We start from the raw sequence: 127920 nt of genomic DNA, 5'->3' as shown, positions 1-127920 counted from the left end.
TATTTATTTGCTGCCGAAACAAAAGGATGATCAGATCTTTGACAGGTGTTGGAGAAAAGCCAAGGCCTGTTTTAACATGTGCTTTGACAGCTATTTAATATCTCTGTGAGAAATCTCAAAATAGTTTTTTGGCTCCAGATGTACATTAATCATGATTGGTCCCTCCATCCTGTGTTTTATCAGGTGTCCCCTTACAACATCTCAAAACCCAAGGAAATCACCTGTGGCTGTGCATGAAGGGAGGCTGATGTATCAAGAGAAAAAAGTAGAAAGAAAAACTACTGGCTTTCAAAACTAACTTTACCACAATAGTGATAACAGATTTAGTTAATTTAGGTGACCATTACTAAATAGCTGTATAACATGAAACATCTTAACATAATACTTTTTGCCACAGACCAGTTAGAATACAATACAAGACACACTGTCACATATTTAATTATAGGTCAAAATGAATAAGGAGATTATATTATGGTTGTCTAATTTCTGATTTCCTTCATGAAGAGACACAGGTGACACAGAGCTTCTTGAGCTTCTTTGAACTGATATGCTTTTATTTGAACCAATTATAAACCATTACAGTTTCACATCAAAAGTGAAGTGTTACTGTAAAGTGAAATATTCTTGGTACTGGTATAGTGCTGCATGCCGCATGTATCACATCCATATGTGTCTATACATCTCCTTAACACAGTGTAATTCAAGAGAAAGAGAGAAAAAAAAAGAAAGAAACCAAACATTTTATCCCACCCTCCCCTCCCTTCCCCTCCCCTCCCCTGGCTGGCTTCAGATAACTCCCTATGCATGCTTACGTAATACCTAGGCATATAGTATAGGCGAAAAATAATAATAACTATAAAAAAATAAAATAAATAAAAATTTAAAAAGAAGGAAAGAAAAAAAATAAATAAAAAAAAATAAAAAAAATAAATGAAATTATTCTATTGAATCTAAAATCATAAAGAAATGGATTTGAGTAGTGGCTGTACATGAGATAAAAGAGAGCAACAGTTCAGGTTTGTTCTTTGATTTTTATTTTACATTATATAGAAAAACACACAATTGTGGTAAAATAACAAAACGTTTACACTCTGTTAAATACTCAGTAAAACTCATTATAACAAAAATAATATCAGATACCCATGCAACACCTCACTGATACATTGTTAATTTATGTTTTGCATCAGTTCATTTATTTAGTCTATCCCTTTGCAGCATGTTATGGAGTATCTCTCAGGGATGGATGACACCATTCATGCCACCATTAGCAACACTGTTGGTGGCTGCAGCCTCAGCAGGGAAGGATTCTCTCTGTTTGAAGAGTGGAGGAGGAGTAGCCAGAAACAACGGGTTATTTGGTTGGTGGTTGGGTTGAACCGGTGCTTGGGCAGTGGCTGTGTCCTGCACTGGTCTCCCCAGACCTGCAGGCACATTGTTAGCCTCAGGGAGCGTCCCGGGAATGGGCATTAACCCAGGATGGACTCCCTGTGTTGGTGGGACGCCACCTGATGAAATCCCCGTCGTGGGTGGGACGCCTGGTGATGGCAGGTTAAAGGTAGGGAGTCCAGGGTTGATGAGCACAGGCCCAGTGGGCGGGAGCACAGGCTTGGGTGCTTCTGCAGGCATGTTTGTGTGGATGCTGGGCATGTACACACCCACCCGGCCCATTCTAGCTGCCATCTGGAACGGAGAGAGAAAAGGTGGGAAGACAGGAGGTGAGGGAGTGCAAGCAGGGAGAGAAATAACAGTCACTGTGTAACTTGGATCATTGAGTTCACTGAGTTCATTGTTTTGACAACATGATAGACAGATAAAGATCTTGGCTGGTTTACCTCCAGTTCCTCCGAACTAAGACCGCCAAGTGGAGAATTCTAGCACAGAGAGACAGTATCAAATGAAACCTCATCAGACAAAAATGGTTCAACCAGATAAAACAGATTAATAATGTTAATAATCACTTCCAAACAATATACATATTGCATTTACCATTGGCGGCTGAAACATGTATACGATCTGAGGATTCTGTGGATGAGAATCAGACAGTATGAGTATGATACAATCTTAATTGCAGCTCTATAATTTATATAGGCGCTCTAGTCATCCTGTGCATTCTCCACCCCATTAAACGAGCACCGCTGCTAGATACCTGTTGCTGCTGTGTGGGTGGAGGTGCGTTTCCTGCAGCAACAGGTCCTGAGGGTGTTTCTACAGGTGCCACTGGACCAGTTGGTGGTTGATTTGCTGGAATTTGTGGGAGAGGCGCCTGGAAAATCATGGGGTATCCATATGGGGAGAACTAGAAAGACAAAAAAAAAAAGTCATTTGCAAAATTCTGCATTTTAGCACCAATTTGTACAATTAGACAAGAAAAATTAACGTAATGTCCTTGAACAATTTCCCTCCCAACTCCAAACATCAGTTCATTCAACACAAAGCAATTTAATTACATTATACACTCACAATAAATCACGCAATACAGTGTGATTTTTTACAGTCTCTGAGTTTCGGTCTCAGTGTAATAAATCAAATAACATATCAGATTGAGACAAAGTGCTTGGGAAAGTTCTGACGTCTTTGTTTCCCCAACAAGTGTATCTTATGAAAGACTTTCAGATGCTTTATATTTTGACAGCATTTCCTAAGGGAAAATAAATCCCTACACTAAGTGCTAAAGAACTCCCTCTGGCAAACTCTTTCAAGTTGATTAATTCGTTTTGGATGGGAACCATGTTTTTATTTTTTTTTCAATACACCAGTATTTTATGTTTGCAGCACATGGAAGTCTGTTTCAGAATAGACATACAGTGTGTTTGTCAATAATGTCTCACCGGATGATTCCTTTGCATTGGTGGGAACACAGGGTAGTATCCATAAGAAGGGAAAACCTGAAAACAGCAGACACAAACACAAATTCAGTTGCTTTCTGACTCACTGAACAGTCCCTCTGGAATTTATCATCATTATCATTAGTAGTAGTAGTAGTTGTATTTAATTGTTATTATTGGTAGTAGGAGTGCTAACATAATTTTTAAGGAAAAACAGGAAACAGGAAAATTAAGAAAATAAATTTATGAAAAAGTGGAGTTAAATATAGTGTTTTGTTTATTGCAGTGTTTTTTTTTCCGTACCATAGGCTGCTGGTGCTGTGGTGGCTGGTGAGCGAGCTGAGGTCCGTGGATGTTCGGCTGGAGGGGAAAGATCATTGGACTGCCCCCCTGTGGGGACCAGGGATGGTGTTGCAGGGGGGGCAGGAACTGGGGGCCACCCTGGGGTCCCGGCTGCTGCTGCTGAGGGAGTCCAGGCTGGGGTTGCTGCACACTGGGTTGAATCGGGGCCAGTGCCTGAGCCTCAGGTTTCTGCTTTATAGTCTCCAAAGATGGAAGTCTTTGAGGTGGAAGGGTCTCTCCTTGTGCTGGCAGTGGAGGAACTATATTGGGATTTACCTGAAAATATCCCAAAGTCAGAGTCTCAACATATATCACCGAATGAGTGTTCACTTTTTGAATTACTGTGAACAAATTACAAAATTGAGATGAAAAAAAAGACAAAGAAAAATAACATTTTAAACATTATTTCAAGGAATACAGAGAATAAAATCTGGCTACTTACTGGTATTGCAGATGCCGTTATGGCAAGACATGACAGTATAATTGCTACAATCATCTCCAAATCCATCATCTCAAAATCAATAACGTTTTGAATCGGTTTCCACAGAATCAATGAAAGCCTTCAAAAAATGTCCGCCTTAGAAGCGCTTAAATCAAATGAAACTGTGTGCCAGGGGACAGTGACTTATGCACTGCTCATGAAGAGAAGCAACCAATCAGACAACAGAAAAACAGGCAAAATTAGACTCATCTTCTGGTGTGCATTAAGCAATGAGGTGGAAACCACAGACAATCCATTGATTACCCTAAACTGTCTATTTTCATGTAATTATAATGCTGTGATGTCTAGAAAAGATGCATAAACAAATACATAAAGAACCTAGGGCTAGCGGTTTTCCTGTTATTGCTGTAGCATTAGGTGTGGCTGATGTGTCATTGTCTCACTATTGTTAATTATGGTCAACCCAAATATGACAACTGCGCAGCAAACCTGAGAAGAAAAAATTGGTCCATTAGAGAATGGTAGAAAATAGACATAGAGTGCAAAGCCACTAAATTGAGAGGTGTACAGTTGGAGGCCACTAAGGCCAGAGATTTGACAAATATGAACCAAAAATAAATCAGGAACTGTGAAAGACTAAGAAACCACAAAGCAGGTAACGATAAGAACAAAACACTGCAAAGTAGCCTCATGTACCGCTTTCAAGATTTAATGGGGAAGGTAATCAAGTTGATGTACCACAAGAAGCAATCAACAACAAACACATCTTCATTATGGTGAGATATAATCATAAAATAAGGCGTGTGTGGGTGGTACTCATGCATGTGTACACTCATGCATGTACCGCATCTGTCTCACCAACCTAAAACCCAGACACAGGGTTGGGCAAACCTGTGACCTCACTGAGTGGTGCCACTGTTGGTTAGGTTTTGCTGAAACATTCATGTCTGCTCAGCCTGACGGTGCAGGGGTGACACCAAAGCACTAGGGGGCAGACTCAATGTGGAGGCAAAAAAACATAAAAATAACTGGCATAAAATATCTTCTTCTCATCAAAGAATGCTTGTAAATTTGTGGCAGAGCTGGAGGTTTTAAGGTTGTGGATGGAGAAGGTGCTCTTGGCCCTCTGTGGGGCATATGGGCCCTTTTGGCTGAAAGTTTCACGTTTTATCCCCGTTTTATCCCTGTCATCAATCCACTATGTAACAAGCTTTCCATCACAGGTTATTGAATGTTGTTCCATGCTAATTTTAATTGCATTCCAGTACCATACCTGTAGGCAGAGATGGAGAAAAAAAGCATCAAGATGTATCTTGTTACAAATTACAGGTCACCAGTACATCACAGGGCTAATACAGATACACAGACACACATTCACATTCACATTCCTACCTATGGGACAATTTAGTCTCCAAGCCACCTGACCTTCATGCCGTTGAGCTGTGGGAAGAAACCCCATGCAAACATGGGGAGAACATACAAACTCCTCACAGAGTCACTGTGAGGTGACAGTGTTAACCATTGAACCACTGTGACACCCTAATGTAATAAATTTTATTTTCATTAATACAAAAAAAGAAAAAAGAAATAATAATATATAGAAGTGTTTTTCTGTGGCTGTCATGGATACAGACAACACCTCTAATCTCTTATCAACACCACTTACAAGCCTGTAAAAAAGATAGATTGAGACGACAAAAGGTTTGAAGTAGGAAAATGTTACAAGTCACTTGTGCAAGTCTCGGATAACATCATAATTGACAAGATTAATTGGTTTGGCATATAGAACACAAAACATATTGATAATCTTGTTTAATATAGCCTATTGCAATTGGAATGTAATAATTATAGTAAACATCTGTGTGGATATATGATACCAGTATCAGCTGCAGTTGTGTCAAGAGTTGTGAAGAGTGGTTGTTTTACTATTTAAAGACAGTTGTGTTTTGCTGAAACACCCTCAGGCCTATATGGCTATGAATATATTCTACTGAAATGACTTTTTGAGAAAAAAAAACAGTGCTTGTATTTTAATTTACCACAAATTCTTCTTCAAATATGTTCTTTATTTTCACTTTGGTACTTTGTATTTGTATTTCTCAATATCACAGAGCACCCAGAGACATTTGCCACATGCTGCCCCCTGGTGGTCTGGAATTGACTGCTGCATCAAGTGTGTTAAGAATCTACTTAAAAAAGAAAAAATTCAAACCAAAAGTACATTCCACAGTACCTCAGGTTTCAAATTAAAAGTACCAATCAAATGGCATCCAAAATAAAGAAAGTGCCAGTCAAAAAATTACATCCAGTCAAAAAGACTTCCTACAGGTCCCTGATATTACAAAATAAAAGGGGATGCAACTTACTGTAATAATAGAAAAAAATATTGTTTCTCAACAAGAGTTTTACTCTTGTTGACAAACAGGTTATGACCAGAAGTCCTGTTTTTTTATTCTGGTTGTCTGAAAATAAAGTGTATGAAATCTGAATTTGATAGGGCCTAATTTACACAAATCTAATCTATTGTAAACAAGAGGAACTATGGCAACACTGCCTATTGTGTTGCCATAATCAAATAGAACCAGTTATGTTAATGAGGCTATTATTTAAGCTAATTAATGCATTAGTTATCAACTATGTCTATGTAAACATATTTGCCTTCCCATAAAACTTAGTATTAAAATGAACTCAGTATCCTAAAGTTATAGTAATTTCAAGAAAATCTTCCCCTCATTAATATGCAAATGTATGCAGCAAGGTGCTCCAGAATCTATTCAGGTCATCTCCTCTATAGGGGGAACCTGTGGTGAAAGTATGAAGTTTCTATCATGTATTGTTCTTGAGTTATTGTGCTCACTAGAATGTGTCTACATACATACATACATACATACATACATACAGACAGAGAGACAGACAGACAGACAGACAGACAGACAGACAGACAGACGCCACTATGATGACATAATGTCCTGCATACCATGTATACCACATTTGAATAATTTAATATACAACAATACTGCCTCTACAAAAATATTTATACCAATTGCATCTTATTTTCTTAACTCTTGCCATTCCATGCATAGTTCAAGGGTGTGGTTTGGTTGGCTTAGTTTTACTTACTGTAAGTTAGTTGATAAAGTTTGCCAGTTTCTATTTATTTACAGTTTCCTAAACACCAGCAACACAATAACAAGCCAAAACTAGGAAAAGAAAGATATTTTCATAATCAGTAACTGTGCATAAACCAGTGACTTTGCACTACCATAACCCATGACAGAACTGTGTTTTAGCTGTTTGATAATGGCAGATGAAATCTGTACTTTTTGATATAACAATGTTAAGGCCACAGTGCATATTTTTTGTCATAAGTTCTCTCAATAAAAGCAACAAAGGGGAGTGGACTGGCTCAAACAGTGCAATGCAATGAAAGGGAATAGCGGCTGAGTCATGGTAACTATACAGTTCAGCAGACTTCACTGATGAACCAGAAACCCAGGCATTACAGACTCAAGGCTGATCCCTTGCTTAAGCTGTTCATGCAGGGATAGGGTGTGTGTGCCCACTCAGTGGATATTACGCTGGCGTGCCGTCAGCATCTTCCCACAGGTGTCTCCACCACCTTCCACACACCAGCCTTGGATAAACTCATAATTACGCCCTGACTCAGTGCCTATTTCAATTTTACATGTTCAAAGTCAAGATATCATATTGACCAGTGCATCGTATCATATGATAAAGAGTTTAAAAAACACATAGTGATTAAAACAATAGAAATATGAAAATTAGATTCATATGAAATCAGTCAGCAGTAACATACACAAGAATGTGGAATAGTTCCAAACCAATACTGAAAACATGTAAACGAATAGAACATTCCAATTAAAAAACAACAAACAGCAGTTCAATGTGCTGACATGTAGAACTTGGATAAACACATTTTTCATTTTGCTACTGACACAATTAGATAGATAGATAGATAGATAGATAGATAGATAGATAGATAGATAGATAGATATTTTATTTATCCCAGAGTGAAATTCAGTTGCCACACACGGCAAAACACATATATTTTTCCATAAATCTTCACTGAATACCCACTCTGTTGTTGGAGAATTTGAGGTGATTGACTTGGAGTGTTTCTGCTGTTCTTGCACTGAGATCAATATGGTTTATCCATTATCTCCTCGGGGGGTGGGTGCAGCTGGGGCCGGGGTGGGCTGTGGGACCGGGCCTGGAGCAGGACCTGGAGCAGGACCTGGAGCAGGACCTGGAGCTGGAGCTGGAGCTGGAGCTGGAGCAGGTGCAGGAGCAGGAGCAGGAGCAGGAGCAGGAGCAGGAGCAGGAGCCGGCCACAGAGGCCAGAAAGGGACGGAAGGCCGGGGAGGCACCGGTCTTGGCCAAATCCAAGAAAATGTTGGGTACGGATAGAATCTCTGCAATGAGATTTAAAAATCATCAATCTATTGTGAGGTTCACAATTTCTCGACTTGAAATTAAGGGAGTGATTTTGTTCTTACCTCCTCGCTGTCAGAGTCACTGCTGTGGAAGTGACGACTGGAAGTCTGCAAGAAAAAAAATGGTTGGTTGGTTTCTGTGTTAGCTGAAGAGATCAAGATCAAAGATACAACTCAGAAATAATAATAACTAAATAATAATAAAAAAAATAATAATAATAATAAAAAAAAAATAATCTTTCCACAAATTTCAACAAATATTCAAAAAAAACTTAGGTAGGTTTTGGTTCTTTTGTACTTACAGCCATAGGGCAATTGATGAAGAAGAAAATCATCAGAAGAATTAAATTCATCATGTACTTGAATCTGTAACACAAATCCTTTGATAGTTAGTAGTGCTAGTAGTACTAATGTCCTCAGCAAACCAATGATACAATATTAATGTAAACAGCTTGATAATAAATATCAGTTTATGTACTGTACCTTCAAGCTGGTCCTTCAGGAAAGCTCCATTAGCTGTTGAATGGTAGGTCTACATGGCTAGTGTTCCTGCTGTCCAGCTTTCACCATGTTACTTCATCTCAGATGTGGTTAGTCTCATGGCAACCTCCGCAGACAGAACCAAAACAGGCGTGAACACAATTACATTGCCCAAGTTAAATGTGGTTTTTTGTAACTTAAAAGTTCACACGCTGTTCCTAATCCTGACACATGCCGAGTGTTTAGCTGAATTAACCACTAAGCCCAATTAGTACAGCAATATGTACACACACACACACACACACACACACGCACACACATTTTTCAGTTAGTTACATTTGGAGGTGAATTTCAAGTCTATGTGGGTGACTTGCAAAACAATAATATCAGTTACTGCCATATTTCCACAGGCAAAGCAATACTTGCCTAATCCTTTCCAAATACCTTCCTCATGTTGTAATCATCTTGTTTACTGTGGTAGTCTCTTTTATTTCCTTGAGCGCAGTCATGGAATATTGTTACTACGTTCACATTTTGTCTTTGACTATCCTGAGATTTAAATGGTTTTCATTTCCCATCCTAGACAGATAAGAAAAGCCTGAAGACCAACATTGATATGAAAACCCAAATATAAAGCAGACAGAGGACCATGGTTTGAATAGTAGAATTTAATGAGTTGTAATGGAGCCTTGTATCACAGCAGATAGTACAAGACAATATTAAATGTTATGCTCTGAAGAATCAAAAAGGGTTGCTTTATTTTTGTTTGTATAATTTTGCATGCATAATATATCAAGCAATGAAGGCTTATACTCCAGATCTAGGGAGACTAGATTGATGTCGCAAAATTATCTCTTTATGATAAAAATGTTAATGTGTTTATTTTCCATTTGAACAAAATCACAACAATCAAGGATATACTCAACAGTATCCAAACACGCTCACACCTACAAACACACACAGACACTTAACACAGGCAGGCACATAATGACAATCTGGGCAATAGGCTTTACAGTGTGTACAGTTTTCAGACACCTTATATAGGGACTACAGATGAGAATTAGCTTGCAGCTATAATCTGGTATGGTGCATCAAATGGTGACATTTATGTTTGAACTGTACATTGTCCCTTTTAAATAAATAAATAATAATAATAATAATATGTAGCATATTCAGTTAAACAGGAGTCACATAGCTGACAGTAAATGATAAAGCTAGTAAAAAGTGGTAGTCCGTGAGATTTGTTTTTTATTTTAGGCTCAGCGTGTGTTGGGAAAAATGACAAATAGAGCAGAGTACAGCCTGACAACCTCCGTCTGATCTCCATTTATTATGAGGCAACTAGGTCAGTTACTTTCAATAGGCTATTTTCTTTCTTTGTAATCCCATGAAATTGTTTTTAAAATGTTCCTTTACAAAGTTTACTTTAAAAAGCCAGCAATATATGAAAGCAATCCATAACATTTCAAATTACATTATTTTCGTCTCTGCCGGAAGAAACACATTTTTAGGGGAAGCAAATTTGGGCACAACACTTAGAAACAGCTACTGAAATGTGATGTTCAGAAAAGCAAATGTAGCAAATATAAAAGCTTTCATGAACATGGTAGGCCTACAGGTTGAATCACAATTGTGTTATATCAGTCGGCAATAGAGAGTAGCAAAATGGAAATTTATTAATAAGAAAATGTCACGGATCATTATTTTAAGGTCCTACAGTGCGCCTGAGAAATCTAACCCACTAAAAAGTAACGACATACAGCAATCTTTTTAAGTAGGAGCACAAACCTGGAAGATCAAAATGACTCAAGCACTGGCCATGTTGCAACATTTGTTAATACACAGAAATTAATTTGCAAGCCACTGAAGCCATGTGAGTGGGCTTGTAAAAGTTATTTATAGGCTGCTGTTGTTCCAAATGTGGATTATAATCCTTGATTTTACCTTTACTTTGCCTCAATGGAATTGGTATTCATCTATCAATTTATCCATCGATAGGCTGTAAGAAAGTCTTGGCAGCACACCAGATGCTATGGTAATTCTTGCCAGTGTTTGAACGCTGGCTTGGTGTCAACTTCAAACGTAGTTCATTGAACTGAAAACATAACACAACCATCAGCAGTTCTGGTTAATAGCATTGGGAAAGCAAAAACAGAGCAAAACAATTAGCTAATTTTCTATCTAGCGCTAACTAATGTTACTTAGCTTATGATACTTTTCTCCCTCGTCTGTGCGTGCAATACATGTTTATCCATATGTAGGATTTTTGATGCTTTAGTACAATAAATTCATGCTGCATATCATAGCAGTCCTGAGTCCTTATTAGAGGAGATCTGAAAAGTGCTGCAGAATTAATGGATGGTGGCCATTTTATGAAGGCAAAGGTGTGTGTATTAAGTAGATCTCTGTGTTTGTGCATTTTGGGCAATGCAAACTGCACTGTTTTCAAAGTATTTTTTGGTGGTGCTAATGTTTAAATTATCAAATTTCTCTTAAAACATGGAACACTGTTTAAATATCCCACAAACGCAGATCCAAGAACAGATATGCAGCATTCAGTAAAAGAATATGCTACAGTGTGTGGAAAAGTATATCAGCAGAAATGACAACAAGGCAATATCAGTATTTTATACCCAGATTAATAAAAGCCTTGCATTTTATGGTAATATCAATTTACTAACCTGCTTACCAACTCTTTTGCATTCCTTTAGTTGTTTTTGCATTACATTACAGATTTCACTATCCTGAAAAATAGAGTTGCCCATGCCTAGCTTGCGTTTTACACTATATGCAAAAGCTAAAAGCTATGCGTCAAGCTAAAACATTTGAAATACCGCTAGATTGAGAGTGAAAACTCAGACGCTCCATCGGCAAAACACTGCAGGATTCTGGTCCCTCATCTTCTTTAGATGAGACTGCTGTGGAGGGGAATAAAACCATAAATGTTGTGATATTTATGATATTTGAGCTCCTGTCATGAGGGTTAGATTAATCCCAAGTTAAACATTGGAGTACTTACTCATCACTTTGTATCATTTCATGGCTGGTTGAAATGACACATCATTTGTAAAGCACACAGCACCCAGGTGATTGAAGCTTGTGATAGGTGATGAGACACAGAGGAAGCTAAAAGAGGAAAGTAATGAATGATTTTGGAGAAATAATGACAGATGCTTTTGATTGACACGTATTTTTGGGTCTGTGCTATATCAAACCATGCCAAATCTCATTTAGGAGTGTCAGAGAGGGCTCAGTATTGTTGTTTATGACTGATAATGGTCGGGGCAGGAAATGTGGAAACATAACTATTCACCCTGCCCTGCCTATGATTATATAGTGGGTGTTCAGTTGCACAGTACCTGCAATCACAGTCTGAAAAGAAAATCCTGTGCAACACGTTTCAAAGTGAAATATTCACTTCCAATAATAATAATGATGACAAATGTATTTTACAGTAATGAGCTAAAAAAAAAAAAAACTACAATATGAGGGGCTAAGTAAGGTAGAGAAGTTAGAAGAGTAAGCTTGGGAATTGCATTTGTTGTGATGAACCTATAAGGTCACTATATAAACCATTTGTGAATGAGTGAGACTGGGGCACAAATTCACGTTCATTTTTACATTTTGCTTGGTGAAAGGACTGTGGGATGATGTGGCTTGAAGTCACTGTACCAATTACTGTACCAGCAATTAGAAGAATTCATCCATCTCTCACGTCTCACTGATAACCAGTTTGATGGGGATTCTCCTAGGACAGGGTGTTTACACCAGTAGCTGCCCTCGTCTGACTGGGACACACTATGGATGATCATCTCGCCTGTTCCCTCACTGCTGATGAGCGAGTCGTATCTGTAGAACTCAGCTCCGAGGTCAGAGGGCGGTGTCACATATCTATAGCCTAGCTTCACAGAGTTTCCTTCAGTCACTGGCAGGATGGGGCTCTCTAGAATCACAGGTCTGACTGCACAACACATCATCAATACTATTACAACCAGTAATATTGAAATAAAAGCTATGGTCACCTCTTCTGTGTATTTGGTGAGGTGTTATTTGTTCATGTTTTTTCAGAGATTGCACTTACTCCACTGAGAGATGTTCGCAGCATCACTGTATTCTCTTGAGTCCAACTGACACCATTAGAGGGCTTCAGTAGAATCATAAGTGGATGTGTTGATGTAGCAAGAGGATCCTGTCACTGTTCCCCAGCCAGTTCCACACTCTGATTGGCCTTTGCTCCATGTGAATCTTTTCACTTTCCATCCGGTGGAATTCCCATGTCCCTCGCAGCTCACTGAGTAAGCATCATTGTCAAAATGCTGCGCTTTATTAGGACTGACTCTCAAAGTGGCTGATGGAGATGAACCTGAGGGTGGGAGTAGGGGATGGATTACTATGTATGTGTGTGTGTGTGTGTGTGTGTGTGTGTGTGTGTGTGTGTGTGTGTATGTGTATAACTGTGTCTTAGGAGCAGGAACTCAAGCCAACTCACCTGACACCTAAAGAAGCTGAGGTCTGCTGTACCTGGTATATTATTCTGGATCTCCTCTCCCAGCTCTACACACATATACTTCTATGTGATTCAGACCGACAGGGCTGAAGGACAGTGAGCCACCAGCCCCATGCTGGCTGCCTGGTAGCATCTCCACAGAGAGGGACTTTATCGATGATGAGGGTAACCCGTCTTTGTAGGGGACGGCCCTGTACCAGTAATACTTCCAACCTTTTGATGAACGGTCAACTTGACAGCTCTGGGTGGCTGAGTCTCCAACCCTCAGCCACCGTGAAGGAGACGCAGTCAGGTCAGTGTACGGTATTGCTAATGTAGAGGAAACATAATTTACCCTTTACTAGGACTTAAATTACATTTCCCCAACACTGCAGCACGGGTGATGAAAGTGTAATTTTCAAAACTATTTCCAGATCTGCATGCAATGAATGAGTCAAAATCAAAATCCCAAAATCATTACGTAACAAAGCAATGATAAACTCACCGTAAACAGTTCAATTGGATCGCACACATGGGATTGCTGCATGTCGCTCTTGCGTACACCCATGCAGCAGAAATTTCCTGTCTTTTTACCCTCCAGCATAAATTCAACAGAGACACCTTTGTTATAGAGGCTGTCTGTGTACTCATTCTCTTTAGAGGAGAAAATTAGCTCGTGAAGATCTCCGTCCTGAAACCATCTGTACTCCCAGTGTTCTCCCACTCTTCTAACCTGTATGTTGCATCTGAGTGTTATAGTTTCCCCTTTGTATATATCAGAAAAGTTATGGTGCAGGGTCAGAACAGGTTTGGGTATCTCTGTGTACATAAAACATGAATAAAAGTTAGCTTTGCACAAAGCAAACATTTTTTAGAACAGCAAAAAGTTAGAACACAATTAGACTGATTCAGTACCCAACTTGGGCGTGTCTTGGCAGGATAAAAAAACCTAGAACTAAAGTACATAAAGACAAGAACTAAGGCATGGGAAATTATATGATTAAGATTTAAGACTTATTTCAGCATGATCTAATATGTGGTTTGGTATAAGATACATACTGATTGTTGTGCCTATCAAGGCGTGTTCCATCTTGTTCCACTTATAACAGAGATCCCTCTGAGATTCATAATAAGAGAGAGCTATCACTCCTCAGGACTTCCTGGACTTTAATCGAGCAGAGAGAACAGACAGACTGAGCATTTGCAGCTGATTGGTTGACAGCTGAGTTACATAAGCATTTGCACATGTGCACTCAACCCCCTTGCCATCTTCACAAAGCTAGGGACTCTTTGGTTCCTTTATTTTGCACACAGTCTGCTTGGGAAGCATTTTTTAAGACTATCTCCTGTTTCCTGCCAAAACTACACTGCTGTAACGTCTGAGTGTAAACATAAGGGCTCAGCATTGTCATGGCAAATGCAGTAGTTTGCAGTTACAGTATAATGGAAAAATGTATAATTTAAAATCGTAAGCACTGTAAAACAATGATCATATCTGTGTTAGAGAGAGAGAGAGAGAGAGAGAGAGAGAGAGAGAGACCCTTACTGTGTTCATCAATCCTGTACACGCCTACAGGCATAAGGGAGTGTGGAGTGAAATAAGGGATGAAAAAAGGGAGAAAAACAACAGCATACTTTTATACATTTATTGATTTATTTTTACTGATGTATTTTTCAATTTCAGTTACGGAAGTCACATTTTCTTAACACGAAATAAACTTTATAAAGTCTAAACAAGTTTTGAAGTCAGATTTTCCCAGTCTGCCATTTTCCCATTTCATTTTGCTGCAGGAGCAGGGGCAGGAGCAGGAGCCGGAGCCGGGGCAGGAGCCGGAGCCGGAGCCGGAGCTGGAGCCGGGGCAGGAGCCGGAGCCGGGGCAGGAGCCGGAGCCGGGGCAGGAGCCGGAGCTGGAGCAGGAGCAGCAGAATTGGCAAGACTTGCCAACAGGAATGGCAGTAAACGCCATCAAAGCTTGGTTGGGTTGATTGCTGGGGTAGAATGACGGGAACTGAGGTTGCATATAACCTCCATAAAATCGGTGCATCTGGAAAACAGTGTGAAGAAAAATTTTTCGTTTTCACAAAAGAGTAGAGTACAGAATAGAGTATTAGAATCAATAGGTAGAATTTTTTGTAGGTAAGAAAGTCTTGTGCCCAGCTGACCTCATAACTGTCTGAGCGTTTGACTCGGTCCTTCTCCTCAGACACCTTTAGAAATTAACAATTTTCATATTATAAGCAATGTAAGCAACATTCAACCTAATACAATCCTGTTAATTACAGAACCTATCAGACATGGTTGGTTATGAATATTTGTTGACATGGAAACTTACAGGGAAGGAGGAACTTAGTGCTATGAAGCACATAGCCAGGACCAGCAGTTTCATAGCTGAAGCACACTAGGATCCTCCCTACAGCAGAAGAAAAAATTGAGCAGTTAATTCATTTGTATGAGCTGAAGCCTGCAATTCTGAAAATGAATAGTCTCCACTGAAAATCCTACCTTGAGTCAAAGAATAATGGTAATGTTGTCACGTTGAGAGTCTGGTGGTGAAGTTTGCCTTGGTCTGAGATATGTCCATGTACACTTTTTAAAGAAAATGTCTGCACTCAGTCGTCCAATCAGCTGTCAAAGGTGTTGTCATTTTGTATATGATGAAATTATGTATTTGGGGGATAATCTTAAACATTGCTGTCCACAGTGCATGCAAGACCTAGAGAACTAATCTCATTGCTGTTGGGAAACAGTGAAGCGGTGTTGACTGGATATGATTCATATACACTGGTTTACGTTGCTTGTACACACCTCTTAAAATGACAGATTGCACAGAAAAATGTGCTTTTAAAAGTCCTTGGTTGTCAAAATGAAACCACTTTTACAGACTGGATGATGTATCATTTTGAATATTGAATTATAACACATTGTTTGGCACACATAACATGCAAGTGCTCAGAATTCTCTGCTGCAACCACTAGATTAGATTAGATTAGATGAGGAACATGGTGTGGTGCTGGATAGTAAGAAACCAAACATGCATTTAGTCATTTGGATAATTTTCTTTTAATTTATGATGGAACCGATATGTTACGATATACATTACGATTACGTTATGACACATGGTGAAATTGGTTTGCTCAAGGCAAGTTCAAGTTCAAGTTTTTTTTTTTTATCTAGCTCTTTATCACATATATGTCTCAACATTCAGAGAATGAGCCTAACTAGGTCTAACTGATCAACAATCAACCATAGAACAGAATGATATAGGACAAACATCAGGAAAAGCAAGAGACACACAAAAAGCAGACTTTAGCAAGACATAACAGTCCAAGAAAACTTCCAAACTTGCAAGAAAACTTTGTTAGGAAAAAAACAGGAAAAAAACATCCCCCCCCCCCCCCCCCCCCCCAAGGCAGAGAGAGGCAAAATCCGGCAGACAGCTTGGGCCTCGATCAGCGCTAATATCCACAGAAACAAGGGCAGCACTCGCAATTCACATCCAGGTAGAAACAGCATCAGATATGGGACTTTGACCAGTACTGATGACTGTAAGGGCTAGAGCAGCAACAGTGTCTGCCAGGTAGAAACACTGCACCAGTGTCTGAGAAAGAGGGAAGACAGATGGACAGCCACACACACACACACACACACACACACACACACACACAGCCGTGCATACACAACACACATACTCAGACACCTTCAGCCACATACACACTCATACAGACAGCAGCAGTGAGTAGACATGCAGTAACCAGGCAACCCAATGGCAGATCCATATGTTAATACTGTCTAAGCTAAGGTATAGGAGGAGAGGCTGTGTCGATTCCAAGCTAGACAGTGCTATGGTAGGCCATATGACTTAGAATAAATAGGTTTTGAGTTTGGATTTGAGGATTTCTGCAGAAGTTGCCTCCCTGATGGTAGAAGGTAGCTGATTCCAGAGATAGGGAGCTCAGTAGGAGAACACTCTACTGCCTGCTTTTTTCTTTATTCTAGGGACAGTGAGGTAACCAGCGCCCTGCGATCAGAGGGCACAAGGGGGAGCATAAGGGATGATGCGGGTAAATATGACGTGCCCATGTAATTATTTATATGTTAACAGAAGCACCTTAAAGTCAGACCTGGCTTGAATTGGGAGCCAATGAAGGGAGGTGTTAAATTTACGTTTTCCCAGGACGAAACAGTTATGTGAAGGACAGTATAAACAGGAAGTAGTGTGACATTGAAGTAGCACAGAGGCCAGTAAGGGTGTTGTGGTCAGGGGTGGTGGATGGGCGTATAAGTTTGCCTTAGAAGCTTAGTTTGATTCCCAGCGTTTACAAAGGACATTTCAACCATAAGTCACGTTTTCATTTAGCGAAGAGAATAACCTTAACTCTAACCTTAACCAAACTTGTTTTACTTGCCTAAATTTAACCAAATTTGTTTTACTTGCCTAAATTTAACCAAATTTGTTTTACTTGCCTAAACTAAACTGTTAACCAACCTTTGGGACGTAATCCACAACCAGCACAACCAGCCAGACCATGTGTTATGCAGCTGCTGACTTTGTAACTAAACTCCAGTAACTTGTATGCAGTTGCAGTATTTAGGGACTCTGAGTTATCTGTAAATGCCTTTTCAAGTGGCAGCTCCAGGTCTGTAGGGGTGGGTAGCCTTTTTGTTTAAGTACTCTTTTCTCATGTTTTGGTTTAGGGAGTTAGGTTAGTTACCTATGTTCTTTTGTTTCTCTTTATTTTTGATAGGTAAGTTAGACCTTGTCTTGTATTCCTTTTGTTTATTGTTTTGGCTATGCCCACCCTGAAGCAAAAAGGAACCGGAGAATAAACCTGCTACTTTTGAATGTTATACCGTTTTTCTGGTCTTCCTTGGGAGCGGGGAAAAGTGGGGAGTCACACTCATTTCAGTTGTGTCCAGTTCCCCTAGGCTGGGCATAACACACCTATACCTAGGAGACTATTCTCCTCAGCGGTGTTCCTACTAGATGGTCTACATAAAAGAAGACCCACACAGCAGTTCAAGCACTGTGTCCGCACAATTTGAGAGGGAACAGGGGTCCAGGCCAGGGAATAGCTAAACGTAAGTCTGTTGTACTCGTAGGCTATGTTCTGAGGAGGACCCAAATTGTACTTATGTTACAAATGAGAGATTAAAAATGTTCACCCATTTCTCATCTGTCACTGATAAACAGTTTTTTTTAATGGTGAGGAGTCAAACTTTATCCCTTAGTATAGATCACATTTGCCCACAATCACAGCTTCTGACAATGGAAATATCTTTTTTTTTTTAAAACTATTTCCAGATATGTGTCAATGGTTGCCAATGCCAGAAAGAGAGAAAGAAAAAAGGGAAAGAAAGAATAAAAACACAACATAAAAGTCATCCATTTATTGATGAAATTTCAGACTGATTGAAGATAATGTTTATAGACAATATAAACATTATAAATAGTAAGGATGCTATTATAAATAGTAAGTCAGATTTCCCCAGTCAGCCAGGCTCCTGTCTCATTTTCCTATTGGGAAGGGTGGAGGGGGAAAAGGAGGAGGGATAGCAAACGGCCGCATGAATGGCACCGGAAAGGGGAAGGGAAATGGTTGCATGAAATTCATCTGGTTCATCTGGTTCATCTGAAAAACAGAGTGATGAAAACATTTTGTTTTTAAGGAACGCTGATTGCATAGAGTGGTATATTCTATAGAGACAGGTTATGTGATTATTTTGTGTCCAGATACTAACCTCATCACTATCATCTGAGCGTTTGACTCGTTCCCTCTCCTCAGAGACCTTTAGAAATTAATGATTTCATGTCATAAACTCTTTGGACAGATCTGAACTGAGTGTAAGCAACATTCAACATAATACAACCATAGCAATTACAGAATTTGTTGGCTCTGAGTATTGTTATTGTTGACTTTAAATACTTACAGGAAAGGAGGAACACAGCACAATGAAGCACAAAATCAAAACCAGCAGTTTCATAGCTGAAATACGTTTGAATCCTATGTAGAGAAAAATAAAAAGAGGGGGCAAATTCAGTCGTTAATTCAACTGCATTATTTTTGAAACTGAATAACCACCCAAGAAAAAAATCTTACCTTGAGTCAAATAATAATGGTTATAATTATGGTCAAGTTGATTCTCTCTTGCAGAATTTTACAGTGCTCCTGCATATGGGCAGCTGCACTTTTTAAAGACATCTTTAGTCCTCTGTCATCCAATCAGCTGTCAAAGGGTTATAATTTTGTATTTCTGTTAATGGTGAGATGATGAAACAATGTATTTGGTGGCTTATACCCCGACCACTCTTCACAAAACCAAGATAAGCTCAGTGGAGTTGGGAAACAGTGTAGTGGTGTTGAAACTGGATATGATTCATGGGCACTTCTTTATGTTGTTTTATTATGCTTTTGGAACTTCTATACATATGATCAACTTGACTCTTATTTTATTTGACTGCATCTATAGATGCTCAAAAAAGCTATCTATCTATCTATCTATCTATCTATCTATTTTATTATTATTTTTGTTTTCTATGTTTGTTTCTACATTTTGTGTATTATCAGATATGACATGCTAATGTGATGTTCATATTGTGATTATTATCTCATGTAGTACTGGATCTTAAAAAAACAAACAATTAGTCATTTTGACTTTTTCATTTGTGAAGTTTATTCAGCAGATAATACAGAGTATAAAGTGGTTTTGATCCACATGCTGATTTGCACTACAGTGTGGATTGTGGAAGGATTCTGGTTAAGATAGTAATGGATAATGGAAAAAAAGAAAACAATCAGATTCTCGGGTCTCAGTAAAACATGACAAGTGACACAAAGTAGATCTCATGTCAAAAATATATGGCAACCATGCTGATTGTCATTGATTTCTTGATCCCTGATGAAATTCCTTCATTTCGGAGGAGCGGCCGGGGCAGGAGCTGGGGCAGGAGCCGGGGCAGGAGCGGGAGCAGGAGCCGGAGCAGGAGCCGGAGCCGGAGCCGGAGCTGGAGCCGGAGCAGGAGCCGGAGCCTGCTGCCGCAGCCTAAGAAGGAGCTGTAGCAGCTGTTGAATGAAGGACTGACTATTTTTCTAGAAGAAAATAAGAAACATTTAGAGTCACATACACAGTAGATGATCTTCCAAGGCTTTACCAAAAGGTATAGAGAAGGAACACACCTCGTTGGAGTAAGAATTGGATGTTGAGCGTACAAATCGCTGGTGCTCATCTTCCATCTGTAGAAAATCCACAAGTTGTAAGTTTGATATTGCTTGGATAATACATAAAAGAACATTATTAGTTACTTTGAGAGTGTCAGACTCACAGGATAAGCCAAAGTGAGGCTCAGGAGGCATCCAAGCAGGATTATCTTCAGCATGATTTCAGTGACCTCTTACCTGTTGAAAAAAATAGATAAAGTCTGGTCAGATGAACAATTTGGTCCATAATGTCAACAAAATCACCATTTCACCAACCTTACATAGAATACTGCATACACTGTATACTCAAGAAACAATGTAATTACCGTTAAGTTCTCACAAATTTCAGCAGATTGTCGAGCCAGGTAGTACTGTTGTATTGAATGTTGAGCTCTTCTTAAATACAGTTACAGGGCCTGACGTCATCTCATTACCTTACAGCATTATTGGGAAAATGATATTACTTAATGTTAGGAAATCTTTCATTTGAAAGAAAGGTGTGGCTAATAATCAGACATATCAACCTCATCTAGATAGTACGCTGTTTCTATTTATTTGATAGCTGTATATCAGAAAATCAGAAAATAATGTACTATAGCTGATTGGATTTGTCTCAAATTTAATTTAATAGATTTAATCTCTAGATTAAAAGACTGTAGGAACCATTAACTATAGTATGAAAACACAATACCATACCAGTGTTATGCAGGACCAGTCTCTTTACTCCCCACCCCTCAGTATTGCCAAATTGGAAAACGGATACCAAACATGGCATTAAGTAGTCTGATGATTACAAGTCAAGTGACTTAGTGGCTTAAGCAGACGATAGGCAACACCTAGATAACATGCATTCCTTTGTTCTACTGGGCAACTCCTATTGCTTTTAGTTGTTTTAAAAGATACTTTTACTATTAACTTGCCTATTCAAATAAGTATGTATATTAGAATAATGATTAGAGGATGTTTTCAGTTTCCATATTTGTCAAAAAGCAAGAATATTAATCAGTGCCATCAATCACATTGTTGTCATAATGCACTGTTGCCAAGCCCAGGGATCAAGGTCAATTAAAAATACATCAGCAAAGAGTATGTGTAATTGCTGTATTGCAAACATCAAAGCATGAATCAGAGGTGGTGTTTTGACAACTATGTAGGTATGTTGCAATGTCTAATGTCTGATATATGTATCAATGTGTCAAAGACAAAAGATATGGCTATTGATTACAGGACGTACCCACCTAGTCCCCAACCAACTGTGACCTGTGATCAGGAGATTGAGGTAGTTGATATAAGCACTTGGGTACCGTTTGATAACAGACTCAACTTTGAGGTAAACACTGATGCCATCTGTAAAAAACTATACCAACGCCTGTTCTTTCTGAAAAAAATGAATTCACTTAATGTCAGCTGCACTAGGACACCATTATATCAGTTTTATCAATGTTTTATTGAATCTGTACTGACTTTCCATATTGTGGCTTGGTTTGGGAATTAGGGTTAAGGTTAGACTGCCTCTCTAGAACACATCCATCTGTTTGGTCCTTGACCTAAACAAACTCTTAAAGTTCTTAGGCATGAAGGACGGATTTTGTCTGAGGCACCACTCAGGTCCCCTTTTGCCGGCAGACAGCTGGAGTGGACCGAAAGGGCACACAATCACCCACACTCTTAGCTGAAGTCAAAGCAAGCAGCAACGCTGTCTTAAATGACAATGACATAAGAGAGGCCTGCCTAATGGGCTCAAAAAGCCCATCGACCCAGATCCTTCGAAAGGGCCTCGAGAACCAAAGGTAACTCCCATTAAGATGTGGCAGAACTGGACATTTCCTCCTAGCTCCTTGCTGAAGACGTGTCAGAAGAGGGTGGCCAAGAGGAGATCAGTGACGCTTAAACCTTTAGAGTCACATGTTAAACACATAGGAGCGTAGTGTTGTCTAACTAACACTGTTCAAAAGAAATGCATATGTGCAAAAAGTGCTACGCCATGAAAGACAAGAATAAAATGCAAATTGAGACTGCAGACGGGACAAAAGAAGATTTTATTCTATCGACAGGAGGTCAAACTACTAACGAACCTGTTGAGTCTTTTTTTTTTTTTTTACTTTTTTAGAGATGGGATCAGTGTTTACCTTGAAGTTGAGTCTGTTATTGAATGGTTGCTTTTTTTTTAATGCTTTTATTTTGATTCTGCATGAGAAATGACACTGATATGTTTTATTATCATGTACCATATGGTGCTGGTTATTAACAATTAGTCAAGGTACTATGGGATCATGTGGCATGATTAGATGAATCACAAGTTATGATTTGTTCAGATGAGGACCTAAATTGTACTTATGTTATAAATTAGAGAATAAAAGCGTTCACCCATTTCTCACTGATAACCAGTTTTACTAATGGAGAGGAGCCAAACTTTTTTCATTAGTATGACTTCAGTCAATGGTTATCATCTGTAGGGGAAAAATCACCCTTTGTGGGTCAAAATGAAAAAGCAAAAGGTTCAAGAGTCTTCAGTGGATTCTTTATTCAGACATGCATGGTTCAGTTCAGTGTTCCAGACAAGCAACAAAGAAGTGACCAAGAAAGGAGTAGAGAGGATTCACTTATATAGATTAAACAAAATCATAAATCTCGGCACAGAGCCAAACCCACAGTTCAGATTTCTTGGCTCAAAAACAAACCCACAGTTCGGGTTTCTTGACTTAAAGCCAAAAACCTCATCTAATGTGGGACACACGTAAACACACGTATGAATAGCATATTGTCCACCTATAAGAACACTTAAACCACACATAACAATATATAGTGGACATGCACACGTACATTCACAATTACATTTCATTATGGTATGTAGAGAAGAAAAAACACTCTGCAGGACAAAGGAAACAAAGGACAGAGTATGTTATTCATTAAAAACACAGGATTTATTTTATTTCTTACACATCTCATAAGAAAGAAAGAAAGAAAGAAAGAAAGAAAGAAAGAAAGATTCCCCAATGAATAAAAACACTACACACAAGTCATCCTCTTATTCACTTGCTGTTTTATTGATTCAATTTCAGTTACTGAAGACAATGTTTATACACAACATAAACATTATAAATAGTAAAGTTGCTATTGTAAATAGTAAGTCAGATTTCCCCAGTCAGCCAGGTTCATGTCTCATTTTCCTATTGGGAAGGGTGGAGGGAGAATAGGAGGAGGGATAGCAAACAGCCGCAGGAATGGCACCGGAATGGGGAAGGGAAATGGTTGCATGAAATTCATCTGATTCATCTGGTTCATCTGAAAAACAGAGTGAAGAAAACATTTTGTTTTTAAGACATGATAAACTTGAGTCTAATCAAAATCAGATTGTTGGCTCTCAGTAAAACAAACTCACATGAAATAGAGTTAATGTCAAAAAATATATAGGCTACCAACTTTGCTGATTGTCATTCATTTCTTGATCCCTGTTGAAATTATTTTATTTTCCATTAGCAGGTGCTGCTGGGGCGGGAGCCGGAGCAGGAGCAGGTGCCGCTGGGGCGGGAGCCGGGGCAGGAGCAGGTGCCACTGGGGCAGGAGCCGGGGCAGGAGCAGGTGCCGCTGGGGCAGGAGCCGGGGCAGGAGCCGGAGCCGGGGCAGGAGCCGGGGCAGGAGCCGGGGCAGGAGCCGGGACAGCAGCCTGCTGGATCAGGCTAAGAAGGAGTTGTTGAATCTGTTGTAGAGTCATGAAGGAGGGAACATCCTACAAGAACATAAGAAACATTAAGAATCACATATACAGTAGATGATACTCCCAGGTTTTTTTAATAGGTAGTCAAATGTATTGAATATTGAAATCATATCAGATAGAGAAGGAACACACCTCGTTGGAGTAAGAATTGGATGTTGAGCGTACAAATCGCTGGTGCTCATCTTCCATCTGTAGAAAATCCACAAGTTGTAAGTTTGATATTGCTTGGATAATACATAAAAGAACATTATTAGTTACTTTGAGAGTGTCAGACTCACAGGATAAGCCAAAGTGAGGCTCAGGAGGCATCCAAGCAGGATTATCTTCAGCATGATTTCAGTGACCTCTTACCTGTTGAAAAAAATAGATAAAGTCTGGTCAGATGAACAATTTGGTCCATAATGTCAACAAAATCACCATTTCACCAACCTTACATAGAATACTGCATACACTGTATACTCAAGAAACAATGTAATTACCGTTAAGTTCTCACAAATTTCAGCAGATTGTCGAGCCAGGTAGTACTGTTGTATTGAATGTTGAGCTCTTCTTAAATACAGTTACAGGGCCTGACGTCATCTCATTACCTTACAGCATTATTGGGAAAATGATATTACTTAATGTTAGGAAATCTTTCATTTGAAAGAAAGGTGTGGCTAATAATCAGACATATCAACCTCATCTAGATAGTACGCTGTTTCTATTTATTTGATAGCTGTATAACAGAAAATCAGAAAATAATGTACTATAGCTGATTGGATTTGTCTCAAATTTAATTTTATAGATTTAATCTATAGATTAACAGACTGTAGGAACCATTTAGTATGAAAACATAATACCATGCCAGTGTTATGCAGGACCAGTGTCTTTACTCCCTGCCCCTCAGTATTGCCAAATTGGAAAACGGATACCAAACATGGCATTAAGTAGTCTGATGATTACAAGTCGAGTGGCTTAGTGGCTTAAACAGACGATAGGCAACACCTAGATAACATGCATTCCTTTGTTCTACTGGGCACCTCCTATTGCTTTTAGTTGTTTTAAAAGATACTTTTACTATTAACTCACCTATTCAAATAAGTATGTATATTAGAATAATGATTAGAGAATGTTTTCAATTCCCATATTTGACAAAAAGCAAGATAATTAATCAGTGCTATCAATCACATTGTTTCCTTACTGCACTGTTGCCAAGCCCAGGGATCAAGGTCAATTAGAAAGACATCAGTCAAGAATGTGTGTAATAATTGCTGTATTGCAAACATCAAAGCATGAATCAGAGGTGGTGTTTTGACAACTATGTAGGTATGTTGCAATGTCTAATGTCTGATATAAGTGTCCATGTGTGAAAGCTTGGACAACACAAAGACACTGACACAGAGCAGGTGAGTGCATGGTGAATGAGATTATAGGGTCCATTTTAGGTTATGAACTAGCCACACTCATGTTTTAGAGTTAAAGTCACAACAATATTCTTACAGGTTCTTGAGGAGCAATGGAAGTTCTCTGTATTGTGGCCTTACTCCTGTCAGCAGTGGCTGCTCGTGTGAGTTTACGTATTAATAATAAAAGATACTGTATACTGGAGTGTGACCTAAAAATACAAATAATGGGCTCTGTTCAACATATTAAATTTGTCATTCATGATTTTTTCTAGCCAGATCCATGGTGGCAATGGGAGCAAGGAAACTCTCAATTCCCCCCTTTTGGTGGACCCCAACAAGATCCAGACAGACCAGACTTTAAGGTAATAGGGACAACACCTGAATGGACACGCAGTTACAGAGCTGCTGCTTATCTATGTATCTTAAAAATTATTCATTGTATCTTTCTTTTTAAGCCTGGTGACAATGGTGGAGCATATCCCCCAACAGGGAGCCAGCCAGCAGATGCAGATGGAGGGAACCCTGGATCATTTGGCCCTTATTGGTCAGGGTGGGAACCTCGCAGCCCAATATGGGTAGATTGTTTTTTCAAGTCCTGTCATAGTTGGTTTATTGTAATAATACATGGATTGGAAACTGACAAATCATAATATATATATATATATATATTTTTTTTTTTTTTTTTTTGATTAGCCAGGTGAAATGCCCCCTCGGTTCCCACACAGACCCTCTACAGGACCAGGGAATGGAGGTCCACAGCGACCTATGGGACGGGCTGATGGGAGCAACCGCCAGCCTGGTGGACCTCCTCAAATTCCCGATCGGGGTGATGGAAGGGTATTTTCCATGCATACATTATTTGATAGCCGTATTAAGATTGGAATCTCTTTTACAATATATAGACTTTTGGTAACTGACTTGCATGCAACAGACTATACCTGACAACTTAATGGTCCATGCTACACCCCAGGCTCCTGACTTTGGCTTAATGCCTGATGAACCTGGAGCCTATCCTGACCCCTGGCCGCCTCGTAGGCCAGGCGGGCGGTGGGGGAGACCAAGAGGGCCTCCAAGAGCTGGGAGGCCCAACATGAGAGACCCCAATGGAAGGGTAAGCTCTCCTCGAAGGACAAGATACTATTCCCCCAGACAAGGTTTACAGAACAAAGATGAAAATAAGATGAAACCTTAATTTATGGTTTCTCTGTCTCCCTCATCAAACTCTTCAGTATGGTCAGATCCCTCCCCCACCCTCTGGAGGAGGCGATAGAGCTCTGTTTGACGGCATCTTCTTTGGAGGGCACCCTGATGTGGTGGTAAGCTGCTGCAAAATTAAGCATTCCAGCTAATGGATGTTAATTGTTCAGAAATTGATTAAAATATCATAGACAATGTTTTTATTCTATTATTTTTCTTGTTTCAGGGCAACAGAGAGTTTATCCCTATATTCAAGGTAGGCCCACTGCAGTTTTACAATATGATATCCATGGGTGCCTAACTTTGTATAAATGCGGGGATGGTAGGGGGGCGCAAAATCTGAACAGGGTGTGGGGTCTGGGGGACCTCCCCCAGAATAAATTTCCTGTAATTTTACATATATATTTTTATACGTTTACTTTTTATACTGTGATGCTTGATTCTCAATGCTATATTCAAGAACCCAATTCAGGAGAGGTCTCTGCAAAGACTTCATTTGTTTTTTGGAAAATAACAGAATCCAGAGGCTACATTGCACAAACTGGCAAATGAGCCAGTTACATGAAAACATTATTAATTAATTTTTAATATCATAGTTCTCCTTTTTTTCCCTCTTTTTGTTCCTTTTGCTTTGGCATCCTATCCGTTGTTGTTGCTCTGTTGCACTGACACTGCTAACAGTAGCTATCATCTTCAATAATCTGTTGAAAACATCTTACTTTAGCTTTGCTAGATAGCTTGCCAAATGTTAAACACAGTTTCAGAGAGAAAGAGAGAGACCTTTGGCACACAGAATACAAAATGGAACGTTAGTCAACCTAAGCCTATTCGTTCAAAAAAACAACAGTTGTTTGCTAGCTAGCTGTACATTAGGTCACAACTTTTTGCTTTTCACCTCTGGTGGTTACACAGTTATGGTCTTCAGAGAATCACACCTGTGCTATTTTCATTTTCTTTGACCATAAATTGTGCAACATTAGCTCACGTTTCATGTTTCAAGCAATTATGCTGCTGTCACTCGTCTTCACAATCGCATCGTCCCATGTCTGTAGTGCAGACTGTTTTTAGCGCGGGTTGGAATATACCACTTGGGTTGGAAAGGGGGTGCAGCAATCCAAATGCAACTATGCTAGGCTATCTAAAAACAGACGGGAGCAGATATTTTACTTAGTTTTTAATTAAATATTAGATTGAAAATATTAGATTAAATATTCGATTTTTACTAAATATTTACTTTAAAAGTAAGGTGAAAAGTGGAGGGGCAAAAAGTAAATTTTGCCCCATAATTTCAAGGTGAAGGTGCATCTAACTTGCCTAATGGTGTAGGCACCACTGAACAATTAGAAGAATTGCTGGCTGTCACATGAAACGAAAATCATAAAAAGTCTGATTTCCCCTTCTTTTGATTCCTTTTCAGGCTGACAATGTGACATTTCAGGTAAGACCATGATGAAAAAATGTTTTGTATGTAGGCTACTGTGTATGACATGGCTGAGCAGTGGGACAGCTAAACATTTAAATCTTTCAACAAACTGTGGCTTTCTTCCCTAGAATGTCAGTGGTCTACCCCTGAAAGAGGTAAACACATTACATGAATCATTTGCTTTTATAAAAGAAATATTCACTTTATGCTGTAAACTACACAAGGCTGTGAAATGATTCCACTGATCCTCCATTCAAATCATTTAAACTATGTATCTTACAGGGGGAGAATGTATTTCTGCTACCAAGGGTAAGTAACTTATTACATATAGTTTACACAGTATTATCATAGCTGGAGCAGCAGAAGAAAGACCTTAACGGTATCTCCATCAGCAAAGAATACTAATAACTGACAATCCATTCATATCAGGGTGGAAGAGGACCCCCCCGTCCGGAGGTAATAAACAACTACACCATCCCTCTTTCCTTGTTGCACTGATTACACTCTGAAGTATTAGACATTACAGTCATTCGATTTGTTGTATGTTTTACAGGAAGACCAAGATGGACCTCAGAGACTAGCGGTATATGAGTTATTTGTCAAACATACATTTCAATCAAATATTTGTTGGCAAATTCAAAACTAACTCTCTTTTTACTCTTTTTTGTGTTTGACAGTTTGGAATGCCATCATATGGTCCTCAGGTAATTGTCGTTTTTTTTTTTTTTTTTCAGTCTCATGATTTGATAGAGAATTGCATTGTGACAGTTTTTGTTTTTCTTTATTTTTCGATTTCAGCCATATTTGAAGCTTATCTACAACCCCACAGCTACGGTAATTACTTTGCATGCTAGAGTTTGAGGTTTAACATGATTTTTATGTTGTACATGATATGGTTTTTCTAACTTCATAACTGAAATATTTATCTTTTCCTTTCTTGAAGAACAAAATCTCCTTTGAGTATGGGCTTGTGATGCCTGTAAGTAAATGTCAGAGCTAACAAATACAGTATATACTATATATTATATTTTACATATATAAAATGCCTGGCTGAATTCCGTTGTATATTATATAATATTATTAATTAAAATATTATTTCTTGCCCCCCACCCCAACTCCAATACAACTTTTGTCCAAAGCTTCCATCTGGTAAGTACAGCAATATCTTAGACCTTTGGTATTTATTTTTGTCCTGAACTGGGATGTTATATTATTTGGAATCACACCAGCAAGCAAATCTTTTAAATCTAAGATCTACTGTAGATTGTGTAGCTATATCAAATTTGAATGACTGTCTCATTTTCAGGTTAAAGCTCAATAAGGCCCCATAGATACAGTTAGTCATCTGACATGTATAAAAGGTGAGGACATTCTGAATAAGTATAATTACCCCATTATCAATTTTCTATTACCACATGTAAATAAATGTTTTTCTTGTTTCTCCTCAGGAAGAAGCCAACAGCTACAAGTTTGACCCACCAACTTTATAGTCAAGATTAGATTAGTTGCTCACTGTTCTGCGTTATATTCTGAGAGATCATTCAAGTGGCTCTGTATTTTCCCATGAAAGCAATATTTCTGTGTATCACAATAAAAATCTTTAAGCTTTTACGTTGACAAAGTTCTTTATTAGACAACCACTTGCAAAGCCGAAGTGCAGATTCCTGAAAAATGCAAGACCAGTTCAGTTTAATGTACAAAGAATGCTTGCATACAAAAAAAATATGTGTGCTCTATATTTTGCAGGAAAATAGGCTGAAGAGGTTTTGGCCAAACACAATGAAATCAGTCTTTTGCCTAATTACCTTGTTCCAATTTCCCAGATGAAATCTAAGGCTCAAACAGGAAGGGGAAGTTGGGGTGACCCTGGAAAAACATTAACAATGGTTTTGGAAATATTTCATAATGAAATCTCTTACAGTATCGTTATCATGTAACAGATGTCAAGGTTTGTGCGTGTGTGTGTGTGTGTGTGTGTGTGTGTATGTGTGTGTGTGTGTATGTAAAGGGTTTGAAAGTTGGGTGTCATGATATGAGGTCATAGCTACCTCATCAATCCCAGGGCCAGATGTGTCGCCACGGTGATCAGGAGGCGGCATGGTCGGCACTTTCTGTGTCCCCAATGGCCATGTCTGCCATAGATCGAGTATAGATAGAGTAATTACACAGAAATCCATAAGAACACAATAATACAGCAACTAGGTCTAACTTAACAGGTGCACAATTTCCTTCTTACTCAGTGCATTGGTTTCTAAAAAATAGTTGATAGTTATGGAGTGCACTCACTTTTTCCGTTTGTACTTTAGGCTGGGAAGCCTGCTGAAATGGGATGATATGAAGTACAATTGGATTACAAAAATACTGTAGCAAATTCAAAAGTGTTACAAGTATTGAACGACAAAAGTATCATCTTATCCAACATTTGCCCTATGGGATTGGGGTAACATGATTTGAGCTGTCATAGTCCACCGCCAAGCCAGCCAGACAGTGTGTGGTCAGTATTACAGATGTTTCTCATTGCATCAGACTCACCGGATTCACACAGTTACGACACATGATGTGCAGCTATGTTATTATCAGTAAGTCGTGTCTCTAGACAGCATTACTTGGTCTGCATCAGCTCTTAAACTTAATTCAGAGTACTACCAGAGTAAACCAGTTGGGGTTCTTACTGCGTGAATGTGTGTGTGTGTGTGTGTGTGTGTGTGTGTGCATTGAATCCCTCTATGTTGATCTGCACAAAGCAAATTCCCATTTATGAACAATATTCTATTCTATTCTATTCTATTCTATTCTATTCTATTCTATTCTATTCTATTCATATCTTTAAAAAGTTTAAATTGAAGATTGTATTCTGTTTGTTTTCCATGTACAGTACACCAGGCACAGATGATTGGGTATATTTTTTTTACTTCATGTCATGTAACTTTATATCTCACCTGCAGAGGGAGCTGTGGCCTCTGAGTTGTTCTCTCCAGGTTCTGCTGGGCCTGGACCACCTGACCTTTGTTGGGCTGCAGCACCACATTCCTCTGCTGGGGATAGCCGTAAGGTGGCAGGAAGTAGGGGAAGGCCTGTGGATCACAGCATGAGGAAGTTCAGTGTGAGGTGAGTATTTGAATGAGGACACTGACATTTGCATAAAGGTCGCTATGTTGCGACTTCACCATACCTGCATCCTCGGCTGTTGAGGAAATGCATATGCGGGGTACTGATACTGTGGAACCATCTAAAAGAGAGTAAAGACAGATATTTAGTATTACTCCATATATCCAGTTTCACTGACAACACAAAGTAATTATGTGTATTCTCAATGTGTTTTACCTGCATGGGGTTCTGGGCCTGCTGAGGGACAATAGGACTGTTGGGGTCCTGGGGAGGCCCAAGCTGCTCCTGCTGGCCATTGGGGAAAAGCATAGGGGTTAGCTGGTTGCCCTGTGTGGGGAGCAGCAGCTGGGGCCCCTGGGGGACAAAGGGACCTGCCATTTGAGGGTTCAGGTTCACCACCTGGGGAGTGAGCAGCACCTCTGGCTGCTGCTGCTGCAGTACATACTGGGGCAGTATTGAAGAAGCCTGGAGGGGGAAAAGGGATTTGGTTCAGTTTCCAGATTGTATTCCGATGCAACATCAAAAGCATTTAAAGCTTTTGAATCTTGCGAAGGCAGAAGCACGGTCTTGGTGATAAATCCTGAAACTCGGATGAGTGATGACTCTGTTCTGGAAGCACGTTGGTACAAAACAGAGAGTCAAAAAAGGTTGTGTGCACTACCTGTATTTGTGTTTGTCCAAGAGCTGCAAGAGTTAGTCCATTCAGTCTTAGGATCTGAACACACAAAAGCATTGGATGAGATAATTTATATTCTTTATTCCTGAATAAAGAAGAATCAAACTCAGCATCCAAAAACAGCTAGAAACAGTTATATTTACCTCATTGCTGTTGCTTGCAAGAATTCCAATCTGCACCTATGCAACATAACAAACATTGTTTCAGCTGTCTTGTTTTTGATGCTATGAGCGATATATAGCGATAGAGAGATTCAACTCACTGGAAGAGAGAAGCTTGTCCTAAATAGGCAGACCAACACAAGGGCAGTCTGCAGCTTCATGATGTCCTATAGTATATAAAAACTCATTATTAATTCATTACATTTTGTCAAGATTGTTATGGAGCCCTCCCATCCTTTTTGCACAGAAAAAAAAGAGTAAATCTTCCACCGAATATGAGCATTAGAAAATCGTCTTACCTTTTTCTGGTGCCTTTTTCTGTTTCTGTGTGCCTTTCCTGCTCACTGTGTCCATATCCCTTTTAAATTCTCTCCATGTGAGCTGTTATAGTCCGCCGCCAAGCCAGCCAGACAGTGTGTGGTCACTGTGACAGACATGTATCATAGCATCAGACTCAGACAGTTACAACATAGGATAGGTAACCATGTTATTAGGAGTAAGTCATGTCTCTAAACATCATGACATGCATTAAGTCTGCATGAAGCCTTTAACATTATGCAGAGTATCAAGTCTCTAAAATGTTTGATTTGAATATTGTACTCCGTTTTCCATATAGGTTACATTGCTTATAAAATAGCTTATATTCCTGTCAAGTTCTTTTTCAAGCCAGAACACAATCATCTTTACTTTACTTTATCTGGTGTATAATACTGAACTATCAATGTGTTCTCTCAAATTGTAGCACTATGTAATGATAGACTGAAGACCAAGAAGAAGTTTAGCATGTCAAGACAGAAAACAGCAGCCAGGAGCTTATAGTCAGACATTTTTCACAAGTTGTTCATCATGTTCAGATTGATACTGACATCTCATCCTGGGTATTTAAGGTTTGACTATGTGTTTCGATTCATGTTAAGGATGCACAGCAGAAAAAGTGAGAAAAGCGATAGAAATCTGGACAGCTGTGTGTTTTTGTTTTCTGTCAGGAGATCAGACTGTTTGTTCAGTTCATAATGTAGTCTATGGCAGAAACTCTGTCTTTAAATCAGAGATGTGCCCCAAATCCAACAGATTTTCCATGTCAAACCAGCAATGAAAAGATCACATCTGGGTCAAAAACTGTTCATATGATGTGTGTCTATGTAAGTCCAGCTCTTCTATTGTTTTAATTTAAATCATTATCCTTTAGATGGCAGCAGAGATCCATTAAAGATACCGATTTGGATTCTAGCTTAGTACAAATTGTATGGTTATGTAATATGTTGGTGTAAAATCAAAGCGAAAAAACAAACTTTCATTTAGTGTAGAATGTATTTTTATTGGAAAGCAAAGACTTAAGTTGATCCTTATGTTTCAACTAAGATCAACTACAAGGTTTCTGCATATTTTATAAAAAAAAAAAAAATCAGAAAAAAACACTAACAATAAAATTCCACATACAGCAAAATACTAGTAGTCAAATTATATTGTCAAAATATATTGTTAATGGTGTCGTCTCAGTTATCTTCCTGATGATCTTTGTTACAGGGAGTTGTTGTTGTTGTTTCAGTAGGAGTGGGAATCTGAGGGAATGAAGAAGGCATAATGTTCATGACACTTGCAATCCCATCCATTTAAATCAGTTTATTTGCTTGTAAATTGCATCATGTTACCTGAGTGTCCACAGTGGTCTTTAGAGAGTTTGCCTGCTTCAGAATTTGACGCTGCAGATTCAAAGAACAACGGTGTAAACAGTGTAGCTTTCATTCATATACACATATAAGTGTACGCACTATTTGCTTCATTGTACCTTGAATCGTTTGAATGGGTCAGGCTGAAAAGGACCTTGCTGTTGCATTGGTCCACCTGGAACTCCCTATCAAAGGGTGTAAAACAATTGGACAACAATAAAATGATGTACATTTGAATTAATAGAGGGTTATCTTGTAGGACTGTAGAGAGTGGACACATAGCTTAAAGTCAAACAATCCTTAAGCCCCCAACCTTTCCCTTTGTTAAATTTCAACAAATCAAGTGGTAGTAGTTAAAAGGATATGGACTGAAATTAAATGAAAAAAGTGAGCCATTACCATGAACGGCTGTTGAAGAGGATTCATTCCCATCATTTGAGGGGCTGCCATGTAAGGAAGCTGTCAATAAACAAAGAAGAAAGAAATATTCTTTTTTTATGTGGTATTCTAATGCCTGAATACCAAATGTGTTGTAATGTGTGTTGTTAGCATGACTTGACATCACACTAACCGCATTGACTGGAGGGACAGGATACATATTAGGAATGGTTTGGGCCTGCATCGCATAAGCAGGAACGCCAGGAACAACCTTTGAATGGGAGAAAGAGTCCAATGTGATTCTTCATATCAGGGAAAATGAAGTTCAGATCAGATAGTTTGTGTATATAATTTTTTTCAGTACATCTCTGCAACTAACAAAGTTGGGACCGTTTGGTTTCATGCTACACAAATCAATTGCACCAGCAGAGACAACAGCAAACTGAATTCAGACCATTTAGCTCAAAACAGTCTCATATGGCACTCTGGTGTTTTCTCACAAGTATTTTCAATATGAGTTGTGCAAACAGTGATGGGATTGGCAATGCTGGCACTTCCTCCAAATGCAAGAGGTGCTGATAGGGGCCGAACTAGTCGGTCTACAGGATAGCACCATCTTGTGGCACAGTTAGTGTTCATCAAAAATAGCCAAAAATTCTCCCACCAAAATTCATTCTTTTTTACCCTGCACATAAACAAAACGTTTTTTATTTTATTTTACTTAGTTAGTTACTACAAGTAGAGAAAAGAGTTTTAATTCAGTTTTAGTTTTTCCACAAAGTCTAGTTTGTTTTTTTTTGTTGTTTTTTTTATTTCAGTTCACAACAATGTTTTTTTAGCACCTAGTTTTCATTTAGTTTTAGTTTTAGTTGACTATAATAACCTTATTTCATATGTGCCTCTAATGATATGTCGTAAAGCTAACTGAGACCCTTGGACCCTGAGCAATGGAAAATGGCATGACTTATTATTACTATTATTATTTTTACACTGAAATGAGCTCATAAAAATTAGGATTTGATGGACCGACCTGAGCGAACTGGGGCTGCCCAATGAAACCGGCCCCACCAGCTACCATGGGTGGGTTCAGGCCTCCTGCCATCATCCCGGGGTTTGCTCCCATCCCATTACCCATCCCTCCATTCAGACCTGCCATTAGTCTCTGTTTCTGTTCAGAGGCAGAAAGAAAACTCTGTATTCATCATGGAGCAGTATGGATTATTAGGCTTGAAAGACACATTATGTGAGGTAGAAATGATTCAGTCTGAGTGTTTCTTACCTTGCCTGCATTGACCTGCAGTGATTAAGGAGACAGTAATGACAAATGATAAATTATAGGCATATCCTTGTGTTTATTTGGTGGTTGTTGCTTGAAGGCTTTCTTTTTTTTATATAAATAAATTAAAAATAGATATCTGGATGGATAGGTGTGTGTGTGCGTGCGTGTCATAAAAGTGACACTGGCTCACTGTACTCACATAAAGGATGGTGGCTACAAATGTTGAAAGGAGAAGAAGCTTCATCTTGCAGCCTGAAACCTGGGATTGAGTTTGTCCAAAGGTACATTTAACTTGAAAAAACTATTTAGGAAATATCTGTTCCCTGTATTTTTAAACAAAATTACATAATAATTACTCAAACATAATCACATAATTACAAAAATACTCAATTACACATGACGTACCTTAGAGTTTGGTTATTTTGCTCTTGCTTCAAATGTTAAATGCCCAGCAGGACTAGTTGCACCTTTTATCAGTCCTAGAGATTATTGGGAGCCAATTAGAAAAGAGAACTCTGATTTGTCCACAAACTATATTTGTCACCTGTATGTCATGGGAGTTTGCAATATATGACATCTTCTTTTTCAGGGAGATCCAAAGAATTGTAACACAATATGCTGCCTGTCTTGAGTGACACTTCTCCCTATACTATTCAACCAGCAAGCATTGTTCTGAATATTGACCACAAACAATAACAGAATGATTCAGTGTCTTGGGAAAGGCTTCTCAAGGATACTGGCTAAAAAGGAGCATGAAACATCCCAATGTTGCGGGCTGCGGTCACAGGAGCAACAATTGATGTCATTATGAAGTGATCTTGTAGGCCAAGAAGCCTGAGTGCTTACCTGTAATTAAAACACAACCTAATATGAGAAATATTAGGTTGCATTAGGTTACAACCTAAACAGTTGTGAGAAGTTGATCATATCTTCAGAACAATAGTATAACAATAGTAATATAACAGTATAGAAATAGTAGTATAGCAACAGCATAACAGTAGTATACCATGCACTGGGCACTGCTGTAGGCCTAATATAAAGCAACTTAACATATTTGTCCCAGGCACAACTCAAGGTTATAGCCTAACTGTAATGGGTAATGGGTTCAGATTTGTGTATAACAGACTCAAGAAGTTCCCAACATCTGAGCAGAAATTTCAACTGGCACCAGCCGACTGATAAAATAATGAAGAATATAACACTGTATAACATTCTAACAATCCAGCCGTGATGACCATAAAAACAACATCAATGAAACACTTTAATGTGTTCATTTCTGTTACTGATATAAAGGAACAAATTTTTGGCTGTCATGTTTCATCAGCACATTTTCTCAAGATGTGAGTCGGGCCATGATGTTCATCCCCGGTGTGGTCGGCTGGGCATGGCGTCATGTGTTGTGGTTGTCTGGGAGAAGTTTGTGCTGCTGACGGAGCAGCCACAGCAGACCAGGTAAACACCCTCTGTGGAAGTCTGGAGCTTTATGTTAATTACACACTGTCATGTGGTTCAGGTGGTTTCAAACCATGAAAAGTATTCTTCCTGTTTGCAGTTCAATGTCATGACAAATGACGCTCACCTAATGGCATTTTCTAAATATAACTCATTTGATTTGTTTTTTTTAATGTTTTCCCACGGTATGGTTTGATTGATGTGTTCAGGATTTTTGTATTTATTTATTTATTTTAGAAATTTGAGAGGATCATTATGTCACAGGCAATATAAATAGGAATTTGTTACCTCAGGAATTCTGAGGCAGACAGTTTGATTCTTCCCACAGTATGATGTGATTAATGTGTTTGGGATGTTTTTGATATTTAGATTTCATCATGTGAGAGGCAATGTAACTAGAGATTTGTGCATAATTGTACCAGTCTCACACACAAATATATGCCACCAGAGGAGTCAGAGCTCAAGGGGAGGCCAGGAGCTGCACCCAGGGAGCGGGTTGTTGTTCAGAGTTTTGCCCCAGGACCCGTTGACAGACATATTTGATAGACTTTTGATGCTGTTGGAGGGATCAAACCTGTGATCTAAAGCACACAGCATTCCACTATTCCACCCTGCTGCCTCTGATTCTGCTTTATTCCCCAAGATCATACATCAAAATAAAGATTCAACAAAGATTCACCAATTTGCTTAAATCATTTATTGGTCATTAGTTATGATGACAATGATTCATAAAGGTAACATTCAAACATAAACAGCTAGGGATGAAACAGAGATCGGGACCTAAGGCTGAATCATACTAATGAGATATGATGTCTGGGAGCTTTCAGGTCTCATTTGGTCAGCTTCTCCTCAGTGTCCAGTCCAGAAGATTCCTCCTCCTCCTCAGGCGTCATCATCTTCGTCACCGGAGACTGTATTCTCCTTGGGTGTGCCGCCACTGAATGCTTGACTCTCGCTCTGCCAGCTGCGTTCCCGACAGCGGCGTTCCCGACAGCGGCCGGCTGTTGCTGGTTGTTCTGTCCGTTCACGGGGAGTAGCTGCACTTGTCCGGGAAACAATAAGGGACTCTGTGGGCCCCTAATAACATTTCCCTGTGGCAGCACTGCAAAAAATGTGACTGATCCACCATTGGTAGGTTGAGACACCTGCGGCTGTGGCTGTGGAACCACATTGGCTCCTCCTGCCTGTCCCACGAGAAATGCCCCACCTTGTTGGAGAGGTCCAATGGGGACTAGCTGTGGCACAGGAGCCTGGCCAATGGGGTTGCCAACTGGCTGGATGAAAAACGACCCACCAACTTGGATTACCTGTGCTACAAAGGCTTCGCCGTTCAGAGGGACCCCATTTTGAGCCCCTACATTAGCATTGTTGCCAGCTGCTGCTCCATTATTGTTCACTCCCCCATTGCCAGCAACCTCACCACTTCCTGAAGACACACCACCCTCCACCACAAAAGCCAAGGTCTGAAAGATGACCCACAGTATGCAAAACATGTTTTATTGTAGTGACAGCAGACAGTCGAAGGCTGAAGAGCTGCTTCCTTCTTTGCTTTTATAGTGAGCCTCGGATTCCATGTTCACTAAGAAAGATCCAATCAGAGTCAAGCGCTTGATCTCAAAACAACAAGTCACTGTAATCATCTTGACCATGTTGGTATTCTATTTTTTGCTTTCTTACACCTTAGAGAGGGCCATTATTCAGGATTATGTGGCAAACCTAAACCATGTATCAGTGGGTTGCATTCTCATAACTGAGCTTTGTTGGGTGCATATGTCACCTTTTGATGTCATGGTGGCATCAGTAAAACTGACTCCCGAATGAAACTTTGGTATTAGAGCATAAACTGATGCATCCCAGTGCCTTCGGGGTCTACTGAGGTCCACCAGTATGATGCAAGAACTTTATTTCTGGGTTATAAAGAATCACAAGTCATATGCATCAATAATCAACATCAACAACAAGATACATTGAAATATTCTATAAGATATTGTGAAGTCCATTGATGTCCATAAATCTTTAATTGGAGCTATTATAAAGCCTAAGACAGAAGCAGTGACAAACATTTGCAGCACACGCTACTCAGCAGACTGGTAAATGGCACAGTTTTTGTTTTACTTTTTTGCTATCACATAAATTCTACAAGGATAGGAAAAGATCTATTTTGGCTTGATAAAAAGAGTAGTTTAGAATTACATTCTGCCCTAAATCATTCTAACATACATACCACTGATCTTTTTTTGCCTCAAGTATACAATGCTTTTCCTACTGCCATCTATAATGAGCTGTTGTAAACTTTCCCCCTTTTGGAATGCATTCAGAAAACAGATTCTGTATAAAACTGTTAAGTTTGTTTAGCCATTATTAATGGCAATAAAACCCTTTCTTGTCATCTAATACAATCACTCTACCAGCTGTGTCTAGATGACAGAACAAAGATCCAAATGTCCAAGCTTGGTCTGACACAAAATAATACAAATTACCTCCATCCCCCACCATCCCCCACCCTCCCCTACCCGCAACCCCCACCATCGCAACATTGCAGGAAGAGAATCAATTCTCTTTCATTTGTACTTTTCAGAGTGCCTTATAACATTTTGAATGGACATAACTGTCTCTTCTGTCTGTGGAGGCTTCTGTCTCAACATTGTCGGAGCAGTTCCCACAAGCCTGTGTAGCAGATGAGGTACAAAATGGAGCTCAGAATAGCAGGTTGCCATCCATATCCTCTGTGGAGAAAATAAATGGGGGAAATGAATAGCATTAAAAACTTAAATGCCACTTTTACTTGACATATACACTATCAATATACTGTACATAACTGCGTTTACTTTCAAGACACAAACAACCTAATCTTTATAATGACTACAGAAGCTCCACAACAGAAACTGCTTTGTGCAATGTCATCCTACATTGTTACTGGGGTGAGATATGTCGTCAGTCACTGCATAGTTGTGGGTGAAAGAGGGATTCATTTTAACTGGTAAAATATCAACATGCCAATTTTCTCATTTTGAGAAACACAACAATGACATACAGTAGTTGTAGAACTATTAACTTCCCTAACTAATTCATGCAGACATTTATTTAAAAACAAGTTGATTTAAAAAAAAAAAAAAAAAAATCCAGTTGTACACTCTTGGTCCAAAAAAAGTGAATGGTCCAAAATCTCAAACACACTCATCTCTATTAAATCAGACTCTAGTCAATGTCATAGTTTTTTAAACTCCTCCTGGCTCCTTGATTATGCTGGACTTGTTTACCATAAATATGTCATTGCACATGGTAATGATAGGGAAGTCAAAGTATAGTAGGTAAAAGTTTCTAAAAAAAAAAAAAAAAAATGTTAGAATTGCACCCGGTCTTGTATTAGTGTAAGTTTGTGTCGATCTCATGCCGCCACTCTTACCATCCTTGATACCAAAACAGTAGACCCACTCCTTAAAGGACACTAGCTTGTCCTTGTCAGCATCACATTCCTGGAAGAAGCGGGAGGTGCAGTGCTCCATGGGCACCAGAGGGACCCGAAGTGGGGCCAGCTCAGAGTGGGACAGGAATCTGCATAGGGTTTAGAGGCATCAAATCTTGAGTATCTTGACTATCTCATGTATATAATGCATGCATGCACTGGGGTTAGACTGATATATTGGTTTGCTAATATATTAGGCCGATATTAGCCTTTTATTACATATTGGATATTGGACCGTCTTGTTATCCACCTCTGATATGATGGAGGTTCCTCCCTGACAAAGCTATATAAAAACAGACTGTAAAACATGGAATTTAAGTTCACATTCTTTGCATATTTTATTTGCTCAATAATATTTATCTACCATAGGTCGGTGGGTCACCCAGCCTTAAAGAGCTGCTGACCAGCTAAAAGAATTCAATTGGAATGGATTTCAAGGGAGAGTTTTAGTGTCCCATGGTCTAAATGTTGTTTCAGAGACTTTTCCACCCTGCCATGAATATAATTTTAGGGGAAACACTGCATACTTGATATTTGGCAAGAAAATGGTAATATTTAACATAGTAACATAAAATATCAGCAATCAGTGACTTCAGTGTAAAAATATTGGTATCAGCCTCCAAAAACCCATATCTGTCAAACCCTAGTATGCATGGTAAGAGCATTTGAGAAGCAATTTTCGATACATTTTGGGAGCATAAATCTTATACTGAACACAGAAGAATCAAATAAAACTCTAAACTGTACCTGTCAGAAGGGTGTTGGTCCATCTGGGCAAACTGCCAGTGCACTGGGTAGATGTACATGTTGTAGTTCTTCTCAAAGTCCTGGGCCAGCAGCTCAATAGGATGATCTCCAGCATGGAGACGCCTCTCACTCTCATAGATTTTCTTCACCTGGGATTACAGAATACCACAATGAGAGTATACAAGAGTTTACGACATATACTGTATGGTTGGCTATGTTTACATGAATCAAATCATATTTGAATGACAGATTGATTGATTGATTGATTGATTCTTTGTAAAAACCAAAAAAATGGATAGCACAGAAGTAATACAGTATTTGTCTTAACATCTAAAAAAAAATAGGTTTAAAAATTCCTATTTCTCATATTGCTCTTGTGTAATGCATCTTACTCTAACACGCTGTTTGGGAGTGAGGAACCCAGGAGACATGGAGTCATGTTCATAGAGCTGCAGCAGCACATTTTTCAGCCAGTCCCTCATCCGTAGAGGGAACTGAACCAGCTCAGTGTCCAGACATGGAGCTATGACTGAGAGAGAGAGACACAGAGAGAGAGAGAAAGAGAGAGACAGAGAAAGACAGAGAGACAGAGAGAGAGAGGGGGAGAGAGACAGAGAGAGAGAGAGAGAGAGAGAGAGAGGGGAAACAGGGTAAAATTTGTTTTCCTTGCACTATACTTCAACTAGAAAGGTTGTCATTTAAACCATATTCTATACAGCAGCTAACTCTCACATTTGCATGGCCCAGTGTAGTCCAGATGAAGTTTGTGTCCTCTCTTGGTGCCCTCCAGGTTGCATTTAGTAGCAAAGAGTTCGCATGATGTGTCGTATGTGTTATTGTCCGTCCCACAAACCTATAGAAAAGGAACATAGCAACAATCAAATACAATACATCAAGTGTATCAACATTTCCAGTTTAGTCATCATTGAGTCATTCATACTTACATGATCAAATTCATTCACACTGGGAGGACATTCTGAGGGTTCTTGACACACACAGCCTGGCTTATTGTCCGCATCAAGTTTACAGGTCTTTCCGCGTTTGCAGCGGAAGTTGTCACATGGGTCTAGAAGAAAAGACAAACATTGGAACACATTATGACCCTTGACCTATATTTAATCTATATGTTGAGAGCTTCTACAGCGCTAATATCACTATTATTATATTCATGCATTGTTTATGTCTTCAAAAAGAATGACTGTGTTTGGTTAAACAGGGCGGTAACAGGAAACTAATGAGCTATAACCACAGCACATCAAGCCCTACATTCCATCACCATTTGAGTTTATACAGTGCCTAAATTCAACCTGATCTCTCTCATTGACTCCTTAAGCCTGCAGAGTTGTGTTTTGGTAGTGACCGTGAAGCAGAGTCACGCTATTCATGTGGGAGTTTTAGCAAAATGATCCTGTCAGCAGATTCCCCTGTGAGATTGTTGGGGTAGCGTGGAGATATTTGGTAGTCATTATGGTGGTGCTGAGGCTGAATGGTGCTGCAATTGCTGACTTGGCTGTGCACTAACCAGCAGGGGCTTCTGGGTGATGTATGCCTCCCCCGAGAGATGGCCTGGCACTGGGGTAGAGATCCACCGTGGCTCTGATCTGCACTGGATTCATACCCACTAAAGGAGCCTGGGAAAGTTCACAGGGAACATACAATAGTGTCAGAGATCGACTTAAAATGTAACTAAACCCCAAACCCCAATCTGTGTAAAGCCTGGCATCTAATGGTAACAAGCATAATGTCACCTTCTACAGAGTACAACAGGTGGTGACATCACCTGGCACCAAAGATCAGCCAATAGCAGATGGCTATTTCAGTAGCATGCATTTTACCATTAGATGTCAGGCTTTACACAGAGTTGGGTTTGGGGTTTAGTTACTCTTTAACCATTGGCATGTAAGAAAACAAAAATGTTTTAACCATTTCATGGAGGCCACATCAATGACAACACTGGAGAAAATAAATGTCAAGATGTACCCATTTTCCTGCTCTTCTCCTCTTAGCCTTGTGGACTGCATTGTCGATGTTGCTGCCCCCAGGCTCCTGAGGATCCTGTTGGCTCTGCTCAGGTCCAGGGTGGGATTCATCCCTCTGAGGAGGGTGCTTCCTTATCCTCTGGTTCTTCTTCTGCTTCCTTGTCTTTCCCTTGGTGTGACTTGCACTCTCATTCTTACTCTTCTCTTCTTCCTCCGCATCCTCCTTCTCGGCCAGTCGCTCTTGGAGGTCCACGTCCGCATTGGGTTCTTTTTTTTTGCCGGTCTGTTCTTTAGATTCAGCCTGGGAACCTTTGTCCTTGTCATCTTTTCCCTCTGGAAGCATGTCCTGATCAGCCTCTTCCTCGCTGTCTGCTGCCTCAGCATTTTGCATGCCTTGGTCATAGTCATCAGCTGTGGTGGGCATTTCTGTTTCACTGATGAGCGTTTCCTTCTCTTTAACATCTGAAACGTCTACCTTTGAAAGAAGCTGGGTGTCATCGGGTTTTACCTCCGCAAAGTCAGTCTGCAGAGGTTGTGAAATGCCACTATCAGCAGCGTAGTCAAGATCAACTGGGATCTCTGACTCTGTGCTGCCATCTGTTTCCTCCACCAGTGTCTCCTGCTCTCCTCTGATACCTATCTTGCTGGACGCTTCCTCCTTAACCTTGACTGACATCTCCTCCGCCTCTACCTCGTCTTCTTTTTCCAGCATTTCAGCGTCTTCCTCGCTCTCCTCCTTCACTTCCTCCTCATCTGTCACCTCTTTAGCATCTTCTTCCATTTCTAAGTTGTCCTCCAACTTTCTCTCCTCCTCCTCCTCGTCTTCCTCCTCCTCAGTTATCTCCACAGCCTCCTTGGAGTCCACCTTCCCTTTGTCTACCTCCCCTTCTTCCTCCTGCTGTCCTTCCTCTTCCTCTGCCTCTTCCTCATCTGCCTCTTTCTTCAGGAGGTCTACCAGTTCCTCCTCACTCAGTAGGACTGCGGTGCTCTTATCACTCCTGTCTGTCACCTCGAACACCCCGTCCTCCTTGTTAGCGTTAGCATTAGCATTGTCCTCAGAGCTCATTTCCTCGTCTTCCTGCTCCTGGCTGCTGGCTTCAAACGTAACCAAAGTGGGTAAGACCTCTCCCTTGTTGGCCTCCTCTGGGATAACATCCTTTACCAGGAAAGAGGAAAAGTATTTTTTTACAATATTAAATCAAATGAATACAAATTTGATACCAATGAAACAATTTGGTGCCCCACCTTACCTTCTCTTTGGCTGTGTGTGAGGTCTTAAACAATGCATGATATTTTCCATGCGGTTTACTTTTTACCTGGACATAATGGGAAGAATTAATTATGAAAACCATAATACCAAAACAGCAATAACAATGGATATAAAATCTTTCTTCTGGCAATGTTCACATGGCAGTGTTTACTTAACAAATCAAGAAAAATATCAAAAACATTGTTACTCACAGACAGAGCAAATGTTGCTGCCAATAAGCAAATCAATGCTAAGCGGGCCCTCATACCTGTAACATTGATATGAATAGTTTGAATATTGGACAAAAAGTGAAACAAAATTTGATTACATGGGCTAATAGGAAGCTATATTACTGTGAATCACTGTAGATTAGACAGTCAATGTAGCCCTGGGCTTCTTGTGATGTTGTAAACACATCAGAAACTAATAAAGAAAACAACTCAAAACCTATTCAGAAACTGATCATTGTCTTATATCTTGACTTCTAACTGGTCACAACAAGACGTGGACTTGGCAGACCTTTCAAAGTTAAAGCAACTGAGTGCATCTGTATGCTGCCAACACATTCATGACAAGGAGAGCTGTGGGATTAGCCTGCACTGTTGTCAAGGTTACAGGCCTCTGAGATGCGCCCCTCTCTCAAAAGTCACATTCAGAGCTTGTAGAGACTAAAGTAAACATCAGAAGCTACCAGACTGGAAAAAGTTGACTAAGTCCACAAACTTTTTGTCTCTCTGGATGGAAACAAAGCAGACATTACTGGGCCTGTCCAGGGGAACAATAGCTCCCTGGGTCGGACCCAGTGGAGCCCAAATGGGTGCAGGCAAGGGGGAATGAGAGAATTCACCAAAGTGATAATAAATAAATCACTAAAAATTATTTATATCTTGACAATTCTATTTCTAAGGCAATGTTACAAATATCACATATTCACATTTCATTTGTAATATTTTACCCATATTACATGATAGGGAAAAATTTATCTCTTAATCTGAATTAAACTTTACTTGTAATGATCTTTAAGAGGGTATTTTCGAGTACATAACATGCTTTCATACATGGATGATGCACAAGCCTAATTCAGCAATATCTAAAGTTTGTCTATACTGTCTATGGTGTATATGGTCATTATCTCTTAACATATACGGCAATAATGCAAGGCATCAATGTCATTGGGGAGCAGCAAAGCACATTTTTGGTCATTACAAAAGAGGCTATAGTATAGGCATGCTAGCAGTCATTGCATATACCACACAGTTGGATTTCAGTCAGATACACACTAATTAGTCAAACCCCTTTTTGATCATCAAAGAATTATCTTTTTAAAAACAGTTGAAAAGTCATTAGACAGACACATTACCTGAGGTTGGCAGTTGCAAGAAAACTGAGAATCCCAAACAAATACAGATAAATGCCTGTGTTGAACCTGGGAAGATGTCCTTTCGTATTCAAGACAGCGCTCACACTGTCCATACAAACTAGCATGCTGCACACACACACACAAACACACGCACACACACACACACACACACACACACTCACACACACACGCACACACAGACCAACACTCTCTCTCTCTCTCTCTCTCTCTCTCTCTCTCTCTCTCTCTCTCTCTCTCACACACACACACACACACACACAGACACACATACACACACACACATTTTTTCTGGGTCTATGGTGCCAATGCTTTTTCGAGGGTAACATAGGGAGGGTCTCTTGACTATGATGGAGAGAGAGAGAAAAAGAGAGAGAGAGAGAGAGGGAAAGAGAGAGGGAGAGGGAGAGAGTTTGTATGCAGGACTAAATAAATTCAAGTTTGTTATACAGTAACACATTCATATGGATAGTGTTGGGTATAATGATGTTGGGAATAGAATTACATGCAGTGACTGCGCAGTAATATAAATGGCACTGTATTCATTTGTTTTGTTGCTTGTACATATCTACTCATATCTACCTACTCTCTGGTATAATGCAATTACTGTGACTGTGCTATTCATCACTGAAATATGGTTTTGTGTCATGACTGAAATAATCACTGAAATGATCAATGAACATTTTTTGCCACTAGATGTCACTCTGTGACAAGTCTGTTTCTTAAGCCACTAATAAGATTTATGACAAGTGACAACATGACAAGTGAAAATTATGACAGCAATATCTGTCAGCAACTCTTCTTAGACACCATTAACTTCCGATAGTTACATCCACTGAAATGACAGCAGGCAGGTTTGTCAACCCTGATACATCTGACAGCCAGTTTGACGTTCTCCACAGTGTTGGTTCAGTATTGTAAAATGTGTCTTTTGGACATTTTTTCCTATTATAAAATGCTGTGCTACCCAATGTACTCATGTCTCAATGTCAGTGATATATACTAATACTAATGGCTGGTAGTCATGTCAGAAGATTTCCAGCAACGATTATCATCTGCACTGACTGTGAGACACGAGTAAGTTAATATGGTCATTACAACAATTATATTGCTGTCTCTGAGGTATATCAGTCTATAATATTCAAGCATGCTCTAGAGAATTCTCAAAGAACACTGAACTAATTGGTGACTGTTTCCACTTTTGACTAATCTGTCTTCCATACTTATTACCTTATTAACTTACTTACTATTACTGGCAGCCTCATTTGGAAAATTGATAATGTAGGCACATAAAATGCCTGACTAAAAAGCACAATACATCATAAACATAAGCAACCTTAGGGCAAATGTGCAGACAATGTTGCCTTCCTGTCTGTGTGCCATAAGCAACATCAATCATCATCTCCTCGCTCCTCCCCGTTCTAAAGCTGTACCTTACAATGACTGGTACTGTAGCTGTGGTTTCGTGAACAGCTCCAGACTGGCGAACATTCGGTGTAATTACATGTTCCATTTACATAGTTTAAATGACTGATGCTAAAGTGAGGTCAAACGAGATATTCTGTAGGCTTATTTTAGGCTGAACCAAATAAGGATATCCCGGAAACAAGCATGAATCCCAAGGAGGAAATGTAGTAGCCTAGTCTTCATATAGGCTTTCTACTGTATCAGGAGACTTTGTCCATGCACACTGAGGTATAGTAGATTACAAATATATGGTTTCATTCAGTTAAAGAAAAAGACAGCATCACTGTCGCAGGCATTTAGCTCTCTGTTTCCCGCCATCTCAACAGCTAGTTAAGCTCTGCCATTTAGCAAGGCACTCCACCTCAAGACTGGCTGCTAAATGGACCACGATGAAACTACAGTTTGTTTGTTCTTGATTTAAGTGTCATGTACCATTGAAGTGGCCAGCCTACATAGGCTTACACCTCTTCTTTGAAAAGCCATTTAACATGTTACCTTCACAAGACCGGAATAAATCTGGATCAGATTTTTTCTCTTGCATTTTTTTCAAACAATCAATTCAGGTCACTAGACCTTGCACAATAAAAACAACTACAACTACTGGTAGACTAGGCTATATAGAAAAGAAAAAAACAACCATTCCACCGGATATCAACATGTTCATGTCTGGCCCTCCTTTCCTCTGCGAGTGGGTGAGTTTGTTTTTTCAACTGGCCACAAACCCTATGGTTTAGGATGCTAAATTATATTTCACTTAAGACAGTGAGGGGGTGGAGGAAATGTAGTGACTGAATGAAGCGACCAACAGTGTGCGTGTGTGTGTGTGTGTGTGTGTGTGTGTGTGTGTGTCTGGGTGTAATCCTCATTATGCCAGTGTGTTTGTTTTATGCTTGGTTTCCGGAAGAATTGGCAAGAAATACCTCAAGAAACACCTTCACATGTCGACAGACATCTGGGAGGAAGTGATGCAACATGTTAATTGCAGCTGGTTATATAGTCCTCTCTGTTTCCCTCAGCACATCCACAAATTGCGCTCTTATTGTCTCAACAGCCAGCTTCCATACGTGGCACAGTATAGGCACTTGGTGCTGCAATCTGCTGCTGTACAGCCTGCACTACGCAAGGACCACCAGCTACATTTTCTTTATTCTACCTCTGATTCTAAAGGACAAAAAGGTAATTGATTGTTCATTGACTAATTGTAACATAAAAATGCCTTTTTGGGTGTGTTTTAGTTCATAACTCTGTTAATGTGTGGTGCAGTATGCACCTCTCACTACATGTTATCATTTTCTGTATTGTTACTCTTTGCTACCATTTCTCCAAAGCTTCATTTCTCTTGTCACTCACTTCACATTCTCTACGCTTCTTATGTGTTTTTAATTCTTATGTTGACGCTGAACTGCAAAAAGAATTTCCCCCTGGGGACAATAAATATTATCTATTGAAGTGAAATGCGTAAGATACGTTTTTATTTACAGATATGTCAGTTCAGGTGCTGGAGCAATGTTGTTAACAATGTCAATTACATGTCTGTTACAGAATGAAAGTTACCATAGTAACATTTTGCCTGATTGGAGCAGTCTTTGCCAACCCTGTAAGTATGCTACCCTCAAAATAAAAATGTTAACTTAAACTGGTAAATGTAAACATTATGCAATTCAGAGCAAATTTAACTGAATTTCTACTTGATGACTTGATTCTACAGATTATTTTTTCCATACTAGTATGCTAATTGTATAAAGTGTCGAGGCCGTGATCAAAATAAACACCAGCATTAAGTTGCCCACCTTGAAGGCTTCAGGTGACTCTGTACTGATGTGGGAGCATTTTCTTGCATGTATGGCCCTTTTCAATTATAACCATCATAACAACTCAAAAGAATAATCTTCATCCCATGGTGTTTCTTTTAGTTTGAGATTTCTTTTGTGATGTGATCATCGTCTCCCATTGTGAAAATACCTGCTGTATATCAACAAGCAGGAGTGGTCAGCCAAGAGTTTACAGAGCACGGCATTGACGCGTTTTAACCAGATAAAATCCCCACTGAGCATGTGCTGATATTCTGAAATGGCATCTGAGACTTGTTATATTTATTTATTTTTGCCAATACCATATTTGTTTCTTTTCTGACAGATTTTGTACAATGTTGATGTGGAACCAAATGGGCTAGAAACAAACATGGTGAGTGTTATTGGAAATACAGTTCAATATCCAATATTCGTCTTGTTTGATTCTTGGGTTGAGCAACAGGATCTGGACACTGTAACAGATATAAATCATTTGACTGCAATCACAATGCCTTCCTCTGACACAATACTATTTCAGCAGAAAAGCTCACAATTGTTGTGGTAACTCACAAGCTCATCAAACCTCCAGAGAGAATTCAGACACCATTGTTTACTACAGCGTCCACACCCACATGCAGCAAGAGCTTGCCAGGACAATGATAGACATGAATGGATCTTAAATGAGTGTGAGGATGTTGATGTTTGCAGCTGCAGGGTATCATTAAGTGCACTGCAGTTTTTGCTGACATCTTTTTCTTTTTTCTTCCCAGACTCTAAGTTTATCTGATTCGCAATCATCTGAAAGTGATACCTCAGAGCTCCAGGTAGGATATAAAAAAGATGCCAATGAGGTGTAAAAGATTGTTTACTGACACAGAAGATTTTTTTATTGCTTTTATCTGTTTTCCAACCTTAACTGATATCTATTCCCATTTGTGTTGTAGAGCTCTGAAGAAAATACCTCAAATCAAGTGAGTTGTTTTGATTCCTCAACCTCTCCACAGCTCAAGAGAGAAAAAAATCAAATGATGCCTTATGTGCTAAAAAATGTTTGAAGTCTCCTGATCAAATGTGTTTTTTTTTTTCTTCCAGAGTTCAGAGTCTGAGTCATTAGAATCCACATCAGAGGACAAGGTGAGCTATATCAGCACTTGGGCTGCACTAACTATTAAATTCCTATAGGAATAAAACTTTACATCTACATTTTGCATCTTGCATTTTCTAAACCTGCCTCTTTCTTTCCTACAAACAGACTTCAGAGGAGAGCGACAGTGAATCAGATGAAGACACGGTAAGACCAAATACAATCATTTCATCAAACACAAATGAGCATGGCATGGGATTTGTTTAGGATTGTTCTTTGGTTTACATCACTCTCACTGGTTTGATTCATGGTGTATTTGCTGACTGGTTTATGTATGGTACAGTATCATTCGGATTGCCACTAACCTCATATTATTCGCTCTTCATTTCCACAGACACTCACTATGGGAGAAACCCAAGATAACAGCCTGGGCAGTGAGGAGAACCTTCGAAAGGTGAGATAAAGAGTCTGCACTTTCACACACTTTCACTGACAAACACTGTTTTTAATCTGTGAGATGTGATCTGTGATTAATGTGCAAGGGTCACACATTTGAGCTTAGAATTATAAGGTTCTATCTGCCTTCAGGATAGTTCTGAGATATTGATCTTAAAAGTTTTCCGCATCCATTGAGTTAAATGGAGATGGGTCCTTTTGTTTTAGAAATTAGACTCAAAAATCATTATTTTCAAAAAATACCACACATATGTCAACAGGCATTCATAGAATAGGTTCATGCGACTAACTCAGTTTTGACAAAAAGGTCAGATAGAACCTTATAATACCAAAGGAAGTAGCCTACAACAACTTCAGTAATCCTATAATGATTTTTTGCAGGATAGTATGCAAATATCACAGCAAAACTATGAATCTGAATAGCAATATTAGTGATAGCAGAAGAGATATAAAAACTCTAACTGTTCATTCATTGCAACAGGGTTGGATCCGAGTGTTTGCGAGTGTCGTCCGAGTCCTGAGCGCTGAGGACAACAGCAGCACGGAGGTCAAAGGTCAGTCAGATCACCTGGGCAACAAGCAGACCCAGGCCTCTCACCCCTCCACCGGCACGGCGTTTAGATGGAGGGCTAGCACCGCTCAGGGTAACACCAACCTGACCCTGGTGGAGAGCAACACCGACAGCAGCGACACCAGCGACTCTGCCGGCATCACGGACGCCACCAGTGAGAGCAGCGACAGCACCAGCAGTGAAAGCGACGAGACCAGCGAGAACAGCGACAGCAGCAGAGAGAGCAGCAGAGAGAGCAGCGAGAGCGCAGAGGAGAGCGACGCCAGCGACAGCGCGGATCTTGAACAGGTCAGAGCCAAAGACTGCGCGCAGGGAGCCGACAGCACCGACTGTGACAGCGAGGAGTACTTCTTCCAGGACATAGGGGACGACGCCCATCACCCTGTGGGTCATCTGATGGTGCCAGAGGAGGATGACAGGGAGCTAAGCTTAAGGAGATGATGTCATTACGCTTTAGAAAGCACGTCAGTCTACTGGTGTTCACCTGTTTGTGCACACACGCCACACAGTGCTACTGTATTTTTCCCACTATATGAACTTTATACTATGAACTTGCTGGTCTTTTTAAACACTTACTCACTGCTTCTGATTGTTGATTTTGACAAACTTTTATGTGCTAATTGTGCTTTGTAATTATGTGATTGTTGTCCGTCATAGGTTTTTATCCATTATATGTAGCCTAAAGTTATAAAGCATTTGTTACTTTGTTTTGATAATAATAAATAAATATGATGAAGATCGTAATGGCTGTGATGGTTGTCTATTTTGATTAAGTAGTGACCTGAGGTAGCCTACTGATGAAAGTAATATATTTCTAGTCTAGTGTTAAAAAGGCGTTTTGACATATTGTCTTTGTCAAAGTAGGCTACATGCAGTTACAAAAATATACATTGCAAAGTAAAGTATACATTGCAATGTAAGTAAAGTACTTTGTAAAGTATAGATGCTTTGAAGAAAAGGAGGAGCCAACCTGTTACATGTACTAAAGACAATATGTCGAAACGCGTTAGTTTTAAACGATAAAGATAGATTTTTAAAAGAAACAATGTTGTAGTCTTTCGTTTGGAGTTACTTACCTTGCATAGTCTATAGCTATGTGATATATAGACATGACGGCTCAGCTACACATGGCCGGTTAGCTCAGTTGGTTAGAGCGTGGTGCTAATAACGCCAAGGTCGCGGGTTCGATCCCCGTACTGGCCACTCGCCTTTTATAGTATATAGTATTTGATACGAAGTATTCCAGTAAATTCTTCTTTTTCGTGTGATGCAGTAGTTTCTCACTGCTAAGGATGTTGAAGTCTAGACCCTAGAGTTGTTTTTCCTAGTCAACACCTGATTCAGAGGTTCAGCGAAACAGCCACTGGATGGCGACAAAATAAATATAATACTAGCACATGGCCAAATGTCAAAATGGCTTCCAGTTGCTGGAAAATCATCCCTGACGGAAAAATAAGTTCAGTAATCATAAAATGAATTTTAGGAGGATAGTATAAGTGTCACAGCAAAACTTTGAATACGTAGGCTACATTATATAAATAGCATAAGAGATATAATACCATGATGAACGACACGGTCACTATAAACCCAATATTGAGTAGCCTACTGCAGACATTAACAGAAATATTAAAGTGGTATTTCATTATGTATGGATGAAGTCAAATAAGCTTGATCTTTTTTTTTCTGTTAGATGTTGCTCTTCAATTGTACAATAAATTGAAAGCAGCAAGGATGTTTTGCTGTCATTCTTAATGCCTCATTGGTAAAAATGATTTATTTAATTATTTCACATACATAACTTAGACCTGCTAACCTGCTAACTATAGATAAGTTAATGGTGCTAGTTGTTTTTACAGCCTTTTTAAACATGAAGCCTCAGCAACCACCAAGAAAAATCAGTCCATGTTTAAGTAGGCCTACATTTTTTTTAGATAGTCACTGATCAATATTTCTGGATAAACATACTAAAGAAAATATCACAGTTTCCACACACATGCCAAACCAAACCGATAAATCACATGCAAAAATCTCTATTATATTACCCTTTGCTGTAATAGGCCTTTGCAAAGTTATAGAACTGCAATAAACACTAAACTACCTCCTCTCTCCATAGCCCTGTTTTCAGACCCAGAGGATAAGACAGAGCCTCCCACTCATACAGCATTTTGTTGCTCTGGTAAGGCAACAATGTGCCACACTAACAGTTCATGCTACTTTCAGGAAAAAAAACAACAACCTGTTAAACAATGTTAAACCACTGCACACCAGAATGTTCTGGTGTAGGTAATTTCACATTTGAACATCACACCTGGTGAGGAAAATTCGAGATCACTGTTGATTAAGTGGGTTCACAAGAGCCCTGTAGTAAACTGAAACAAGGCCTCGGGCCACAGGTACCACCCTGTCAGGAAGACTTCCACCTGAAAGTCTGTACTCAGTGAGACTCACTGTGATGTCTGTGGAGAGACAACAGTGTCTTTTGATAACATGCAACAGTGCATCATCTGTGATTCCATAATGCTGTAAACATGCATATTTAGGCTCTGTCCAACATACAGTAGTTAACATAAGACTTAACAAGCTTCAGTCATTTGGTAACCTCTACCAATAGTACAAGGAATCATGGGCTCTCTCCAGCACCAAGCCAATTGTTTTTTCCATGTGAATATACTAACAGCACTGACTGTTTGGCAACGTGCATTACAAGACTTCCAAATGTTTGAGAGACATAAACAATATTTTGGTTTCAGGGCTTAGCAGTGGATCTGACAGTAAGACTGCATGCTCCTCCAAAGACACCTTTGAGTTACTTGTGAAAGATGTGTAAGATCCTTCTCCCACTCAGTCACCACACTTCTCTGCACCGGGTTGACATCATTCTGATTACTAATTAAAACATAACACATTACATAATAACTATCCAGTAAACACTTTTTTTGCCATGAGGCAAGTTTTGTGTATTTACTTTGAAACTTTTGATCATCAGCTGTCTTCTCTTTGGACAAACAACTGATGATCTTGAAGCTTTATTTGAAACAGGTTAATGTAGCTACAGCTGGACCTAAGTTTGCAGTAGTCTTTAAAAATGTTTTGTCATAGTCAGACATTTTTCTTTCTCCTCCCTGAAAACAAAGAAATGCACACAAATTACAGGATATAGCTCCCAAAAATCGTTTACTCGGCTACTGCAACAAATGTGAAACCATATGTGGAACCATAATTCAAGCATGATGCCTTACACATCATTCCATACAAGGATTTCTTGAATGCATTAACATAATTTGTGGGTCACATACGCACTAGTAAAAATAGTTCTGGGAACCTCCCTCTTTGATTTGCATTGAATTTATCAAAAGCAGTTTTCTACTATCAAAAACGACTTGCAGAGAAGAACATCTGTTTGTTTTGGTATAATTTTAAATGGAAAAAAGCTATTATTCAGTTCTTAGAAAACTTTTAACACATATTCAAACATGTTTGAAAATGTAGGAACAATAACTATAATTTGAGCACTGCCCTGTCGTGACATATGCCATAGAATAGTCAGCAATCAATGTACTGTATATGCACTATTCAGTATAACTGACCTGCATATACATGGTGATCTTCTGCCCAAATATACAGACAAATGATGGTTGAAAATGCAACTAATGCTAAAGATGGTGGAACAGGTAAGACCTTTGACATTGCGCTACCATCCAAAATACTGTACCATTATACAATTGCAAATGTTTTTTGTACAACAGTAGAAAACAAATATGAATGGAAAACAATAACAGCCAACAAACTAGAACATCTGAGGCTTTGCATTTTGTTTGAGGTCACATTCTTAGACGGGAAAGTGGGATTTCAGGTGTTCCTTTAGACTCGGTATGGTGGGGAGCTCTTTGTGGCACACATGGCAGCGGAGAGGTAGTTTCAACAACTCACTGGTCCCTTCTTTCACTGTGACCCTTCCACTTTTTTCAAGCATCAGAATGACATCTGTGAATAAAAAAAACAATGTAGGTGTAATTGCATCTATAAAACCAAAAACAAACAAAAAAAAAAAAAGTGAAGATTTGCCCTCACCTTGAGAATCTATGAAATAGTCAGTTGTGAATGAATTCCAGTGCTTCTTGTTCTTTAAACAAGGAGAGTTGAAGTCTTGGCTGATCACATGGAGGTGCACGTGACTGTAAATGAGCATGAATATAAAATTAGTTATTGACCATGGTTGACCATTCTCCTTAGTGTTTTGATATATTGAGACAGTATGAGCTACAGAGTAAACACTCTGGATATTCAAGAGCAAAGGCTCTGGTGGGATTTGTTCCTGGGCCAGCAGGTGGAAATTTAGTCCCATATGTAGGGCTTTTAACTACTGCAACATCTCTGGGAACTTTTGATTTATTATTAATTCACAGCTGATAAGTGAACTTCATGTTTGAATGAGCATTACAGCTGCCAGATAAAGAGTGTGTTGCATTCAATCCAATTAAACCACCCAAACAACTGAGTGCCAATGCTGTTTGACTCCTCTGACGAAAACTAAATGTTAGTTCCTAGATCTTACAATAAAGCTATTTAAGGTTATCCGTGTCCTCCAGTGCTTCCTTTGGGTTAGTCCATGTGAGGTTGGCCAGAGACCTGTCTTAGCTGAATTGTCCTACTGAGAGCAGTGTTCTCCCTTTGTGAAGTGGCAGAAGAGCAAGGAACCTTCTTCTCAAAGAGCGTTTTGCATTTAATCTAATTGCACCCAAACAACTATCCCTTACCTCATACTGGGGATGGCATGGTATCCTGTGCGGAAGCGTAGCGAGCTACCATCCGGGCACTGCTGAACCATTTGGTCAGCAACCTGCTGCATGTGCTTCAGCAGATCACAGTGTTCCCCACGCAGGGCCTTGAGACTGGGAATGGATTCCCAAGGGAGGACCAGCCAGTGGTAGCGAGCCTTGGGGTATTTGTCTTTGATTACCACTACTCTCTCATCCTTATAAACCTACAAAGATGCAAACACTCATATTTAATATTCACAGGCAGACTCAGTGAGAAAACCATGCAGCCAAAACTCCAGCTATCTTCTGACATAGAAAATATTCATGAACTGGCATTACACGATTAGTGAATCTGTATTACAATAACTACCTGCATCTTAGGGTCTTGCATTGAGGACTTCAGACCTTGGCTCCAATGTCCAGCTGCTTCCTGCAATAGATTTGGGGTAACTTGTTTCTTTTGTACATATAACTAAATATACTCATGTAGCCCTTGGCTCTACAGTCACATCATGCAAGGAAAACACAGCACACACCAAAAACATTCAAACAAAATTTCAAGAATGTACACACCCACACACTTTATTTACAATTCACACTGAACTTCTAGTTTAGCTTACGTTAGTTGATGTAGACTTTCCAAGGCTGACTGAAGAGACCTTTTCTGCCGGTCTAGCTACTTTCGTACTTGACGCCTCTCTATGGTTCCCCTCCTCCTCTGAAGCAGGCTCACGTGGTCTCTTGGTGCCCACATGGTCCCCAGTGGGATCCTCTTTGAACTGTACGGTGTATGGGTAGAGCTGATTGACAATCTGGAGGTGCTGTCCAGGCTTCATTTTCACCTCGTTATCTTTACCCACCACTACAGAGTCCACATAGGTGGGGTTGAGCCCCAGCTTTGAAATAAGGATGGGAAATGAGACACAGTGTGGTAAATAACAGTATTACTGTAGATAGCCTTAATAACATAAGCATTTTAAATATAACGTTGTGTTCAGCAAAGGGTCTTTACAGATTCAATTATTGGTATTTAATTAAGGTCAGCATTAGCCCAGCTTGGAGACAATACACAAGAGTGATAGATTACACTGAATGACTCCGTCTTATTAGTATCACACTGCAAATTTTGTCTTACCTGTTTAACTTTGACATACCCTTTGTTGCATTCTGCTTTCAACTCAACTAGTAGAGAAGGAATAACATTTGCACAGATTAAAGGTTGTTATCAAACACTTTCTATATTTTAATCTTACTTGGTTTAGAAGTTAAGTAGCTAGCTAACCTCGTAGTAGCAATGTATCGTTATATTACCTTGCTGTCTAGAGCATTTTTTGTCTTTAATAGTCGTTTCTGGACCTCGACCCAAGACAACTGTTTGAAGGTGAGGAAGTTGAATGGGTTTGTGATTCCCCTCCTTGCTGATAAGCCAGCAAATAGGCATTTTATCATCCTATTTACTTTAATTTATTTGACAGAAACACGCACAAACACCGACTCTTGCCAATCCACGTTTGTTTTGTTGTCGTCTGGCGCATAAAATTGACGTCACTGGATTAGATTTTACCCTTGATTTGCTGCCTAGTAAAATCGAAGATTCTGGAAGACAGTCGTTAGGCTCGTTTGAGATGAGCAAGTCCTGCGCAGTTTTGACCAATACATCCATGGTTTTGACCAGCGACTGTTTGGTCCGTTGCATGATGGTTAGAAAAGTTGTCCGACTTGCTCCGCCGACTCGACTGCACATCCATGCTTTCTCCACTCAAACGCCAATGATGATGGGAAACGCCTCGAGCTGAGCGCTCTTTGGTTCATCACAGTTATCTCACACACCCACAGTGAAATTAAGAAACTTCAGTTTTTATATCTGTTCCAAGACTCCATGAGCAGTCCGTGTATTATTGTATTAGAACGCTATGTAATATTTTCCATAAATGCCAGCTGCAATGCCTACATTAAAATAAAAATAAGTAACGTGAAGGTCTGTGTCGTTAGAGCAGTGAGTGTGGGTGGCGGTAATGCACCTTTAAAATTGTTTTTCACCCGCCGTTAAACAAAACTGAAGAAGAAGAAAAAGAGCAGTGCGTGTGCAGTCGGGAGTGTTCGGCTTGTTGATTCCTCGGCTGACTGCACTCGGCTACTCTCGTCTATTTCCCAGGCGTGCAGGTAGTCATCTCAAACGAGCCTACCGTGTGAGTGACTGTCGTCTTTCCGCTGAACTTATCTGAATTCAAACTTGTCTTTAAAGAGGTAGGCCACAGCAAATTCCAATGTACGTATTGTTTATACCAATGTCACACTTCAGTTGTTGGTTGAACTTAAAAAAGAGATCTGATCAGTGGTAGCCTAGCTAGCAAAATTGGCTAACTGTAACTAGCTAACGTTAACGTTATTCGAGCTAATGTTAGCATGCTAACGTTAGTATGTTGCCCAACGTTGAGAAAATTCTACGTAGGCTATGGTTTTTGTTTTCGCCATAAACATATTGTGGCTTATATAGTTAGGTGGTTGCTAATGTGAACATTGATTACTAGGCGTAGCCTATTTACAAAACTGAAACCGTCATGCCATGGTAACAGTGGTTGCCACTGCCACAGTCTCCCATGTTAGCTCAGGGATCTGCGGTAACATTTTTTTTCAAGGACCACCTGTGCCCCTAGGGATTGGGAACATGAGAAATATTTTTATTATGTGTGAGAATGTCTCTAAATCTCTAGTTGCATTTGTGTAATTTCAGTGTCTACGCAAAGTAATATCAGCAGAAATTTGTTTTGGGATTACATGCCGCTAAAATGGTACTGCGGTTCGAGTCTTTATGCCCCGTTCAGGTCATGTCGGATTTACCGTAAATACGACCTGCCGACTGAGACAAAAAAAAAAACGAAAACAGTACAAATATGTTGCCTGAACAAAACGTTTTGTTTGATTTAATTTTATTCTTCTACTCTCCTCAGGTCAGCTAGGTAAGTCAACGATGGTCAAAGAAACAGGCTTTTATGACATGTTGGGTGTGAAGCCTAATGCCACACCAGATGAACTGAAAAAGGCCTACCGCAAACTAGCCTTGAAATACCACCCGGACAAAAACCCCACAGAGGGAGAGAAGGTAAGTTGCTATTTCTCACTGTAAGATAACATTAACGTTGGCTGATGTTGGCCTTGCTATCTTACTAATGGTAGATATTGTAATGGTAATTTCCTCATTAATAAGTCTAACAATTGAAATGGCCTAACTCTTGTAGCTGGTGTGCTTATCTGAAAATACTAAAAATAAGTGGAAAGCAAATTCTTGAAACGTACTCAACGGTCTGTCCAAATATCAAACAACAGAAAAAATCTAATAGTGTGTGAATACTTATTATGTTGCATTTACTGCCATTGGTAGGTTATACCATTACCTACATTTTCTTTTGCTTTTATAGAGGCAATATAAAAGTAATATTTCTAGAGTTCAAAAAATAAAAAAATACTAAATGCAAGCAACTTTAACATATTTTTTTGCACACAAACTCAAGGAGAGTAATACCTTTTGAGCAGTTATATGTTGCCACAAGTGATATTTTTGTTGCTTCTTTTCTTTGTAGTTCAAGCAGATCTCTCAGGCATATGAGATATTGTCAGATGCTAAGAAGAGAGAGGTGTATGACCGTGGCGGTGAGAAGGCTATAAAGGAAGGAGGAAATGGTGGCGGCGGCAGCGGTGGGGGCTTTGCATCCCCCATGGACATCTTTGACATGTTTTTTGGAGGAGGTGGACGGATGCACCGGGAGAGAAGAGGTACAGTAAGAAGATTAAATAATCACATACTATTGTACATTCACTGTTGTTGACAAAGTGTCTGTATTTCTATTTTGACATTTTGAAACTTAACTTGAGAATAATGCAACACAAAAACATGTAGAGAATGCAGCTCATCACTTGTGGTTGGGATGGCTGATCCTCCCAAAAAAATTGGGAGGATGATGGTTGGCTAAGGGAGGGAATCCAGACCCATGTTGTTCCAGTGCTGACTGGATTGAAACAACTTTGCCTTATAAATTCAACATTTTTCCTTTTTTCTGAATGAAACAAAAATGAGCAATTTTTTTATGTTTTATTGAATTGTCTCGCCCTCCATTGTGTGTGTGTGTGTGGGAGTGACTGTGGGGCGTAGTGAAGGTCAAGGGGAGCAGAGTGTATGTTTTGGAGCAGTTGCTTTGTAGCTGAAGCACAGAGCAGCGAAACGATCATGACAAATGTTGGAATAGTTCATAAGTGTCGCTCCTCTTTGTTGCTGTGCTGCTATACTCCTCAGCTACAAGAAAAGGAAGCGGCAGGAAACTGAAGTAAACACTTTGCTTCCCCTCTCTAGCTTACCGCATCATGTCACAACCTCAGTCGCTTGAATGCATACAGTGTACAGTTGTGTGATGTGTGTACAGTTTTGGATTCAAGGATATTAGGAATAACACAATTGTAAAACAGTGTGGCTTGAACGGTTCATTTTTCATTAATTAGGGATTGGTAGCAGAATTTCAATCAGATCAGGTACAAACTTATTTTTGGGTGCTCTAAAGGTAATATGAGATCCAATAAGAAAGGAATTGTCAAGGAATCACATTAAGAAATAAATATTAAAGAATCAAGATTGATAATCTTACAAATCTTACATCAACCTTCAACCTTATTCCTTGCAACAGTATTGCTAAAAGTCTGTGATTTGTCTTGTTTTGTCCAACCCCAGGGAAGAATGTTGTTCATCAGCTCACAGTATCCTTGGAAGATCTTTATAATGGAGCTACAAGAAAACTTGCTGTCCAGAAGAATGCTATTTGTGAAAGATGTGAAGGTATGTCCTTTGCCATACAATGTGAGTTACTTTTACATGCAGAACATGCCCCCAGTCAGTATTAGTACCGGATTCGATTTGGTAATCCAGGCAGGCTTTTCAGTGTGAGCAGACCCAGGCAGGGTAGTGAAAAGGCTCTTTGTCCCATTACAAAAAGCATCAGTTTTGTAAATGGTCTCCAATCCATGCTTACCCAGTTCACCACAGTTTATACCTTGCTAATAAGCTGAACCTAAAGCAAAAACAGCTTTCAACTTTGTTATGCTGAGTGCTGATAGTTTTTCCTTGTTAGGTCGCGGGGGTCGGAAAGGAGCGGTGGAGATGTGCATGTCCTGCCACGGCACAGGCATGCAGGTCCGCTTGCACCAACTAGTACCAGGTATGGTCCAGCAAGTGTCCACTGTGTGCCACAGCTGCCAGGGGCAAGGACAGCGCATCAGCCACAAGGACCGCTGTAAAGCATGTGGTGGTCGGAAGATCCTGCGGCAGAAGAAGATCTTGGAGGTCCACATTGACAAGGGTGAGAGCGCAAGAAGAGCCAATCTAAATGCACCCATGACTGCTAGAAGATCAAACTGACCACTATGTTAGGGCGCTGCAACCCCCTAGAAGTCGAAAATCAAATATTTGACCCATTTACGTAATTGGCACAGGAATGAAGGATGGGCAGAAGATTGTTTTCCATGGAGAGGGAGACCAGGAGCCGGGGCTTGAGCCAGGTGATATCATCATTGTCTTGGATCAGCGAGAACATCCACGTTTCACCAGGTAACAGATTCATTGTTATCATGACATAATCAATGCTGGTTGAATTAATGAAAGATTCCTTTCCGCTGAAAGCCATGCAAGAAGTGTAGGCTGTTGGGTCCGGTAAATAATCGTTGATGAACATTAATGATCCCTAAAGGAGAAAATGGGTCATTGCAACACCAAACAATAGAGGCCCACTCTGAATTGGGCTTCTATATGAATGCTCACCTTGAATAATGGCACAAGGGATAATAACATCTTGTCCTGTGTAAAGTAAAGGTTGTAGTTTACTTCCTCTTTAACTTTGCAGCCTGTTTGAACTTGGTTAAACTTAATCTGGCAGCGTGAAGTTTTTACTGTATTCTCTATGGTAGTAAATCTACCCTGTTAGGTAGTCTTTATGTTGCCCTGTGCTATGTAGCAGCTCAACTCGCTTTTTCAAAACCTCCAGTCTGATTGTCATCCAGTAAAATGGCCTCTGCTTTATTTTCACTCTTTGTCCTATGTTCACTTTTTGTCCTTGCTGTTGTCACCAGGCGCAGGGAGGACCTGATCATGACCATGGACTTACAGCTGGTCGAGGCCTTGTGCGGTTTCCAGAAGCCCGTTCAGACACTGGACAGTAGAACCCTCCTCATCACCTCCCATCCAGGTAAATCAAATCTTCTCTGAACTGCACAGCTGCCTCTGACTCATCAGATGTTCAACTGATGATCCGACATGCTGCCTATCATTTGCCTGAGATTTTCTGTCATTTATATTATTTATAAGGTTGATGTTTATGGTTAAATATATATGATATATATATTATATATTATAGGTTGATTAAGGATTTTAGTCCAATATCATAAGGAAAAAATATATATATTATTTACTATAATTGGTCACAACAAAACTACATTTATGGGCTTGAAACACTGAATGGAATGTACTATATGCAAAGAGATTCGTGTCAGCAGATATTGTATTTTAATTGCATAAATTTGCATTTGTCATGCTTGTATGGAACAACTGAATTCACAATATAAATTTGTGAATAAATTAAATCAAAAATTGAATTTGTAAGGCGGAAATTCAATGCAATGGCTTCAAATTTAATTTTATCATGCTATAAAGCAAGGAATCTCTGTCTGTCTGTGTGTCCGTCGCATATCTTGAGAACCGTTCGTCCGATTGACTTCACACTTGGCGGGTGTATTGCTGGGGACCCAAGGACGTGCAGTGTCAGATTTGGTGCAATTTGGACACACGACACGTTCAATATTAATAAACTTTGAATAAACAAGCGAACAGCGCTCTGTGCAGCAGTGGCACGAACAGGCACTGCACAAGTTACAATGAATTTAACTTGACTATACTGGAGGAGTGGGCTAACATTCTTCACTTAGCCGACCACAAGCATGTGGTATTGTGTTTTGTTCATATTAAGAACCAATTAATTGGCCTTATTCTTCCCACTAGGTGAAAAAGTTGAGAATTGTCTCCTAGTTAATAGTACTGGGCTGCATAGAAGGCTCAGTATATCAGTTTGCTAGTTCAATGTGAGCCTGACAAATTCAAATTTATGCATTTTGAATTTTTTAACAAATTCAATCTACTGAAATAAAACAAAACTATTTCAGGCTAACATAACTTTCATGATATAAGGCGGTAGCAGTGAATATGGCATGACACATAAAACATAATGATGGATATTAAGGAGAGACTAGTGTACCAAGACATCAATTAACCCACTTGTCGTTTTTCCAAGAAGTTTGTAGGCCCCTAAATGACTGCTCAGCTTAGCATTTCTCTCCTGGTGAACAGACACTGCAAAAGCATTGCTGTCTCTTCCCAGTTAAGTGTCATGACAGTTACCTGGGCTGGTTAAGCTCACACACAACAAGATAATATCGGAGGAGATCAATTAAAGTCAAGGTTCTTACACATATGGTCCAGGGATTTCATATATACTTGATCATACAGCAGTTGCTGATTAACATAATAGTTATAGCCATAGTTTGGAGCAGCAACATGTCAAAGAAACTTAACAAGTATGCTCTGCTCTCTCTGCGTGGGAGGAGCAGAACAACAGTGTATATCAAACGGTTAGGGAGAGGAGAGCAGCACCAGAGGAAACACTAGCTGTGTGATAAGTAAAGGCTGAAATATACACAAAATAATATTAAATCTGATTGAATAGCTAGAGTTACTAATACATTTATCAGATTAATAATAGAATATTGACAGAATACCCAGAGAATTTGATTAGTGCTTGCAGCTCCTGTGCAACAGTGTCGGTGAACACTAGTGTTTTCAACACCATGGAGTGCAATTGTCAGTCACATCTACTGATTATTAATTGTTTATAAAAGTGACAGTTGGCCTGAATTAATCAGCCAAACTAGTATACGAGTAAACTTAGTAGCGATAAGAGCCTCAAACCAAGTTAGTCCATTTTAGTTTGACCATGTCATTACGACATAATACAGATAATTGTTCCATATAAAAACAAAAAATATAGTACCATGAGATTTGTTGACAAAATATTCAGAAAATAAATGTTTCCTATAAATCAAATAGGGTTGGACGATTTAGAGAATGTGTAGGGCGCCTTTACCAAAGAACGCCCCGCCTTGACTGTAATACCCTAAAAATCTAAAACTCCATTATTTTATTACATTACTTTCAATGAGACCAAAGCCATGATGACCCCATTCCCCTGCATTGACTTATACGCAAATGAAGTGAGTTGGTGACAGCGCTGCTTTTACTGCGTACATGATTAAATTTGGTGAATGTCTGTTCATTTCATGGTTCAGGTGACCCTTGTTGTTTACCACAGGGGATTTGATCAAGCCTGGAGACAAGAAGTGTGTCCAGAATGAGGGGATGCCCATGCATCGTAGGCCGTTTGAGAAGGGACGCCTTATTATTCACTTTTCGGTATGAAGTTTATCTTTATCTTACACACACACATTTCATGCAATCATCAGCATGTTCTGCTGACCTGTCCAGCTATCATAGTGAAGTTGTTTGTGTCTGTTTCCATCAGGTGGTGTTCCCACAAGCCAACTTCCTCCCCAAGCACAAGCTGAAAGAGCTGGAGCGCTACCTGCCAGTAAAGCTGGAGGCGGAGCAGCCGGAGAGTATGGACGATGACCTCTACATCTACGCCGACCTGGAGGACTGTGACTTTGAGAACAGGAAAAGACGCAGCCATCACCACTACTACACAGAGGAAGACGACTACGCCACTGCTGGGGGTGTCCAGTGCCAGACCTCTTGAACACACACCTGGCCTGTGCCTCATTCCCATCCTTAAGGCCTAACCCTCGTCTACAGCAAAGCACCTTTTTGGAATTCTGTGCACTTTTTATTTTATTACGTCTCTTAAAATCTTAACTGTTAACGTGTTGAAGTGTTCTTTCAAGCTGAATATTGAAGCTGTGACCCAAGGCCCTCCTGATTGTTTTTAGTACTGTTATTAAGCCCTTTGGTGGATTGAAGCGATCCTGTTAAAGTTCCAGGACTGAACAAGCTTTGGATCCAAGTGCATGGGACTCATTGTCATCTCTGGGACCTTTATTCTAATTTTTTTTTCTTTTTTCCTCCAATTTCATCATCTATCAACTGGCTGAAGCATTCTGATTTAAAGACAAGGGCTGCTGTTGTGACATTCAGAAGAAGGAAAAACTTCTTGCCTAATCAAAAACTGCCTGCTTTAGACAGTTACACTAAAACCGATGCCAATATAAAAAAAATAACTTTTTTATAGTGTTATGAAATCAGCTGTTGTTGTGAACCACCTGTTGATTGGTTCATTTCATTTTTTGTGAAGACCCCATCCTCTGCTGGTGGTGTTGATGTGCATTGAGTGACAATAATTAAGCTATTGTACCCTTTAAGGGCTATTTCTAAACAATGTTGAGTATGAGACCAGAAGATGTGAAAATATCCAATTAAGGTCGTAATGATTCAAGCAGCAGAGTATTGAAGTTCAAGTCACTCGATTGTATATTAGCAGTTCAAAGTAATGTTTCAGTTTAGACGAACATTTTCACTTTTGAGCTCCCATCTTGTGTTTTTTGTGATGTCACACAATTGCTTTCGTTTTGAAAACCTGTCAAAAAGTTATACATCTAATGTGTATATACAGCCCACTTTGATATGAGCCAAATATGTTTGCAGTTATGGCTGGGGAGATAATCAGGAAAAAAAAAAAGGCTGAACATCAGCAACAAGCGACTCTTTTGAGAAATGTAACAGATCTACTGCCTTGATGGTAAAACGTTTCCCCTCTGTTTTAAAGACACTCGCCACTCGTCCCTGTGTCTTGCCGAGTTGCTCTCCGGTTGTATGAAGAGGAGTAGCTAATGCCTAGGTTTTCGTTAAAGGTTGACTGTTCTTGAGCTCATGTCAGGTATGTGTTCATTAAAAAATGAAAATGTTCTATTAAGTTGAAATATCACTAACAATTATTTCTCTGGTGTGTTTTAGAAGCTACATCTGGAATTTAAGACTAATTTAAATCAAAGTAGCAATTTAACCTGCGTTTGTACTGATACAGGCCAACAAGTTATAAAAAACATGTTTTCTGTGTGTTTCTAGTCCTAATTTGTAAATGCCAAAGGGGTTGGGGTGGGAGGGACTTGAAATTTGCACACCTGCATACCTCATTGAAGTGTCTGCCTGTTCTTAAGCCTTATCCTTAACATAACTTGAGAGCTACTTATCATGCAGTTGTTTCACTTGTGGCTTTACTTTGGATATTTTGAAAATTAACAGCTATGCTCACCAGAAGAGGGACTCATCAGATCAGTTCAGTTCAGAATTGTTCTTGTAAACAGATGAGCATTTATCAGTGCTGATAATGTCAGGGGAGCTCAACATTTGAATGAAAAGAAAACTCAAATGTGTTGTAAAGAGTCTTAATTTGACTGTATGCATATTTGGACCAATCAACTACTTGTTTATGCTCATAATTTATAATTAAAGTAAATCCAGTTTGATGCTATTTTCGTATTGGAATGTTTTGTGGGAGTGACGTTCATTTCTGTAAATGGTTTGCGTTTTACGCTGTAAAACGCTGTATGGGATGACCGTGAAATTATAGGCTTTGTTAAAGGTTGAGGAACATAGCTACATTATCAGAAAACTTGGAGTCACCATTTGTTTCTGCCAGCTAATTAGAGCTACCATGCAACATGTCATTAGATCAGGTAGGCTTTATTATAAAATATTGCAGGGCCAACTAAGGACAACAAAGTTAAATGCCAATAGAAAGCAGCTTTCAGGACCTAAAGAATGTACCACTTGTTACAATTCTCTTAACACTGATTTGTTAAAAAATTTGCAGTGATGATATGGACTTGAATTACAGGCTATGTGCAGGTCCTTAAAGTCTTAAATATAGTTATTAAAGGCCTTATTTTTTCAGATTGAAATAACAGGTTTCTTTGTGCTGCATGTCCACTTTAGATTATGACAGAACGGGGACAGTGGTACAATATGCAAAACGTGGTTTTGTTTTTCTTTGTATCTGCTTCACTAAACACAGCTGGTCTCCATGTCCCTTAGTTAATTTTGCGGGTAGCATTAAAAAGCCCTAAATTTGGCTTTCTGAAACCTGCAGAAACCCTGACTTAGTTATTTGTCATTGAGGGAACAAATTTGGTACCTTAATGAAACAATTACTATTTTTAGCTCAGCACAGTAATGTGGTCTGAGAATAAGGACATAACGGTAAAAGTTTTTGAATTTTATTGTTAATCATTTTGACAGTGGTTGCCAACTTCAGTGTTATATACAAGATATATACAAGATACAGTCTGTAATGAACAAACATACAATTTTGCACCAATGATGTAACCAGATAGTACAAAGGATAAATATTGGTACAAGCAGTACCTCGGCACCTTGCAGGCATATTTATTGTACTAACGCACAAATACACCAATTACACCATTTCAGTGCAACAAACTGACAGTCAGGCTGCGACTACATTGAATACACTGTTAATATAAACACACTGGATACAGAAAGTGTCACTGGAGATCCATGTAGAGGTTTCTCACCAGTCATCATGCATATCTTCAAGAAATACTTAAACTGTTTAAGTATTCTAGTGTACTGATATTTAGACAGTGTACTGAGGTAGCATGCAGGGAACACGTAAGACAGAACTATGGCATTACATCTGTATCATTGAATCAATATTACAAAAGTATTACAAACTGACACTGACCCATCAATTACCTGATATTGTTTGCTTATGCCCAAACAAATGGCAGTTTTTATTACAAATCTGTTTTCACGACAGTTCACCATCATGCATTTTCATGTCTAGAGACAGAAGAGATGAAAATGGGGATTCAAACTGCACTGGTTAAGTTGGATCCATGAGGAGTTGTGTGTACACATCATGACGTGATGCGCTGCGCTGCGGGCACCGGTCTACGGTTTCCATAGCCTCAGGAGGCCATCCTCGCTGTACGTGGCAATCAGATTCTCATGTGGGTGGTGGACGATGCCAATTACATCTTTCTCATGGACCTGTGGGTGCAGAAAATCACAGATCACCAGACATTCTCTGTTACCCACTGGCCCTTATTATATTTCCTTGGCAGCCTTCACTAGGATTGCTACTCGGCAGCAGCAGCAGCAGCAGTATTCTTTCACAGTGTTTTTTCCAAGGACAGCGAGTATCAAGTGGGACAAAAAAATAACTAGATGGGCAAAACCGCACTGGTCAGGTTTATTAATAAATCACAAGGGTCTGGATAAATTGCCTCCTCTCACAGGCTCTAATAATGAGTAGATACATAGTAAGTAGATATTGGCAGATAGGGCTTACAGTCAGCGTTCTCTCCAGCCGTCCCGTCGCGTATTTGAAGCAGTACAGCACCAAGTCTTCTCCCACACAGTAGATCCACTCCCCACGGGGGGAGAGGGTGCAACATACAAAGTCTCCCCCCTCCTTTCTGTCTGAGCTGAAGGTCTTCACAGTCTAAATGAGGAGAGAGGCAACATTAAGTGCGTACAAGCAAAACTCAATGATATTATATGGGTATTGGCATAGTGAAAATACTTAATCTCTCGACAAAAATGGTGCTAAGAACGATGTTTCGCTGCGTTTCATCCGGCTTTGAATTAAGTTCACTGACTGAATGAATATTCTATGAACGGTATGAATGAATGTAGCAGTCTCGTTTATTTACTGTTTGGAGAAAGCTCTTGTTCGGCGGATTTGAATAGTGATTATGAATGGATTCTAATGCAGTCAGAGAGTTCTCACCTGACCCTGCATGTTCATGATGACCACCATGTTGGAGTGGTTGCACACCACAAAGTGCTCTGGATTTTGGGGGAGAGGAATCACGTTGTTGACGGGGATTTCTGAGCTCCTCGACAGAGATTTTAACGTGTGGATGCAGTCTGTAGTCTTGGCATTCCATATCTAAAATGTGCACATGGAAAAGTGTTTATCATTCAGTGGAAGAAATATATTACAGTATAGTAGAGCAGTTTTCCAGACACACAGTAATAATGATCTAGCACAGGACTAAATTGTAGTGATTTGGTCAAATATTGTAAGTGATCAGTGTACCTTCACTGTGCCGTCCGATGAGGCACTGATGATGTGACTGCCATCTTGAGTGAAACATGCATCGTTTACAAATGACGAATGGCCACTTAACTCCTTGAGTGTCTTGCCCGACTTCAATTCATGGATTCTGAAAACAACACAGTTGGAAGACTGACAGTTGTTTTGGAAACAACAAAACAGCAGCTTCAGTTAATAAACAAAGGCATGTTTATATAACTCATGAGGCATTTTTCTTCAGGACCAGCACATGATGGATTGTGTTAAATACGCCACTTGCTGAGTTGCCGATGTCTTATTTTTAGATCCTCCGGAGTGACTGAGTGCAGATTTAGCTAAACCATGACAAAACGGCTAATGCTCATTGATTCACTCCCTCTCTGGTGTGATGATTTAGCATAAATAAACAATTCAGACTACCATCTCGTGGAATTGCAAGTGGAGGCACACGTTGCAGCTTTAGGCCTGAGCACATGGCGTCTCAGCTACTCCCACACAGCCCATGTGCTTCCAACACAGCAGAGGGGCAAAGCCCACACTCGACAGGATTCAGAAATAGAAATTCAAGACTCCTCATCATAGAGCAGGATACAGTAAAGGTTGCACGTGTGTGTGTGTGAGCAAAAGAAAGAGAGACTTAATTGCCCTATGTATATTTACCTGCAGGTACGTTAAGCATGCGAGAAAAATAGGATGTCAAGCCTCGACTCTACCGCTTATTTGCATTATTTATAAAGGGAGAATGTGTATGTGCACAACATGTGTTTTTGTTTACTCAAAAAGTCAAGTTTGTGTTTACCTATATGAAGAGTAATGTTACTATTTGGTGACAAGTGACGCGGCATATTTCAGATAAAAACACCAGTATGCCAGCCATTTATAGGTTGCCCAAACATAAGTCATGTTATAGCAAATTCTAAATATTCTCAATGATTTGTAGCAGCACAGAGCCACACAACTGTTACTACACATAATGGAAAGGCATTCATATGGTCTGGTCCATACTGAGTAACAGCACCACCTGTTTTACAGTATGTTAACATGTGCATAGAAAACATGATAGTCATGTCCCACCTGACGGTCTGGTCAAAGGAGGCGCTGAGAATCTGGCTGCTGTCCTTAGAGAAGCTCAAACAGGTGACTCCTTTGCTGTGAGCGCGCTCAAACCTGCGCAGACACAAGCCACTCTGGATCTTCCACACCTAGCCCATAAACCCGCACACACACACATTACACTGATCAAACCAGTATAAACAGTATAAACAGAACATTGAAGAACACTGAAGAAAGACACTATAATTGGTCATATATGTAGACCAACAGACCTTTATTTTGCCATTCTGTGCACCCGTGGCCAGTAGCTCTGTATCCTGACTGAAGCACATACACAGCACGGCATCATCCATCATCATGAAGCTATCTTGGGCCTGGTACTTTAAGTCCTAATTCACCCATGAACACATGTGCGCACACACACACATACGCACACCAGAAAAACACAGGCAAATATTCAATATAAACAGTATATGAACACATATCTGCCAAGACATTTTTCATACCCACATCAAGGTCAAGGTCAAGGTCAAGATAAACTTTATTATCCCAGATAGGGAAATTCAGGTGGTCAAGGTGCAAGAGTACACAAAGCAGTCACACAAACAAATATAAATACAATTATACAATTTACAGTCCCCCTTCCATCCCCCCAACACACACGCCCACACACAGCATTATAACCAACTAGTAAAAAAATAAATAAAAGAAAATAAGATATATAGAGTATATTGCACCATACAAGTATTGCACAAGGATAACATTGCACATAGCCCTAGCCAAAACCATCAGATTCTCTGTTTTGGAATGTCCCTCTCATTTAACAGTCTAATTGCTGAAGGAACAAAACTAAAACCTGCTAAACCTGGTTGTTCTTATTTTCCTTTGCAGAATCCTACCTTTGCCCCGATAGCTTAGTTGGAGCCTGTTGTGTAGAGGGTGAGTAGGGTCACTGAGGATGCGCTCAGCCTTACTCAGAATGAGGTCTTTACACAACTGGGCAGCTGACATCTGGTCACACCCAATGACTCTACTCGCCATCTTGATCATGCACTGCAACTTATCTTTGTCTTGGTTGTGCATGTTACCAAACACACAAATCAGGCCAAAGGACAGGATGCTCTGAAGGACAGCCTTGTAAAACAGTTGCAAGACATAACGATCAACATAAAAACTGTTAAATTTTCGTAAGAAAAACATTCGCTGTTGCAGTTTGTTTACCTTCACAGTAGCACATTCGTTGAACTTCAACCGGTCATCTCTATCCCTAGGTATTTATAAGTATTAACTCTTTCAATGGGTACATTGTTGACATTGGTGAGTGGGACTTCTCCTCCACTACGTCTAAAATCTATGACCATTTCCTTTGTTTTAGACACATTAACCTCAAGGAAATTGTCAGAACACCATTTAATGAAGTCCCCTACCTCTTCCTCAAAGCCACCCAAGGATGAGTTGTCAGACTTAAGGCCAAGGCTGTGTCATCTGCTTACTTAAAAAAGGTGTGGGTGGAGACTGAAGCTTGACACTCATTGGTGTACAATGTAGACAGTATGGGAGACAAAACGCAGCCCTGTGGGGCCCCTGTATTTATAAACTTTGGGGGGGAAATAGCTGTGTTGAATCTGACCTGCTGGGTACGATTCAGGAGAAAATCATTAATCCATAGGATGAGCCTTGGATTAACCCCAAGATCCATCAGTTTGCCTACCAGCAAGTGGGGCTGGATGGTGTTAAACACACTGCTAAAATCAACGAACACAATCTTCACAAGACTGTGAGGTTGTTCCAGGTGTTCATACTGTTGCTCATTGTCAGCAGTGCGTCCTCAACCCCCCGCTCTGGCTGGTATGCAAACTGATAAGGATCCAAAAATGGTGAGACTTCAGTGAGGAGGTGTTTTAACACTATCCTCTCAAGACACTTCATAGGTACTGAGGTTAGGGCAACTGGCCGCAGGTCATTCATCTCTTTGGGCCTACTTTTTTTGGGCACCGGTACAATCAGAGCCCGTTTCCACTGGTCAGGGATTGCCCCCGTGTCCAGTGAGCGCTGAAACAGCCTTTGGAAAGGAAATGCAAGTGAATCAGCACATGACCGCAGGACCTTACAGCCAATGCCATCCAGACCCTGAGATTTGCCAGTGTTAACATGTAAAATACAAACTGTATTAGTAGTAAATATTTACCTTACTAATTTTTCCAGTGGAGAAGTTCCAGACCTCAATGAACCCATCCACTGATCCAGTGATTAGGTACTTGCCATCAGGGGAGAAACGGGCGCATTCCACATGTGACCGCTGTCCAAACTACAGAACAAAATTGCACACACAAGCTACTCATTAACACTCATTTATCCTCCAGATAAATGCCAACCAGTTGAATAATGGATACTGATATGATCCCAAAGCACTGAGAAATACAGCACAAATAAATTGATATCAGAAACAGGTTGTTCATCATGCTGTAGTTGAGGCTGTTGAGTAGGCTGAATGTACTGGACGTTTTTAACCTTGGGCAGAGAATAGCAAGGACGGGCAATTCAAGCGGCTCCATCTGGATGCAAGTGATGAAAGCACAGCCAGCGATCCATACAAGTGCCTTCAGGTAAGTAAAGCAATTAGCTGTGTGTGTGTGTGTCTGCGTGTGTGTGTGTGTGTGGCAAATATGTCTATGGGTTAATGAACTAGGAGGTCAAAACTATACAGACTAAATTGGGGAATGACTTGACAATGGAAGAGGCAAGCTCAAACTATTTCAAAGACGTATGCAGTAAAACTGTTACAGCTCTCAAATACACTGTATCTGAGTTGGTGATTGTGATTGTAGCCCTAACTCCCACAATAATAGTGAAAGTACCAATCATACACAACTTCAACTCTGTGCTGAACATTGTGTTAAACAATATAGTGCAATGTCATACTATGTGAGTCCAAGCCTGTGCCTGTCTACCTTGATGTGCCGGTAGAGCTGCGTTGGAAAGCTCTCTTCTTCCACGTGCCTCTCTATAGCTTTGCTGCCATTCATGTCAATGGTCATGTCAGGTGACAGGTGACCCTGGTGCTCCTGTATCCTCAGAGACTGTAGAGTAGAGCGAAGGTAAAGACAAAACAGAAAACAGTTGTGGCTGTAGCATTCAGTCAGTATAAAGACGGATATGCATGACAGCAGTGAATGAGAGCATTGGACATAGAGGAATAAAAGTCCCTTGTCATCTAATTAGAGTGAGCGTTGTTCCTTTAGTCAGTCTGTACGTTTGAAAATCATCCAGGCCTACTCACACTGACTTGCTCCAGCAGCCCCATGAGGCGAGAAGGGGGCACGACGCTGACCTCCCTCACCAGCGCCTGGGCTATGGCCCGGCGCCGCTTCTCCTTGCTGCTGCTTTTTGGGTAAGCCTGCATCGAGAGAGAGGGAGGTTACTGGATCTTACAGGTAGTGTAACATTCACTGACAAGAGTTCTTCGAATATACAAAAGCAGTGGGGTCGGTCTCACCTCACGTGGGTCAAAGTAGGAGCGTGTTAGGAGGTTCTCCAGGTGTATGTACCTCTCCGGCTGGGTCTGCTTCAGCATGATCATGGGGTCGGTTTGTCTGAGGAGGGAGCGGGCGGCCCCCACCTCCCTCATTTCAATCAGCTCCAGTACAACCTGTTGGAGAGAGATCAGTGCTCAGTCTCACCTGTTACTCAAGTCAAGTGCATTCGTTCGAACAATGCAAATCTCACCTGCTCATAAAGGTCAATAAGCGTGTTGTCGGGCAGCTTGAGGGACTCGATAGCCAGCAGGACGGAGTCCCAGTGGCCTCTGTTGATGTCTGCAACGAAGCTGTCGATGCTGTCCACCGTGTTGAGCGAGACGGTGGTTTCCTCCTGTAAGGTGGTCAGCGTTCGATAGAGGTTGTTCTCCTTGAGATACTGCATTATCAGACGAATCACGCTACAAGAAAAAAAAAAAGGTTGTGCAATTGTTACAACCATGAACTGATTGATGAGTCTGCCTGCCTACAAAGCCTGTGGTAATCTCCACCTACTGGGCATCTGTGGCTGTCTGCAGCTTGCTTTTAAAGGGCAATGTCGGTGCTTATCATTACACAGTAAAATTGTCAGTGTTAATTTAACTGCCAGTGTTTATACGAGTCCATTTTAACACTGAGTTAATTCATGCTGACAATTTTACTGTGTACTAACATGCTGTAATGTTTCTCAATGATCAACTGGACACAAGTTGTGATTGATGATTTGGCTACAAATTCTCAGTTTGGTTATTTACACTACTGTAAAAGGGGATGAATGGGATGAAGTAACAGTGAAAAGGACTGTCTCCACCCTAACAGATTGGACTTTGCCAGGAAATGTACACATCAGTACAGATAGTAGAATCTTTCACTGTAGTGGGACTTTATGCTTCATTTTGCCCTTGCCCTGATGGATCACAAGTTAATCTCTCTGAACAGAATCTTCATTAAAATCCAGGTTCATGTGGACCCTTGGCCCACTTGGAGCCATCTGCTGGGCATTTTCGCAGCTCAGTGTTGTTACTCATTAAGTTATTTCTTCTGTGAGCCACATTCCCTGCAGTACTGAGTTTTATGGGCTTCACCTGGCTGCAGCTCTTGGGCAGAGACAGGATTGCAGTGCTGACTGGATTCAAACCTCTCCTGCCCAGTGATGATATTTAGGCTTACTTGGTCTTTTGTGCAGCAGTTACCCCCTTTTAACCTTCGGCCATACAGAAACCAACCATGCACTGCTTGAGCGCCAAATGTAACCAACTATAACAATTTGAATTCAGTCCCCCAAATCTCCCATGCAGGAAAACTGTAGTAATAATTTCAACCATACATCCACACCCTGGCCAGGGGTGACAAGACTACTCTGCTATGAGATCAACAGGCGCATTTAAATGAGGCTGATACAATGATCCAATGACTGCAAAACATCCTGGACCCTCCTTTCTCTCAGCACACCCAGCCTCGACATCAGGTTAAATGGCTCAAACGAACATTTAAGCCGTCATACAGGCAAGACTGGCTTCATTTTACAGGATAATTCCTAAAATATACAGAATAAAAACAATAATAGAAGCCGATCTGCGTTTAGATGGCAGGTTCAACACTGTTCAGTCGATTAATAACAAACAATTGCCACGTGGGCGCATATTGGTAAAGTGAGCTGCAGGATCAACGTCTGACAGCAATAAATAACTGCAGCATCACCTTACACGACGCGTGAAAAAACAGACACAACGTCCACAGTTAACGAAAAAGAACTATAATCCTATTATTAAAAGTAGTGATCCTATAATAACTTTTAAAAAGACGCAAATTTCACAGCAAAATTGTCATTCCCTAAAGGAAAATTATAGGAATATTGCAGTGACATCATAGGAGATACAAAATACCATCAAGCACAATAAGGTGTCAATAAACTTACTATTGAGTACCACAGACACATTGTATATCTCTGTAGCAGTATTTAGGGAAACTGGAGTGATTATTCGACACATAGCCTAACTGTTATTTTCAACAGAACTCTCACAGAAATCTATTTATTGACACTCAAAACGGAAAATCTCATCACTTACTCTGCAGATTCCACCTCCAAAGCCATGTTGATGTGTCTGCTGCTGCTGCTGCACTGGACTGACGGTGTGGCTGCCGCGGCTCGGTGCTCGCTAGAGCCACGTGAAAGCCATTTATTGAGGACCACCCACTACACGTGCTTTTTTGGTGTGTGTGTGTGTGTGTGTGTGTGTCTTGCAGCGTGCAACAGTCCCAAAACCTTGTGACTGCCGCTGCACACGCATATAAAGTCTTGCAGCGGATCTCGCCTCCTGACTGACGCGTGCCGATGGAAACATTTAGTGAGCACGTTGGCTGCAGCAGACAGCGGTTACGGTTACGCTCCGGGATGCTGCAGCCCTGCACGCCAAAAGCACCATCAGCACCATGGACAGCCCTCGTGGTTTAAAGCGTGCGCGCCTATAGGAGCCGAAATCGACATTGCACTAATAACGAAAAATCACCCCAGTACAAATACTTATACAGGGCATAGGCCTATAGTGTGTGTGCTGCTCACTTTTGAGTACTTTGTGTGTGTTTTTTTTTTTATATCTCCAATGGTGTCATTAAATTATCCCTATGTTGACTCTATATGATGTTTGTATTCTGGGATTATCCTACTAACTATCTACAATAAGGGATGCCATGCGAGCAATTTTGCGTTCAAATTAAATTCCTACATACATATTTATCGCTTGCCATCACTGTATTTCCCTGTGATCACTCGAGGGCATAATGCTGTATGTCACTGCATTGTAAGCCTAATGCATTTCTCTTAATCTTAATTGCTATGCAGTGTGCCAGCTCGTAGATGCAAAGCAGCATGCTCAGTGCATCTCCTTCTGCATCTCCTCCCACCTGCATGTCTCCATCTACACCAGCATAATAACAAAGCCTTACTACAGGTGCCTGGTTTATCCACAACAGAGGCTTCATTACTCTGTGGCGTTAATCCAGTTGAACATCAGAAAAACAGAGCAACCTAAAAAAAAAAAAAAAAAAAAAAGGCCTTCCCAAGCCAGCAGCACAGCCAAGTAACAAGCACAACATTATTAGATTCATTTCAGGAGACAAAACAGCTGCAAAACAATTGATGTCAAGTTGGATGTGAAATACTTGAAGCCAATTTAGTTCCCACTCTTCAGAACATAAGACAGTAGCGATACTGGAATGAAAAAATGTCCTGCATTAAACAGTAATATCTTTTTTTCCCTTGTTCTTTATTTTTTAATATCCTTGGGTTCTTTACGAGACGAGTCAAATTTATATAGCTCTCACAGTCTCAAAGGGGCCAAATTTTAACACAATAAATTCATTCATTCAAACTGTTTATTTCATCCTTGGGGAGGACATAAAAATGAAAAATGACACCTGCAATCTTAGATCTTATAATGTATATATATATATAATGAAACAACTGGGATTATTTATAATGCAACAAATCAGTGATGATGACTAGTTTGATAATGTGCGTTGTTTTTTTGGGGGGGGGGGGGTTCTAGCCTGATCTGCAGGGCTTGACTTGGAGCTGATTGGGTTTTGCTCTGCTGCTCTGCTGTGCAGTTTGGTGGAGAATGTGGCCAATGAAACAAACCAGACAGGGCTTGATCTCCTTCCTGATGTCTCTGATGTGGTATTGATTTGATTTCATGTAGTCAGATCAAGCAGTAATGGTCTTAAAAGACCCTTAAGTTAGACTTGTTTGATCTTTGCGTATACCTGCATTTCTTGTCATAGTCAGCCTTTGGTGGGGAGTATTTATCAGACTTCTTTCTTTGTTGGCAACCAACTAGTACTGGCCATGTCTTATACTGTTCCTGGAATTCAAACCAATCTTCATCTTGAACTCGACTTGGGTTTGTAGGACTTGGTCACTTTCCCTTTCATTCCCTCTGAGTCTTGGCTCCTGAACTTCCTGGTGGGGTTTACAGCTGTGGTCATACTGAACTTTCCTGGAGTCACTTTCAGGTTGTTGGTGGTCTGGAAGGGCTCTGGCCTGACCATGTCCCAACAAAGATACTCTTCTACAATAGAGGAAAGAGAAACTCAGGATCATTTTTGGATCATATGCATAAACTATAGGCTACTCTTGCATGAACAAATATCTTGTGGGTTTATTGTTGCTCTAAAATAAGGTGATCTCTACAGTAGGTCAATAACAGATACAAATGGATATACATACCTTGTTACAAAGACACATTCATCTTCACTGTTTGGTGCACTGTATCTCATTTTTGTTGGCAATTTTTCTCTTGCGCACAGTGATAGTCCCTATTTTCAGTAACATGATTCCCTCTGGTGCACTATAGCCTACAGCAGGTTATGTCATGGTGGCCTTTGTTGTTTCCTGGAAATGTGTGGAGCATGGTTTGCCCTGATTAATATTCTCATGCCAACTGTTTTTATCATACTATTCATAACTACATACATCAAATGCTTCATGTCACTGGAAGCCTGTGAGAAAGCAAGGTATGCAGTTAACAACAGCACAATCCACAGGTAGGCCTACTGTGGCATATAGCCTACCCACAAACATGTTAGAGAAGAAAATTTGTTTTCCAAAAGAAAGTAAAGGTGGCAGTGAAATACTTGAGTAGCCTAGCTATGTGTGCTACACCTGAGACTCTGCATGGCCAAGAAATTTGTTATAAGCCCACATAATGCAACTATAGGACCACAGAAGCCTAGTTTTTAAGATGACGGGATGCCATACTTTGACATTTGCCGTTTCCGTCATAGCCGTGGGTTAGGCGTTGACATATCGCGAGAATACAGAGAGAGCTGCGCGAAAAAGAAATTCTCCAAAGGGCAGGTGAGCGGCTGATTTTGATTTACCTGACCACGCTATGCAAGTGTTTTGGATCAGCAGGAATACAACTCCAAACTTGTCCCATGAACCAGCATTCTGCAGGGTGAGTGGTGTTTTCCTAAACTAGTTGAAGATGACGGTTTAAATCCGCGATAAATTTAAATTCCAAAACGTTCATTCATTTATTTGTTTTTCTTCTATCAAAGTGCGCGAATCATGCCGAGGAATAACAACGTCAGTCAGGTGAGTAGGCTACAACAGAGGCAGACTGAATTTTCCTCCTCATATTGCATCGACACTGTTGATTTTACAACAACATGATTTCAGCGCGTTCATAAAGAATGTGAAGCTTGAAGTAAAAGAGCAAGATGGTGGCCTATAAATTAGCAACAGGGTGATGAATTTGATTGTATATAACTTATTAAATCAGGGGTTCCCAAACTCTATTAATGCAAAGGCCACTGAAATACATCCCCATTTGAGGCCAACTGAGAAGAATTTTAGGTTAGATATGACTTAATACTAATAATACTAGAATTAATAGTGAAATTGAACAATTCTTTATTCTGTGGACCCCTCAAGGACTCCTGGTGGTCCCTGGACCCCACTTGTGGAACTGTTGTCTAAGATAGGCTCACTATATCTGTGCTGAGGCTGTTTCTGCTCTTTTTCCTTGCAGAATGCAGTTGTCAGACTGACCAAGCTTCCCATGGTTCGCTCGGCTTGTGCGACTCTGTCAGTCTTGTACTTGGACACCAAGCGCAGCCACCCCAGCCTGAAGTCGGTGTGTGAGGTGCTGGAGAATGGTGTGACCAGTATAGGCTCAGTTGCCTATGACAGGGTTTCTCCTGTCATCATTAAACTGGAGCCCCAAAGTAAGTATTGTCAGGCCTACATACCTTTTGTTGATTGTAGGCTATAACCCACAAGTTGCCCTTTTGTTACACTCATGACATACATTTAGTCCCAGTGCAGCCTGTTGGACTATCTTGCAGCCATTACTATCATTATGTTGTGATGTGCATGTGAGGATGGAAGTGAACTGTTTTGACATTATTTGTTTACTGACTAATAATTAAAAGACAAGCGATGTGGGGACCATATCAAAAGTTGTCATAACTCCACCTCTGATTACAATTGATCATTTATAATTACAAATGTAAATGGTTGCATACCTCAACAGCATATCAGGGCCAAATTAAATGGTGCCAATGGTATATGTTACTCAAGTTCTGGGGTTAACTTAGACAAATGGCTACAACCTAGATGTGGTGAAATTCATGTAAGACAGACTCCTTTTATTGTAGTATAAAGAAAACATTTTTTCAGTTATGGCTTCACTGTCTGTCTGGAACATTTCCATAGTTTCCATTGTGAATGATGTGGCATGTAAAGGTCTGGACTGGCTGGAGACTGCATTCCCGGTGCTTCAACAGCCCACAGAGAAGGTAAATTCTTCTTCTCCTTTGTCAAACCTTAATGAACCGCACACATCGCACCGTTGATCAGAAAGAGTGAAGCAGAAGCAAGGAACGTCTCTGTGCTCTCTTGTCCTTGTCTGTATCACCCAGATTGCTGCCAGCGCCAAGAACAAGATGCTTGAGGTCAAGGATTTGGCGAGCATCGCAGGCACCGGAACTGTGGACTGTGTGCAGCACGCCATCACATGGGTGACTGGGAGGATGGCTGATGATGACGAGGTTGACCAGTCACTTGTGAAGAAAGCCATCAGCGTGGCGAGTCTGGGACTGGACTCTGCTCTGAGTGTGACTGAGACCCTGATGGACCAACTGCTTCCCCCCACCAAAGAAGACAGAGGTAAATGGATGTTACTGGTGTGAAACGGAGATACATGTCACTCTCTAAATGACATTCAAAACGTCTCACACATGCCTAATCAAAAAATCAGAGCATCTCTCTATCTCTCTCAAAATGTACTTCTGCCGACTTTGTAGAAGAGGAGGCGAAGACTGTTAAGGGTTTCGAGGCTGCCACAGGCGGGACCAGTTACCCTGTGAGACTGGTTTCCCTCACTGTCAAGCTGTGCAGAGGAACCTGCCACAAGGTCGGGGCCACGATGCACACTGTGAAGGTCTGCAGTCTGCACACCACTGATTTGGCAAGAGGTGGGGTGGGGGGGGTTCAGGAATCAGTGAATGAGCATGCATGATTATAGCAAATGGAATACCAGATGACTCAAAATAGTATTGACCATATCGCTGGGAAATAATATGGATATAGCACTCAATGACAGCAAGATTGAATTCACACAAGAATCCGATTCCCATTAATTTTATTCACTGTGTGAACAGACTGCAAATTACTGTTTCTGTGAAGTGGTATGTTCTTGATGCTGTTATTGTCCCTAAAATGCCATATAATAAATAACATCTCACTCCATAAAACTATGAATCTAACTTGCTATGCAGGACAAGCTGGGTGTGATGGTGGTATGGAAAGATTGTCGCGCTCATGTTAAACAGCAAATGGAGGAGGTATTGGGATTATCTTGACTTGGGCTTTACTTGAACTGATAACTGCTAATGCCAAATATGCTATTTCTATTTATGTTTAGAGCTTTGATATAGTATCTTTTTTGCCAGCTTTTGTTATTGAATCCATTCATGGCTCATCAGCCATTTCAAACACCTGATCAATGTTAAACAATTCGAGTGCAAATATCCTGACTATATCTCCAGTCTAAGCTGAATAATTACTCTGTTCCCTATGTCCTTTACTCAACAGGTAATGGAGAGTTTGCCCAGCTCTGCTGTTCTGGTTCAGCTCCTTCAGACCAGCTGGCTGACGTTGGCCTGGAGCCTCCATGGCCTGCCCCAGCACCTGCAGCATCGGGCTGTGTGCCTGCTCTTCTTTGTCTCACAGATGTACAACTTAAGCTGCCCTATATCCCCACAGGACCTGCCTGATCGAGTCAGAGGTTCGCTCAGTGCTGCCTTGGCCTACTTGGCCCCTAACAGCCCCCTCAACAACATGCCCCCTGTCCAGCCACAGGCTCGGTCCAATGGCCGCATGAGGAGGCCGGCCAAGACTTCTGGTTTTGGCAATGGCCGTAATGCTAAAGGTTATGCACATCGTTGATGTGGACCATGGTAATTATTTAATTTCATGTGGTGCAAATTTAATATTATTAGCCTACAATAAAGTAAATTGTGTGAAGATGCATAAACTTTGATTCATCTTGTCCTTTTGGTCTGGCAGCCCTGCAGTGTATGATCTATTTGTACAGAATATCAAATATAAGTGTGAAATTATTGAAATGAAAAAAAGGGTGTACAGAAACAAACCATGTTTAGAATACTTGGTAGAATCATTAAATGTGGAGTGAAACTCTAGCTGTAACAAAGGAAGATTGTATTATATTATGATTCATGGTATTTCCTGATGAAAGAGGGCCTTATGGATGGGTAAATTTACTGCAGTAAAATTAGTGGATAACATGGCAGAAAACTGTGAAGCTTGTCCATATTAACCAATAGCAATGCCATAATTGATCCTATAGGCTTTAGAAACTGAGCTTCATGAACAAGTGTGAAGTCAACAAAAAGCTACCACTGAACATACAGTATACCAACGATATACATATACTATAAGCAAGGCTGTTAAAATAAACTCAAACAACAAACTTATACCAGACCACTTTGGATCATGTATACTAAGAAAACTCCATTCTAGCCTGTAGTAGTGGCACAATATTGATTATACAATTCTGCCACTGCCATTGGTTTATAGGCTTTGGCAACAGTAGTAATCCAAGTTCTTTCGATTAAATTGTTTCAGTTTTTGTGAATTTTTGGCAGCTCTCAATATATGATGGCTTATTCCTGCTGACCTGACACCAGGTAATGGAATTCAGTCTATGGCTTTTAGTAAAAAAAAATTAAAAGTGATTTTTACTTTCTTTGAAGTAAAAATTATTCAGCCTGTATCTGACTGGCTTGGTGTCTGCTGATGCAACCCTGGTCTGTATGCTGCAGGAAAGGTTACTCTGAGGGCACGCACTGCTGAATCATGCAGAGTTCAATAACAGTAGGGATTTCTACAACTTTTATTACCTTCAGACCACCCGTTTTAATGCTATGCAGCTTGAGCTAACTACTTTTAAACTCCTATAGTAATGTGTATTGTAACATTTAGGACAATGAACTTGTTTGAATAAGACTGGATTGCCAATATAAGATTTACAACATGTAAAAGAATTGCATTTCATAAAACTTAATTCAAATACCTTTCAGGGTCAGATGCACACAAGATCTAGTTTAGCAACGCTTCAGGAATCTTTATCCAGAATAAAATATGAGCTCCCAGGTCCAAAACCGTATAGTAATCACCATGGATATCTACATTCACATCTTACTGTGCATCTCACTTTTGAGTGATGAATATGACATGCTACATATAAAATGATACCATTACTTCTTGCAATGAACATCGTGACTGAAAAATCAGTATTTGCTTTTGATTTGTGGCTTCGCTACACATCCCTGAAATCTCTTTGCCGCCACAACTAATCAGTTGTGCCTAAACTAAGAGTTGCCTAAACTGTGAGCCCTACACTACCATGACTTCATACATTCAGTTAGCATTTGTGAAGCTGTAACCAGCAAATGTTTGGTATTTTACTTAAAGGACAAATTATTAATGGATAATCAAAATTATAATACATTTCCTGGTGATCAATCGATTCAACTAATCATTTCAGCACTAGAACAGGCTCCGTAACAGTCAAAACTCCAAATGATTCAACAATAAACAAAGTTCACATTTTATGATCTGTACTCAAACTAGTTGAAACGTAATGAGACATGGAATCAGAGGGAATATTTTCAGCAAAATGTTTCTTTATTTCGTTTCCATATTTCACTTTTGGCTGGACTCTGATTTGGATGTGGATGCTCTCAGAGAAGAAAGGCGGCGCCTCTTGGCGATCTGTTCCTGGCGCTTCTCCTTGGCCTCCTGTTTGCATAAACAAATGTGTGTAAGTCAAATGTTTCCACAATAGGATAATGCTCCGGTTATCCCATAGTGACATTACGCAGGCTTCACCCTGATTACTGTCTGAATTTTTTATCTAAATTTATCTAATAATCTGTCAAGACGTAAACCTACCACAAATACTAAACAAAAGAAATTAAAATTTTAACCTAGTTGAAAGAAATTACCCTTTGGGAACCAATCGGAGATGAACACACGTTGGTGATTGTTTTCAAATTTGTATGACTAAACATTTCTGTACATCCAATCGATCTGTTTTTTATAATCCATCTGAACTTTAATGAGAATCCTCCTACTGCATTTTCAGGTACAATTACAAGTTTGAAGACATAGAAAGCGCGTGCCCAAGACTCTACTGGGGTTGTAATCACAACATTTGGAAATTCCCAATAAAATGAATGCAGAGGAGTAATGCGCATTCTATTTCACCAGTAAGTTCTGATGCCTGGCAAGCTTTAAGCTCCACAGTATTGCTCTTTCAACTGGGGAACTCTCTGCACACTTGAGCAAAAGCCAGTGCCAACTTTTCAAACTTACTGCCTCAAACATTTCTTAACCTTTACATTTTCCTTTTCTGAATTATATAACTGATGTAGCCCAGTAACGTGCCGAACATCCAACTGAGGCAGGGTTGCGGTTTTTACATCAAATGTTTCTGTCTACTTCTAAGAACTCCTCACACTGCATCAACTTTATGGGATATTCAGCAAGTGGCTAATGCACGGCAATAAGAAAACTCCATACCTTCATTCTCTTGGCCAGCAGCTTGGCATACTCGGATGCCTCTTCCTTGTTCTTCTGGGTGCGCTGTCTCTTGAGGGCAATGCGGCGGCGCTTGTGCTGCAGCACGCGAGGGGTCACCAGTCTCTGGATCCTAGGAGCCTTGGTTCTGGGCTTCTTGCCTTGGAGGGGGAGAGGGGAAAGAGCGTTACCATTGGTAGTGCAAACATGTCTTAACCCGAACCCTCCATGTGACAGTTCTACAGCTCTGTTAGTGGTGGCGTAATTGTTAGTCTCTGAATTTCAATGTTCAGTATTTAACAAACACAAGTCCTCTGGTCACACATTGTGCCTGCAACTTCCGTGGGCTGCTACTGTTTGGATGAAAGCGTTTGGATGCAAAAGGCAATCTGCCAAGTAGTGGTGGGCAGCAAACCATCAGAAACAATATACCAGTAGAAATCTGTGTAATGGTTTAGATTTGCCCATCACGTTTCTACGGGATGAGCCAGGAAGGCTGTAGGTGACCGATCTTACGCAATATTTTTGCCACACAGACGTATTCACCTTCTACAGACTTAATGTCAAGCAGTTTGTCATTAGTCACAAAACTGCTGAAAACAGGTGGGTAGGGCTTGAGTGAAGTGAACAAAACAGAACAAAGATGAAAAAAAAAAAATAACCAAAAAAAAAAGGGGGGGGGGGGGGGGGGCTCCATCCAGTGGACATGGTTAAGTTATCCAACAAAAAAAAACAACAGAAAACCATCATCTGAAGCAATCTGTCAGCGTTGTTGCATGACTCATTGTCAAATGTTTTGTTCTAGTAAGTAAATGTAATGGGAGTTAATTTTCATGGGGACAAATGACATCACCAAAAAAAACAACACAAAAAAAAAAAGACTACCTCTTGATACATACTGTTGCCATCCAAACTTTAAAAATATTGTGATACAAAATTCAGGTCACATCACCCACCACTACTGCCCAGTGTTTCCAGGCTAGGTTAAAAATCCAAACAAATAACTGCCTTTGTTTCAAAATTTCATTAAACTTGTTCAGCCAAGCTGAGAAAACTTATCTATTATGAATATATAGCAGGGCAGTCAGTCAAAGTCACCCAGTATTTACATTTCCCTTTGCCCAAAGCTTTGATCATCATAATGTGCATTTCAAATGAGACTTGTGGCCGCAAGCTTGTGCAATCCTTGAGTTAAGATGGTTTCAAAATATCAGCCCCAGCTGACAGTCTACATCCAACAGTGCCACAGAGACTGTTTGCTTGCAGACAAACTTCTACAGGCTAAAAAGGGTCAAAACTGACAGTGAATTAGGCCTCACCTTCTTTAGTCAGGGGTCTCCTCACAACATACTGCCTAACATCATCCTCCTTAGCCAGGTTGAAGAGCTTGCGGATCTTGCTGGCCCTCTTGGGACCGAGGCGGCGAGGGACAGTGCTGTCGGTGAGCCCGGGAATGTCCTTCTCACCTGAGAGAGAGAAACAAACGTCAGTACAGGGGATGAGTCAATCAATCAAGCTGATTCAAAGTTTCAAATTTGCCCATCTGCGTATGGCAAAACTACAACAAGTAATGTTGAGTGCTCAGTTTTCAGGTCAAGATAATTTAATCAAGATAACAAGTCTACTGTCTTACTTATACCTGAGTAATAGGATGATTGGCAACACTTGCCAAATTGGTCAAACAGCTGAGAGTAGCAGTGTGTTCAGTTCTTTGCAGAACTGAAGCAGTTGCCTGAAGATCATAACAGCATAGCAACCAAGAGGACAAACTACACTCATTGTGGAAATGTAGCCACACTTAAGTCCTTCTCACATTAGCGATGCTCGCTATGGTGCTATGTGCTTCATCTACAAGCAAACTGCTCCCATGAACTTAACACACTCTACTCTTCCCTAAGTTCCCTACACCTTGCTGTCACTCACACAGCAGATGAGAGAAAACGGAGAGCGAAACGAAAAAAAAAAAAAAAAAGATAATGCAAATGCATTTCAATCCAGTCAGTTCTGTCAACGTTGGAACCAGGTCTCGGTTTCCTAGTATATGCATACACTGAGAGAGCAATGCAGTTCAACCAGCCATGGTGAGAAGGTCTGGTCGCATCTGGTAAAGCAGCTCTGCAGTTACTCTGGCAACACGCTGTCCCCCCTTAATGACTACAGACTAATCAAAAAGGGTCTACTGGTGTGCCATAAACATACTTTTCCAATGATTGCATTTTTAGACATTCCTGAATGTGAGTTTGAGGTAGTGCAACTGTATAAGAGTAGCAGTGCCTGAAACCTTGTAAGCCCAAACATCAACCTCAGTCAGCTAAAGACCAGTCTACATCAGAAGAGACTCAGCCGTGTTTTTCCAGTCTGTTTTCTCTCAAAAGAAAGCTCTCGTTTTAAAATCAATGCTGCCTTCTACACCTGTTCCATACAAGCACACGCCTCAGCTCCATTGTGTACATAACTCCGTCCTGCTCAGACTTTTTATGTTTCAAGTCCATCTTTTTCTACTTGTTTAAACTTTTAAACCCATTTAAATACCAGTATTCTGGGGGCATTTCCTCTATTCATCATGATTTATATTCATCCATTTTTAATTAGATTCCTGTGGTTGCTTTTGCAGACCATTTTTCCTATAGAGACAACTTAAAAATAATTTAACTGAAATAGAGATTCCCCAAGTGTTAGAAATGGTGGGCTACGCAACTATCAGAGCACTGTTTTTGTTGCATGCTAAAGAAATTTGTTCCATGTTTCCAAACCTTGCCTTCAAGTTCAAGTTTAATTAAGTATTCAAAAACGTTGGTGTTAATATATGAATGTATCAATATCTGATAGGAGAAATGTACAAAATGGGAATACTTGCCCATATCACTGATATATTTCAATGTCTGCTTGTGTATACTGAGGCATAGCCTCATGCTTGATTTCACGCTGTAGAATGCATGGCTACAATACAACTAAACAGAACCAGTGTGGACACAAACGAAGGTGTCGTACACATCAATGACTTCCTGCTGGAGCGGCATGACTGGTGCAGACTATGGGTATGACCCAGTGGTGGTCATGTATGCTGGCATGTTCTGTAGTATGTATGTATGTATGTATATCGGCATATACCACTGCTGGGGCTGTATTTTGCTTCCAGCAAAAGGAGATCCAAGTTTAAAATCATTGTGTTGCACTAATACACAAAGTGGAGTGGATTTACATGAAGAGGGGTCAAACAGGCGAGTGATACCATGAAAGCTGAGGGAGATATTTAATCTCCCTCAATCATGAAGAATTTTCCTTTGGTTGACTGGCAGACACTTAGCTTCTCACATGGAAGACCTGTTGAATCTTGTTTTGCATAAGTTGGTCTGAATGGACCCGATTAAACCATTACCTTTCTTGACGATGACCAAGTTGAGAACGCTGAGGTTGGCGTCGACGATGCAACCACGGACAGACTTGCGCTTGCGCTCACCAGTCCTGCGGGGGCGGTAGCAGGAGTGGCCCTTGCTGAGCAGCAGGCGCACACGGCCGTGGGTCAACACACCCTGCTTCATGGGGAAGCCCTGCTTGTCGTTGCCTCCGCTGATGCGCACCACATAACCCTGGAGAAGTGGAGAAAACACAAGTTGTTACTTTTACTGGTTTATCCATGTGGAGAAATTGGCATGTTCGAAGGTGCTGGTACAATACATGCTCTAATTTCCTTGACTGCATTTTAAAATTACCAAAATTTGGACAACAGATATGAGGCCAGCATGCTTCGTAGCTTCTACCTTTAAAGATTATGGGGTTGGGTGCTCTTTGGATAAAACAAAACCATAAGGTTCTCTAGTAATAATGCGAGTGTTCTGATCCGGTCAGTTCTGGAAACGCTGGAACAATGTCTCAGTTCCTGACCCTAGTCATATTGAGAGAGCAATGCAGTTCAACCAGCCATGGTGAGAAGGTCTGGTCGCATCTGGTAAAGCAGCTCTGCAGTTACTCTGGCAACACGCTGTCCCCCCTTAATGACTACAGACTAATCAAAAAGGGTCTACTGGTGTGCCAAATGTGTACAGAATACACAACAACTTTGTGCCATGTCAAGATGAAATGTGCTCCTGGCACATCATGTTTAATATGTGTTCAAAATGTCCTCAGGCAGACAGGAATAATGACACCATCGCTTACCTTCCACTCATCTCCCAGAGGGTCAGCTGCCACTTCAGTGGCCATACGCTTCTCATAGAAAGTGCGAAGCTTACGCTCATCATCTACTTCAATCAGCTTCTGACAGCCAGTAGCGGGGAATGAGATGTTCAGCTGCAAGACAAAAACTCTATTAGCATAGCTCCTTCATTCATGTAGGGTTCAACACAGAAATGACAATTAAAGTCTATGTAGGTATGCTAGCTCTGCATAGCACCACAACACAGAACATCTAAAGTTCACGTTATTAGCTGAGCTTTCTATGACCACATGGACAGAATTTGATAGAGAGGCAAAACAGCATCAGTTAGCGTATATTGGCTTAAATTTGGGTCGTCAATAAAACGCCATTAGCTTGGAGGGAGCTGCTATTAGCTCTCCATACCGGTGAGGAACCGTAAGCTAGCTAGCCGGCTTGACATTTCAATAATTTAGCGGGTTTAACAAACTTCCTAGGGAGAACATCGCCATTCGGGTAACAACAAAACTCGGGACATGTTAACAGCATTAGGTAACTTTGACTTCAACTACGTGCACATTTCTCATAGTAGGCAGCCATGTTTGTAGGTTCATTTGCCAACACGATCACTCCTTGCTAGCTTTCATCGCAATCAATACGCATCCTAAGTGCCAAAGCCGTGAATCATTTATCAAACTACAACGTTTTAAAGTTCAGAGTCTGAGCTTCAATCACATTGGAATATTTCAAAGAAAATAACTATGTACAAAGAAATAAATTCGTCGGAACATTGTACCTTCATTTTGCTAAACCGACCCAACGACGGTCCGCCACAGAAAAGAGGCCGGATATCCGCCTCGTTGTCTCACATAGGCTTGAAATGTTATCGCGATAACTAAAAAAAATACATTTAAAAAACATACAGTTTTCTCTACAGTTTCTCATCCAGGAACAAATTTAAGCAGAATTTAACACGTTTAATAAAAAATATATATATATATTGATGCCAGCGAAAGAAACTCTATATTAATAATTATCTATTAAAACACAGTTAACATTTCCTCAGTAGTTAATTTATTTCTTAAAATAAATTGTGTATTTCATTTACAAATAACACACAACATTAAGAGTGGTGTCCAAATAAATTATAGCTCAGCCATACAACCATGGAATTATTTAGTAACAACAGAAAAAAAAGACATTTATTCATTTTAACAAAACGATACTGCGTGTGCGTCTGCCACAACGTACCAGAGATAACTATATTCAACTGTGATGCGAAGCCCTTGTCCGCTAGACCGGAAATAATCTTGCACACGCGTTCAACTATCTAAAATTAGACTATTGATATAGCCATAATAGCTGGCTAAAGCATACAGAGGCTATTTCACCCAAGAATATTTTTTAATTATTTATATCAGACATGGTCATAATACGCATGCATGAGTGAAACATGAGCAACTGCTAAACAAAATTATTTATTTTACCGGTTTAAAAACATGTCGAGGTCTTACAGCGCTATCAGTAGCTTCGTACGTTAAGACATTTGACTTTACGCCGTAAAAATAAAATAAGCCTCTCGCAGAAAAAAGAAATTGTACAGTGTCGTTGATTCACAGCCTAAAACGATGCGGTCTCTTCCTAACGGGATTTTAGCGAAGACGGAAGTGGGTAGGAGTGACACCTCTTGCTGCAACTAGACTTTCTCTGATTACAGTGAGCGGCTGTCAATGTACGGAGTTGAGCGTCACGACAAGCTGGCTTTGTGGAAGGACAGCGGTTTAAAATGCAACTCAACGACTATTTCTCCAGTGTATCCCATCGTCGGATTTACAATATGCGTCGGGTGTCAAACGTCAAAGTCTAGTGTTTGATCGGCCAACCGCCAGCAATTGACTTTTTCTCGACTGATTTTTTATCTGTAAAACTGTGACGGCGGAGTCCTGTCTGCACTGTCCATCCGCAAGAACTAGTCGAGACATGAGTAACGTTAATCTTATTTTTTGGGACCAGTTGCAAGCTGGCAGCTCCGATGTGGACTGGTGTGAAGGCAATTACCTTATTTACCCCAGCATCGCTGAGTTTTATAACACGGTCGGTTGATGTCGTCGGGTTTATCTGCAGCTTATTCTGTATTTTTTGTTTGTTTTTTTTGTTTTGTTTACAGTCAGTCATTGCTATTAGACACCACGGCTCTTGTGGCTTTGTTTTTCTCTGCATGGCACTGCTTCCCAATGGCAGCTAGCTTGCGTTTGAATATTATAGTTTCAACAGTTTGTTTTCAGCATCACTCAAGGATCATCTTGGTATCTGCCGCAGCTGTTGATGCAAAAGAAATTAACTGACTGAGAATAGTGATTACTGTTGGTATTAGCATTACACGTTTGCACTTTTTTTTCCTTCATTCCTGCTGCCTATCAGTTTACAAAAGGCCAGAGAGGCCCGCACACTGCATTGAAATTGTTTAGTGCACTTTTGACAAGCATGCCATTTACTTGGTCAACTCAGCGTTGACGTGTTTTGCTCACCTCTTTCCTTTTTTTTTATCATTTCAGATCAGCAACATTTTGTTTTTTGTTTTACCGCCTATATTAATGTGCTTGTTCCGCCAATATGCAACACATTTCAACAGTGGGATCTATCTCATATGGAGTCTACTAGTTGTGGTTGGTAAGTTGCCTGGCACGTTGTCTACATAATGACCTCTTTTAAGTCTTATCCTTGTGTTCAGCTTTATGTGAGGCCTTCAGGACATCGTGTCAATGTGGTCTAAAGCATGTTTTGTGGTGCTCACACTAGCCAGCCTGCATTATGATTTCAAGACAAAAACAAAAAAAATACTGTTATGAGTCACTGACCCTCATCTGTGTCCTCTGTCTCAGTGCTTCTACTGAATCATCTGACCCTCTTTTAAAACATATTTTATTACAAAATTGGTTGGATGAATAAGCATTTTGCATAGATTGTATCTGACACCATATCTACTTCTTGAATAGTGTCACTGGATGTAAATGACATACAGTCCAGAGATTACAATGCCTGGTTCCTTTGCTGCTGTACTGAAAACACTACAGTTGCACCGTCAGCAAAGATAGAGAGACTGTCCTGAGAAACCTCCCACTGCCTGTTGCTGAGCGGGGATCTCAGAGGTCGATGTCAAATAGAATTTGCATATCTGACACAGCCACAGTCATTCTTTGTAGAGCTTCACAAGGTGTGGGTCGAATGCAAAGTAGGTAATTAACACTCAAACTAGATGGTGTAACTTTATTTAATCTTATTTGTTCATGTGAAGGCAGCCTCATTATATCATTCAGCACCTAGCGTTTCTCCTTCAGTCATCTTGTTCTGGACCAGAAATGCTTGTGTGTGTGTGTGTGTGTGTGTGTCAGGAGGTCTGAATTGTATCAGTTCAGGAATTGTCTGTTAAAACTTAAAAAACACTTGGCAGGGAGTCACATGATTTCTTCTCTCCTCTACTGTCTCTGGAGTTGGGATGACCTTTGACCTGAACAGGAAGACAAAGCTATATGTTCTGCTGTGAAAACAACATTCAGCCCAACTTGGCCTCAACTGTAAGGCCGGTGTTTTTCAGATAGCTTGGGTAGAGTGCGTTGCCTGCTGACGATATTCTGTATTTTCATGTATGTTGTGTTGATGAGAATGGGCGGTGCCATGGACAGTCTCTGTAAAGCAGCTATGCTTTGTTTTCATGAGTACAGTGACAGTTTGCCATGTTGAGGAACCAAGTTGCTGAGAAATTCCTTAAAATGTGCAAATCTCCTGTAGTGCCGCTTATGATAATAGAAGGTCTGCTGAACCCTGATAACAAAAGAACATTGACTGCTCCATAGAGTTTGTACATTGTGACTCTAATGAGGCCGAGATCTAAATAACTGTTTCTAATTAACCTGTCGCTGCTATTATGAGCCTTCATTTACCACAGCAGGCTCTTTATCTCTCAGCATCGTCTCATATTTCTGTCTTACTGAGAGAAGGTGCTTTTTTTTTTGCCTGAAGTGAGTTGCACAGATGAGTGATGGACTGTCATATCCTGTTCCCTCACACCTTAAATCTCGCCCTGGCATCAGTTACTTGTCTGCATGTACAGCAATAGGTTTCACCTGTAGTCTGTTAGAATCTGAATCAGAGGTGAAAGTGTTACTGTGTTGCAGTTTTCATTGGTTTGGTTACATTTCTCATTACCAATTGACAAATGAACCCTACTTTATAAAGTGAAGTAGGCCAGCTGTGTACTTACACACTTCTGCACTGCATAGTTTTTAGCTCCCAGTACAAACAATTTACCCATCCTTAATATTGATAGCTATATGGTTTCACACAAATATTCCCTCTGATGTTTTTTGTTTAGGTTTCAAAGGACCATAACAGACCAAGTTTGAGTTTAAAAGGCTCTACTACCGTTTGTTTTAAATGAACCGAGATCACAATAGACCTTGTTGAAAGTTGTTTTTTTTAGCCAGCCTCATTCACATGTTCGACAGCTTCAGGTGACATTCTTTTCTCTGGCATCTCAGGTGACATTTCTTTTCTAAGGTAGTCTTTGAATTCCTGTGATCTCTCTTTTTCCCACAGGTATCGGATCTACATATTTCCATGCCACCCTCAGCTTCCTCGGCCAAATGCTGGATGAGTTGGCCATCCTGTGGGTGCTGATGTGTGCCATCGGCATGTGGTTCCCCAAGAGATACCTGCCCAGGATGTTCAGGAGAGATCGGTAAGTTGTGCAACGCGACGCTGCAAGAAAATGACTCATCTCATTACTCTGGTTAGGCCAAGTAGTTGTAAACATGGTGTTAGTGTGCTTCTACAAGGATGTAGTGCATGCAGTGCTCTCCAGCTATGTTATTGATATGTGTGCATGTTTTCATTCCAAACAAACACTACAGCAGCTGATTTCGCTGATTAACACACCTTCAAAAAGAGAGGAGGAACTAATCAGTGAAATCAGCTGGTCTTGTGCTTGGCTGGAATGAAAGCCTCCATACAAATGACTCTTGATGGAACATGGCTGGAAAACTCTGATGTTGTGTTTATGTTATTACATGAAATAATAGTTTTGTTTTTTTTCAAACAACGATTATTTCCCCCTTTTCACTTTGATAAATCAATTTCATACTGAGACAAACATTTGCTTTTCTCAATTTCAATAAGAAATATTTCCTTTATTTGTTGAGTTCACCGCTGGCCACCGTTTGTCATATTGTGTCTACTGCTGTGGCTGTCCTGTTTAATAATAGTCCTGTTCAAGATAGCTGACACCAGTAAAAGCTGCATCACATGTCTTGACTTCTCTTTCCATTGTTACAGAGCCGTTGTGGCTGCTGCTTAACTGCTGTCACACCAAATAACTAGGCCTTTAAATCTGTAGTTGGAAAAACACTGCTTGATTATTTAACTTATGAAACTTAGTATGTTGTTAGTATAATCACAATAAGACTGATATGAATTACAGTGTCTGCAAAATTGCTTTCTGGAAAGAGTTTTGTGTCATTCCTACATTCTTTTTGCATTTTTCCATGCTATTCATAGAACACAAGATTGCTGTGGACTCTGTTGCTATTCCTTGCTTTGCTCTTCCCATCTAGGTCAAGGTTCAAAGTGGTCATTGGCATCTTGTCAGGGATCACCACTGGGCTGGCCTTTGTGAAGCCTGTGGTCAACTCATTGTCACTGATGACCCTGGGCATCCCCTGCACCGTACTGCTCATTACTGAGCTCAAAAGGTTAGTGAGTAGGTTTAGCGAAAAGCAGCACAGATAAGGGGTGTGTGTGTGTGTGTGTGTGTGTGTGTGTGTGTGTGTTTAGGAGTGAGTGTGGGCGGCTGAATGAGCGATGTTTCTCTGTGTCTGTGTGACTAGGGATAGGCAACTATGTGCCATGGAGGGCAGAGAGTCTCCAGGTTTTCATTCCAACCAAACACTACACCAGCTGATTTCTCTGAGTCATTCCTCTCTCTGTGGTTGAAGGTGAGCTAATTAGTGAAATCAGCTGCTGTAATGTTTGTTTGGAAACGGGACAAAAAAAACAAAAAGGAGCAAGTGGCTAATTTTTCAATGTCAAGATGTATGGCTATAGTCTACAGTCACGTGTCACCTTTGGCCTATTGTACTCACACTGGCTGCCATGACATGTTGTCCTTTCCTAGCTATTTTTAGGCACTTATGATGTGAAAGAATGTTATTGAAAACACTAAAAGTCACTCACTCTCATGTTTGTGTCCCAGTGTATGCAAATGTGTGTGTGTTTATATCTTCCTGCATATTTGTCTTGCGTCTGTAATGCTTGCCACGGTAATGTCAGAGGCATGCTCTGTTGTTTCCGTTTCCCACAACCCTTACTCACCACCTCCAGTCTTGTAGCCTTAATTCATCTATTGTTCAACCTGTTTGTAATTCTTGACATAACTCCCAATGGCAGTCATCTATATTGGCCAATTGTTTTTGTTCTGCTAAGTGGGTGAGAGTTCCTGTTGGCCTGGCTGATGGACTGCTGCCCTCAGATAGGACAGACTATTTTGCAACTTTATTTGCAGGAGGGCTGCTGCCCCTTATTCACGTCACTTCTGGTTTGACAAAAAAAAACAATTGGTCTAGCGTCCAGGGTATCCATTACAAACAACATAAACTGGAATTATTGGTGCACTCATACCAGTAAGAGTCATTTGCTTTGACGTACGTGTACTTGTTATTCATAAAGGGCCAGACCAACAAAGTACAAGATTTTTTTCTCACATTTTTAGGACAAAGTGTCATTTTCAGGGGTATCAAGAAAAGTTCTATGTTGGTATAAATTCTTTTGCTCATGTATTGTCAGTACATAAGGGTCTAAATATACTACTGACCGCAATGCTGAACGCAATAGCTTTTCATCTCACTCGGTTTTTACATTTCAAGTAGTTAGCTGCCCATTTATAAATATCAACAAGACTATGTGATGTATTTTTGTATTCATTAATCCATCTTGATAATGTTTAACCGAGTGTTGACATCTAATATGCACGCTCTGCCTTCATACAGTCTTTCATATCATTGAACCGATGCAAGCAGAGCTGTCCTCCACATAATCTATGTGCTGTATCTCTGTTTGCTTCTCTGATCCTGTAGTGCCTCTTCCTTTCTATTCCCCAGAGTGAGGGAAGCTTCGGAGCCGGGCTCCACCCTAGATAGACAAGCCGGCCTTTCATTCAGTTATCTGAGCCTCAAACGGTCAACTCTCCCATCACAGACTCTGACTCTGTGTCTGCAAGGAGAAGCCCTGGTTTCATGTCATGTATGCTTCTTATCTGATAGGCTTTAGTTTTTAACTGATAGCCACAGACATCCTGTGTGTGGTGTTGGTTTTGTCAGCGTGTGTTTGTGTCTGACGTTATGTCAGTTCTATGTAAAGACGTCAGTACCTGATGTAGGCTCTGAATTCCCTCCCCTTTGAACATACTGTAGCCAATGTAAATAGCTAACACCTATAATGTAATATTTATGACACTTTAGTGGCCCGTTTCCTTCTTGAAAGATGCAGTATTTAGCTTTCATGTCTCTATTTTTGCACTTCCTCTTGCTGTTGTGTAGCCATGACAGCAGAGTAGGTTCATTTTCTTGGGGCCGATTAAGCAAGACAGACATCTTGCCAAGCTGTGCTGTCCAGAGGACAGGCAAAGGTTAACTCAAATTAAAATCCCACATACTAGTAAAATGTTATGAGTTCATCAAGTTAAAGTGTATCACAGTGTCACTCTGCTGCATGATCAGTGCAGTTTTACTAAACTGTTCGCCTCCCTGTCTCTTTGTTTGGCGCTCAGTGTCTGCCTTGGCCAGCTGCGAGCTGTGACTGGTATGTCTAAGGAGGACAAGACTAAGAATAGCTTATCAGCACTCCGGATTAGTGCATGTCTCTGGGTCAGTGGTGTGACCACTAGGAGACATTTGGGCAGTACACTAGACCAGAATACTTGGTACTTGGGTCACAATTGAGTTGGTTTCCAAAGAGGTCAGTAAGAGAATACCCCTGTCTTCTAACATTAGGTGCCAATGTAAGAAAATTGTTAGTTACAGCGATACTATAACACAGATCATCAAGATGAGCATTTACAACAGACACACAAAATAAAAGGAGCACAAATGCCAAGGTGTTTCACACATTTGACACATTCCATTTAGGTTGGTTTTCAAGCTAAATTTACTTGCACCACACTGTATGTCAAAAGTATCATTTGATGAGATGTGGTGCTCAACCTTAATTGTTGGCATGCATTGCTTCTGTTTTGTCACTCTTGTCTTGCCCATCAAAATGCAAAGAAATGCATTATTTGGACATGTGTTTTGTATATTGCGATTTAACACTTAGGTCTGCATCCAGGAGAGTAAGCACAGTCAATGAAATCAAATGGGGAAACGTAAAGAGCAGTTTAATTATTTGCCAAACTGATGTGTGTGCTTGGTCAATGATGATTATAATGGCATTGACGAAAATATGCATGAAAGAGTGAACAACATTAGGCTACAGATTTACTTCAAATCTACTGTTGGTTATTCTCCCACTGTTAAGACTTTGTGTTTTCCTTTTTTTCCCCCACAGCTGTAAGCGTTTCTCAGTGTTGTGTTTGGTCGTTGCAGGTGTGAAAACCCGCGTGTCTTCAAGCTGGGCCTGATCTCAGGGTTCTGGTGGGCACTGGCTCTCCTTTGCTGGATCAGTGACAGGATATTCTGTGAAATGTGGTCCTCTGTCAACTTCCCCTACTTACACTGTGCTTGGTAAGCTCAAAACAAACAAAAAAAAAAGATATATTGCATGGGATATAATTGAGTTTAGAATTTTTTTGACAATTTATGCTCCCTTGTGATACTAAAAGGGACATTAACGTTATTCAAAAGATGTGCTCTTCACATTATTTATCTGTCACAGCTACTTATAACTACATGATTACTATCCTGCACCTGCAAATACCTGGATATATTTAGTGAGCCATTTCTCAAGTATTCTGGTTCATTCAAACTCCCCTCGCCCCTGCAGGCACATCCTCATTTGTCTGGCTTCCTACTTGGGCTGCGTTTGCTTTGCCTACTTCGACGTGGCGACCGAGGCCCCGGAGCGAGGTCCCGTCATCATGTTCTGGCCCAACGAGAAGTGGGCCTTCATCGGCGTGCCCTACATCACCTTGCTCTGCGTCCACAAGAAGTCTTCAATCAAGGTGACTTAAGCCGACCGAAGCTCCTCTCCGCCAGTTGTGCTTCGACGCTTGCTCACCAGGATGCGACCCAGCAGCGTGGGCACAAGATACACCGCTATGCCTGTGAGTCGGCTTGAGTCCACTAGTGCTCTCGTGACTTGATGACCTAGGTGATGCACATTTACCTTTTCCTTTCTCCTCCTCTGGTTTCTTACACAACAGTGTTTATGCAACTCTGTCAAAGCACAAAAGGTGCCCCAAAGTCATCTATCTTGGTGACCTAGAGTGACTTTTTTACATGACACAATATCAAAGCCAAGAAACCTTTCACATTGTGTTTCTTCAGGTGCAACAAATGAGTTCTCAGGCTTTGCATAGGAGATCATGTATTCTATTTAAAGTGAAACTATTAGTTTATATGCATTTCAAGGTTCTACAGAGAAGATTTTTTGAAATATGTTTTTTGGTTACTCAGAAAACCTCCTTATAAAGCATTATATTGCCTTATAAACAATCATAGCATCTTATAGATGCAGTCTGGTCATTATGAAACCATGTTTAGAAACAATAAAGCACTGGAGACGTTAACTGTGATTAATGCAAGATGCATTAAAGCTCCATGTTATCATATTGCTTTGCCAATCTCACTATGCTCAGTGAATCAGCAAGCTGCTACTAAATGGTTTATAAGGTATTATAGGAGCATTATAAGAAGGTAACCTTATGTATTTTGAGTACATAATGGATTCAAGCTCTTATACCTTGCCCTCTGTACAGATGGGCCTTAGTGAAACTAAGAAGGTTCTTTCTGTTGTGTGTGTGCCAAGTTTGATTTCCAGCATGCCAGCGTGACGTTCAGGATAGTATTTTAGAAACGTATGTAATACATTTCTGTACATATTTTGGTAAATCATAAACTAATATACAATTGTCTGCAAAGGAAAGGTGTATCATACAAACATATCATTACTGAGCTCTGCGTTACTGTCTGGAAAGCACAGGTACCTTTTGGCCAGAAAGTTGCATTTTTATGAAAAGGCAGAAAATAGAATGTGAAACGTTCCTCACATTACATCTCTCAGCAGTATAGCCATTCTTTTGCAATTTGTATTGCGGTGCAAAGTGAAATATAATTGGCTCTTCAATGAAAGAATTCCATATTTTGCACAAAATGGAGGAATGTCTCTCAAAGCCTCTGCCCCACTATTCTCCAGTGCAAAGTGGTTAGCACTAGCACAACAGTTGCTCATGTAATTTGCAGAAGATTGATAGGCAAAAAAAAATGTACAAGTGAACCCTCTCAAAAATGAGCCTACTAACCTAGAGAATACCTTTTTAATGCTGAAAAACTCCCCAAAAGTTTTAGCCTCAATGCAGATTTTCCAGACGTTGCAAACTCCATCTCTTCAGGGTTATTCGATTGTGAAAACTTTAATTCTAGACTCAGTATTTAAGACTTAATATTTTACATCATGGTAACTATGTACATTGTGCAAAAAAGCCTTAATGAAGCAGGATGATAGAGTACAAAAGCCAATGAGGACGGATTGTGTCCTTTAGTATTTCATGTACTCGCTTTTCATTCTCAGAAAGTTTCCCCCATCAGTTTGCTCTGATAGGGGAAATACGTATATTGCTTGAATTGAATGTGAAATCGATGTGAAGTTTAGGCTACAGCAGGTAGAATTGTGAAAGGGATTAAGTTAAGAGAGCAGAGCTTAAACCTAGTTTAATTTATCAGTGTTAATTACACATAACTGAATAGAGATTTGGTATGTAGAATTTGAAAGGGAAGGATGTCGGCTGTTGTAAAGTGAAACACTATCAGCTCAAAGACAAGGATCACCAAAGCTTTTTCATCTCAAACCATCATTTTAATGTTGTTCTTGAAAACTGCCTCAAGCGGTTTTCTTCATATTATCTTACTGCTGAGGACTGAAGAAACGGATCCTCCTGCAGAGACTTCTGGGAGCTCAAACCTGATACGACAAGTTGCTGCACACATGAAGGGTCACAATCTACAAAGAAAAGAAGGAAACAATGTAACTGTTTTCCTGAGATTCTGAAGTAATATTTTTAACTACCTGAAGTATTAATTGTTTTGTTTAGCCAAAAGAAAAATTTATATTTTTGTAAGCACAACCAAAATTGAATCAATTATCTAAAGAGTGCATGATTTTGATATTGCATTATGACTGCATTTGTATTGTCAACCATTCTGATAAACGGGTTTCTCAAGAGTTTTTTGTATGTAATTTCAGAAGAAACTTTGGGGACCTTTTCTGACAATGACAAGAAAATAGTTCTAGTGCCCAAGAACACTTACATTGTGCTGCAAATCATATTGAATCATATATGTGATCCATGGCAGGTGGGTTGTTTTGATGATGCAGAACCTAGGAAACTACACAACTTGTTGAATACCAGGTTTTAGAAATTACATTAGTGATATAAGAAGTATTAGCATCAGATGACAGAAGTTGTGTTTGAACAGGACACTCTGTTTAATGCTACCTTTTGCATCATGATATTTATCTTGATATGATTATGATAGCATAATAACAATTACAGTTACGTCTGTTTTATGGACTTATTAATCTCAGTCTCTGCCTGCAATGACAGTGCAGACAAGCTGCACAGAAGTATTTATTTTCATAATTTATCCAGTTTTGTAGGCAAATATTTGTAACATGACCATAACATTAGTACTTTATTTTATTTTATGCAATAAACTGCCAATATTCAAGATGACAAAAGACTGTTTTCTTACATGACTTCCCTAAAATAACATGTATCTGTCAAAACACAAATGAAGCATGCTACACATTTTGTAACACATTTTGTAGCACAATTAGTATGTCAGCTGGAGCCAGAGTCCTTTTTCCAATTATCTCTGACTTGTGTTGAAATCTTACAGCTGGACTGAGGCTCATTATAGCAATGCTGATGAAACTTTGGGCCACCAGGGGGCATAGTTTGCCACAATATACAGTATTTACCTCAATCTATGCACAGAGAACCTCAGAACAGTTCACATGAAAGGGACATTACACCACCTTCTTTTTACATCCCATCACCATGGCACATTATGTCATCATGGTGGCGTCTGTCTGTCTTTCTCTCTGTCTGTGTGTCTGTGTAGACACATTCTTGTGAACACAATACCTGAAGAACAATGCACAATAGAAATATAGAAAATATAAACTGCACCTTACTGCATAAATTTGCAAAAAGATTAGCAAAAGATAATCATCCACCACCTGCAAATTTAGTAATCTGGTGGATGATGATGATGATGATGGTGATGATGATGATGATGATAGGCCTAATAATAACAGCTGGAGGCAACTGCTTAACTTCAAGTTTTACGGTCCGGCAAATGCACAGTGTATTTTAACCTCACACTCAGATCTATGGTTCAAATGGTCTGTTTGTCATTATATCCATTCATCATTGTTACAGGATAAGCATGAAAGCTAATATTGTCTATATAAAATAAAATACGAATAGAAAATATTATAGTGATTTCAGAGGATAAAAAATACCATAAAGTACGAAAAAGGTCACTATTAGGTATCCTACCACTTATACAGTCTAAATCCCTATAGGTTATAGGAATATTATGGTGATTTCTTTACGTTGTGGGTATGACAATGATTTCACTAGTCAATAGTAAGAGATACTGAATCCTGGGAGATCAAATATCATATGGATACAAATACTGTGATCCGATATCATGGAATAAACATAGAAAGGGCATAGGGAGACTCCGCTACAGGAAGTCCCGCCTCTTCTCGCCAGTAAGCGCCCTCATTGGCTCTCGAACACATCAATTAAATAACAACCATGTCTAGATTATGGATCAGATAGAGGACTAGCGGCTTTAATCCGGCTGACTTCAGTGGATTTATTTCACCGTTGTACTGTCAGATCTGTATCGGGAGCAGACCCACTGCCCCGCGGGACACGCCGACCGAGAAGCGCTCCTCTCCGGGCCTCTTCGACACCGTTTGTCAGCCGAGACACAAGATGCTGTTTAGAATTAAACGCTAAAAACAATTGACGACGCATTTGTCGAGCCAACATAATAAAGGGTGTTTCCACAGCCAGCCTGTCAAACAGAGGACCGTAGATGTGATTCCTTACTACTGCGGGGCGACATTAGCGAAAATCCAGCCAAATGATGTCAGGAAAGCATTTCAAGGCTCACGAAGTCAGCTGCTGCATCAAGTATTTCATATTTGGATTCAACATAATATTCTGGGTAAGTCCCTCTTGTTTGGCCGCCACTCTGGGCCTGTTCTGTCCTTCGCTTGACACACTGAAATATCTTTCCGGATCAACATTAGCTTCCCCAGTGGGTGACATTGTTAAACTCGGGGCCTTTTTCTTCCCTTTCGTTTTCACGGGAGACATTTGATTACATCACTGAAACAGGCTTCACTCCTGTGCACTTGCTCCCATGTCAGTCCTCAGCGAGCTTTTGTTTTTGCTCCAGTCAGCATCAGTCTGCAAAGGTAAGGCATTTGTGATCTGAAGCATATGGGGTTTCCTAACTTTTTCATGTCAAGGATCCTCAAATAGATTTGCTTTTGACCACAGGACCCCCCACTTGGTGCTAGTTTGTCCCAGTGGACCTCCATCTGATGATACTGTTGTTGTCAGTAATGACTGAGCATTGAATTGCATAACTGTCCATACTGTAGGTGGGAAGGGGGCAGCAGTGCAGCCCATGATCAGTCATCTTTATACATTCTCTTATTTGTGCAGACTTCTACTTCTAGTGAGTGAAAATGAACACCTCCTTGTATGCTTGGGACCCCCCTGGAAGCCCCTCAAGGACATCTGGAGGTCCCACTGGGGGGTCCCACCTGCTCTGAGGTGCACATGCCACCCAGCAGGCCAGACAGGTCAAGCCCATAACGACGTCATCATGCACTTTTAAATGTCCCAACGTTTTGACCAGGAGTCCAGCCAGTCGGCCACTTCTTGTGAATGTGGGGGTTACAGTAGAAAGCTTTGTCTGCCGTCCTGCGGCGTTGGCTCTTGATAAAACAGAGGCAGTGTGTTGGCGTCCCGTCGCTGGGCACGGACCTCAAAGCCATGAGCAGCGAGGCCACATGTCAGGCTGTGGAGATGTCAGGCTCTCAGTCAGCCATGCGGCGTCCTCTCTGACCTGTTCACCATGTGTTCATTTACCCATTGGAAGAAGCTGCCAGTGTCTACAAAAGTATCTATTTACCATGCATCTGTTTCAGAAATAACCGATTCAATTTAGGGCTAAATCAAATCACGTTCCACTTCTACCGGATACTGGCACCTAAAGATTTCAGTGTGTGGATGGATGAGTGATAGATAATTCTGTTAGTCTGTAACATGTAAACTCAGCACTAAATCTTACAATATTTCACTCTTTTGTTCCCTTGTACACAAAACCCTCCACATCACTAGGATGTAACTTGTCCTGCTGATACAGGAGGTAAAACAGGAGGTAAAACTACAGATCCAAGAGGCAAAACCAAAAACTTTAGATTTTAGGAGCAAATAGGTTTATTTAAATCAAACTCTGTAGCTGCATCCAAAATGAAATGAGACAAACTACAAAAACAAAACAATGCTGAACTATGTGATTACTGAAATGTCAGTGCAGCACTCATTCTTATTATTTTTTTATATTTTCAGTAAGTTTAAGAGTTGTTTGTTTTTCTGTTTATATCAGAATACAATGTCCTGTATTTTTTTTTACTCGTTGTGAGGTTAGCCAGTTGGAAAATGCAATTCTTGCATACATGCCTATCTTAACAAATCATGGATTTTGGCTTTAAAAGTTCCATGCTGCGGGGGGGAAACTTGCTTACTCATTTTGCTTTCAGGCTGTTTAAAGATGCTTTCTAGTGTAGGAGTCTCCTGTTGATACTTCAGACCTGAGATGAGAAATATTTAGTAATAGAGTATTGCCAGGAAAATTTCTCGGTTTCTGTGCGTATTTCTGCAATGTTTGTCTTGGAAACGACAAGCTCTTTTTAGATGACGGAGAGCCAAGAGGTAAGGGAGGCTCGCACACGGTGTTCTGCAATTCAGAAAAATAACCTCTCTCTCTCTCTCTCTCTCTCTCTCTCTCTCTCTCTCTCTCTCTCTCTCTCTCTCTCTCTCTCTCTCTCTCTCTCAGTTACTTGGAGTGGCGTTCCTTGGCATTGGCTTGTGGGCATGGAGCGAGAAGGTGAGTTTTTTGCTCGTATCTCTGTGGGTGAGATGGGGAGTTGGATTGATGAATTTTGTTTATCTTTTCCACTTACGGACATCAGCGGATGATAAATAAAACTGGGTGTGATGTAACAGCTAAGGAGCGGGCCGGAGGAGTTCTGGTTGACATAACACAAAACAAATTTCCGGAGAAGGCCATTACATTTATCAGTAGGTTGTGTACGCCCATCCGTCTGCTTGAAATGGTAAGGTGAAATCACTGGCTGTACTGAATCAGAAAGGAATGTCATGCTTTCCTGTGGGAAGCCCTTCTACACAATGGCTTCTGAATGGATCTGATGCATTTCACAGATTCATTGTGTTCCCTGAGACAGGGAGAGAGTGTGTGTGTGTATGGGAGACGCTTACAGTGTAGTGAGTTTTGCAGTGTCTGCGTTTTGCCGAGGATCAGTATATTTCGTCTGAGTTTCATTTTTACATTTCCATTCATGTTACAGCACCTCCTCACCCCCGCCTCCCTCTGCTTCTTCACAGGGCGTCCTGTCCAACATCTCATCCATCACAGACCTGGGCGGCTTCGACCCCGTCTGGCTCTTCTTAGTGGTGGGCGGCGTCATGTTCATCCTAGGATTCGCTGGCTGCATCGGAGCGCTGCGGGAAAACTCGTTCTTGCTTAAGTTTGTACGTTCCCCGATCGTGTATGAAAACATACCGTGTAGAGGGGTCAGAGATTAGTAAGGGCTCTGGGCAAAAATGCCTTTAAAAGATAAAAAATTGGGGGGTAAAAAATGCCCCCATTTCACCCTATTCACATTTTGTTTTGCTGAGTTGTCATATAGTCATGCATTAATGTGACTACTGTCCCCGTTGGGCCACCGTAGGTGATTTGTAGAAGTTTATATTATACCTGGGCAATTAGTGCTTCTGGGAGAGAAACACAGAATGGATTTTGATCAGAAAACTAGCCTGAAGCAGTAGAAAATGTCTCAGATTGTTACTTTGTACTGATGGTATAGTGTAATTTAAAATAAAGCAAACCTTAGTGGTACAAATTGAGTGTATATTTGGAAATATGCAGTGCAAATGTATCATGTGATAGTTAAGTAAAATTGCCCTTAAAAATCAGACCAAGGAAGTAAAAAATGCCCTCTGAAAAAAAGTTAATTTCTTACCCTGTTGTGTAGTTACAAGAAAGTTGCAGGTATTTTAGGATTCTTGTCCTCTGTGGTCTGGTAACACCTGTTAAATGCAGAGTGTGATGAATATTTATGTGTTTTTAGTTCTCTGTGTTCCTGGGCATCATCTTCTTCCTGGAGCTGACAGCAGGAGTCCTGGCCTTTGTTTTCAAAGACTGGATCAAGGACCAGCTCAACTTCTTCATTAACAACAACATCCGGGCCTACCGAGACGACATTGACCTGCAGAACCTCATAGACTTCACCCAGGAATATGTGAGACTCTTGTTTTCTTTTTACACAGTATTGATTTCACTCCATTGTTTTTAAGTTCTTATAACAGTCTGAATCTTGGCCATTCATTTCTGTGGGACATTGTTGAGATATATGTGTGGTTTTGTGTCTGTTTGACCCTTTCAGTGGGAGTGCTGTGGGGCCTTTGGGGCGGACGACTGGAACTTGAACATCTACTTCAACTGCACTGACTCCAATCCAAGTCGGGAAAAATGTGGCGTGCCCTTTTCCTGCTGCACCAAAGACCCGGCAGTATGTGTTCCCAAAAACATGTCGCACTCAAGTGTGTTTAGTTCACAACCGGTTCATATCCATGTATGGTGAAATACCAAACGCTGAACAAGCTTACAGATGTCATTTGGAGTTATTGTGTCACAGGGTTGCAGTACAGATTCAACAGGGCACTTTGCAGCATGTCGAAACCCTGCGACTGCCGGTGGTTGAAGGGGAAATTCTTAAGGTCTGCCCTGTGAGAGATAGCGTGATTATCTGTGTCCTGCAGAAGCCATGTGAGAGCCTCATATCGTCAACTGTCATGGCCGGGCGCCAACAGGACATCCAGACCTCTGTGTTCGTCCTCACACGCTCTGCCAGCGCAGCACAGTGTGGAAGCGGCTGGGAGGAGTTATCATGACCGAGGCTTTTTTTGCCAGGAAAATGTCCTAACTGCTGCTCACTTTGCCAAGCAGTGACACCGTTCAGCAGAACAAACTTGCTTCGCTTCAATACATGATTTGTTGGATAAATCTGTGTAAAGTGAGAGTTAACCTGTTGACCATGTGTAAGCATGCACTCTCTTCTTTTCACAGGAGGATGTCATCAACACTCAGTGCGGATACGACATTCGAGCAAAAACGGTGAGTTGCACAGTTTACTGAACAGGGACCTGACTTTGTAACAGAGGTCGAGTCTCTCATCTACGCAGAGTGCTATATAATATAAAAACATGATATGAACTGTGTAAATCAGGAAAATTGCTGCTGATTAGTTGGCCTTAGCCAGGCTTATTTGGCTGCATGAGGTCATCAGGATCCCGCCCAAGGCACAATATTGCTCTTTCAGTATATTTCCAACTCCCCAATTCTTCAGAATTCAGCAGCTGGCCCTCCTTCAGCACTATGGGCTGTGTGGTATTACTCATGCTGAAGCAATGCTCGGGAAGAGGAACCCCTCCCCCGTCATTTGGTTTGGCCTTACTCCATAGTAGCGTAATGTAAGGAAAGGCTGTGTTTATTTTCTTGACTCAAAAACTGAGGAAAACGCCGAACTGTAGAATGTGTGACTGTTTTAACAAGAGTCAGACCAGGGAGACAATGAGCTGGGTGTCTGTCAGATTTGGGTTCAGGGAGATTTTACTGTGTGGGACCACAGAAGGATGGGGAGGATCATGTGCTTCCATTACAGAATAATTTAGGTGATTAAGTGTTACAAACCCACATAATTGACTTACAAATTATTTAAATGGAGTAACTGGTTTCATAGAGAATAAAGTGTATCTGCATCTGCTTTATCTGATTTGTTCGTCATGTGTGTTGTTAGGACTCTGAGCAGAGGACTTTCATCTATATCAAAGGGTGTGTCCCTCAGTTTGAGAAGTGGCTTCAAGACAACCTGACAGTGGTGGCGGGCATCTTCATTGGGATTGCATTACTACAGGTAGGGGGCGATCTGAAACATTTACATTTAACATCTGTCTGCATCAACTATTATCCTAATGACAGCTTCATTTACCTAACGTGTATGTTTTTGTGTCTGTTTTCAGATTTTTGGGATCTGTTTAGCACAGAATCTAGTGAGCGACATTGAAGCAGTGAGAGAGAGTTGGTAAGTGGCAAAAACACATTAATTCAAGGACAGTTTCACACACAGGTGTAGGTGCCTTCTTGACATTTCAAAAGTAGGAATAATAAACATGCAACTGTTCATATTATAGCTTCATTTTTAACGCCATCTGTTCTAAAATCTGCCTCATGTCTTGTGCAGTTTGTTTACCTAAGACCTCCCATGGCATCTCAGAAAGCAAGAAGGATGTACTAGGTAAGCTCTATTGGATTTCATCATCAACATTACAGTATATGGATTCTGCCTTGGAGTATGTCTGTACTAAAATGCCTCTTTCTACAGGCCTCTCCAGTTTGGACGCCAGCTTTGAAGGGGAATAAATCATCTGATGTGTCCAGAATGAAGAGCCTCACTTCTGTGTACATAGTAATTTTGTAAGAGGTATTTGTGGTCCCCTTTTTTTTTTTTTTTTGAACGAAGCACAACCTCTGAGAAGTCTCTTCGCTCCCATAGACGAAAGCAATGTTGTACAAATCTTTTACAGTATAAGCAAGTATGATGCCAAAGGGTGCAAGGACTCATAGGTCACCATAGGTTCTCTGGGAGGCGGTGCTTCGCTCAGAAAAGGCCCTTGGGTTTTCTATGTCTTACAGTTGCAGTTTTTAATGCTGCATGTAAGGATTGTGTACAAAGCTTAAGTGATTCTGGAAATGCACTGCATGCCTATTGTCTGTTGGTAGGACATTGGCTCTCTTAACTGTATTTCATTAATGTTAAGTATTTTAAAGTATTTGTAAGATAGTCACTAGTATAGAGTGAACCGGCTGGTTAGCACTTTGTGGAATGTTTATTGGAATCTACTTACAAACTACAGAGAACTGTTATTAGGTTTCGTTGCATTTCTGAGATCACGCTCGCATCGCATAGCTGATGGTTTTAGAGGGTGACACTCATCCTTTATTTAGATGTAAGCAGTTTTTTGTGGGGCTGAGGCTGATACACATAACATGAAGTATCATAAAGGGATATGATGGTAAGAAGTGCTTTTTAAAGATGCAGTTTGTAAGAGTTTTGACATTGAAAATCTAGTAAATCTAAAAGTGTCAGATCGAGAGGGATCAAAAGCTGAATGGGACACCAACAGAAAGCGGCCTTAAGCACCTTACTCTCTATACCAGAGGGATGTAGCTCATTGCAGTCACACAAATTTTGTAGCGAGGGTGTTCAGCCAGAAGATATTTAGTAGATGCTAGCTAGCAACGTTCAAGATGGCGTGGCCAAGCAAATGTCCACTAGAGGGGGCACTTTTCTGAGAACTTACAAACTGAATCTGTCGGAGCTTGTTAGAGCTCCGTAATTTTCTGTTCAATTTTGACCTTGTCCAAAAGCAGCTAGACAAGTAATGTGTGTATTTTGCACATTTCATCTTACTGTTTTTTCCTTTGATGTATTACCAACACCGATGTGTGTTTCTTTGATGAACTCTGCCTTCATGATGGTATTCATTTGTTGGTTGTGTTTTCTCTTTCCATTTTGCTCTGCAAGTTTTCACAGGAATTAGCATACAAGCTTTTTTTTTTTTTTTCAAGGTCCACAATGGCGTGCTGTTGGTGGCACTTACCTGAACATAGACAAACTTTTCAGTATATACTTGAAAGTAGAGCAGAAAGAGCTCTATCACCAGCGTTATTTTAAATGCAAACAAATAGAATTTATACGTGTTTGATTTCTTATATTATCATATAACCTGCTCAAAACATTGCCTGGAAGAATATAATTTCATCTATTGTTTTCTTTTTATGGAACATTATAAGGGTGCTTTTACATTCAAAAAGTAGCCTGGAATTAAACACTTTCTTTTAATGAAAAGACTTCCTAATGCTGTTACCATGTTCTACAGCAGTATGGTGTGCAGCTGCAGTGTGAACCTGTAGCAGGCACCCGGGCCTTTTACTTTGCAGTATAATCTTCCGCAGCGCTGGAAAAACATCCTTACACAAAGGATATTGAACAGAGCTTTTCTACAAGGTGTTGTCTCAGTGCTAGTGAGATCTTTTCACAACAAAGGCTTGGGAAGACTTACTTGGTTTGTAAGAAATACAGCAGTAATGTCACATCTGGTGTCAAATATCCTTTTTCCCACTAAACACTTCATATGATTGTTGGTATTTACTGATTACATTTTTCCTTACCACTCAGTGCCATACTTGTGATATTTCCATACTCCTGATTATAACTTTACTTTCGTTTCATGTGTATTCCTAATTCTTGTACATAACTGGATAGTGAAAAGTTGTAAATATATATCTGAATAAATGTGGTTCTTTGTATACAACTGAGGAATATAGATTTTATGTGTGTGTGTGTATAGAAGTGCCTTGTGTTGGTTCATGTTTTTGCTGACCTTGTGCACAGTTACTGACAGCCTCAAATAATGCTTACAGATTGTATGCAGCTTTTGTCTTCATACAAGTGATACACATTAGACTTTGCCGTTTTGCCGGTAAAATATGTCTATCTAGTGGCCATTCATCCTCTATGGGTAAAAAGAGACAAACTGCTCTTTCATAATGTCTCCACCAGCAGTAAATAGTCTTTGCTTACCCATTTTGTCAATATGGATATATATTAATGGTGCAGTTATGGGGAAATTAACAAATTGCAGCTTGTTACAATGTAATTTTATCAGTGCAGATGAATTGTAATGTAGTTACACCAGAGAATCATCTCTGGTTACACACTGATATGTTATCAAGTGTGGATTATATCTCACTACCTCCATCTAGTGCTGTAGAGTTGATAGTGCCAACCAGAATGCCAGTAAGGTTACATCCCTTCATACCAGAGGACATTTATAACCAATATTACCATGGCCCTGAAAGTAGGCCTACTGCAGGTGTAAGTGACTAACGACTCACTGTTCAGTCAGTGGCAACAAAATTATCCTTACCAGAGAAAAACAAAAGAACAGTTGGTGCCATACAGCACCGATTTTAAACACATTTGTTCATTGACTGTGTAAATCTATACTTATGTATCTTCATGTAAGTAATGTTTTGCTTTTTTTGAAGAAGTAAATCAATAAACCTTTTGTTTTTCTATTTTGTGTGTGATAACATTTGACAGTAATTTAGTGCCAATTCCTGCAATGAGGGGATTTCAATTTGAATGGATTCCCCTCTGAAGTAGTTCAGCTTAATGTATTATATTTGAAGACATATTAGTTTGCTTAGAGTAAATCTGAAAGCCACCAATGATGATTTTTTCTGCTTTATTCCGTATACAATGATGTCAATGAGTCTTTATAATGTAATCTACAGAGGCACAAAAGTTATGTAAAAACATCCAAATGACCAGCAATGTGCGAGTGCTGTCACAAGCATGAAAAAACATTTTAGGGAACAGAGTGGAATTATTCATCATAATTCCCTAAATACAGGAAAAACAAAATATGTTATTCGGAGACAACATGAGACTGTCACTCAAGTTTCACCTATTCTGACTATTGTTGGTGTTTTTTTATGCCCATTTTCTATGTTATTGTAGAGCCAGGTGGAGCCATCCCCAACCTCAAGGTACATCAAAGATCAATGGGTCACATACACAGTAGAACTTTACTACTAGATGAACTAGATGAGAAATATTTAGTGATAGAGTATTGCCAGGAAAATCTCTCGGTTTCTGTACGTATTTCTGCAATGTTTGTCTTGGAAACGACAAGCTCTTTTTAGATGACGGAGAGCCAAGAGGTAAGGGAGGCTCGCACACGGTGTTCTGCAATTCAGAAAAATAACCTCCCTCTCTCTCTCTCTCTCTCTCTCTCTCTCTCTCTCTCTCTATCCCTCCCCTTCTCATTCAGCACAGATAATTTTGTTTGCAAAATATTTACAATGTAGATACCCACCTTTGATATGCATATCTGTCTGTTGTTATATCTGCTGTACTGATGACTGACTATCTGTACAGTCAATGGCCTGACCTTTGTCCAGATACCTCAGTCTTGCCTGGCCGGTCCCTTGACTGCAGACCAAGAGTCTGGAGATGCATCAGAGTCGAGAGTCACATCAACAGCAGCCTCTTTCCCCCTGATGTGATCAGTACTTCCCTCTGATCACTCCTCCCTCTCAAATAGAGTCACTTACTGTCCAATTAAGTACAAATAAAGACGCAATAATATGCTAATAATTATTGTATTATTAATATAATCAACATTTAATAAGTTGTAATTTGAATGAATGATGATGAATAATGAATTTGTGTGTGTATGTGTGCATCCACTCATCTGTGTGAAACTGTAGAGGCATCAGAGCATCAACTAAACACTATTTATTCTACTAATCCTTATATTACCTGGATACTAGATATGACAGCAGTGGTGTGTGTGTGTGTGTGTGTGGGGGGTATGACTTAAGTCACTTTCAGGGACACAAACCAGAGTTAAGACCAGTTGATTGGGGACGGCTTGTGCAATTGGGGACAAAAGCCGTGTCCCCAATTGGTAAAAAGCTGATTTTTGGGTCAGTGGTTAAGGTTAGGGTTAGGTTAAGGTTAGGGTTAGGGTTAGGTTTAGGCAAGTAGTGGTTAGGGTTAGGGTAAGTCTCCAGGAAATTAATGTAAGTCAATGTAAATACCCCAAAAGTGATATAAGTAAGACTGTGTGTGTGTGTGTGTTTGTGTGTGTGTGTGTGTGTGTGTGTGTGTGTGTGTGTGTGTAATGGAGAATATGGGTAAAGGACATTCCCAAGGGCAATAACAGAGTGAAAAGCAAGAATAAGAATGACTACGAGAGAGAAGTTGGATAATTCAACTTTACTCAAAACGAGTGGGGAAAGAGGAGGGAGGAAACATTTAGGTGTAAGCAGTTTCTTCCTATGAGACACACAGAGGGAGCAAGTCCACTGCCCTGGGTTCAAAATGAGAGGATTTCAATTTGGGCTGCCCCCTTAAAAGCTGTTCTGATGGCACTCAGCCTCTCACCATCCCGGTCACTCCTCAGCAGTCTTCAGTCTGAGGCTCCACACTATCTGGGCTGAGGAGATTGATGCAACTGATATAAAGGAACGTAGGTCAGTCAGGGTAATGATGAGCAGGTGCTGTGAGTGATAGTCTTGGTTGTCAATGACCTCACCTATAGTTTCCATCTTTCTTTGAATGGTGTTTCCAGATCCTTCCAGTGCTCACATGGATTATGAGCATCATTATCAGGTTCAAACCACTGGGTGCCTTTTTAAGCAGGGCACTGGTAGACTGGTAACATGTTTTCATGGGCCAGCGTCCTAAGCCAAAACATTAAGTTTATCATTTGGGTCCCACCAGAAAAACAAGTTGCTCCAATGGATGAAGAAAGTTAAACCCTTGCCGGGAAAAGCACTGACACACTAGTATAGACCAATCAGAGCTCTTCACTTTTGGGTCTTTATTTTATGTTAATGATGACGATAGTTGAGTCTGTCACTGTGTGATTATGTGATGATATATGATGAAGTTATACTTAAAATTCAGCTGCAAATCCGAGTGCAAGTGTTTGCTACTTTCACCCATCAACACCAATACAGGAGAGGAGGAAACACCTTCTAGGAACCGAATATATAGAATATACTTTTAAAGATAATCTCCATTAATTCATGATGGAACATTTGCAAAACAGTTAAGGATAACTCATTCATATATTCATCCATTCATACTTTTTACTGTCAAAAAGCAGTAATCCAGCACTGTGCCATAGGTCATGACATACAGTACATCTGGGTACTTTATCTGCAGAAGGTGATCATATTGCTGAGACAGATACTGCAGACTGAGTCCGGAGAAGCGCAGCAGTGGCTCCTGAGTCCTGACTGCTGGTCACAGAGGGAGTTGGACATTGACATCCACAGCTGTTATCTGCTGACAGACCAGCTTCCTAATTGGAGACGTCTAGCAGAGTGAAAGAAACATTAGATAAGATGAGACGAGATGATGTTTGGGTGATTGCACAATCTCGTATTGAAGAGACTGAAGCAATCTGTTTTCCAGGTTCAGTATTTCGCTGGATTCAGTGTCACCGAGCTCCGAACTGGCAACCATCTCAGAGGAGGGAGACAGTTACATCAGCAGACCAACAGTGACACCCACTGGCTGCTCATATTCATATCCATATCCACATGTATTCAGTGGTGTATGAATGGTGTATTGAATGGCTGAATGGTTTATTTTCCCTCATCCAGCAGCAGTCACGCCTTGGAGCAAATGATTCAGGCTTTTCTCAGAGTAGTTTGTTTATACTTTAAGGAATGAAATGATATATAATTGTGTCTGAGATCTAAAAACAGTGATGAGGATTACATCGACAAAGTTAAAGCTGTGCCATTAATTTAATGTCGTGATGTGTAAAGCTGCACCGTGACATAACAATTACCTTTACGAAAAAGGACCAAGACAGCTAATAGCAATCTTAGAATACATTAAGATATTATACAAACATAACAGCAAAGCCAGAAGACCTCATGCGAATAGGCCTATTACACTCAATACCAGCAGATATATGACATAAAATAACGTACAATAAGGTTATTATAAACTCACTATTGAGTACCACAGGCTATAGGAAGTCCCTACAGGAACACTATATGAAACGTAAGGGAAAACGAAACTATGGTTCATGTGAACAAGCCCAACCCCGACGATTATTTAATCAAAATACAGACAGAAGAATAAGTGTGAAGTAGTCCTGTTGATAAAAGTGATGGAGGGTCCCATCAAGTGAAAAGGCCCCTGAAAGTCTGCAGCCCCCCCACCTACCCACCCCCTCTACCACAACAACCCCCTATTCACAGAGATGATTAAAAGAACATTTAAGACAGCAGACTGAGCTTTTCTCAATATCTGCTGTTCTGGAGGAAATCAGCAGCAAATTTAGTGTATGGAAAATGTGTGCAGTGGCATTTCCTCTCTTTGCTCACCAATTTGGCTGGTGTGAAATTATTCCATTCATGCCGTACATACTGCCCTGCTGCTGAAATATGTAAAAACTTTTCGGCCTATTAAAAATGCTGTAATTTGATGCCCTGCCTCCGGCAAGGGCTGATTTCGCCGAGACAAACAGCCTGCTTCTTTCACCAAGTCAGACCGACAATGTAGCGACTATTAAAAACACCCCAAGAAGAAATTAGGTGAAAGGTTTGTGAGATGAGGACGTCTCTCTTCTACTGCTGGGTAAATATAACTAGATGCTCTTATCTTTTTGCGCTGAAGGAAATAAAAAACGAAAGTAGAGTAGTTTTTTTTTTTTGCAGGATACAAATAACATTGCCGTTATTGTTACGGACCATAGTTTATTTATTTGGGCGTATATTGGAAATCTATAACGTAGAGGGCAATTCTCACTTGTCGCTTGATGAATCTAATCAATCAGATAATCCCATTTTAATTGATTAGCCTATCACATGGCCGCGGCAGACGCAGCTACTGCCCCCTGTATAAAGAGGCACCTCGCTGCACCTATCGATAGCAGCAGTTATTGTCAAATCTCTGCTCCACAGGTTAATGATTTGCGGGTTAAATCGTACTTAGAACTTGAGCGTGGAGTTTGGAGTCTGCCCTCCCTTCTGATAAAACATAATAGGAGCAGTTCGGACTTGCCAAGCCTTTCTTTTTGGCCTTTTGGTGCCAGTTCAACCGCTGGCTTCTTTTAGTCGGTTTGATTCTTCCGGTTAAAGAGAGAGAATACACAATGTTAACTCTCGTTGTGTTCTTGCTTTGCACAGCATCGTCTTTCTCAGCTGCTGCTAAAGGTGAGTTGATGTGTTTCTAACGTTGTTGGTGTTAGAAATGTTTCATGACAGCAAGGTGTTTGGGGGCCAGCAGGGTCTTCCAGCAAATCATGTAATTAATCTCTGATGAGTTTACTACTTTTATTGGTGTGTTGCCTTACAGAATATGGGCAGATATTTATATGAATGACATTGTTTATAGGGAAAATCCACCCTACAAACCAGAAATTCATGTTGTTTCTATGAACAGACAACTCGGTCAGTACTTAACATGACATAAAAACATAAACATAACCCAACATGAACACCTTTCTGTCACCTGGAGGCCTAACATGGAGCTTCTCCATAGACAGTGAATTAGAAAGTGACTTTGTGGTCTTACAGAATGTTTGTTTGAGCTTGTGCAACCAAACAAGCTTCATTTCACTGTGTCACTAAGAGTTTCAAAATGAATCCATACTGGTGGAAATCACCCTGGGTTTTGTTACAATGACCACAATGTGTTGTTTGGTAACATCACCAATAAGATTAGAGTCTTGTTTCTCTTGCTTCTGGGGTGGAAAGAGGCAAGTTCATAAACAGAAAAGGAATAAAACACAAATGAATTCTGTTTCAATTTGTGTTTTGCTTCAGCATATTCCTCAAATGTCTCAGTCATTCATTGGTGTCAAACAGACCCATGTTGCAGTATTTGTTGAATTCACCACCACGTTTCTTTGTGACCGGTGATGAAATCAAATACTGACACGTCAGTCTGTCTTTCCTCATGGTCTGATGTCACATCTAAGGGAATGCTTCACATTAATAGAGTAAAGGAGAGATTTTTTATCTAGTCTTGGAACACACCTAGTTAAATGACTGCTGATTGAGGCCTAGTTACCTTGGCACTTTCCACAGCTGAAGCATACTAATGTAAAGGAAACTAAAAATGAAAGAAAAGAAAAAGCACTGTGTGTAGTGGAAGTTCTCCTTTGAAAAGTTTCATGTTGAATTGCGTTTGGGAATTGAAATACACAGCATGCTAAAGGTTATGTGGTCACAGGTAAAACATACTTGGTATTACATATAATAACATAACAGCTAATGACTTTAAAACTCAGTCTTGGTGGGTTTGTCCATTTGTTACAGAGATACTTTGTTTACAGTTAATGTTATTAATTATTATGCATTTAAGTGCATCTTGTCTCACAATAATTAAATGCAACACCATGTTTGATGTCTGTGTAGGGTGTTTGTGCTTATTTTTTTTTTTTTAATTACAATGACTTTTTCCATACTAGATAAAAACTATCTTTCACATTGTTTCAGTCACAAGTTTCACTAGATTTCAAGTCGGCTCCTTTGAGTTTTAAGTCTATATGAACATAGCTGAGAATCTTGCTGTATGTCCCTCGCATTTTCTTCCTATTCACTTCACATCTGTTCATCCTCTGAGTGTGTTTTCTGTGTTTCTTCAGGTGGTGGTGCTGGACCCCGGTTGAATAATGACCAGCTGTACAAATTCAGCTACACCACTGAGGTCCTGGTAGACAGAGCCAGGGGGTCAAAAGAGGGCAGTGCTGGCTATAGGATTTCAACTGATGTGGATGTTCACCTAGTTTGGAGAGATCCGAGCAGCAAGGATGACCAGCTGATTCGACTGGCGGTATGTGGCACAGTCACACGTCCAAAGGGGACGCAAATTATGTTATCATGTCAAAATGAATGAATGAGATGGAAAGTATTTCTGAAAGTGTCAAGCAAACAATGTCAAATGAATCAGAAGATAATCATTATAATCCACTTAACCTAGTAAAATACACTAACAGCCAAAAGTCACACCACATTTTTCTTTATTTTTACTATTTTTCACATTTTAGAATAATAGTAAATACATCAAAAGTATGAAATAACACAAATGGAATTATGCAGCGACCAAAAAAGTGTTAAACAAATCAAAACTTCAAAAAGAAAAAATCTTATATTTTAGATTCTTTAAAGTAGCCGCCCTTTGCCTTGATGGAAAGGCAAAAGCTTTGGAAAGAAATTCATACATAGGCATCAATTTCACTATTTATATTTGTCTAAGAAACTAATTTAAAGCATTTAAGCTTAAGCCTTTAGATCAAAATGGCTTTAAGATAATGAAAAACATAGTACATTCAATCAGGTGTGTCCAAACTTTTGACTGATAGTGCATATAATGTCAACGAAAACACATTTGCAAAATATTGCCAATAATGAAACAAAAGCAAGGCATAAAAAACAAAGTTTCATGGGATTGCTACATTCTCAGTTATGACTACACACACACACCATTGATCACAATGGGAGTAAATAAACATACTTTTCTTCAGAGTAGCTGCTGGTGCGTTGACCATGCACACTGACCCTGATGAATCCCTGTCTAATAAATCAGGCTTTTATCTGCGGGCCTCCTCTCCCTCTACACACACACCTTTGACATGCCGCCTCTCTCTGGCCAATAGATCTCAAATGTGAGGATCGAGCCTGCGACCAAACGACCAGAGAAGAAGAACATCCTGCAGGGCTCCACAGCAGAAAGCCTCATGGGAAAGGCCAAACTAGCTGCTCTGACGAAGCCTTTCTTGGTGCATCTGAAAAACGGAAAGGTAAGAGCTACTGTATATGGACACTTTGTTAGGGGAACATACATGACAACCCATAAAAAGACAAAATAATTGGGTAGTTACATTGCACTTTTGTTTATTTATACACTCACTGAAGCAAAACAAGTAGTGCTTTCAGCTAATTTATCATTTTACACCAGTGAGATGTGTTTACTTCAGCCATGTTAGAGAGTCAGGACTCAGTTTCCAGCACACCGCTGCCAGCATTGTTGTTGGCTTTAGACTCGGTATTAAGGAAAGTTTTATTGCCATGTGCTAGTGTGATGATGCTGGCAGGGAAAATACCAGACAGATTTGTGTGCGTGCAAAGGTCAACAGGTTCAGAGGGTCAGTGAATGAATAAGCCTCTCTTCAGGAATAGCTGCTGGTTGGGATAAAGCACACACTGTGTCCTCACTGGTTGTGAGATGTTGGGAGTTCAAGCCAAGTTCCCTCCACTAATATCTAATAAATATCTAATAATAAATATTTAAAATAAAATAAAATAAAATAAAATAAAGCATAAATGCCTCAAAATGATTGCTAGGTATCTCACCTTAAGACTCTGGAAATTAATGAGACTACACTGCTGTATGGCAACAAGTTCCATTTTACAATGCCTGCTGTAGAAAAATGCTGGCACTAAAGAGACTAAAGAGTCCCTCATTTGGTATCTATATTTTTTGGTTTTTGTGTTTTTTGTTTTTTTTTATCTGTTAGGTCCCAGCTGAATGATCTAATTTAATCTAATGTCCATTATATAGTGCAGTATAGTATAGTGCATTGTTGTAGTCTTGGCTTTCCACTACGCCATGATGTTTGTGAGTGAGGTCTACAGTGGTGTCAAAACTACTTATCCTGTTTATTATTATTTCAAATTGAAAAAATATGCATAACTGTTGTATAACAGTGAGCCCCCACTGGTAAAATCTTGCAAAATTTAGATAAAATTGCACTTCTTAGGCTTCCTCTTGGTATAGTGAGGAGTATAGCCAAGCAAATTAGCACTGAAGAATGACTCTGGCACAGCAGTGTTTCCCACAAGCTCTTAGGTTATTTCTGCTGATGGCAGGCCGGGGGAGGGAAAATACGCACAGTAAGACTGGCCAATCTATTTATGGTGGGCCTATCTGATATTGTGGTGGGGAACCACAAATTAATCTACATATAGGAGACGCTGTAGAATGATGTCATGGGCTGCTTTGTGCGCTCCTGACCTGGACATCGAGTCAATCATTTAGACACACTGAAGCCCCACAGTACATTGGAACAAAATCAGGTCTAAATGAGAGGCTAATGACAAATTATCAGGGATTCACATTTATCTAACCACTGTTAGGTCACTTATCTATTAGAGAAATGTAGACTTGGCACAAAATATTTTGAAAACATATCTTTTTTTAAAAGTTAATTTAGCCTATCATGTTTAACACTGATATTGAGTGTTAAACATGATAGATCCCAGCCAACTGAGCCACCAGGATGCTCCATCTTTTTAATTTAATTTAGTAGTGAATAAAATGCAGTAATGGTAACATAGATTGGAGTTAGAGTGGATGCGCCTATGTGAAAGTGTGCAAAGGAAAACTGACACCCTGATGGAAGCCTTTGTGAGCTGCAACATGTAGGTCATTTGCCTCAGTTGATTTATCTGCTGGTCGAAGAGCCTTGTTGGCAGTAGTTTGAAAACATTATATCATGCGCTAAAGAATTACTAATGAATTCAAAGTGTGTTAAACTTATTGATTTATTATTGCACATCTACTCTAGGTGAAGGCGTTTTACTCCTATTGGGCAGAGCCTGCAACCATCAAGAACTTAAAAAGAGGAGTGGCCAGCTTACTGCAAGTACAGCTCAATACTGGGAAGGTTATCGAGGTAAATGATGTGATACTTTTCTCAACACATTTATTCATGTTTTTTCATGTTTATCATATCTGAACGCATGTAAGTAACTTGAACTACTTTGCCTGGTATCTGGGAACAGAATGACGTGTCTGGGCGGTGCACAGTGGAGTACAAGGCAGTGAAGGGCCAAGTCACGAGAACCAAGATGCTGGACACCTGCAAGACTGCAGAGACCAGCTTCACCACACACAGTCAGGTTAGTCGGCATCCAGGCCCAACTCACAGCGCTGAAATATGATTTGTGCTGAGTCATGAACATCTCTTGCCTCAATTCGTTCCCCTTCAGGTCTTGGGTGTGAGCAGCAAGTCCAGCTCTGTTACAGTGTTCACACTTGAGGACGGTTTCATCAAGTCAGCCGTGGCCGAAGAGACGCACACACTCGCTGTAAACGCTCGGAGATCTAATGCAGCTAAAGTCGTGTCCAGGTAAATACATAAAGAGAGATTAAATCTGTGGCGCAGTGTCAATATGAGCGCACTTACAATTTAGATTTTCTCTCTTCCCAGGCAAACCTTCACACTGCTGGGGACGGAGGCGGGGCCACTGGAGGTTGCTGGGAAAGATGTCGCTGGGGTTGTCAAGTCCCTTGATGCCAAACTGGCAGCTGTTGGTGTCATAGCTGAGAAAGTCAAACCCCAGTGCAAGGGCTGTCCATCAGTGAGTGGCTTTTCACTTTCACACAGATGAAAGATTTTCATATGGAAATATAGTTTCACTGATATTGAGTGTTAAAAAGAAGAATTTCTCTGTAGCCAATCAATTTTTAAACAATCACTTCTGGTAACACTTTAGATTAGGGAACACATATTAACTACTAACTATGAGGTTTCCCTCACTAGTTAAATAATTTCCCTCAATAATATGTGATACTAGCACTTTATAAGCCCCATACTGAGCAAAGCATACTAAGAGCCCAACTCATGTGCTTCCTTACTGACTGCTATAAGCATTAATTAGGAGGCTATTGAGGGAAAACAAGCTATACTTGTAGAATGCAATAGAGCAGAATATGGTGCTAATAAGTGGTTTGTAATGAATAATAATGAACCAATACACTACTAATATGCATGTTAATAAGCAACTTATTAATAGTTAATATGTGTTCCCTAATCTGAAGTGTTACCTCACTTCTTTTTATTAACCAAATATGACCCTAAATAGAGATTCCCCATGTAAATAGATTTTTTTGACTGTCTTCTACTGTCTTCTGATCCCCTCTCCCCTCTGTTCCCTCTCCTAGCTTTTTGAGCACTGGCAGTCTCATCAGAAGCAGCTGGAGCCAGCCGGCCTCTCCAAGGTCACGGCTCCTCGCAGCTTCCTGGCGCTCATCCAGAGCATTAGGAAGGCTTCCAAGGACGAGATCCTCAAAGTGCTGAAGAGTGCCAGCAAGACGGCCCTGTAAACACACTCTTCCTTTCCTACATCTTAATTACTAGCTACCGTCTCCCTTCACTGTTCTAATTGTGTATTGTTCCCCAAGACACTAAATTAGTCTGACTTTTAAAATCAAGGATGTAAGGACCCAGTAATGCCATAGTTACCTGCTATGTGTGTCTAACTTTTAATTTTAATTTTAATTTTCACCAGCCCTCAGGTGGTGGACACTGTCACCTCCTCCCAGACCGTGGCATCCCTGGATGCCATGCTGGAATTCCTCAACTTCACCGACGTCAAAGGTTTGGTTCTGCAGGAGAGGTTCCTCTATGCATGTGGCTTCGCCTCACATCCCAATGAGAGGATGCTTCAGGCTCTGTGGTGAGTACTTCATTGTGGTCAGTAGCTGATAACAGAATTGGCACCTCCACTTTCTTATTAGAGAAAATTGTAAGACTTGCCTTCATTTAGAACAGTGGTTCCCAACCTTTTTGGCTTGTGACCCCTTTAAATATTGCCTACTCACAAACCCCCGTCACAGGCTGCATATACAGCAGAGAGCAGTGAGCAGTTCAACCAAAGAATGTTTAATTTGATTAATTATCAGAGGCTGAAAACTATTTAGTATTTCACAAGAAAAAAAAGCAAAAAACAGAGAAAAATCAGAAATAGGCATGATAATGAATCTGTATAGTAGAAATGTGTTTCTTTCCTATCCCAGAAATCCTCTCGCAGTCCCCAGGTTGAGAACCGCTGATCTAGAACATATAATTGCCATCAATTATAATGACAACTGTTTCGTTCTCAGGACATTTCCAAGGGAAAGATTGGCAGCACCGACATCAAAGAGTCAGTGGTGATCATTATGGGAGCGCTGGTCCACAAGCTCTGTCAGAAAGGAGGCTGCAATTTACCGGTGAGTCTCCAAGAAGATATCATTAATGATTAGTCACAACTGGATTAAAATGGACCTCTTATTATACAACATGTGACTGTATCATGTCCGGATATAAACTGGTTAGAATTGGTTGTTTGTTGTTAAGCTTAAAGACCTGAAAATGTATATTTCCTGTGCTGAAACTGAACCAAGCTGGATTGAACAGTTGAGTGATGATTCTCTGCATTACGTTCACCTCTCAGACGGTGGTCCAGGTGAAGAAGATGATTTTAGAAGGTCCTGCCAGCACACAGGTCGAGGCAGAGGTCCAGATGTTCCTTCTGGCTTTGAAGAACTCTCTGCTCCCCGAGGCCATCCCAATCTTTTCTAAATATGCTGAGTCGGAGGTGGGAGCGTACAGCACCATCGCGCTGACCGCCTTACAGCGATACGATGTCGCTCTCATTACTGACGAGGTAAGTCATACATGCCATTTCGTATAAACTGATGTGCGTGAATGTTGCTATTGAATTGAACTAACAGAAATCAAAACCGAAAATGTGTTCTGTCATTTCAATGTTAGGTAAAAAGGACGGTGAACAGGGTTTACCACCAGAACCGACGGATCTACGAGAAGAACGTGAGAGCCGCCGCTGCTGATGTCATCCTGAGCAGCAACCCCTCCTACATAGAGGTCAAGAATGTGCTGCTGTCCATTGGAAACTTGCCCCATGAAATGAACAAGTACATGCTGTCTAAGATCCAGGACATCCTGCACTTCCAGATGCCTGCCAGGTATGTTGTGTCTGATGTAGGATATCCAGTGGACATAGAAATTTATAGAAATATAAATTTCCTGTATAGAGGGCTAGACATTTCTGAGAAGAGTGACAAAATAAGAGTCATTTATAATAAACATGAATAATATAAATTAAACATTTACCAATATACAGGATTTGATGTTGCAGTTTCTTGTGTTTCTTCCTTGTAATTAATTATTATTTTTTTCATTTTTCAGCAAAATTGTACGACAAGCTATGAAGGACATGATTTCCCATAACTATGACCGTTTTTCAAAAGTCGGGTCATCATCTGCGTACTCAGGCTTCATGGCAAGTGAGTGACAAGTTTTGGTGTTTTTAAAAAAATCCAAACTAACCCCCATCCTAAGGCTGAAAAAATACTACACAAGAAATTGTTCCTAGATCTAGTCCCAGTCAGCCCATGATGGACTTAATGAAACTGAGAGATAACAATGTTGTTAGAAATTTTCAATGAGAACACATTTTCATGCTCCGATTGTCAGTTTCCCTGCACTCACAAGTTGAGTCAAGGGGTCAAGCCTTAACATTAAGAGTATAGTTATGCACATTCTCAGTACTGTAGTTTAGATTTGGCTCTTCACAATAGGTAAATACAGTATGGTTTGATTCCTTAGTTTGTGAGTTGGAGTCTTGTTGTCCAATGTTTTTTAGCCATAAGATAAATAACAGCATGCAGATTGAATGTTCTTAATGGCATGCCTGACCTCACTAAATAAATGCCACATCAATAAATTAAACAAAATAAATCCACTTCTTGCAGAATCTGCTGATGTCACATCCACATACAGTCTGGACATCCTGTATTCTGGCTCTGGGATCCTGAGGAGAAGCAACATGAACATTTACGGTGCTAGTAAAGGAGCCCTGCTACACGGTCTACAGGTGAAGCAACCACACGGAAGATTAGAAATTAATTACTGTAATTTATGCAAAACATGCTTATGATGTTGCAGCAGTACTGTTGTAGAGTTTGCTTTCCATCCCATACAGGCAGTATAGTGTATTCATTAGATATAACTTGAGCTATTAGATTTTGGGAAAAGGCATTTTCATGTAGCGTAAGCAAAATATCAGAACAAATATCAAATATCTACTCAGATATCTAGACACCAGCTCCTGTTCTCAATGAAATCCTTCATGTTTCCCAGGTGGCAATTGAAGCCCAGGGTCTGGAGTCCCTGATCGCTGCCACAGCCGACGAGGGAGAGGAAGACTTGGAGTCCTTCGCTGGGATGTCGGCTCTGCTGTTCGACGTCCAGCTGAGGCCCGTCACGTTCTTCAAGGGTTACAGTGACCTCATGTCCAAAATGTTCTCCATGTCCGGGGAGCCCATGAATGTAGTGAAGGGTCTCATCTTGCTGACTGATCACTCTGAGGTACGTGCCAAATTGATACAAGGATTGTGGTGCTTCTGACCACTTTCTCTGGAAGTGATGCGTGTCAAGGACGTTTTTACAGTTTTTTAACACAAATTCTCAATTATCGTTGTGTCAAAAGTTGGACTCAGACATAACCAAGTCTTCCTTTGTGTGGTGTTCTCTCTTCTTTTCCTGCTTGTCGTTGGTCCTCCAGGTCATCCAGCTCCAGTCCGGTCTGAAGGCGAGTGCAGAGTTTCAGGGAGGCTTAGCCATCGACATCTCTGGAGGCATGGAGATCAGTCTGTGGTACAGGGAGTCCAAGACCAGCGTCAACAACAGGTAACAGTCCAGATGGTTGTAGAATGACACTATGATAAAGATATTACAGTTAAATTACTGCTACAGCTGTGTTGACATGTTGCTAAACCGCCGCCGGGATTGTTATTTCAGAAAAGCTTTTACATAATTTGTTATGTGCCATGTGGGTCACAGCCTCTTAAGTGCGACCAGGAGATAAGAAATTATCTCACTGGGTGTACTTTTTCACGTCGACGCTATCTGTTATGTTTAAGTTGTTAGGGATGTAATGCAAATGCAGGGCAAAGGCCTCGTGATGGACGTGACCCTCGGCCCCGAAAACAACCTTTGTGATCTAAAGGGAAGTTGTTTCAGAGGGCCCGGCTATGTCACCGCACTGTAAATAGATTCATGTTGATGTTGGATTTATGTGAAATTTAGATGGTCTATAAGCGTTGCCTGATTCAGTTCTTCCACCGGTACGCTGGACGTATTCCAGAATTGTGTCTGCGACTGTTCATGCCTATCTCATTACTGGATATGTGTGGATATGACGTCAGTTCTGTCATCCCTCTTGGTTCTCTATTTTAGAACAGTACTGTCAATACACAACAGGAGCTGCTGACATGGAGCGTATCATCATGCTCGTGTTGGATTTCTCGCAGCATCTGGTGATGAAATGGGATTTAAAGGGCAATGCCGCGGATTTTCAGTGTTTAAATACAGTGTGATTTTCCTATGCCTGATAATTAAGCGTGCATTAGTGACTCTTCGTTTCTGTCCCATAGAGCCAGAAACAAGGGCATTTAGAAGTTTCCCCAACACCCTTAGGTGTCACAACACACTAACACACAACTCCACTGAGAGAATATAGAAAAGGTTACTGTGAGAGCAACCAAATGGTATTTTCGGGGATCTAGGTTAGGGTGCGAATGACACAGGATTTGATATATTTCTTGGAACAATATTAGCCAATCAGAATCCAAAAAATGGTTTCAAACAAAATCAAGAGCTTCTGTGTTTTGAGGTCTCTTCATACAGACCCAGACAGACTCAGAATGTATTCTTCATTGGTTCACTTTGTCAGTGTTTTGGGCCACTATTAAAGGTGACATCTTGGATGGCACTTCAGGATGAGTTGATCCCTGTGTGCGGGGGAATGGCAGAGGCAGGTGAATGGATCAGCATAGTTGTACCTCTTCCACTCTGATAATAGACTGGCAGGCTATCTATAGCAGCAGAACAAACCACAGTGGCATCTTTGCCAAGGCATGCCTGCATGGGCAAAGTTACAGAGGTTGGATTTTCGAGTGGTCGGCATACGCTTTGATTTTTAAACATAAGGGGAAGTTGTTTCATATCAGTCGGACTCCACTGGCGAATGTTCTTGCAAGTGTTTAAGCTAACTGTTTGCTTTTGAGCCACTGCATGTCATGGCACAAATGTATGGTAAGCCACAAATACATAGACGGACACAGATCATATGCCATGAATATGTAAGATGCCCTTAAATTAGATCAAATGTGTTCAGCTGCTACTTAGGACTTTGTCTGCTGAAGACATTTTCACCACATTTTCAATTGGTTTTGGTTCCCAGGGGTGCTTTGGTGGTCACTGGCAACGTGACGGTCGACATGGACTTTGTCAGAACGGGGATGGAGGTCAGCTTCGAAACAGAGGCGTCGCTGGACTTCATCACCACTGTCCAGTTCTCAGAATATCCTTTCCTGGTGTGCATGCAGATGGACAAAACTACCTTCCCCTTCAGGTACTGTGGCAGACAGCATTCCTTCCTCTATGTAGTTTGAGTAAATGAAATAAAACAACACATGTAAACAGACTCTAGAAAGTGTAAAAGTAAGGATTTCATTATGTTTTGGGGAATCGTTAATGAATCAGCTCATACAAAACCTAATTTGTATTGATAATCTTGATCTGCTTTCAGTGAATACCTGACCAAGTATGAGAGCCTGCCGTCAGGGAAGAGCGTCATGTCGCGTAAGAGCAAGAAGCAGCTCGTCCCCGGCTCTGAATTCCCTCTTCACCAAGAGAACTCAAACATGTGCAAAAAGGTCTTTGACTCCAGCTGGTAGAGGAGACACAATGAACTATCCAAGGAGGAGGACTCTACTCAGCGTGGTCGCTCAACGAAGATTCATTACATTCAGGGACACCTATCACACCTCAGCCCCAAGCAGTGAAAGAGCAGAATAAGGGAAAGTGGTGTTTTTAACACATGCAATGTTTACATTCCTAGGAGTATTTAAGTCATTTTTAATTTGACATTTTTGTTTGAAATCAGGAATTCTTGCAGTGTCTTTTTATGGATTTCTTTGAACATGTATTTATAATGGGTACATATGTATGCTTTATTTGATACATAATACTCAGCGTGAATAGTACCACTGTGCCCGACACAGATGTAAATATCACTCTCAAGACATTGGATTAGCTTTCCCCCATGAATAGAAATGCTCCTATCTGTCAACATTCCTGTTTTTTTAATGAAATATGATGACTAAGGTGGAGCAATTGAGTATTGTCTAACTATATGTGACTGTATTACTGTTAGTACACTTGTACCAGAGTAATGGTATATAAATTTATTCCATTTTTCATAATCATGTTGGTGGATTTTTAATTGTGCACATAGTGTATTCTTTAAAAATCTTATTTACAAATGCCAATCCATCAACACTTGAATATATTTTTTTGTATGTGGCCATAATTGCTCTGTATTTCTGAAAACGTTTGGGTAGTTTTAAGACGTATTTGAGCTACTCTGTGAACTTGTGTTTCCTTATTTTGAGATCAGTTTGTTAGATTTGTAATTGGCTGACAATAAACATGCACTGGAGACACTTTGCCTTTTGACTCAGCTTGTGTTTACAGATTTTGCTTCTGCAAAATGAAACATGTAAAATATAAAGCAATGGAATGATTTGTGACCTTTGAAAGATGATTCTTGATGCCTTGTCAATAATTCAGACACAGTATCCACATAAGCTGTATACTGCAGTATGACTGTAAAAACAATATTGATTGGCCCAGCACATGGCCCTTATCAACACATATCAGAAAACATACAGCTGCAATATTGGAACTGTCTGCCTCTCTTTAACAGTAAAATAATAATCCCTGTATTGCAACTCTTAATAATAATAATAATTTGAAGATGGCACGTTCCTTAATGACAACCTGTATGCATCACAGCAGACCGTTCAAAATAAGATTTTCAACTCTGACATTCATCTACATATATTTTTATCTGCACTAGCAGGATATACAGCATATTCATGGTAGCTGTGGCATTTTCAGAGTAACTAAATGGCTTTTTGTTTTATGGCATGTCTTAATAGGAGGCGCTGCAGTGGCCTGAAGGAAACACACACTTGTTGATCCAGGTGAGGCAATAAATCTTGACTTTTCTTGTGTCACAGTTGTGACATCAGAGCCTCTACTGGCATCCAAACACAACAACTGGGCCTTAATGTAGATTCTTTAGAAACCACCGAGAGCAGCTGGGGGCAAACCAGTGTCTGCCAGTCTCGCTGCATCCATGGCAACGGAGTCAACAAACCAGCAAACTGTCAGGTTAAACTTAAGCCTCAGGCCGGGTGATGTTTCAGTGTCACCAGAAAGCTAACCTTGCACGATGGTGGATGCCAAAGCGTTAATACTTCTATTGGCATAAATCTGTTTGATTCCCTTTGACCCTTGTCATTTCTTTTTCATATGTTTTGATTTTTTATCAGCCTTGTTTCATAAACTGTAGAAAGCAGCAATAATCCAGATAGTGAGATAAAAAGAAATAAGTCCTAAATATAGGTAACACAGAAAGTATTTTTTCTTTCTACAGCATGCACTGCTGAAACAGTCCAAACAGTCCATTGCTGCTACAGTATTACTTTATCATTGAGAGGAATTGTTCAGAAATGTCTGTCAACTGATAATTATCAATGTACACAAAAAGTCTCTGCACTGGCCAATGCAGGACTAGAATAGGATGGATGTGTGAGAGATGCATGGTTTGACAGTTCTACAATTACTACCAAGGTTGTTAATGTATATTATAGTAATATACAGTATGTTTTTCATATATTACTATTATAGTTTAATTAGAAACTATATCTAATATACTGTATATATAATAATAGGTGTGATTTGATTACATGTTTAATTCTTAC

General features: G+C 40.3%; 16 protein-coding genes, 2 long non-coding RNA genes and 1 other non-coding gene across 27 annotated transcripts; 8 read left to right on the top strand and 11 right to left on the bottom strand.

Annotated features, from left to right (window-relative positions):
- Nucleotides 1–915: 915 nt before the first annotated feature.
- On the bottom strand, nucleotides 916–3764 carry LOC139649792 (uncharacterized). Its single transcript, XM_071526296.1, has 7 exons — nucleotides 3610–3764; nucleotides 3129–3443; nucleotides 2829–2885; nucleotides 2147–2296; nucleotides 1987–2022; nucleotides 1833–1871; nucleotides 916–1680 (listed from the first exon to the last, which is right to left on the bottom strand). Exons 1-7 carry the CDS (start codon nucleotides 3676–3678, stop codon nucleotides 1234–1236), a joined length of 1113 nt encoding a protein of 370 aa, XP_071382397.1. The 5' UTR covers nucleotides 3679–3764; the 3' UTR covers nucleotides 916–1233.
- A 2831-nt stretch (nucleotides 3765–6595) lies between these two features.
- On the bottom strand, nucleotides 6596–8685 carry LOC139649773 (uncharacterized). Of its 2 annotated transcripts, XR_011695625.1 has the most exons (4): nucleotides 8547–8685; nucleotides 8366–8429; nucleotides 8127–8171; nucleotides 6596–8042 (listed from the first exon to the last, which is right to left on the bottom strand). It is a non-coding gene; the product is annotated as an uncharacterized lncRNA (long non-coding RNA). The 2 variants fall into 2 exon arrangements; XR_011695624.1 differs by lacking the exon at nucleotides 8547–8685 and having other exon boundaries at nucleotides 8366–8506.
- A 9744-nt stretch (nucleotides 8686–18429) lies between these two features.
- Nucleotides 18430–19190, bottom strand: LOC139649803 (uncharacterized). Its single transcript, XR_011695626.1, has 4 exons — nucleotides 19129–19190; nucleotides 18959–19032; nucleotides 18770–18817; nucleotides 18430–18660 (listed from the first exon to the last, which is right to left on the bottom strand). It is a non-coding gene; the product is annotated as an uncharacterized lncRNA (long non-coding RNA).
- Nucleotides 19191–19677: 487 nt separating this feature from the next.
- Nucleotides 19678–20626, bottom strand: LOC139649799 (uncharacterized). The gene is made up of 4 exons (XM_071526302.1): nucleotides 20553–20626; nucleotides 20352–20424; nucleotides 20206–20262; nucleotides 19678–20118 (listed from the first exon to the last, which is right to left on the bottom strand). The coding sequence occupies exons 2-4, from the start codon at nucleotides 20403–20405 to the stop codon at nucleotides 19939–19941; spliced, it is 291 nt and encodes a 96-aa protein (XP_071382403.1). The 5' UTR covers nucleotides 20406–20424; nucleotides 20553–20626; the 3' UTR covers nucleotides 19678–19938.
- A 2623-nt stretch (nucleotides 20627–23249) lies between these two features.
- Nucleotides 23250–24497, bottom strand: LOC139649795 (skin secretory protein xP2-like). Its single transcript, XM_071526299.1, has 5 exons — nucleotides 24424–24497; nucleotides 24223–24295; nucleotides 24077–24133; nucleotides 23650–23956; nucleotides 23250–23511 (listed from the first exon to the last, which is right to left on the bottom strand). Exons 2-4 carry the CDS (start codon nucleotides 24274–24276, stop codon nucleotides 23693–23695), a joined length of 375 nt encoding a protein of 124 aa, XP_071382400.1. The 5' UTR covers nucleotides 24277–24295; nucleotides 24424–24497; the 3' UTR covers nucleotides 23250–23511; nucleotides 23650–23692.
- Nucleotides 24498–25277: 780 nt separating this feature from the next.
- LOC139649768 (acidic proline-rich protein PRP33-like) lies at nucleotides 25278–29560 on the top strand. 2 transcript variants are annotated; one of them, XM_071526262.1, is made up of 18 exons: nucleotides 25278–25329; nucleotides 25426–25490; nucleotides 25602–25691; nucleotides 25785–25904; nucleotides 26023–26166; nucleotides 26300–26440; nucleotides 26559–26645; nucleotides 26753–26782; nucleotides 27944–27964; nucleotides 28078–28104; nucleotides 28232–28258; nucleotides 28379–28405; nucleotides 28503–28532; nucleotides 28627–28653; nucleotides 28748–28783; nucleotides 28893–28928; nucleotides 29089–29310; nucleotides 29402–29560. In XM_071526262.1, the coding sequence occupies exons 2-17, from the start codon at nucleotides 25440–25442 to the stop codon at nucleotides 29143–29145; spliced, it is 951 nt and encodes a 316-aa protein (XP_071382363.1). In that variant the 5' UTR covers nucleotides 25278–25329; nucleotides 25426–25439; the 3' UTR covers nucleotides 29146–29310; nucleotides 29402–29560. The 2 variants fall into 2 exon arrangements, with proteins under 2 accessions (XP_071382363.1, XP_071382362.1); XM_071526261.1 differs by having other exon boundaries at nucleotides 29398–29560.
- odam (odontogenic, ameloblast associated) lies at nucleotides 29556–32284 on the bottom strand. 4 transcript variants are annotated; one of them, XM_071526266.1, is made up of 12 exons: nucleotides 32194–32284; nucleotides 31996–32061; nucleotides 31877–31912; nucleotides 31719–31772; nucleotides 31457–31522; nucleotides 31274–31345; nucleotides 31122–31178; nucleotides 30889–31023; nucleotides 30236–30268; nucleotides 29998–30081; nucleotides 29755–29815; nucleotides 29556–29613 (listed from the first exon to the last, which is right to left on the bottom strand). In XM_071526266.1, the coding sequence occupies exons 2-11, from the start codon at nucleotides 32053–32055 to the stop codon at nucleotides 29780–29782; spliced, it is 633 nt and encodes a 210-aa protein (XP_071382367.1). In that variant the 5' UTR covers nucleotides 32056–32061; nucleotides 32194–32284; the 3' UTR covers nucleotides 29556–29613; nucleotides 29755–29779. The 4 variants fall into 4 exon arrangements, with proteins under 4 accessions (XP_071382367.1, XP_071382368.1, XP_071382365.1 ...); XM_071526267.1 differs by having other exon boundaries at nucleotides 31274–31342; XM_071526264.1 differs by having other exon boundaries at nucleotides 30236–30265; nucleotides 31274–31522.
- A 915-nt stretch (nucleotides 32285–33199) lies between these two features.
- On the bottom strand, nucleotides 33200–35649 carry scpp9 (secretory calcium-binding phosphoprotein 9). Its single transcript, XM_071526301.1, has 9 exons — nucleotides 35627–35649; nucleotides 35421–35480; nucleotides 35222–35236; nucleotides 34973–35110; nucleotides 34136–34213; nucleotides 33964–34023; nucleotides 33684–33749; nucleotides 33547–33597; nucleotides 33200–33456 (listed from the first exon to the last, which is right to left on the bottom strand). The coding sequence occupies exons 2-9, from the start codon at nucleotides 35463–35465 to the stop codon at nucleotides 33391–33393; spliced, it is 519 nt and encodes a 172-aa protein (XP_071382402.1). The 5' UTR covers nucleotides 35466–35480; nucleotides 35627–35649; the 3' UTR covers nucleotides 33200–33390.
- Nucleotides 35650–39370: 3721 nt separating this feature from the next.
- sparcl1 (SPARC-like 1) lies at nucleotides 39371–44380 on the bottom strand. The gene is made up of 10 exons (XM_071526271.1): nucleotides 44327–44380; nucleotides 44116–44181; nucleotides 42867–44021; nucleotides 42409–42517; nucleotides 41831–41952; nucleotides 41619–41739; nucleotides 41279–41415; nucleotides 40887–41035; nucleotides 40080–40228; nucleotides 39371–39399 (listed from the first exon to the last, which is right to left on the bottom strand). Exons 1-10 carry the CDS (start codon nucleotides 44378–44380, stop codon nucleotides 39371–39373), a joined length of 2091 nt encoding a protein of 696 aa, XP_071382372.1.
- Nucleotides 44381–47992: 3612 nt separating this feature from the next.
- scpp1 (secretory calcium-binding phosphoprotein 1) lies at nucleotides 47993–52469 on the top strand. The gene is made up of 9 exons (XM_071526285.1): nucleotides 47993–48135; nucleotides 48502–48556; nucleotides 49096–49143; nucleotides 49520–49573; nucleotides 49694–49720; nucleotides 49842–49883; nucleotides 50002–50040; nucleotides 50228–50287; nucleotides 50771–52469. Exons 2-9 carry the CDS (start codon nucleotides 48503–48505, stop codon nucleotides 51299–51301), a joined length of 855 nt encoding a protein of 284 aa, XP_071382386.1. The 5' UTR covers nucleotides 47993–48135; nucleotide 48502; the 3' UTR covers nucleotides 51302–52469.
- Nucleotides 51990–52063, top strand: trnai-aau (transfer RNA isoleucine (anticodon AAU)). Its single transcript has one exon. It is a non-coding gene; the product is annotated as a tRNA-Ile (tRNA).
- Nucleotides 52470–53935: 1466 nt separating the features above from the next.
- Nucleotides 53936–57371, bottom strand: aptx (aprataxin). Of its 3 annotated transcripts, none has more exons than XM_071526276.1 (7): nucleotides 56932–57371; nucleotides 56756–56802; nucleotides 56241–56516; nucleotides 55991–56092; nucleotides 55618–55844; nucleotides 54932–55035; nucleotides 53936–54844 (listed from the first exon to the last, which is right to left on the bottom strand). In XM_071526276.1, the coding sequence occupies exons 1-7, from the start codon at nucleotides 57059–57061 to the stop codon at nucleotides 54690–54692; spliced, it is 1041 nt and encodes a 346-aa protein (XP_071382377.1). In that variant the 5' UTR covers nucleotides 57062–57371; the 3' UTR covers nucleotides 53936–54689. The 3 variants fall into 3 exon arrangements, with proteins under 3 accessions (XP_071382377.1, XP_071382379.1, XP_071382380.1); XM_071526278.1 differs by having other exon boundaries at nucleotides 55991–56050; XM_071526279.1 differs by having other exon boundaries at nucleotides 55991–56050; nucleotides 56430–56516.
- Nucleotides 57372–57762: 391 nt separating this feature from the next.
- Nucleotides 57763–66175, top strand: dnaja1 (DnaJ heat shock protein family (Hsp40) member A1). The gene is made up of 9 exons (XM_071526260.1): nucleotides 57763–57867; nucleotides 58572–58723; nucleotides 59202–59394; nucleotides 60341–60445; nucleotides 60738–60965; nucleotides 61099–61213; nucleotides 61732–61847; nucleotides 64020–64120; nucleotides 64230–66175. The coding sequence occupies exons 2-9, from the start codon at nucleotides 58592–58594 to the stop codon at nucleotides 64461–64463; spliced, it is 1224 nt and encodes a 407-aa protein (XP_071382361.1). The 5' UTR covers nucleotides 57763–57867; nucleotides 58572–58591; the 3' UTR covers nucleotides 64464–66175.
- A 1455-nt stretch (nucleotides 66176–67630) lies between these two features.
- On the bottom strand, nucleotides 67631–75443 carry LOC139649789 (WD40 repeat-containing protein SMU1-like). The gene is made up of 12 exons (XM_071526291.1): nucleotides 75418–75443; nucleotides 73560–73770; nucleotides 73330–73482; nucleotides 73120–73230; nucleotides 72785–72913; nucleotides 72022–72141; nucleotides 70106–70222; nucleotides 69855–69982; nucleotides 68784–68910; nucleotides 68472–68633; nucleotides 68031–68183; nucleotides 67631–67729 (listed from the first exon to the last, which is right to left on the bottom strand). Exons 1-12 carry the CDS (start codon nucleotides 75441–75443, stop codon nucleotides 67631–67633), a joined length of 1536 nt encoding a protein of 511 aa, XP_071382392.1.
- A 2976-nt stretch (nucleotides 75444–78419) lies between these two features.
- On the top strand, nucleotides 78420–81302 carry LOC139649757 (perilipin-2-like). Its single transcript, XM_071526249.1, has 7 exons — nucleotides 78420–78446; nucleotides 78883–79078; nucleotides 79569–79651; nucleotides 79775–80021; nucleotides 80159–80295; nucleotides 80633–80698; nucleotides 80949–81302. Exons 1-7 carry the CDS (start codon nucleotides 78420–78422, stop codon nucleotides 81300–81302), a joined length of 1110 nt encoding a protein of 369 aa, XP_071382350.1.
- A 1740-nt stretch (nucleotides 81303–83042) lies between these two features.
- On the bottom strand, nucleotides 83043–88961 carry rps6 (ribosomal protein S6). The gene is made up of 6 exons (XM_071526274.1): nucleotides 88889–88961; nucleotides 88116–88247; nucleotides 87337–87547; nucleotides 85277–85423; nucleotides 83961–84118; nucleotides 83043–83177 (listed from the first exon to the last, which is right to left on the bottom strand). Exons 1-6 carry the CDS (start codon nucleotides 88892–88894, stop codon nucleotides 83082–83084), a joined length of 750 nt encoding a protein of 249 aa, XP_071382375.1. The 5' UTR covers nucleotides 88895–88961; the 3' UTR covers nucleotides 83043–83081.
- An 871-nt stretch (nucleotides 88962–89832) lies between these two features.
- On the top strand, nucleotides 89833–100020 carry acer2 (alkaline ceramidase 2). Of its 2 annotated transcripts, none has more exons than XM_071526251.1 (6): nucleotides 89833–90186; nucleotides 90648–90762; nucleotides 92689–92830; nucleotides 93702–93839; nucleotides 96726–96863; nucleotides 97123–100020. In XM_071526251.1, exons 1-6 carry the CDS (start codon nucleotides 90073–90075, stop codon nucleotides 97307–97309), a joined length of 834 nt encoding a protein of 277 aa, XP_071382352.1. In that variant the 5' UTR covers nucleotides 89833–90072; the 3' UTR covers nucleotides 97310–100020. The 2 variants fall into 2 exon arrangements, with proteins under 2 accessions (XP_071382352.1, XP_071382353.1); XM_071526252.1 differs by having other exon boundaries at nucleotides 89833–90455.
- Nucleotides 100021–101151: 1131 nt separating this feature from the next.
- LOC139649760 (tetraspanin-5) lies at nucleotides 101152–109069 on the top strand. Its single transcript, XM_071526253.1, has 10 exons — nucleotides 101152–101543; nucleotides 103449–103499; nucleotides 104018–104164; nucleotides 104764–104934; nucleotides 105079–105204; nucleotides 105762–105809; nucleotides 106492–106608; nucleotides 106715–106776; nucleotides 106936–106989; nucleotides 107077–109069. Exons 1-9 carry the CDS (start codon nucleotides 101460–101462, stop codon nucleotides 106946–106948), a joined length of 819 nt encoding a protein of 272 aa, XP_071382354.1. The 5' UTR covers nucleotides 101152–101459; the 3' UTR covers nucleotides 106949–106989; nucleotides 107077–109069.
- A 5321-nt stretch (nucleotides 109070–114390) lies between these two features.
- On the top strand, nucleotides 114391–126451 carry mttp (microsomal triglyceride transfer protein). Its single transcript, XM_071526272.1, is given in 18 exon segments — nucleotides 114391–114506; nucleotides 115943–116130; nucleotides 116954–117097; nucleotides 118865–118972; nucleotides 119082–119198; nucleotides 119289–119428; nucleotides 119510–119660; nucleotides 120244–120401; nucleotides 120591–120762; nucleotides 121186–121293; nucleotides 121518–121730; nucleotides 121838–122049; nucleotides 122273–122370; nucleotides 122839–122960; nucleotides 123227–123454; nucleotides 123651–123775; nucleotides 125331–125501; nucleotides 125679–126451. Coding segments are annotated over 18 exon segments (2664 nt in total). The 5' UTR covers nucleotides 114391–114445; the 3' UTR covers nucleotides 125827–126451.
- Nucleotides 126452–127920: the final 1469 nt, after the last annotated feature.

Source organism: Centroberyx affinis, unplaced genomic scaffold (genome assembly GCF_046629955.1).
Source record: "Centroberyx affinis isolate AG114_WGS23_722 - 3 ecotype Tasmania unplaced genomic scaffold, CSIRO-AGI_Caff_v1 ptg001396l_1, whole genome shotgun sequence".
Taxonomy (NCBI): Eukaryota; Metazoa; Chordata; class Actinopteri; order Beryciformes; family Berycidae; genus Centroberyx; species Centroberyx affinis.
This window is presented reverse-complemented; position numbering and strand designations above follow the sequence as displayed.

Coding starts and splice junctions, on each gene's coding strand:
- LOC139649792 (XM_071526296.1), bottom strand. CDS start 3,678: ATGATGGATTTGGAGATGATTGTAGCAATTATACTGTCATGTCTTGCC. Junction 1,872..1,986: donor ACATGTTTCAGCCGCCAATG/GTAAATGCAATA, acceptor TCTCTGTGCTAG/AATTCTCCACTTGGCGGTCT. Junction 1,681..1,832: donor TTAGTTCGGAGGAACTGGAG/GTAAACCAGCCA, acceptor TCTCCGTTCCAG/ATGGCAGCTAGAATGGGCCG.
- LOC139649799 (XM_071526302.1), bottom strand. CDS start 20,405: ATGCTGAAGATAATCCTGCTTGGATGCCTCCTGAGCCTCACTTTGGCT. Junction 20,263..20,351: donor GCCTCACTTTGGCTTATCCT/GTGAGTCTGACA, acceptor GATTTTCTACAG/ATGGAAGATGAGCACCAGCG. Junction 20,119..20,205: donor CCAATTCTTACTCCAACGAG/GTGTGTTCCTTC, acceptor ATTTTCTTCTAG/AAAAATAGTCAGTCCTTCAT.
- LOC139649795 (XM_071526299.1), bottom strand. CDS start 24,276: ATGCTGAAGATAATCCTGCTTGGATGCCTCCTGAGCCTCACTTTGGCT. Junction 24,134..24,222: donor GCCTCACTTTGGCTTATCCT/GTGAGTCTGACA, acceptor GATTTTCTACAG/ATGGAAGATGAGCACCAGCG. Junction 23,957..24,076: donor CCAATTCTTACTCCAACGAG/GTGTGTTCCTTC, acceptor ATGTTCTTGTAG/GATGTTCCCTCCTTCATGAC.
- LOC139649768 (XM_071526262.1), top strand. CDS start 25,440: ATGGAAGTTCTCTGTATTGTGGCCTTACTCCTGTCAGCAGTGGCTGCT. Junction 26,167..26,299: donor CCGATCGGGGTGATGGAAGG/GTATTTTCCATG, acceptor GCTACACCCCAG/GCTCCTGACTTTGGCTTAAT. Junction 28,533..28,626: donor ATGGACCTCAGAGACTAGCG/GTATATGAGTTA, acceptor TGTGTTTGACAG/TTTGGAATGCCATCATATGG.
- odam (XM_071526263.1), bottom strand. CDS start 32,055: ATGAAGCTGCAGACTGCCCTTGTGTTGGTCTGCCTATTTAGGACAAGC. Junction 31,913..31,995: donor GGACAAGCTTCTCTCTTCCA/GTGAGTTGAATC, acceptor TATGTTGCATAG/GTGCAGATTGGAATTCTTGC. Junction 31,523..31,718: donor TTGGACAAACACAAATACAG/GTAGTGCACACA, acceptor TTCCCCCTCCAG/GCTTCTTCAATACTGCCCCA.
- scpp9 (XM_071526301.1), bottom strand. CDS start 35,465: ATGAAGCTTCTTCTCCTTTCAACATTTGTAGCCACCATCCTTTAT. Junction 33,750..33,963: donor CTCTTCAACAGCCGTTCATG/GTAATGGCTCAC, acceptor ACCCTTTGATAG/GGAGTTCCAGGTGGACCAAT. Junction 33,457..33,546: donor AGACCACTGTGGACACTCAG/GTAACATGATGC, acceptor TCATTCCCTCAG/ATTCCCACTCCTACTGAAAC.
- sparcl1 (XM_071526271.1), bottom strand. CDS start 44,380: ATGAGGGCCCGCTTAGCATTGATTTGCTTATTGGCAGCAACATTTGCT. Junction 44,182..44,326: donor CAGCAACATTTGCTCTGTCT/GTGAGTAACAAT, acceptor CATTATGTCCAG/GTAAAAAGTAAACCGCATGG. Junction 41,036..41,278: donor CTCCCAAACAGCGTGTTAGA/GTAAGATGCATT, acceptor CTGTAATCCCAG/GTGAAGAAAATCTATGAGAG.
- scpp1 (XM_071526285.1), top strand. CDS start 48,503: ATGAAAGTTACCATAGTAACATTTTGCCTGATTGGAGCAGTCTTTGCC. Junction 49,144..49,519: donor ATGGGCTAGAAACAAACATG/GTGAGTGTTATT, acceptor TTTTCTTCCCAG/ACTCTAAGTTTATCTGATTC. Junction 50,041..50,227: donor GTGAATCAGATGAAGACACG/GTAAGACCAAAT, acceptor TCATTTCCACAG/ACACTCACTATGGGAGAAAC.
- aptx (XM_071526276.1), bottom strand. CDS start 57,061: ATGCCTATTTGCTGGCTTATCAGCAAGGAGGGGAATCACAAACCCATT. Junction 56,803..56,931: donor AAAATGCTCTAGACAGCAAG/GTAATATAACGA, acceptor CTTCTCTACTAG/TTGAGTTGAAAGCAGAATGC. Junction 56,093..56,240: donor GAAAGTCTACATCAACTAAC/GTAAGCTAAACT, acceptor GAGTATATTTAG/TTATATGTACAAAAGAAACA.
- dnaja1 (XM_071526260.1), top strand. CDS start 58,592: ATGGTCAAAGAAACAGGCTTTTATGACATGTTGGGTGTGAAGCCTAAT. Junction 60,446..60,737: donor TATTTGTGAAAGATGTGAAG/GTATGTCCTTTG, acceptor TTTCCTTGTTAG/GTCGCGGGGGTCGGAAAGGA. Junction 60,966..61,098: donor GGAGGTCCACATTGACAAGG/GTGAGAGCGCAA, acceptor TAATTGGCACAG/GAATGAAGGATGGGCAGAAG.
- LOC139649789 (XM_071526291.1), bottom strand. CDS start 75,443: ATGGCTTTGGAGGTGGAATCTGCAGA. Junction 73,231..73,329: donor CCTACTTTGACCCACGTGAG/GTGAGACCGACC, acceptor CTCTCGATGCAG/GCTTACCCAAAAAGCAGCAG. Junction 72,142..72,784: donor AGCTCTACCGGCACATCAAG/GTAGACAGGCAC, acceptor TTTGTTCTGTAG/TTTGGACAGCGGTCACATGT.
- LOC139649757 (XM_071526249.1), top strand. CDS start 78,420: ATGCCGAGGAATAACAACGTCAGTCAG. Junction 80,296..80,632: donor CCACGATGCACACTGTGAAG/GTCTGCAGTCTG, acceptor CTTGCTATGCAG/GACAAGCTGGGTGTGATGGT. Junction 80,699..80,948: donor TTAAACAGCAAATGGAGGAG/GTATTGGGATTA, acceptor TTTACTCAACAG/GTAATGGAGAGTTTGCCCAG.
- rps6 (XM_071526274.1), bottom strand. Junction 85,424..87,336: donor CTTGGTCATCGTCAAGAAAG/GTAATGGTTTAA, acceptor TCTCTCTCTCAG/GTGAGAAGGACATTCCCGGG. Junction 84,119..85,276: donor GAGACCCCTGACTAAAGAAG/GTGAGGCCTAAT, acceptor TCCCCCTCCAAG/GCAAGAAGCCCAGAACCAAG.
- acer2 (XM_071526251.1), top strand. CDS start 90,073: ATGAGTAACGTTAATCTTATTTTTTGGGACCAGTTGCAAGCTGGCAGC. Junction 90,187..90,647: donor TCGCTGAGTTTTATAACACG/GTCGGTTGATGT, acceptor TTATCATTTCAG/ATCAGCAACATTTTGTTTTT. Junction 90,763..92,688: donor GAGTCTACTAGTTGTGGTTG/GTAAGTTGCCTG, acceptor TTTTTCCCACAG/GTATCGGATCTACATATTTC.
- LOC139649760 (XM_071526253.1), top strand. CDS start 101,460: ATGATGTCAGGAAAGCATTTCAAGGCTCACGAAGTCAGCTGCTGCATC. Junction 103,500..104,017: donor TGTGGGCATGGAGCGAGAAG/GTGAGTTTTTTG, acceptor GCTTCTTCACAG/GGCGTCCTGTCCAACATCTC. Junction 105,810..106,491: donor ACGACATTCGAGCAAAAACG/GTGAGTTGCACA, acceptor GTGTGTTGTTAG/GACTCTGAGCAGAGGACTTT.